Raw genomic sequence first — 129,708 nt, 5'->3', positions numbered from 1 at the left:
ACAGAGAACCAAAAAGAGCCCAACATGATTTTGAGAACGCGAGGCAAAGTTGGAGGAGGCGTGCCACCCGATTTTAAAAAGTCACTGCAGCCGGTGGTGGTGGTGGTGGCGCACGCCTTTAATCCCGTAGTACAAGCAAGCCTCAGTCCCAGCATTTGGGAGGAGGCAGAGGCAGAGGGATGGTCAGGGTTAGGACAGACCCAGAGCAATAGGCTCAGTGCAGTACCGATTAACATGAGAACAAAGAGAGGTTTTGGTTTTTGTGTTTTTGTTTTTGTTCTTTTGAGACAGGGTTTCTCCCTGAAACAGTCCTGGCTGTCCTGGCACTCACTCTATAGACCAGGCTGGCCTCAAACTCACAGAGATCCTCCTGCCTCTGCTGGCTTCCCAGAGTGCTAAGGCTACAGGCGTGCGCCACCACCGTCCGGCTCGTACCTGTACGTTTATGGTCAAAGGATTTTGATTTAAAAAAATGCTAGGACAGTTCGTGGGGTGGGGGGGGGGCGGGGGCGGGGCGGGGATAAACATTTAGTTAATGCAACTGAAGCAATCAGATTCTCATTAGATTCTGGCAGCCAGGAGAGGTCCTGGTTCTGGAGGACTCTCTGACATCTGGGTACAAAGATGACTCAGTAATGGAGTCCGAAGGTCTGAGCTATTTCTAGAACAGGTGGGATTTTTTTTTTTTTTTGGTTCTTTTAAGACAAGGTCTCGGCTGGGTGGTGGTGACGCACGCCCGTAATCCCAGCACTCGGGAGGCAGAGGCAGGTGGATCTCTGTGAGTTCCAGGCCAGCCTGGTCTACACAGTGAGTTCCAGGGCATCTGGGACCGTTATACAGAGAAACCCTGTCTTGAAAAAACCAAACAAGACAAGACAAGGTCTCTGGCATCCCAGCCTTACAGGTGCCTTGTCTACGGTGCAATGGTCCCACGTGACAATGGCCCCTTTGCCTCAAGTTCGAAAGGATTACTTTGCTTTGGGGAAGAAGTGTTTCCCATAAATTGACGTGTTGAAAGCTTGTTCTTCAAGCCGTGCTCGGAAGTGGGGATTTGAAGAAATGACTGGATCAAGAGGGTCTCTGACGGCCAGGCGCTGGTGGCACACGCCTTTAATCCCAGCACTCGGGAGGCAGAGGCAGGCGGATCTCTGTGAGTTCGAGACCAGCCTGGACTACCAAGCGAGTTCCAGGACAGCCTCCAAAGCCACAGAGAAACCTTGTCTCAAAAAAACAAAAAAAAACAAACAAAAAAAAAAGAGGGTCTCTGATGTCATCAACATTAACCCACAGGTAGGGAGATAATGTGACGGCATTATGGGGACCTTAGGAGGTGGGCCTGGTTAGAGAAAGATACGATCTTGTGCCCTGTCCTTCCTGTCACTCTACTGCCCAGCTGCCATGGGCACAAGATCCTGACACAGGACAGTCTTCCTTAGGACCCAGCTGACCGCAGCCTCTCTTTTTCCAATGTTGTTCTGCTTTGGTTTTGGTTTGGTTTCTTGAGACAGTGTTTTGCCGTGTAGCCCTGGCTGTCCTGGAACTCGCTCTGTAGACCAAGCTGGCCTCAACTCACAGAGATCCTCCTGCCTCAGCTTCCAGGGTGCTGATTAAAGTCGTGGGCCACCACCACCTGGCTAAATTCAGCCTCTTTGAAGTTGAGTTTTTTCCTTCTTCCCTCCTCCTCCTCCTCCAGATATTTGTCATGGCAGTGAAATGTCCAATGCAAAAATAAAAGGGAACTTCACACTGTGATCCATGCGTCCCTATTTGTTTTTGTGTGATGCTGGGGACAGCACGCCAGCGGTCTACAATTGGACCACATCGGCTCTTCATTTCTGGTTTAGAGCAAGTTCATTTCCTTCCATACCTTTTAGTAAAACTGTCCCTCTGAGGACAGACTCCACCATGCCCCCCTATGCCTCCCACATGCTTCGGAGACCATATCAGGACAGCTTCACCAACTCCGGCAAGCTGTCTACTCTTCCAGTTTGTCCTGCCAGAACTGTTCCTCCATCCGACTCTGCTGGAGATTCAGGCATGGTGGCTGGGGTGGGGGTTGGGGGGTGGGGAGTGCCACCCTGTGCCCCATATAGACTAGATACGCCCTTGGATAAGGCATCGGCTATGTCCCCCATGTGGCAAGGAGTCAGGTCCAGGATCCGGAATCAGTCTGAAGGCCAAGGGGACTCAGGTAACCCACTGCACAGCTGCGCTTGAACCCTTAGGAACTGACCTGAGCAGTCATTAACCTGGCTACAGCCAGGGCAACCCCAGCCTGACCCTTGGGCCTAGGCCACCGCAAAGTGACCTGAAGGCCAGTGACTTAATTTGCTTGGATGCCATTGCATTATTTTTTTTCCCACCGGTTAACTGGTTGCCAATATTTACAAGTTTAGTGATCCTAAGATTTTAAAACCCTAGCCTGGTGGTACAAGGCCTAAAATCCTGCATGGGGCCAGCCAGGACTACAAAGTAAGACTCTTTTTCTCGACAAAAACACAACGAGACAAGACAGGGCCGGGGCTGTATCCCCAGTTGGCAGAGTGCTTACTCACACATGAAACCTGCGTGTGACAGCAAACACCTGAATCCCAGCTCTTGGGAGGCAAAGGCAGGAGGGTCACTATAATTTCAAGGTCCAACCTAGCCTACAGAGTGATTTCCAGGCCAGCCAAGGCTACACAGCAAGACCTGTCTTAAAAAAAGAAAAAAAAAGGAAGGGAGAAAAAAAAGAGAAGAAAGGGAGGCCTGGCCTGGGTGTTGTGATACGTGTCTGTAATAGCATTGCTAAGGAGGCTGAGCAGAGATCTCCCAACTTCCGGGCTAGCCTGGGCTATATGCTGCATACTCCCCCTCCCCCACCAGACCCACAGCTCCCAGCCCCTTCCCTCGCCAGCACGTACACTGGCAGTAGTCTCAGAGTGAGGCTCTCCTGGTTTAGTCTAACTAGCGGTGGAAAGCCCTCTGGAGGTTTAACCGGAATGGTTAAACAGCCTGTTCTCTGACCGAGGAACTAGCTAATCAAATCCAAACAGCCTGGCAACGTGCTTTAATCTCTCCGTCTCCTAAATTCTATTTGGTTTCTGCGTCACCTTCCTCAAGGAAGGGACAGGACGTAGGAGGACAGTGTTACCGCCAGTGCCCAGCCTGGAGCGGCGCTTCCAAGTGCCAGTTACCTCTCACCAAGCTCCAGGAAGCTCACCGACTCCTGGCTGACCCAGGGGATGGGAGAACCTTAAGGGACGTGAAACACCCCCAGTCACACGGCACCTACCCATGGTGGCCCGTGCAGTTAAAGGCAGAGACACTCAGCAGGGCGTTGGTGGCGCACGCCTTTAACCCCAGCACTCCGGAGGCAGAGGCAGGCGGATCTCTGTGAGTTCGAGGCCAGCCTGGTCTACAAGAGCGAGTTCCAGGACAGCCTCCAAGACAATACAGAGAAATCCTGTCTCGAAAAACAAAAACAAACAAACAAACAAACAAAGGCGGAGACACTCATCTCCAAGCCCGCACTGGCTGGGATGTCTTCCCAAAGGCCCTCTTGCTCACACGGTAACTATCCTCATCTAGGAAGCTTAGTGGGACACCTAGCAATCTGAGGTTAGGACAGCCAGGCCCAACGTATGACAGTAATTACCTGCTGCTAGTAGTGGCAGCCAGGGACACTGTGGGGCCAGAGTAAAACTTGGCCTGATGCCCTCCTTGATTTCAGGAAGCTTTGGTGTCAGTGCGTTGAGTCAGATTAATAAATACCTCAGGGTTTCCACTAACAACAGTCTTTAAGTGGGGGTGTGTTGAATCAGATTAATAAATACCTCAGGGTTTCCTCTAGGGACAGTCTCTAATCGGGGGTGTTTAACTTATCAGTCTCTGGGAGAATCATTTACAAACCTGCTCCACCCTTCACCTCTCAGCTGTATAACCGCCAGCCTGACCATTTGATAGAGCCTGGCCTGGGCCTCCAAGGGGCTGTTCTGTTAACAGAGCAAGGCAGGCCCTAGTGGCTGCTATAAAAACTCCAAAGCAGGGAGGGGGGGGGCACTGGAAAGATGCTCAGCAGTTAAGAGCACTGGCTGCTCTTGCAGAGAGGACCCAGGTTCAATTCCCAGCCCTGGCAATGGTGGCTCACAACCACCTTCGATTCCACTTCCGGGGGGATCTGCAATACCGTCTTCTGGCCTCCGTGGACACCCAAGTATTACATGGTGTTCACACGTACGTAATAAAATCAAACAAATCCTAAAATACACACACACACACACACACACACACACACACACACACACACGGCTGTGATTGCGCTTTCTGTCACGATTCTCCACAAACACAGAGTAGACAAAACATCTCCGTCTCTAACATGGCCAAGCTCTAGGCAAGGAAAGGACCCGTGTGTCTGAATGTCCCCGGAGGAGAAGGAATCTCAAAGCAGAGGAGCAAGATCCCAGCCGAGGGTGTGGGCTCTGCGTGTCCCATCACACAGACACGCCCTCGGGAGAGCCAGGCCCCTGGACCAGGCAGCAGAGCCAGAGGTACCTACTTGAGAAGGTTCTCGGCTCCTGTCCGCATCCGCACGGCCTTCAGGATCTGCTGGTTCAGGACCACCCTCTGGTTCTGCAGCTTGCTCCGGCCGGTTTGTGCAAGGGGATTACAACCCTGATTGGAAAATAAGAGACAGTCCTCAGGAGATCAGTCACACCTAAAATGATGATATTCTGTAGAACGGGGGGGGGGGATGTCTAACCAATCCATAGAGGCTCACCACGACCGCTCAGACAGAAGCTGAACAGAGCTGGGCGTTGGTGGCGCACGCCTTTAATCCCAGCACTCGGGAGGCAGAGGCAGGCGGATCTCTGTGAGTTCGAGGCTGGGCTGGACCGACAGCCTCCAAAACAATACAGAGAAACCCTGTCTCATAAAACCAAAAAACAAACAAACAGACATAAGCTGAACAGGGAAGGCGCCAGCGGGCATGCTAACACAGGCAGGGAAATGCCCGCGCGCATGGCCTCAGCCCTACACGAGGAACCACAGCCAGCCGAGGAAAGCTGGGGGTGAACGGGAGAGTCTCCCCAAGGAAGCGCACACTAGTTTGTGCCTAGACTACCAAAGGGCCAGCACGGAAAACATACACACCGGCAGCATACGAACGGAACGGGGTACATTTAGGAATACATATGTGTGCACATATATGTAGGTGCATGCAAAAGCAATTGGTGAAAATATGGTCATGAATTCGAAAGCAAGTAGGGAGGGGCATGGGGAAGGCTTAGAGGAAAGAAAGAGGGAGAAATACGGCAAAGACCATCTCAAAAGAATGTTATGACAACGTGGAGAATATATAAAATAAGAAAAGGCACTAAAAAAGAAAAAAACCACAATAACACAGCCCCAAAACTGGACGTTGGTGGCCCACGCTTTTAATCCCAGCACTCAGGAGGCACAGGCGGGTGGATCTCTGTGAGTTCGAGGCCAGCCTGATCTACAGAGCAAGTTCCAGGACAGCCAGTGCTGTTACACAGAGAAACCCTGAGACACAAAACAAAACTGAAAACTACAAAAAGCAGACACTGAGCCGGGCGTTGGTGGCGCACGCCTTTAATCCCAGCACTCGGGAGGCAGAGGCAGGCGGATCTCTGTGAGTTCGAGACCAGCCTGGACTACCAAGCGAGTTCCAGGACAGCCTCCAAAGCCACAGAGAAACCCTGTCTCAACAAAAAAACCAAAAAAAAAAGAAAAAAAAAAGCAGACACTGTGAGTTGTTCTCACTACCCTCTTCCCCTAGTATTAAAAATGCACCAACATGTATGTAGCAACCCCATTTAAACCAGCCCACTGGGAGCGCATTACAAAGGTACCCACTGCCCAGGCACAGGCTGAATCTCCAAAATCCAGGAGGGGAGCAAGCGGGGATGATGGCCCAGGGTCTGTACTCTCCATCACAAACTGAGATGATGGCCCAGGGTCTGCACTCTCCATCACAAACTGAGATGATGGCCCAGGGTCTGCACTCTCCATCAGAGCACAGTGCACCAACCTTATCAATCAACAGATGGTGGGAACACTCTAAGAGCTGGGCTCCCAGACAATAGCCAGGGCCTCCCTAAAAGCCACCTGGGGCCTGCCATGTGACCCTCTCAGGCAGTGGTACTCTCACTGTGCGCTCAAGAATTTCCCTTTAGGGGCCCTAGAGATAGTGGTTAAAAGCATGTACTGCTGTTACAAGGGACCTGAGACCTGAGTTCAATTCACAGCACCCATGTTGGACTCACTGTCACCTCTTAACTCCAGCTTTAGGGTGGGAGGGGAATATTCAGCGCCCTCTTCTGGCCTCTATGGGCACTGCACTCATGTGCACATACCCCCCACATATGCCCACACCCACATACATGTGTGTGTATATATATATATGTATATATATTTAAAATAAAAAATAAGGGAATAAAATATCCTTTTAGAATACAGTGTTCCTTAAAGACAGGAGCAAGCTACAGTGACGCACATCTATATAATCTCCAGAAACCTGGGCAGGAGGATTGCTACAAGTACCAGGCCAGCCTGGGTTACAGAGCAAGAGACCCTGTCTCAAAAATAAAAACAACAACAAATAAAATTGTATAAAAATTCAAAACAAGCTGGGTGGGTGTCACACCCCTTTAATCCCATCACTTGGGAGTTATAGGCAGTCTGATCTCTGTGAGGTCAAGGCCAGTGTGATCTACACAACTAGTTCTAGGACAGCTAGGACTGTTACAAAGAGAACTTATCTCAAAACCCAATAATAGTAGTTATATAAAAATAAAATAAAAATGATCTAATGACACTAAGGTATGAACTGGGCAGCGCTGGCACATGCCTTTAATCCCAACACTTGGGAGGCAGAGGCAGGCCGATCTCTGGGTTGGAGGCCAGCCTGGTCTACAGAGTGAGTTCTATGATAGCCAGGGCTACACAATGAAACTCTGTCTCAAAAACAACAAAAAAAAAAAAACCACAAACAAAAAAACCTGACTAGGATGCTAAGGCGTAACATAAAGGCAGGAGAGATTACACTGTATCTGAGATCCCAGAGAAGTAAGATTTCAGTTGCTCTCACCACAAAAATAAAGCAAGACAAACAAACAGTACATAGTTACACGTGTGTACTTCCCTATCTGATGGCATCAAGTCACAGAGCTGAACCGCAGACAATGTGATTGTTTTTAAGTCCTGGTGGAACACACCTACAATCTTAGCACAGCTGAGGCAGGAGGGTCGTGAGTGCAGAACCTGGGTGTGGCGGTGAAAACCTATCAGCAAAACAAGACAAAAGCACCATCCACGCAACCCCCCCAGAAAGCCTCCAGGACCCGGAGACAGCCCTCCAAGGAGGAGTGCATGCTCAGCTTGCTGGAGGCCCTGGGTCAGTCCAGTTCAGTCCCCAGCCGAGTAAATAAAAGAGTCAGTGTTTTTATTTGTTCTTTAACATCTTCACAGCAACGCGCGGATGGATGGCCACCGCCTATTTCTGATTCTGGGGCATTTTAGCATCTCAGAAAGAAAATGAGCCTCCACTAATCACCATTCTTCACCCCTGAGCCCTGCCAGCTCTGTTTCTGGTACAGACTCGCTCCTTCTGGATATTTCACGTAAACAGACTTATCCAGCGTGCAGGCCTTCTGTGTCCGGCTCCTTTCACACAGTGGGCACGCGGGCGTGTGCTTCTGGAGGCCGGGGGACTTAGGTGTCATCCGTCTTTGTGTTGATACAGTCTCTCCTTGGCCTGGCTTGGAATTCACTGTGTAGGCCGGGCTGGCTGGTTAGAGGCAGGGGTATCCACAGTTTCCAACACAGTGATGTTCACAAGTGTGCGTTCTATCTGGCTTCTTCCCCTTCACAGGGGCTTCTGGTGATCGAACTCAAGTCCTACAAGCACCGTGCCAACTAGCTTCCTCTCCTCCCCCCCTCCTCCTCTCCCCCCTCCCCCGGCCCCATGATTATCTCGTCCGTCCCCCCCCATGATATCTCGTTTGTCTCATTGCTGTTTGAAAGGGTCTCATCGTCTAGCCCAGGCTACCCTTAATCTGTGCGCCCCTGCCTCAGCTTCCTACATTCTGGGCTGGCTTACGGCCCGCTGCCGCCACACCTGGCTAGCACGCTGTTTTCAAAGTTCACCCCGGTCACAGCCTGCACCAGCTTGCTCTTTCGCCCGTTAGATAAGCATACAACGTTTGTTCTGTTTAACCATTCACCAGTGGCTGGACACTTCGAAGTGTTCTCATTGCTTGCTGTCACAAATAAGGCTAGAGGCCCAGTACAATGTCCCACACCTAAAATCTCAGTACTCGGGACTCGAGAACATGAGGTCAGGAATGGAAGGCCAGTCTTAACAACAAGTTCAAGACCAGCCTGGGCCGAGAGCGACCCTGAATCAAAAAAAAATTAAAGATTTATTTATTCATTATGCATACAGTATTCAGCCTGCATGTATGTCTGCAGGCCAGAAGAGAGCACCAGGTCTCTTTACAGATGGTTGTGAGCCACCATGTGGTTGCTGGGAACTGAACTCAGGACCTCTGGAAGAGCAGTCCCACAAATTTTTTTTGTTTTGTTTTGGTTTTTTGGTTTTACGAGACAGGGTTTCTCTGTATTGTTTTGGAGGCTGTCGGTCCAGCCCGGCCTCGAACTCACAGAAATTTTTTTTAATTAAAATAAAATAAGGAAGAAGAGGAGAACCCTTGAGAAAGGAAACTAACTCATTTCTGACCCTTTAGTTCAACTGATCAGGGCAAGTGCCCCAGAGTGCAGATAACCTGTTTTTCTTTCCCTAGGGTTCACACAGTGTGAGTGTGTGTGTGTGTGTGTGTGTGTGTGTGTGTGTGTGTGTGTGTTCCATGCTTTTAATCCCAGCAAAGGCAAAGGCAAGCAGATCTCTGTGAGTTCAAGGCCAGCCTGTTCTACAAGGACAGCCAGGGCTGTTACACAGAGAAACTGTCTTGAAAGCAAAAAATAAACCAAAAAGAACAACTAAAGTCTCAGTTCCTACACAAGTTGTTCTTTGAACAGGCATTGCTGACTTTCTTTTTTTTCTACAAACCTAGGGGCTATGTGGATAATTCTGTTTAGCCATTTGAGCCATTCGAGATAATCAGATAATTTGTCAATTTCTATTTCATATTCCCATTAGCAAGCATTCCATAACTAAGCCATGCTCTGGGGTCCTCACCGGTAGACGCCAGCCAAGTTCTCCACCACTGAGCCACGCCCCTAAGCTCTTCACCGACAGCCTCTGGCAAGGCCTCCATTTCTGACCGGCTATGGCCACAGGTCTACTTTCGTTTGTTTGTTTTTTTGTTCTTAATGACAGCCACCAGTCTCAGTTGGGTTTCTATTGCTGTGATAAAACACCATGACCAAAAGCCAGCTTGGGAAGAGCTCTGCCTGGTCACACTCCCCTTTGTCACTCCCTGAGTCAGTCAGGGCAGGGGACTCAAGCGAGAACCTGGAAGCAGGGAAACTGGAGAGCAGAACCCGGAGCAGAAGCCCACTGCTGGCCGCTTACTGGCTTGCCTCCCCCCCCCACCCCCCCCACCCCCGCTCTCTGCTACCATCCAGGACCACCAGGACCACCAGCCCAGGGGTGGCACACCTCACAGTGGGCAGGGTCCTCCCTCGCCAATCATTAATCACCATGACAACCCCCACCACCACCTCGCCCACAAGCCGATCTCCTGTTGGCATTTTCCCTTCCCAAGATACACTTAGGTTGACGTCAAACTGACATCAAGGTAGCCAGCGCACCGCCCTGGTTTGTCATCACACGTCACCCTTTTTATTGGCTTGGGGATACGACTCCGCAGCATGTGTGAGGCCTTGGGTTCCATTCCTGGTACTGCCCACCTCTCTCTCTCTCTCTCTCTCTCTCTCTCTCTCTCTCTCTCTCTCTCTCTCTCTCTCTCTCTCTCTCACACACACACACACACACACACACACACACACACACACACCAAATCAAATCGCCCTGGTCATTGCAGAGACTATTGCTAAGAGACCTTAGAGCCTGACTAACTCAGTAAGAATCCTTGCCCTACGTCATTTGCTCGGTTGGTCCTTGGATGTGGAAATCCGGCTCAGAAAGTGAGTCTTTTTCATTGGCCTGTAGTCATTTGTACGTCTTTCCTGGGAAAGTGCTGACTCAAAACCTTTGCCCATTTTAGAACTGGCTTATCTTATTTGTTGAATTCAAAAGGGTTTTTTGTTTTGTTTTGTTTTGCTTGTTTGTTTGTTTTTCCTTAATGTGCTTTTGGTTTGGTCTAAGGCAGGGTCTCTCTGTGCAGCCCAGGTCAGCTTCCAATGTACAGTGGTCCCCCTGCCTCAGCTTTCTCTGAGCATTGAGATCGTGCGTGTACACTGTCACACCTAGCTGCCCAAAGCATCATTTATTATCATCACCGGCGGGAGGGAACACTGGCCACGGCAGGTATGTAAAGATCAGGGACAACTTGAGGGAGTCCTTTCTCTCTTTCTGCCAAGCACTTGTGTGGGTCCTGGGCATCGATCCCAGGTTGCCAACCTTGACAGCAACCACCTTATTTGTTGAGCCTTCTCTTTTTTTTTTTTTTTTTTTTTTTTTTTTTTTTTTGGTTTTTCGAGACAGGGTTTCTCTATGGCTTTGGAGGCTGTCCTGGAACTAGCTCTTGTAGACCAAGCTGGCCTCAAACTCACAGAGATCCGCCTGCCTCTGCCTCCCAAGTGCTGGGATTAAAGGTGTGCGCCACCAACGCCTGGCCTTGTTGAGCTTTCTCATCTGCCCCCAAAACGTTATTTTTTTCATCTCTGCAAAATGAGAAGAAACTCAGTCTCCCAGGACCCAAGGCTTAGGCAAACATTTTTTCTTTCTTTCCACACGTTGATCACTCTGGACTTTATCAGAATCTGCTGTGTCCTCTGCCTGCGATGGCCTGGGATATTTGCTTCTTCCCTTTTTTTCTTTCTGCCCTGCTGGCAAATGAGCCCACCAGACAAGTGCTCCGCCCCTGGGGCACATCCCTCGTCCCTCCCAGGGTCTCTGGGGTGTCGGGTATCAAGTTTCAGATCATTTAGACCTAATGGTGCCCTCTCTGGGCTCAGACAGGCTCACATTCCTTGGTGAGGCTTATCTGTGGGACCAGTGGCTACTCCCTGGGAGTGTCCTGGTAGGCAGTGTTCTCAGACAGGGCTGCCCCTGCCAACTCAGGAACCTCACACCTAACAACCTCAACCACCTCCTCCTTTACACCCCACATCCCACACTCACGGCCTGGACCCCTAGAGGGAGAGGCGGGTTATCTACAGCCCAACCCGCTCAGGGGCCCCGCAATCTGCCCTTTGGACTAGAGAGGAATGAGCTACCTTCCTTCCTCAGGAATGTCTCATACTCTCTTCCCAGAAGAGGACCATCATCCCTCCAGCACAAGATTCCAGCCTTCCACGCAACCTATGGTTTCCAGTCTCGTGATGGCACTTTCCTCTGTATTCAATTGCTTGCATTACAGCTGCACGGGGAGGGGGTGGGGGCGGGTGTGTGTGTGTGTGTGAGCACCGCTGCCTCCTGAATTGCACAGATATTCAGAATCCCGAGTTGGGATGGATCTTAAAGAAAGCGTCTTTTAGTGCACACCATCAATCCCTGATCTTCAAGCTTGAAATGAGGGAAACCGTTTCCAGTACTCAAAGTCTGAAGCAGAGAAACTGGGTGTCCGAGGCTGGCCTGGACAACACAGTAAGTGTGACGCCAGCCTTTGCTAGACAGGGAGATGAGGTCGGATGGGGGGGGCAAAGTGGGGGGGCCAGAGAGATGGCTCAACAGTTAAGGCCTTGTACTGCTCCTGTAGAGGACCAACATCGGCCTCTATGGGCACCTCCTGTGTACACACGCGTGCGCGCACGTGCACACACCCACACAACACACAACGTACACTCACGCACACGTGCACACATACAAACACTTTGTAAATCTTAAAGGGAGGGCTGGGATAGATCTTGCTGTAGTGGTTTTCTAGCATGCGTGAAGTCCTGTGCATGCCTGCAATCCCAGCACTTTGAAGGGGAAAAAAAACGGGATGATCAAAACTTCTGAGCCAGCCTGGGCTACGTGAGATCCTTTCAAGGAGCATAGGCAGGCACGCCTTCCTTTTTCCCAAGAAACGGTGAAATTTCTTTTTTGGATTTTACTTATTATTTTTTATTTCATGTGTGTGAACGTTCGCCTGTGTGTGTGTGTGTGTGTGTGTGTGTGTGTGTGTGTGTATGCACAAGTGTGCAATACCTGTTACGGACAGAAGAGGGCGTCAGATCCTGCAGGCGGGGCTGCCTGGTGAGTGCCGGGACCTGGGTCTGCTGCCAGAGCAGCAAGTGTTCCTGTTAAGCGTTTCTCCAGCCATTAAAAAATGGTTTTACAGGGCTGGAGAGCTGGCTCAGAGGTTAAGAGCACTGACTGCTCTTCCAGGGGTCCTGAGTTCAATTCCCAGCAACCACATGGTGGCTCACAACCATCTGCAATTCAATCTGGTGCCTTCTTCTGGCATGCAGACAGAACACTGCATGTGATAAATAAATAAATCTTTTTAAAAAATGGTTTTACTGTTAAATTGATTTAATAGCAGAGGGCTGGTCAGCGTTGCCTCAGAATGCTACGGCTCCCCAGTGTGAGCCCCAGTGTGACTTCATGGACACTTTTTTTTTTTTTTTAAATAATGAAGTCCTTCTTGAAGCTCGGCTCAGCATCCATTCCAGTTGGTGAATAAGAACTTTTTCCTGTTCCTATACCTTACCTACTTTCTGGAATCCCTGCCCTACTCGGCCCACGGACTTAGGGTCCAGTTTCTCGATAAGGAGCAGGAATGCAGGGGATTAAACTGCACTGAGTCACTGCAGCCAGAATTGCGTTACTTCTTACTGACAGGTAGGAATGCTGGGCGCAGCCGGAACTGACAAAAGACACCCACCCCGCAGCTTGCAAAGCTCCAAGAAAGGCAAATGTAAGCAAGCGCCCCCCCCCAGAAAGAAGGTTGGGTCACCCAGGAGCCCCTGCTGAGTGTCAGTGAGGCCTCTCCTGGGAGCACCCACCACGTATTTCTCATCTCTGGTCTTATCGTGCGTGTATGAGTGCGTGCGTGCGTGCGTGTGCGTGTGTATGTGTGTGTCTGTCTGTGTGTGTCTGTGTGTTCATGTGTGTGTGGTGGTGGTGGGATTTGAACCCAGGGCCTCACCCAACCAGACAAGTAATCTGTCGCTGAAGGACACCCTGCCCTAGAATTTGGTCATGCTAGTGAGTTTTCTGCTGTTTTGTCCTGAGGCCTCATGCACCCCAGTTGGGCAAGTGTTCTAGCTCCAGTGAGCTCCATCTCAATCCCTCCAGCCTCGTCCAACAGTGAGTCAGTCTCTGACCCCAAACAAACAGCTTCCAACCAGCTCAAGTGCCTCTTCCAGAAGACCAGTCACCATACCACACAGTGGCCCAGAACTCAGGCACGATGGGAGTTAGCCTGCCTGCTAGGCTTGAGAGTCCCTACTCACAGAGTCCTACAGACAATGAGTGCAAGCCTCTGATCCCAGTGCTCGGGAGGCTGAGGAAAGGGGGTGTGTTCAAAGCCAGCCTGAGCTACATAACAAGACTTTCTTTAAAAGATAACATAAAAAATAAACCACAGACAGACTTTCAGAGAAGCCAGTGTTCTACTTAGATTTGGACATTTCAGTTACTCTTTGTTTGTTTTTTGAGACAGGGTTTCTCTGTGTAACAACCCTGGCTGTCGTGGTATTTGCTTTGTAGACCAGGCTGACCTCAAACTCAGAGATGCACCTGCCTCTGCCTCTGCCTCCCAAGTGCTGGGTGGGATTTCATGCACCACCACCATTAGGTTTACTCTTAGAACATGAAGGGAAGTACTGGAGAAATTGCTCCGTGGTTAAGAGGGTTTGCTGCTCTTGCAAAAGACCAAGTTTGGTTCCAGCACACACACACACACACACACACACACACACACACACACACACACACACACACACACACAGGAAAATCAGGCTCTGACAGGATGTTCAATCTCACTGCCGGCTTTAGGGCCCCTTCCCAGGTGTCAGACCCCTCCATGGATGCACGGATGCTGGAACAGAACTTCAGCTGGTCCTTCCTGTCCCTAGGCTGGAAGATGGCTACAGCTCAGGCAGCTCACTTGCCAGCTGGGTGCTCTCCTGGCTGAAGGCTCCCCGGCTTCCTCTCACCTTGTTGGGGCGGGGGGGGGGATACGCTTCACCTCAAAGCCTGGGGTGGCTAGGGAGACACATCCCTGTTCTCCCACCCCCCTCCCAAGAGGAAGAACATGTGACTCATGCCTGGATAACTGAGAAATCAAGTCCCCGGAACTGAGACAGGGTCAGGGAAAAGTACAGGAGTAGGGAGGGAATGTCAGTCAGTCAGAGCTTATCCACAAGAGGGGAGGCGCTTGCTGGGTGTGGTGGTGCACACCTACAGTCCCCGCACTCCAGAGTATGTGTGGTACATACTGAGACAGTATCTCAGAAGGGGGGGGGAGGGGCGTGGTCAAACTGCAGCAGGAGAGTGTTTCCCTAGAAATGGAACCCGCTAGATGGAACAGACCAGAAGAAAACTTTTTTTTTTAATTTTTCAAGAGAGTGTTTCTCTGTGTAGCCCTGGCTGTCCTGGAGCTCACTCTGTTGGAGGCTGGCCTCGAACCCACAGAGATCTGCCTGCCTCTGGCATTAAAGGTGTGTGCCTACCACCATCATCGGGCAAACAGAAGAAAGTTTGTGGGACGGCATTTGAACCCTGGGTCAAGCCAGACCCGAAGCCATTGCTCTGAGTTTCTCAGTTACAGGGACCAATTTGCCACCGTCTTTGCTGTGCTGCTTTTAAACTGAAGTTTAATCTCCACATTGCAAAGCACACAGACCCTGAGTGCAGAATCCAATGCGCTTGGACAACACACATGCTTATACATAATCACCACTCCACCCAAAACTCAAAAATATTCCATCATCCCAGATCATCCCAGGCACATGGATTCCTTTGCAAAAAAATTTTTTATTACATTTTAGTGTGTGTGCATGTATCTGTGCTCACATACAGACACAAAAGTGAGATCATGTGAATGTGTGCATACATATCTATATATATATATACTTATATACATACATACATACACACATATATATATATACACACATATGGGTGCACATGTATTATAGCACCTGTGCGGAGGTCAGAGGACAACTCTTGGGAGTCATTTTTCTCCTTCCATCTCTCCAGAGATTAAATAGATCTCCTCCTTCCGTCTCATGGATTCCAGAGATTAAATACAGCTCCTCACAGCTGGCAGTCTTCTGTAGCTAAGACATCTCACAGGCCTAACACTGGCTTATTCACCTCACGCTTCTTTGTGTCCTGGAAACCACACAAATAGAACCAATACCTATCTTTATACAACATGTCTCGAGGCTTCTCCATGATGCTACAGTGTGCGTGTTACTTTCTTACTGCTGAGGAAAACCCCACCCCAGGACGCCATGTGTGACAACACATACACAACAGGGGCCCAGCACTCGGAGGGTGAGGCAGGAGTGTCAGGAGTTCAAAGCCAGGCTGGGCTACATCGCAAGACCAGTCTTTAAATAAATAAATGTCGTAGAACTATCCCGTGGTGTAGTCAATATCTCTCCCGGCGAGGCTCACAGGTTGTTCACCTGCGACACCACTGTTTTACGGCCAGGGAGAAACTGGAGACGTTTAACTTGGAAGGCGTGAGTGACTCTAGGTAAAGCCCGCACACACAGACCTTCTGGTAGTTTCTGCGACAAAGCGCAAGTTGAGACAGTTCAGAGTGGACCAGAGACCCCAGTCCTGCGCCACGCAAGGCAGGTATGTTTCTCCAGCGAGGATATTTTCCCCTGCCTCCCTGCCTCCTTCCTGTTTGCACAATCCCTTCCTCAACCACCAAAATCTGGAAAACAAGAATTGGTTTGCTGCTGACTTTGCCAGAGCTGTCAGCCAGAAAGTACAGAAATAGCAAGCCATTCCCTGCAATACATACGTGGCTCAACTCACTTCTCGACACATCGGAGGCTTGGGGGGGGGCAGGGGGAAGATGTCTATGCCTACAATGAACAGACAGACAAACAGTGCACGCCTGTCATGTCCCCATTTGGGAGATTAAGGCCAGAGTATCTTGAGTTTGATGCCAGCCTGGGCTACCGAGCAAGATCTTGATAATAAAAAAAAAAATTAAAACATGGATTTGATTCTACAGATCGCCTCCTGTGGGGCTGGAGAGACGGTAAAATGGTTAAGAGCGCTGGTTGCTTCTTTCAGAGGACCAGGGTTTGATTCCCAGCAATCACACGAAGGCTCACACAGTCTAAAAATTCTAGTCCCGGGTGAACTAGCAACGCCCCCTCCTGGCCTCTCGCGGCCACTACATGCACATGAAGTACAGGTTACATACAGGCAAAAACATCCATGTTAATAAGTAAAAATGTTAAAGCCACAGAAAACAAGCAGCCTTCTTCACTTCCAAGCATATCCATCCGCCAGGTGGAGGCCCAGCTGCCTTCCTTCCAACATCCCAATCCTCCCTTCTCAGGGGAGTCATTCCCACATCAACATCTACTGTAAGGTCAATCACACAGTCCGTAAGACATACACAAGTGAGCCGCATTTCCAGAAGTAACCTACGGCCCACTTATTCTAACCAATGAGACTGTCACACCGCAGGAACAGCCCTTACCCAGACAGTTATGGCTGTGGGGTGGGGGCAGGGGCTGGCATTTCCGTTTGACCTTGAAACCTGTACAATTGCTGCGATTGCCTTCTTTGCGACAACTTATGGCACCGGTGAAATGCAAACAGTACCAATGAAAAACAAAGCCACCTCTGAAATGGTTTGGGTCCCTCTGTTCTCTCCCAAGCAAATGGAAACCTGGGAGTTTTCCAAAGCCTTAAGGGGCCACACGAACCCAGCTCTCCCTGGAAAAGCCAGACCTCACACGGTTCACCACCTTCTGTCCCCGGCACTCCGCAGACAGCCCTGCTGCCCACGCTGGCCACCCGCTCCTATGCCCAGAAGCACCTGGACTGCCTCTGTTCTTTGTGGCCACTTCCAATGCAACCTTTGTGTCGCACCTGAGCCACAGGAGGAAGTGTTAGCCGATGCCCCAGCAGCAGCAGGTGGTGTCTTGGCAACCGTCCAAACAGCCCCAGGAAACAAGGGACATTTACAATGTTACAGCTCATCACTTTGACTCTCCTCTGAGTCACCTGAAAGCCCTGCTTCTGCCAGGGGACTCCTCCTGGCCACAATGCCAGGTCTCTGGGCTGTTGGTGTTCACCCCTGCAAGCTGGGGTCCTCATGAAGGCCGTGGTCAGCCTGGCCGTTGGACTCGTATAAACAGCGGGGGACCACGGGCTGGGGGGAGGGCTCAGCAGTTAGAAGCACTGACCACCCTTCTAGAGGACCAGGGTTCAATTCCGAGCACCCACATGGCACCTTACAGCTTTTTTGTAACTCCAGTTCCAGGGGACTCGACACCCTCACCCAGACATTCACGTAGCCAAAACACCAATGCACGTAAAATAAAAATAAATTAGTTAAAAAAAAGAGTGGGGGACCCTTGGCCGTTATGGGGTTTTGCCGTGTGTGTGTGTGTGTGTGTGTGTGTGTGTGTGTGTGTGTGTGTGTGTGTGTGATTTGTTTTTCGGTGCTGGGAACCAGACCCAGGGCCTTGCCCTTGCTAAGCAATCACTCCAGCCCTGAGCTTGTGAGGCATAGGATCAGCAAATAGACACACCCTTTTCGTCCTTCCCTCCTCCCCAACAAGACATGGGGTTCGAGACGAGAGCTGCTGATCCCCAGTGATCCATAAAGTCAAGCTGAGGCAGGAGGATCAAAAGTTCAAAGGAGCCTTTAATCCCAGCACTTGGGAAGCAGAGGCAGGCGGATCTCTGTGAGTTCGAGACCAGCCTGGTCTACCAAGCGAGTTCCAGGACAGCCTCCAAAGCCACAGAGAAACCCTGTCTCGAAAAACCAAAAAAAAAAAAAAAGTTCAGAGGAAAGCCAACCTGGGAAACTCAGGGAGACCCTGCCTCAAAAGAATAAACAGGGGATAGAGCGGCAAAGGGAGGGTGGACAGCACCAGACACCCCGGGGTTCGCGGTCCCCAGCAAGCCACCATCAAACGAAGCAGATCCCCCACAGGCCACGGGTGACACAGGAGCCTCTCCTATGATCCCCCTGGTGCAGAGGAAGAAGGGAAGAATCTGGGCTTAAAAAGGCAAGAGCCCAGCCTGGTTGGCCCATGCCTTCAGTCTTCAAGAGACAGAGTTCGAGGCCAGCCTGGTCTACCGCAGTGAATTCCAGGGCTACATAATGAGACCCTGTTTCAATTTTGTTTTTCTTCTTCGTCTTCAGAAAGCTAAAAGACAAAGAAGGATTTCTCCTCCTTCCTTCCCATCGAAGCCTCTGGGGAGCCCAGAGAGTAAACAGGGGCCATAAAAACCGGCACACAGTGGACCTTGGGGCCCTGTCCAGCCAGCAGGTTTAGAGAACAAACAATCCAAAGGCTCCTACAGCTCTAAGTAAAAACAATGGAGCTAAATTCACTCGGGGACACTGTTCCCTGGGGAAGAGGAGGCGGAGAGATAGCGAATGACAAAGCCTCACTGTCTGTCAACCTCCCCAGAGCACAGAGCTGACACCTCCCACTCTAAGTCTCCCTAAAGAGGTAGGGAAAGGTTTTCTTTTCTCTCTCTCTCTCTCTCTCTCTCTCTCTCTCTCTCTCTCTCTCTCTCTCTCTCCCCTTCCAGCTGAAACAGGTTTTCTGGGGGGGATTTTAGGATTACAGCCCCTGGGGAGGAGAGGGCCCCAGAGAAGGGGGTTTGGTATCAGCACACAGAAATTCACATGGCCAGCAGGTTAAATCTAGGGGGAGGGGAGGGGAACAGTTATTGGACCGACCCACCTCTTAAAGAAGGGAGAACTTTAAACGTATAAACAGAAACAACCCAGACAAGGAATAGTAATCTTATAAAACTACGGTTTAATGTAAGCATCATAAAACTTAGAGAGAAGGAAAAAGAAGATCGCCCAGCGAGAGGCCAGGCAAAGACGAGACACTGTGACAGTCTAGAGATTTCTCACGTTTCTTTTTAGAAACGCCTCCAAGTTATCCCAGAGACACCATAGGACAGAGTTTGCCCTGAGATGTCCTGGCCCAGGGATAACCTGTGTCCTCAAGCTATGCACAACCAGGTCTTCCACAATCCCAAAGAGGGGTTACCCCTCCCCCCCTGCGCTATTTTGCATACTTTGGATCTACAACCCAGCAACTTGCTTAGGGACTTGTGGGCAATTAGGTTTCCTTTTGTGTGTCGAGTCACACAAAACACAGCTGACTAAGGCCGGCGAGCCACCCCGTGGCTCACTGGGAACACCAGAAAGAGAGCCTCATTCCTTTTCAAGCCTGAACTTTGCAGACAAAGCCTCAGTTCCCAGCCGGCCTTGGCACCCCAGGAAATGAGGCCTCACTGAAGCAGCAGGGACCAGGAGCTGGAGCTGTCCCAGAGAGGGAGAGCCCTGGGGGGCCCAACTCTCTCAGGGTTTATTCCCCAGGGGGCAGGAGGGGGGGGGAAGGGTCCCAATCTAGGGTCACGCCACAGGTACAGCCTTCCATAGTGAGGAGAGCAGACAGGCACTTGAAAGTCGAGAGGAAGGGGATGACAAACAAATTAAGAAATTAAGTTTGGCCGGGTGTTGGTGCCGCACGCCTTTAATCCCAGCACTCGGGAGGCAGAGGCAGGCGGATCTCTGTGAGTTCGAGGCCAGCCTGGTCTACAGAGCGAGTTCCAGGACAGCCTCCAAAACAATACAGAGAAAGCCTGTTTCGAAAAAGAAAAAAAAAGAGAAAAGAAAAGAAATTAAGTTTGTCTTGGGTGATCCAATCCTGCATACACACGGGTGGAGGGGTCTGACCTGAGGGTATTTCCAGTCTGGGGGGGGTGTCCAACCCCTCCCCTCGGTTAGCTCACCCTCGAAACACTTCCAGACCTCACTTCCCTCCCATCGGCCAGAAGTGTTTCCCTAGTCCCAAAGAATCCCCACCCCTGCCTGCCTGCCTCACTTCCATCTTTTGGTTAGTTTATACTTTGAGACTTTTTTTTTAACTGCTATCCGAGGTGGCCGGGAACTCGATGTGTGTCGAGACCAGCCTGCCTGCTCCCTGATGGCTGGGATCTCAGGTGTAAGCTATCACAGCTCCGGGCGTGTTTTTTGTTTGGTTTTTGTGAGTGGTGAGCCAGCAAAGTTTATCTCAGAAAGCAAAACTCAGTCCACCCTCCAGAAGGAGGGGTGCAAAGCTGAGGGCGACAAGTTTGCTCTGAGTTCCTACGTTCTTTCACGGCTTCATTCTCGGCTCTGTTTCAGGAGGCTGCCACAGAACACTAACCAAACAGGCGCAAGCCCTGGGGGCTGTAAACACAAAAGCAAAAATTTGAAGAAGACTCTAACAGGGTGTGGAAGCCCCTACCTGAAACCAAGCGCTTGGGTGGTAAAAGATAGGAGGATAGAAAATTCAAACTCTCTCTCTCTCTCTCTCTCAAAAAAAATAAAAATAAAAGTTAACAACAAAAAACAAGCAGGAAAAAGAGAAGAAAACAAAAGACTTGTCTTCCCTTTCTATAAAACAAGCATTTGAGAAAGGGGATCTTAGCTCAGAGGTAAAGTGTTTGTGAGATATACAAGAGGTTCCTGGTTCCATCCCCATCACCATAAAACCTTTTTAAAAACATACGTTGGTAGCTGGGTGGTTGGTGGTGGTGGTGGTGGCGCACACCTTTGACCCCAGCACTCAGAGGTAGAGGCAGGTGGATCTCTGTGAATTCAAGGCCAGCTAGGTCTACAGAGTGAGTTCCAGGACAGCCAGGGCTGTGTAGAGAGACCTTGTCTGGAAAAAAACCAAACATACAAATGCATACACACACACACACACACACACACACAGAGAGAGAGAGAGAGAGAGAGAGAGAGAGAGAGAGAGAGAGAGAGAGAGAGAGAGAGAGAGAGAGAGAAAGTACAGAGAGCCTAGCATCCAGAAAGCTGTGAGTTCTGTGCCCAACATCACAAACATTCTCTCTCTCAGCTGACAAAGAAGGATTACATGGGTAAGGTCAGCCTAGACAATACGAGACCTTACACACACACACACACACACACACACACACACACCTGTGAGCACACTTGCCCTCTGTCTTCTTTGGTTTGCCTACCTTCCAGCATCTTCTCCAGCAACCCAGCCACACTGGCTTTTGTGCTCACCCTCCAACGACTTACTTTCTGCCATTCCCTTGAGGGGATACTCTAGACTTGTCTGTCCACCCTCAGGCTACTCCGTCTTGGCTGTCTGCTAAAAAGGACTTAACCTTTCTGGGCTTCCTCCACATTGCCACCCCTCCAGTTGTCTTGTCTCCCCTCCCCCTCCCCCATCCCTTCCAATAAGCCAGACAGTTCTGTCTCAGGCTTCTTTACTCCTTATCCAAAATGTCTTATTCCTTGGGGCGACTCCCCAAGTGGCATCTCCAGCCCACAGCTGGCAGATCGCCGGGCCCCACTCATGTTTCAACTCTCCAACCGGCACTCCCCCCCACTAGCCCTGCTTTCGGTCTGGAGGCATGGCCCGAGTGAGGGACATAAGCTGGTGAGAAGGACAGTCAGACAGGTGAGCCAGACTATGTTACTCGTTTTCACAGTGCTAGGAACGGGAACCCAGGGTCGCCTGCCACCACTGAGCTACATCCCCAACAGGACACAGGATTTCACACTGGCTGAAGCCATCAGCAGTCTGTACCAGAGGCAGGAAAGATAAAGACAGCAGGATCACGGGATCTAAAGCAGCAGCTTTCCCAACCTGTGGGTCACGGGTAGCAGAGAAACTGTGCCTAAGAAACACCCAGAGAGCTAGAGAGAGAGACACACACTGTCCGGCGTTAGGAGTGCTTGCTGCTCTTGCAGAGGGGCCTGAGTTTGGTTTCTAGTACCCACATCAAGTGGATGGATGGTCTCGATGCCCCGTGATTCCAGATCCCAGTCCTAAGGCATTCAGTGCCTTCTTCTGGCACAGACTCCCACACACTCTTAAATCTTAAAAAAAAAAAAAAAAAAAACCGCCCAGGTTCTGATCCTTTCTCTTCCCCAACCATGTCTTCCCCTAAGACTGCCTGGAAGGGTACCACAGGCAGAACCTGTCCTGAAGGGCTTGGCACCTTCCAGGGTACACGACATCCACCGACTACCCCTGACATCTCCCCTCCCCAGAAGCTGTCACAGGTCCACCAAACCACCTGTTCATAAGACAAACAACCTAGCAAGAACTGAAGCCCCAGAGAGAGGCAGCAAGTTTTTCAGAGGCTGTAAGGCAATTTTGTTGGGATGGCAGTCAGGCCCCGGGGCCTTAGGTTGGACATCTTGGGATTCCCAGGCCAAGCAACCTCCTTCAATTCTGGCCTGTGATCCTCTGGCACAGATGCCACACATAATTAGAAGTTATAATCCTGTAATTCCATGATGACATCTTTCGACTTAAATATACTTCAAAACTCTTTTTAGATGCCAAAAGCAACTTTAAAAAAAACTGTCCAGTGTCCCCACCTGTCTCCATATTCCCCTCATGTTCCAACTACTCCATGTGTGAGCAAAAACTCTTAAGTGGGCAGTGTCCCCGCCGGAGAAGGAAGCTGCCAAGCCCATTTACAATGTGGCGTTGAACAATTAAGAATTGATTGCTCTGTGGGAAGCAGTTTCACTTCCCTATTCAAGATCACTCGCTGTGCCTTCGATGGTATCAGTTAGGAAAAAAAATATCTACGACAATCTCTCAACCCACCAGGTGATCCCTGGCCAAACTCCAAAGGCTATTTTTGGACTCATTAGGGACCCGAAAGGAAGGTGAGCTTGTCACTGTGATTCGAACCTCCAAAGCGTCTTTGTAAGCCAGTTCCTATAGCCTGTTGAGCGTGCCGGAGCCGCTGTGGGAGCCTGCTGGGGTCGCTTTTGAGGAACTGAGCTCCAGGGGCGAAGGGCAGCCGGGGAGAGCCAGGACGTGCCAAGAGCGCCGAGCCCCCAGTCCCTTCTCCGGCTCAGTCCCTCGGACAACCGAATGCAGATAAAACCCTCTTTGGAGAATAGGTGGGACTGCCATTCCCTGGCGACACAAGACAAACGAGGGAGGCGCACTCCAAGTCCCCTTGCGGAGGCTACCCTCCCTTGCCTACTTAGGAGGGAGACCGCTGGAAAAACTCGGGAGGCAAAAGAGCAAAACTCTCCGTCCGCGCTAAGCACTCGAGTGGAATCTTGGGCTCCGGGCGCGGCGCGAGGAGACCGAGCTCGACAGCGTGGCCAGGGGTTGGTCCTTTCCCCGCGGGAGCGGGAAGGGCTGGCAGGGCCACCCAGGTCACTTCCCCCGGGGCTCCTTACCTGCGCGCGCGCCCTCGCGCGCGCGGCTCGCCCGTGCGCACCTGTGCGCCCCAGCCCGGCTGCCATCTGGTCCGGGCGCCCAGCCCCACTCAAGTCCCCCCCTTTTCGCCCTCCCTTCTCCGCCGCGAGGCCCGCACCGGCCCCCGCGCGTCCCCTCCCCCTCCGGACCAGGCTGACCCCCCGCCGCCAAGTCCAGTTTGAGCGGACGGGGGGGAGAGTTCTGGCGGGCTCGCCACCCACCTTCCGAAAGTAGTCATCGCTCTCCTTCTCCAGCGGCTGGGGGGCCGCGGGTAGCAGCGCGTCGGTCATGCTGGCGGCGCGGGAGCCGAGGGTGAACTGAGGTGCAGTGGCCACCAAGGGCCCCAGAAGGCGGCGGGGGGGATCCGCCCCGCCCCGCCCCCGCCCCACCCCCGCGCCGCCCCGCCCCGCCGGACGCGCGGCTGCATCGGAGACCCCGCCCGAGTCCCAGAGCGTCAGCTATCTGCAGCCCCGCCCCTCCTAGAAAGGCCGAGCCATAGGCGGATCCCGAGCCTGGAACTCCACCCCATCCCCCAACCCCACCCCTCCCGCCTCCCAGAGAGTGAGCCACACCCCCTAATCTTTGGAGCCACGCCCCATCTCATCTCGGCCCAGCCTCCCTCGCGGCTTTCCAGTCTTAGGAGAGGCCGAGCCTCTCTCTGGAGCCTCACCCACCCTCTCCTTAGGCGCCGCCCACAGCGCGCGAGCCCCCGCCTCCAGCCCCCGCCCGAGGCCGGAGCCAGAGCCCTGAAGCCCCGCCTTCATTTGCATAGGCCACGCCCCAGCCGTTCAGAGCCTTGAGGAATTTTTAGCGCGCCTCTCGCAGGCTGAGCCTCCTGCGATCTCTAGCCGGCGCCGAGGTGGCGCAGCGGACTGGACAGGGGTTCCAGCGACCGCAGGGAAACTCAAACTGGGATTCACCCTTTTCTCTGGAGCCCTGGGAGGGGTAGATGGCCGAGGGTGTGGGTAACGCACGTGGTCACTCTTTCCACCCCGGGACTTGGATACGCGGGCAGAAATCAGGACCAGTTTCATCTCCCGCTCGCGAGCTCTTGGCGCTAGCCGGGGAGGTCAGGAAAGAGCTTCTGGCAGGAGGGGAGGTCACTGAGGGTTTGGACTGACTGAGGGCGTAGTGGGTGGAAGTCGCCAGGAGAAGGGACCACCTAACTGAGCAGGAGGAAACCCCACTTAAGCGTCTTAGAGAAAACCAAACTCGGGTTTTCTCGCTTGCAGAACTGGGGGCCCCCGGTGATGGTTCCTCCAGCTAGACCAGGGTTTCTGGTACAGATTATGGTCATGAGTATCAGGGGTCCTAGGCTCGGGGTTCGTGCTCCCTCCTGCTGAAGAGTTATCAGACTCTACGGTGAGATATTGGTGTAGCCTCCTGTGCCACCTCGTACTGCACCACCCCGCAACCAAGGGACACCCTAGCTGCTTCTGTCTTTGGCGGTGCGTAGGTCGCAGCGTGAACCCCAGGTAGAGACATAATCAGCTTTCAGAACGAACCGGCCGTTCTCCTACTCCTGGAAGAGTGGAATAGAGTGGCCGGAGAGATGGCCCAGCGGGCCAAGGTGCATGGCCCTCGCTCCGCCTGACAACCTGAGTCCCATCCCCCTAGACCCACAGGATAGAAGGGGCGAGAACCAACTTCCACAAGGTCTCTGATTCCCCACACGTGCGCCCAGGCACGTACGTGCTCCCCTCCCCCGGTGCACACAAAATAAATAAATATAAAAAAATATTTAAATCAGATATGTAAAAAAGAGTGTTTTTTAAAAAAAAGAACCCTTTCTAATACAAAAAATATTTAAATTGTATCAGGGATGGTTCGAAGGTTTTTTTAAATAAGTGTTTAAGAGAAACAGTGGCAACAGCTTAGCAAATGTTATAAATAATTTTAAATCCACCTGGTCGTGAGGAAGGAGGGCTACCTAAGTGTAAGAAAGAGCCAAAGGATGCAACTTCACACATGTGATCTCTACGTCTTTCGGGAAGCCGGAACAGCAGGACTGTGGAGTGCAAGGCTAGCCTGATGTCTTAGTTTGCTTCACGTTGCTGTGATAAAGAAACAGCAACTCCAGGAGGAAAGGGTTTATTTGATGTATGCCTTACAATGCACACATCACTGAGGGAAACCGCTTCAGGAACTTCAAGGCAGAAACCCCGGAGGCAGGAAATGAAGGACTGTGGAGAGCTCCTGCTTACTGCCATGGCTCGCATAGCCTGCTTTTCCTTCTTAAATTATTACTTTATGCGTATTGTTGTTGTCTTAGTTAGGGTTTCTATTGCCGGGGGAAAGACACCACTGACCATGGCAATTTTTTTTTCGTTTTTCGAGACAGGGTTTCTCTGTATTGTTTTGGAGGCTGTCCTGGAACTCGCTCTGTAGGCTTTGAACTCACAGAGATATGCCTGCCTCTGCCTCCCCAGTGCTGGGATTAAAGGCATGAAGCCACCAACGCCCGGCTGACCATGGCAATTCTTATACAGGAAAACATTCAACTGGGGCTGTCTAACTGTTCAGATGTTTAGTCCATTATCGTCCTGATTGCGGGCAGACACGGTGCTGGAGGGGGAGCTGAGAAGTTCTACCCTCTGGATCTGCAGAGGGCAGCAGGAAGAGAGAGTGACTTGAACAGGCCAGACTTGAGCATCTGAGACCTCAAAGCCCACCCTACTCCCCAGTGACACACCTCCTCCAACAAGGCCACACCTCCTAATAGTGCCACTCACTATGGGCCTGTGGGGCCATTTTTGTTTGTTTGTTTGGTTTTTGGTTTTTCGAGACAGGGTTTCTCTGTATTGCTATGGAGGCTGTCCTGGAACTCGCTCTGTAGACCAGGCTGGCCTCGAACTCACAGAGATCCACCTGCCTCTGCCCCCCGAGTGCTGGGATTAAAGGCATGAGCCATCACTGCCCTGCCTGTGGGGTCATTTTCATTTAACCCACCACAGTTGTTTTGCCTGCACGTGTGTCTGTGTACTGTATGTACATGCATACATACTTGGCGCCCACGGAGGTCCAGATCCCTGGAACTGGAGTCACCAGTGGTTTGAGCCTCCCTGTGGGAGCCGGGAATTGAACCCAGGACCGCTGGAAGATCGGCCGGTGCTCTGAACCCCTGAGCCATCTCTCTAGCCCCTCAACCTGCTGTCTTATACAATTCGGAACCACCTGGGCAGGGTTAGGACCACCTGGTGGGTGGGGGGGCGGGGCCCTCCCCCAGCAATCATTAATCAAGAAGTCCCACAGGCTTACTACTTACTGATCAGTCTTCATGGAAGCATTTTCTCAATTGAGACTCCCTCCTCCAGGATGACTCCAGCTGGTGTCAGGCTGGCAGGAATTTAACCCACCACACGTGGGTTCAGTGGAAAGACACTGTCTCCATATTCCAAGAAAGGAAGGAAGGAAGGAAGGAAGGAAGGAAGGAAGGGAGGAAGGGAGGGAGGGAGGGAGGAAGGAAGGGAGGAAGGGAGGAAGGGAGGAAGGAAGGAAGGAAGGAAGGAAGGAAGGAAGGAAGGAAGGAAGGAAGAAACCTATAGTTCTAACCAGCTGGACTCTGGCAGATGTTTTGGAAACAGCTAATTAAAAAAAAAAGTTCTGGGCTGGAGAGATGGCTCAGTGGTTAAGAGTGTGCTGCTAGGCTTCCAGAGGTCCTGAGTTCAATTCCCAGCAATCCCTGTGTCTCACAACCATCTATAGTGGAATCTGATACCTTCTTCTGGAGTGCAGGCATACTTACAGATAGAGTACTCCTATATATAAAATAAATAAACCTTTAAAAAAAAACTTCCTTCCTTCCTAAGTCAATCTAGTATCGAGGTGATTTTGGCACACCTCAGTCACGCTCTACTTAAGCCATTGTCCTGGAAATGTGCTGGCCACTTTGCCTTTAATCCCAGCACTCGGGAGGCAGAGGCAGGCGGATCTCTGTGAGTTCAAAGCCAGCCTGGAGTTCCAGGACAGCCTCCAGAACAATACAGAGAAACCCTGTCTTGAAAAACCAGACCAAACAAACAAACAAAAAGCCCGCTTTGCTTCAGGCCCCTAGAGTAGTTGGTCACTACATTACCATGTTACTATTCATAAACTTAGCAACAATATAACCTTAGCTCTAACTAGCAAGTTAGGCAGATATTGGGCTCCAGTCCTGGCACCCTTCTGTGGATCAAGGGACTTAAAGGGGCCTCAGTCCTGAGGGGAAAGGACCTAGAGGTCAGAAGAGGGATGTGGCAGCCAAGGGCACACTGCCCATTAGTGTCTCACTTACCCAGCCTTGCTGGTTCCTCTCTTCCCTGACACCAAGTTCAAACTGCCAGTTTTTTTTTTTAAACAAGTGTAACTGGGTATTGGTGGTGCACGCCTCTAGTCCCAGCACTTGGGAGGCAGAGGCAGGTGGATCTCTGTGAGTTTGAGGCCAGCCTGGTCTACAAGAGCGAGTTCCAGGACAGCCTCCAAAACAATACAGAGAAATCCTGTCTCAAAAACCAAATAATAATAATAATAATAATAAATAAAATAAATAAGATAAAACAAGTGTGCATCACCAAAGCCTAGCTCAAATTGCCTTTCAAGTTTGCTACACACACAAACCAACTTATCCTATTATGTGTGTTGGATTCCCCAGAACCGGAGTTACAGATGATTGTGAGCCACCCTTCCTGGGTGCTGGGCACCAATTCTCCTGCAAGAGCATCAGGTAAACTAACCACTGGTCCACCTGTCTAGGCCCTTTATAATCCTTTTTTAAATTTATTTTTATTTTATGTGAGTCGGTGTTCTGCCATGGGTGTCAGGTCCCTTGGAACTGGAGTTAGAGACTGTTGTAAACTGCCATGCGGATGCTGGGAATTGAACCCCAGTCCTCTGAAGAGTAGTGAGTGCTCTTAGCCGCTGAGCCATCTCGCCAGCCTCTGTCCCTTTATAATCTTTAAAAATAATTTTAGAGCCGGGCGTTGGTGGCGCACGCCTTTAATCCCAGCACTCGGGAGGTAGAGGCAGGAGGATCTCTGTGAGTTCGAGGCCAGCCTGGTCTACAGAGCGAGTTCCCAGACAGCCTCCAAAGCCACAGAGAAACCTTGTCTCGAAAAAACCGAAAAAAAAAATAATTTTAGATGCTGGGTGTGGTGGCGCACACCTTTAGTCCCAACACTTGAGAGGCAGAGGCTGGCGGATCTCTGTGAATTTGAGGCCAGGTTGGTCTACAGATCGAGTTCCAGGACAGCTAGGGCTGTTACACAGAGAATCCCTGTCCGCAAATCAAAAACAAACAAAAATTTCAGACAATGTATTTTGAGATACGTTCTCATTCTATTGTTCAGGCTGTCCTGAAACCTCACTGTCCTGAAACTCTTCTGTCTCAACCTCCCAAGTGTTAGAATTATAGTCACAGGCCACCATGGCTGACTCAGTTCCTTTATTTTCAAAGGCAACTACGTCATCACCGTAGGCGGAAAATACAATTGTACTTTGCCCTATAGAGACAGACTTGTAAAAAGTCAATACAATAAAAACCAAGGTCTATCTATTACTTAGTCTGGTCTGACGTCAGTGTCTTCACCAGCTGCCTCATTTGTTAAAGGAGAGGGGTGAAGGGGTGAAACGCTTGCCTGGCATGTATGAGGTGCCCGGCGCAACACCTAGCGTAGCACAGACCAAAGGAAAAAGAAAAAGGAAGCATGTCCCGAGAGCCACACCAGCCCACCTAAGGCTTCCCCTGAGTGTCTTTAGAGGTCCAGCTGGCATCCATCCCCAGGATACCTGAGACATCTGAACTTTAATCCCTGAGGTCCTCACTCAACATCAGGTGCCTTCAGGCAGCCTCCTCGTGAATCACCCCTGCGGGGCATCCCACACCTAGTAACTCTGATGTCGCTGTGACCAAGAAGTGAGACCTGTGACTGCTGACCCAACAGGGAAGCAATGACAGACTTATTATCCATTGCCCCAACCGGCTTGAAACCAAAGCTGGCATTGACCTGTCTGGAACGGCGTCGCCCCTCCTCGGGGGTGGGGGGACCCAAGCAAGAGAGTATCAGGATTTCAAACCCCTGAGTGGGAGGTAGGAGCGTGAGCGTGAGAAGGTTGAGGTGGAGAGGAGGAGGCTCAGTTCACACAGGGATGGGGTGCAAGCAAGGGGGCCTGTTTGACACCCCTAAAGCCCACGTGAGAAACAAACAAACAAACAGAGAATGGTGGGGCACGCTTGTAACCTCGGCACTGGAGAGTCTGAAACAGGAGGATCCCCGGGGCTCACTGGATACCTACCTTAGATACCTAGCTTAGCCTAATCGGCAAGCCTCAGGATACCTAGTTTAGCCCAATCAGTGAGTCCCAGGATCTGGTGAGAGACCCTGTCTCAAAAACCGTACTAGGGACTGGAAATGTAGCTCATTTGGCAGAGGGCTTACCAAGTGTGCCAGAGGCCCCCGGGGCAATGCAGTATATCCTGGAAATTCTCTCTCTCTCTCTCTCTCTGTGTCTCTCTCTCTCTCTCTCTCTCTCTCTCTCTCTCTCTCTCTCTCTCTCTCTCTCTCTCTATCTCTCTCCCCCCCCAATGGTTTTTTGTTTGTTTGTTTTTAAAATTTTAGCTAGCTGGGGCCGGGCGTTGGTGGCGCACGCCTTTAATCCCAGCACTTGGGAGGCAGAGGCAGGTGGATCTCTGTGAGTTCGAGGCCAGCCTGGTCTACAAGAGCTAGTTCCAGGACAGCCTCCAAAGCCACAGAGAAACCCTGTCTGGAAAAAAACCAAAAAAAAAAATTTAGCTAGCTTTATTTTGTATGCATTAGTATGAAGGTGTTAGTTTCCCTAGAACTGCAGTTCCCAGGTCCTCTGGAAGAGCAGGCAGCGCTCTTAACTACCAAGCCATCTCTCCAGCCCCTGTAACCTGAAATCTTAACACTTGGAATTGGAAGCAAGAGGATCAGGAGCTGAAAGTCTTCCTTGGGAACACAGCGAGTTCCAGGGCAAGGCAATCCAAGGCTTCGTGAGACACTCTCACAAAAACTAAACAAAAGCAAAATTTACAGGGTGGACAGTCTTCCCAAAGAACACTCACCCTTACACACACGCGCGCACACTCACACACACACACACTCACACACACAGAACTGAAAGAATATCCCCAGCTATACTATTCGAGAGAGAAGTTACCTAGTTCCCTACCAAGAAATTTACCTAGCAGCCCACCCACTAGAACGGACGGGTGGGGCACAGCAGGATCACATAATGGTAGACTGCAAACAGCGAAACCCACGCCTTGCTTTTATGTGCGGAGTCACCAGGGCTCTCGCGCTTCTCGCACTGGTTGCTGAGCAAAGGAAGTCAGCCATAAAAATACTATATGAGGGCCAGCAAGGTGGTCCAGCCCGTAAAGGCACGTGCTGGAAAACGCCGGCAACCGGAGGTCAGTTCCTAGAAGAGCGAGTAGAGAGCTGACCCCGTGAGGCTGGCCACACAGTCCCATTCTAACAAACAGATCAGTGTCTAACAATTGAAAGCAGACCTACTGTGCGACACAGCGATTCCAACCCCCGAGGAGAGAGGCAAAGGCATTGAAGTGGCCGTCGGAAACACTTGGCTCCTGTGTTTCCTGTGGCACTGTTCCCACCGGGAGTGAAATGGGAGAGCCATGGATGCGTCCACCTGTAGATTCAAGGGTGAAAAGGAAATGTGGTACAGATACACGAGGGGGTGCTACCCAGACGTGGAAAAAAAAAACGAAACCCCCTCCAGCCACATTGGCCCAGGCCCTCTGGGTGCGGAGGCAGTCGGGTCTCTGTGAGTTGAGGCCAGCCTGGTTTACATAGGAAGTTCCAGGACGGCCAGGAACATAGGCCAGGGACATAGGTGAATTAGTTACGTTTCTGTTGCTGTGGTAAAACACCATGCTACCAAAGCAACTGGCAGAAGAAATAATTTCCTGGGGTATATGGTTCCCAGAGCGATAGGAATCCATGATGTTAGCACCAAGCTAAGAGCTTACACCTTTAATTTTATTTTTCCCTGAGACAGGGTTTCTTTGTGTAGCTTTGGAGCCTGCCCTGGAACTCGCTCTGTAGGCCAGGCTGGCCTGGAACTCACAGAGATCCGCCTGCCTCTGCCTCCTGAGTGCTGGGATTAAAGGCGTGCACCACCACTGCCCACCATTAAATTTTACTTTAATTTATGTATATGGATATTTTGCCTGCCTGCGTGCATGTATGTTTACCACAGACATGTATATGTCCAGTCCAATACCTTATACCTTTTTTGTTGTTGTTGTTGTTGTTTTTTGAGGCAGAGTTTCTCTGTGTAGCTGAGTGTCCTGAAACTTGCTTTATAAACTAGGTTGTCATCAGGGATCCTCTTGTCTCTGTCTCTTGAGTGCCAGGGTTAAAGGTGTACGATACCACACCTAGCTAAGAGCTTACATCTTGAACTGCCAACAGGAAGCAGAGAACTGGGAATTGCACACGGCTTTGAAATCTGCACGCGATATACTTCCCTTAGCAAACCATCCCTCCTAAGCCTCCCTTGAACAGTGCTGCCAACTGGGTTCCAAGTATTCAAACATCTGAGCCTATGGGGAATAGTCTCATTCCAACCACACATAATGCCATGTCTTTAAAAAAACAAAACAAAACAAATGGCCGGGCGTTGGTGGCGCACGCCTTTGATCCCAGCACTCGGGAGCCAGAAGCAGGCGGATCTCTGTGAGTTTGAGGCCAGCCTGGTCTACAAGAGCTAGTTCCAGGACAGCCTCCAAAGCCACAGAGAGACCCTGTCTCACAAAAACAAAAAAACAAAATAACAAACTAATGAAAACCTGATACATCTTTAGGAGACAGAGGAAGGAGATTCAGGAGTTCAAGGGCATCCTCAGCTACATGGCAAGTTCAAGGACAGCCTGGGCTACATGAGACCTCGTCTCAAAAATAAACGAACAAACAGATGAATAAAAAAAATTCTGACAATTCATCAGTGTGAAAGGAACCAGAGAACGCTGTGTTGGATAAAATAAAGCCAGGCAGAGAAAAACAAGTGCCTCAAGATCTACTGATGCCTAGAATCCCTGCCAAATGCTCTCATCAAAGATGAAGGTGGGAGAGCAGCTACTAGAGGCTAGGGAGGGAAGAGAAGAGAGGAGAAGCCAGGGAAAGGTTGGTCCAAGGGCACTAAGGCATACTTAACTAGAAGCAAGAAGTTCTGCTGTGGCCTTTAATCCCAGCACTTGAGAGGCAGAGGCAGGTGGATCTCTGTGAGTTCGAGACCAGCCTGGTCTACAAGAGCAAGTTCCAGGACAGCCTCCAAAGCCACAGAGAAACCCTGTCTCGAAAAACCAAAAAAAAAAAAAAAAAGAAGTTCTGCTGTGTTATTGCACAATGGGACCCTGCAGATAACAATATACTTACTATACATTCCAAAAAGTGTGTGGGGGGGGGTGATGGGAGCTTGGAAGTTTCCATCTTAAAGAAATGACAAGTAACACACTTCTGTGGTGGAAGGCCTAAGGTAGTGCAGACAGCAGGATCAAAAGTTCAAAGTCGAGCCGGGCGTTGGTGGCGCACGCCTTTAATCCTAGCACTCGGGGGGCAGAGGCAGGTGGATCTCTGTGAGTTCGAGGCCAGGCTGGACCGACAGCCTCCGAAACAATACAGAGATACCCTGTCTCATAAATCCAAAAAAAAAAAAAAAAAAGTTCAAAGTCAAAGGCTGGAGGGATGAATCAGGAGTAAACAGCATTGGCTGCTCTTCCAGAGGACCCAGGTCCCAGGTTTGATTCCCAGCATCCACGTGGTGGCTCACAACTGCCCTTAACTCTAGTTCCAACGTCTTCTTCTGGCTCCATAGATACCAGGCATGCACATAGTGCACACACATACATACAAGTAAAACACCATAAACACACACACACACACACACACACACACACAAAGCCAGGTGGCGACACATGCCTTTAATCCCAGCACTCAGGAGGTAGACACGAGTTCGATGCCAGCCTGGTCTACACTAACAGAGTAAATTCTAGGACAGCCAGGGGCTTCACAGAGAAATGCTATCTCAAACAACATCAAGATCAAAACAAAAATTTCAAAGTCAGACAGGGCTGCTTAGGAAGTTCCAGACTAGCCTGGTCTACATAAGACTCTGTTTCACAAACTAAAGCAAAGGATAGATGTTTGCATAGATAGATACATCTGTCTATACTGGTTTACACACTATACAAGGTCATGGGTTGAACTCTTGAACTTAGAGTGGGTTGGTGATGAAAAGATGGTTAGCAGTTAAGAGTGCTTACTGCTCTTCCAGAGGACACATATCTAGTGTCTCACGAACTTACAAAGGCACATAGTCACACATATAATAAAAATAAATAAATAAATCCTTTTAAAATCACGCGGTACCACGTCAGGTTGTCTAGTTTTTGTTTTCTTTCGTTTTTCAAGAACTCGCTCTGTAGACTAGGCTGGCCTTGAACTCACAGAGATTTGCCTGCCTCTGCTATTAAAGGCGTGCACCGCCACCACCCAGCCAACTTGTCCATTTTTTTTATGTTCTTATGTATCAGGTTCTTTGTTGTTGTTGGGCTCTCTCTCTCTCCATCTCTCTCTCCCCCTCCCCCTCCCCTTCCCCTTCCCCTCTTCCTCCTCCTCCTTGTTTTTTTTTTTTTTTTTTTTTTTTGAGACAGGGTTCTTTCTACTCCTGGTGGTCCTGGCACTCTTTCTGTAGACCAGGCTGGCCTCAAACTCAGAGATCCACCTGCCTCTGTCTCCCGATTGCTGGCTTAAAGTCTTGTGCCACCACTGCCCAGCTTTTATGTATTAGTTAAAAATATACTTATTTATTTGATTGTGTGTGTGTGTGTGATTAACATTTATTTCTCCTTGTTTTATATGTATGCCTGCTTATATATCAGTGCACCACTGTGTGCCTGGTGCCTAGGAAAGCGAAGAGGGCTTACGAATCCTCTGAAACTAGAGACGGTTGTGAGCCACCATGTGGGTGCTGGAACTCGAACCTGGATCCTCTTTGCAAGAGCAGCTAATACTCTTAAAAACAGAAGCATCATCTCTCCAGCCCGTGCTGTGTATATATTTTAAGACAGGGAGTCTTGGAGCCTAGGCTGAGGTTGAACTTGGTATATAGCCACAGGTGGACTAGAATTCTTGACCTTCCTGCTTCCTCCCTCACCCTCCGGGCGCTGGGATTCCAGGTGTGAATCATCAAGCCTGGTGTAATGTGGTTTTTATGAGGTTTTCCTATGTAGACTAGGCATTACACTGATCTCTCTCTCTGTCTCTCTCTCTGTCTCTCTCTCTGTCTCTCTCTCTCTCACACACACACACACACACATACATATATATACATACATATATATATATATATATATATATATATTTAGTTTTTCAAGACTTGATTTCTCTGTGTAACAGCCCTGGCTGTCCTGGAACTTGCTCTGTAGACCCGACTGCCCTCAGACTCACAGAGATCCACCTGCCTCTGTCTCCCGAGTGCTGGGATAAAAGGCGTGCGCCACCACCACCCGGCTGAGCTTCATATATGTTTTTTTTTTTGTCTTGGCCAAAAAAGAGTGTGAAATGAGGTAACAGCGCCCCACTTGACAAATGTCTGCCCCTTTAGGTTTGATGGGGGACCTCCAGCATCCTTCATTCCTACTTGGTTTGCCTTTCTTCCTCCCTCCCTCCCCCCCTCCTACCCCCTCCTCTTCCTCCCAGATTTTTTCCTTATTATCCCTGCCCCCATCACCCCACGTTCCCTACTCCGTTCCCCCCCTTATTTCATTCATTCCTCCTGTCCTTTTTTGGGGGGGTCAGTGCAAGGGATGGAATCTGGGGTCTCTGGGGATGGAAATCCAGGGCTTCAAGCACGCTAAGTTCTTCCTCTCCCAAGCCCAAGCATCCCTCTTTCTCTTTTTCTCTTCCTCCTATCTATTTGATTATTTACGACAGCGATTCATTATGTAGCCTAGGCTGACCTCCTGCTCTCTGCCCATGCCTGGTATGTCTTTGGCCAATCTTCTTAGCTGCAGGCACGGGTTCTGATATTCTCAGAGTCAGCGAGTCCCAGGTGTCTAGAAGGAGGCCTCGCCTTTGCAAAAAAAAAAAAAAAAAAAAAAAAAAAAAAGGCTGGCGGGGCGTTGGTGGCGCACGCCTTTAATCCCAGCACTGGGGAGGCAGAGGAAGGCGGATCTCTATGAGTTCGAGGCCAGCCTGGTCTACAGAGTGAGTTCCAGGACAGCCTCCAAAGCCACAGAGAAACCTTGTCTCGAAAAACCAAAAAAAAAAAAAAAAAAAAAAGGCTGACAAGCATAGTGTGTGTGGCCAGAGTGTGTTTGGGCCCCATTCATTCGAGGTATTTGCGCCCGGGTGCACAAACTCTTTTCTGGAGGGTGGTTGGGACGAGTGGGAGGTTAGCGTTAGCACCGGTTGCTGCTGAGGAAGTGAGGCAGGGCGGAAGGAGCCCGTTGTGCAAAGCACGAAAGATTCAGCTTGATGGGGCGCTCCGGTTCGCGGAGACGACAGCGCGAAAGCTTTTGGCCCACAGGGGCACCCGTAGCGAGGAGGGGGGGGCGGAGCCCGGAAGGGAGCAGGATGGCGGCGGCTCAGGACCGTGACAGCGACGATGAGGACCTGGTCAGCTACGGGACTGGCCTGGAGCCTCTGGAGGAAGGTGAGGCTCCGATGGCGGGCGCGGGATAGTGGCCGAGCCGCCCGTGTGTGACGGGGGTGGGGTGGGTGGGGTCCTCCTGCCGCCTGGGGACACCAGCCTTGGGAAGACCTGCTGTGTGCGTGCGTGCGTGCGTGTGCATGAGTGTGCGCGCGTGAGTGTGCGTGTGTGTGTGTGTGTGTGATGCTCAGGGTGGACCCCAGGAAGGGCCTCGTGCATGCCAGGCTAGCACGTTATTTATTTATTTATTTAGGTTTTTCGAGACAGGGTTTCTCTGTGGCTTTGGAGGCTGTCCTGGAACTCGCTCTGTAGACCAGGCTGGCCTCGAACTCACAGAGATCCGCCTGCCTCTGCCTCCCGAGTGCTGGGATTAAAGGCGTGCGCCACCAACACCCGGCCAGGCTAGCACTTTAAAACCTAGTTACACACCAGCCCCCAGAATTGGACTTTTATTTTTCCAGACAGGGCCTCGGTAGCTCATGCTACCTCAAGCCCACTCACTGTGTAGCCCAGGCTGGCTTTGGACTCTCTGGCTCCCGTCCTTGCTTCCCACGAGCTTGGTTTATGACTGCGGGCCGTCACACCCAGCCAGGAGTGTGGCTCCTGTGTTAAGGGTAGGAAAAGCCGTTGGTGCAGTTTGCACCAGGAGAGATGTGGTTTGTTTGTTTGTTTGAAACAGGGTCTTGCTATCCGGCATCTGGCTAGACTCACAGACATCTGCCCGCCGGTGCTGGGAGTAGAGGCGTGAGCCACCCCCTGACAGGATGCATATTTTAACGTTTGTTAGCTTCAATCCTGAGAGCAGTCTGGTTTGCCATGTGTAGGATGGAGCTGGGTACTTAGCCAGAGAGGCCCGGAGATAGTTGTCGTGTGGCCTGGAGAGGTAGCAGTGACTTGCGTGTAAGTGGCCCCTTTGGGGGTAGACTTGACAGACAGGGTGGGTTAGAGTTGCTGGTGACGTGCAGGGGTTCTCTGATGTTTCTGGTCTGTCCCACTCAGTGACTGTCCACAACCACTGATGGCAGGGTTAACCCTCTGGCGAAGACAGAGGGATCACAGTGGTGGTCCTGGGCCCAAACAGTCCCTGCAGATTTTAGTTGGTGAGATTTCCCCCCCTTCCCACCCTGACTGCACCCTGTTGGTTATACTTCTGAGATATTTACACTGAGACCTGGGATCGCAGTGGTGGTCCTGGGCCCAGACGTTCCCTGCAGATTTTAGTTGGTGAGATTTCCCCCGCTTCCCACCCTGACTGCACCCTGTTGGTTATACTTCTGAGATATTTACACTGAGACCTTTTCTGGTGTTTGTTGTTTTTGTTTGGTAGCGGTAGATATGAGAAAGGACCTTTCTATATAGCCCAACAAGCTGGCCTTGAACTCAAGACAGTTCTTTCTTAGCCCTCCCCGGACTGGGATTACAGGTGTGCGCGCCGCACATCCTATCTGTCTTAGACAGTTCATCTGAAACAGAGTCTCGCGTAGATACCTGTGTTGTCTGAACTCTGGTCCTCCTGCTCCCCCTCCCCCTCCCAAGTGCTGAGATCACTTGTAAGCACATGCCCAATGTATGTGACTCTGGCTTTTGCACATGCTGGGCGAGCGCTCTCCAACCGAGCTACGTTCCCCAGCCCAAACAGCTCCAACCATTAGAAGTGTTTACCAGATTCTAGTTCTACCCCTACCCTCTGCTGACCAGAGCAGAGAAAGGCTAGTCTCTGGGCAAGCTCTCCTATGTTTGAAGGTTGCCCTTGTATTTCCTGGGACACCTGTTTTATACCCATCACCCTCAGTTCCGCAAGGCATTCAGTTTAAAGTCCCCTCGGCCCTAATTGTAGGGTTCTTCTCCCAGTAGACCGTGGGGTTAAGCAGGGCCATCAGGCCTGTCCCCAAGTCTAGACTGTTTGCTCAGTACAACTAAGACCACATTAGTTTTACTGGTAAGCACAGCGCCCTATGAATATAAAGAATCAGTTGCTAAGGATCTTTGGCTGGAGGAGTTTCAGATTCAGCAAAGGAGGAACTCACAAGACTTGCGAGTGATGTTGTTGGGCAGTATTCTTTGCAAGCTCACAGAGTAGCCAGAGAGGAGAGACAGGGTCATTCTTCCCAAGCTCACAGAGAAGCCAGAGAGGAGAGACGGGGTCCTGTGAAGACCGGCTGGACTGTAGCGATGAAGAAGAGGGCAAGGGTCTTGCCCGCACAGCTAGAGCCATGCTGAACATCCATTCGTGTCATTTCTGTGTTTCTGGCCCTACGTTGTTTCTTTGAGAGGAGACAAGCTGTTAAGCCATCAGCTGTGTGGCCTTGGCGTTTCTAATTCTTCCCAATTTCAAGTTACACCGTTGTTACCATGAGAAGGGATGCCTGTGCCAGAATTTGTGTGCGGAGGTCAGGGGACAACCCCGGGGAGTCCATTGTTCTTTCCTGTGTAGGTCCCAGAGTTTAAACTCAGGTTGTCGGCCGTGGCAACAAGGGCCTTTATCCACTGAGGTGTCTGGCCTGACCACCAGTTCCAGCCGTTTTAAAGAAAAGTTAGAAATGAAGCAAATTGGGTCTAACTATGCTTTTGAGGTGAGAGGAAGGACATTGGTTTGTAGATTTTTCTCTCCTTTTTGATCTAGAAACGCTCTTTTCTTTTTTTGAGACGGGCCTTGGCTGTCCTGGAATTCACTCTGAGGAGCAGGCTGGCCTTGGGGTTAGGGTTGGGTTAGGATTAGGGATAGGGTTAGGGGTTAGGGTTGGGTTAGGGTTTAGGATTAGGGATAGGGTTAGGGTTAGGGTTGGATTAGGGTTAGTTTAGGGTTAGGGAACTCACAGAGATCCACCTGCCTCTGCCTTCCAAGTGCTGGGATTAAAGGTGTGCATCACCACTGCCTGGCTAGAAACCCATTTTGTTTTTAAATTTTACTTTATTACTTATGTATACGTGTGTCTGTGTGGGCAAGAGATTTAGAAACATTCTTTTAAAAAAGGAAAAGATTGGGGGCTGGAGAGATGGCTCAGAGGTTAAGAGCACTGACTGCTCTTCCAGAGGTCTTGAGTTCTATTCCCAGCAACCACATGGTGGCTGACAACCATCTACAATTTAATCTGGTGTATATGTAATAAATAAATAAATCTTAAAAGAAAAAGACGTTTACACAACATGGATTAAAAAAAAAAGATTTATGCAGATGGAAGTTTCTGTCCCGCGTGATCCCGAAACAAGATGCCACTGCAGATTTATTGTATCATTTATTCATATGTGTGTCTGCCAAAAGAGGCTGTTGGATCTCTTAGGGCTTGACTTACGGGCAGCTGTGAGCTGCCTGATGCGAGTAGCAGGGTCAGAACTCAGGTCCTTTGGAAGAGCAGCAGGTGCTCTTAACTGGTGAGCCATCTCCCCAGCCTCTCTGGAAATAACTCTGTAATTCCCCGGTGTTAGAGAAGCTTTAGGACTCCCCCCCCTCCCCCACTCCCCCTCCCTCCCTTCTGCCTTCCTTTCAGGGAACCCAGGGCCTTCCACGCGATGGCCTCTCTCTGCCACTGAGCTACATTACGGCCCCTGATCCACTTTGAAGTTTATGGCTGCTTTCCACAGTACGACTAGAGCACTAGCCGGCTCTCACTGCTTCTTTGAAGTTGTGACGGATCTTACGGACACCGGACTGGCTCCTCTGACTTAATTAAGCCTTAATTGAAGTTTCTGGTCCCCGACAGCAGGGTTTACTGGCTAAGTATTAGCCAGGGAGTTTAGCGACAGATCGGGAAGGAAGAAGTCACCGGTGCCTGTCTCCTTTCCCTTAGACACGATCACCTGGTTCTAGAATTCTCATCTCCAGCCCCGCCCCGGAAAGATTCCTTTTAGGGTTGTTTTCCTTCTCCTTGGGGCTGTGACTGTCACCCTTAGGCCTGCCCACCTCTGTGCCTCCCTCGGTGCAGAGCATGTCACAGGGCTCAAGGCCCTGCAGGGTCTGCCTTGTCTTCTGGTCACACCCTTCCTTTAGTGCGACTGGGTTATCTCCGAGTGCCTGACACCATGCTTGTGGTTTTTTTTGGGGGGGGGGGCATGCCTCGGATGAAATCGGACTTTATGCGTGCTAAGTGTGAATTAGTTATTCCGTCGGATTCCTCTCTCCCCGAGTCCAGTGCAGCCCTACTGGGCCTCCTGTTTGCTGATGGAGGCTAACGCTTCTGCTGGGGCTGTGTCCTTACCTGCAGCTGACAAAATTCTGCTTTCTGAGGTCCTTGACACGGTCAGACACGGGTCTCTGCCGGGTTCCAGTGTTTAGCTTTTTCTTTTTGTTTTTTTCGAGACAGGGTTTCTCTGTATTACTTAGGAGGCTGTCCTGGAACTCGCTCTGTAGACCAGGCTGGCCACGAACTCACAGAGATCCGCCTGCCTCTGCCTCCCAGGTGCTGGGATCAAAGGCGTGCGCCACCAACGCCCGGCCCGTGTTTAGCTTCTTCTACCGGAGTGTAGAACCCGGTTTTCTCAGCAGTGAGGCTGCTGTGAACTTCTAACTGAGGAATGAGGAGCAATGTGGGTGGTAAGCTCTAACTTAGACGTAGAGTTGAGACCTGGGTCAGCTTTGTGCTCATTACCCGTGGACCTCGGGCACTTACTTAATAAGTACCCTTGTCCAGGTATGATAAATGAAGCGACTTACCGGCCCCCGATAAGGGAGGAAGTCATCGTTATCAGTGGCAGTGATTATAGTACGGCCTGACTAAAGTGTCACCTCCTCTCTGGAGTTTTCCCATCACCCCGGCTAGAGATGGCACTATCTCCCCAGTAGTGGCCTGGTCGGTCACACTGGTTGGCTCTCATTGACCCGTCTCCATCACTTAGCTGTCTGCAGACAGCCTCTCCCCTCCCAGGTCAGGAAGGCCGCACGCGCTCACTGCCCTGGTAGTCACCTGAGCCCAGAGCGTCTGAGCTGCCGCCTGCTGGCAAGGTAGGGGAGGACATGATAACTGCACATGACGTAAGGCATATGTGCGCTAGTATTTTTTTTTTTTTCAAGAAATGGGGAAACTTGGAGTTGGGGATATAACTCACTTGGCAGAGTGCTTTCCTGGCCTGCTTGCAGCCTGCCCTGAGTTATCCCCGCACTTAGAAAGTCAGCATAGTTCGTGTCTGTAATCCTAACTGAAGTCCAGGAGGGAGAGGAGGAAGGGTCATCCTTGGCTACATAGTAAGTTTGAGGCTTAGAGGTCGTCCTGGGTACAAAAGACCCTGACTTTGTTTTTATTGTTGTTTTGCCTTTTATTTTTTATTTATTTATTTTTTAAAGGCGTGCGCCACCACCGCCCGGCCTTTTTTTTTTTTAAAGATTTTATTTATTTATTATGAATACAACATCCTGCCTCCATGTATGTCTGCACACCAGAAGAGGGCGCCAGATCTCATTACAGATGGTTGTGAGCCACCATGCGGTTGCTGGGAATTGAACTCAGGACCTCTGGAAGAGCAGTCGGTGCTCTTAACCTCTGAGCCATCTCTCCAGCCCTGTTTTGCTTTTTAAAGAAAACAAAGTAAGTGGTGAAATCCTGCACTATGGAACCCTAGTTGCAGTTCAGTTTTTTTTTTTTTAAGTAAAAAAGACACCAAAGCTGGTATTAACTGAGTGTGGCCATGGCAAGGCTTTTCATGTGATTTATTTGTTTATTGGTGCTGAGAATGGAGCCCAGAACATCTTGCGTGCTAGGCAAATGTTCCATCTCTGACCTGCTACTCTGTGGTACTTAATTCTTGTTGCTACCACAAAGAGGGGTTCTACCATTCCCTGATCTTACAGCTTTAGAAGCCAAGCTCTAGAGAGATTAAGTCCTTTGCCCAAGACCACAAAATGCATGGTTGTGCATCAGGGGAGATTTGAACTCAGACTACCTGGTGTTTTAGTATAGATTTATTTATTTTTTGCTTGGTAGGGTATTGGGATGGGGTGGTGTGGTTTTTGAGACAGGGTCTCATATTAGCCCAGGCTGGACTTGAACTCACAGCAATCCTGCTGTCTTAGTCTCGAAAGTGCCAGGGTTATAGGCCTCTACCACTATGCCTGACTTTTTTTGTTTTGTTTTTTTGATTTTTGAGACAAGCTTTTTCTGTGTAGCTCTGGCTGTCCTGGAACTCACTGTGTACACCAGGCTGGCCTTGAACTCACAGAAATTCACTTGCCTCTGCCTCCCAAGTGCTGGAACTAAAGTCATTCACCACCACCACCCAGCATGCCTGACTTTTTTTTAAAAGATTTATTTATTTATGTATATGGATACTTTGTCTGCATGTACATCTGCATGCCAGAATAGGGTACCAGACAGTTGTGAGCTGACATGTGGGTTCTGGGAATTGAACTCAGGACCTTTGGAAGAGCAGTAAGTGCTGTTAACCACTGAGCCATCTCTCCAGCCCCAGCATGCCTGACTTTTTAATTAATTAATTTTGTTTAAAAAAGTAAGAACTGGTTAGTCAGTGGTGGTGCATGCCTTTAATCCTAACGCTTGAGAGGCAGAGGCAGGTGGATCTCTGTGAGTTTGAGGCCAGCTTGGTCTACAAAGAGAGTTCTAGGACAGCCAGGGCTGTTACACAGAAAAGCAAAACAAAACAAAAAGAAAAAGGAAAAGGAAGGAAGGAAGGAAGGAAGAAAGAAAAAATAACTGGTTTACTGATGCCTTGGGTAAACTGAGCCTTTTGGGGATACCTCACTCATGGTACAAGATGTTAATAGCAAGAATAGCAATGCTAGTCGGGCGTTGGTGGCGCACGCCTTTAATCCCAGCACTCGGGAGGCAGAGGCAGGTGGATCTCTGTGAGTTCGAGGCCAGCCTGGTCTACAGAGCAAGTTCCAGGACAGCCTCCAAAACAATACAGAGAAACCCTGTCTCGAAAAACCAAAAAAAAAAAAAAAAAAAAAAAAGTTGTCCTTTGCCGGGCGTTGGTGGCGCACGCCTTTAATCCCAGCACTCGGGAGGCAGAGGCAGGAGGATGTCTGTGAGCTCAAGGCCAGCCTGGTCTAAAGAAGGAGTTCCAGGACAGCCAGAGCTACATAGAGAAACCCTGTACTGAAAAACACAACAGCAAAGACAGAAAGTTGCTGTGACCTACACACACACTCCATGGCATGTGCACACACACACACACACTCCATGGCATGTGCACACACACACACACACACACTCCATGGCATGTGTGCACACAGGCACACACACACTCCATGGCATGTGTGCACACACAGGTGCACACACACACTCACACACTCCATGGCATGTGCACACACACACACACACACTCCATGGCATGTGCACACACACAGGCACACACACACTCCATGGCATGTGCACACACACACACACACTCCATGGCATGTATGCACACACAGGTACACACACACTCCATGGCATGTGTGCACACACACACACACACTCCATGGCATGTATGCACACACAGGCACACACACACTCCATGGCATGTGCACACACACACACACACTCCATGGCATGTGCACACACACACACACACACACTCCATGGCATGTGCACACACACAGGCACACACACACTCCATGGCATGTGTACACACACACACACTCCATGGCATGTGTGCACACACACACACACTCCATGGCATGTATGCACACACAGGCACACACACACTCCATGGCATGTGCACACACACACACACACTCCATGGCATGTGCACACACTCCATGGCATGTGCACACACACACACACACACTCCATGGCATGTGCACACACACAGGCACACACACACTCCATGGCATGTATGCACACACAGGCACACACACACTCCATGGCATGTGCACACACACACACACACTCCATGGCATGTGCACACACACAGGCGCACACACACTCCATGGCATGTGTGCACACACACAGGCACACACATACTCCATGGCATGTGTGCACACACACACACTCCATGGCATGTGCACACACACACACACTCCATGGCATGTGCACACACTCCATGGCATGTGCACACACACAGGCACACACACACTCCATGGCATGTGCACACACACACACACTCCATGGCATGTATGCACACACAGGCACACACACACTCCATGGCATGTGTGCACACACACACACACACTCCATGGCATGTATGCACACACAGGCACACACACACTCCATGGCATGTGCACACACACACACACTCCATGGCATGTGTGCACACACACACACACACTCCATGGCATGTATGCACACACAGGCACACACACACTCCATGGCATGTGCACACACACACACACTCCATGGCATGTGCACACACTCCATGGCATGTGCACACACACACACACACACTCCATGGCATGTGCACACACACAGGCACACACACACTCCATGGCATGTGTACACACACACACACTCCATGGCATGTGTGCACACACACACACACTCCATGGTATGTATGCACACACAGGCACACACACACTCCATGGCATGTGCACACACACACACACTCCATGGCATGTGCACACACACAGGCACACACACACTCCATGGCATGTGTGCACACACACAGGCACACACATACTCCATGGCATGTGTGCACACACACACACTCCATGGCATGTGCACACACACACACACTCCATGGCATGTGCACACACACAGGCACACACACACTCCATGGCATGTGTACACACACACACACTCCATGGCATGTGTGCACACACACACACACACTCCATGGCATGTATGCACACACAGGCACACACACACTCCATGGCATGTGTACACACACACACACTCCATGGCATGTGTGCACACACACACTCCATGGCATGTATGCACACACAGGCACACACACACTCCATGGCATGTGCACACACTCCATGGCATGTGCACACACACACACACACACTCCATGGCATGTGTGCACACACAGGTGCACACACACACACACTCCATGGCATGTGCACACACACACACACTCCATGGCATGTGTGCACACACAGGCACACACATACTCCATGGCATGTGCACACACACAGGCACACACATACTCCATGGCATGTGTGCACACACAGGCACACACATACTCCATGGCATGTGTGCACACACAGGCACACACACTCCATGGCATGTGTGCACACACAGGCACACACACTCCATGGCATGTGCACACACAGGCACACACACTCCATGGCATGTGCACACACAGGCGCGCACACACTCCATGGCATGTGCACACACTCCATGGCATGTGCACACACACACACACACTCCATGGCATGTGCACACACAGGCACACACACACTCCATGGGATGTGTGCACACACAGGCACACACACACACTCCATGGCATGTGTGCACACACAGGCACACACACTCCATGGCATGTGCACACACAGGCACACACACTCCATGGCATGTGCACACACAGGCGCGCACACACTCCATGGCATGTGCACACACTCCATGGCATGTGCACACACACACACACACTCCATGGCATGTGCACACACAGGCACACACACACTCCATGGGATGTGTGCACACACAGGCACACACACACACTCCATGGCATGTGTGCACACATAGGAACACACACACTCCATGGCATGTGTGCACAAACAGGCGCACACACACACACTCCATGGATGTGCACACACAGGCGCACACACACACACTCCATGGCATGTGCACACACAGGCGTGCACACACACACTCCATGGCATGTGCACACACAGGCACACACACACTCCATGGGATGTGTGCACACACAGGCACACACACACACTCCATGGCATGTGCACACACAGGCGCACACACACACACTCCATGGCATGTGTGCACACACAGGTGCACACACACACTCACACACTCCATGGCATGTGCACACACAGGCACACACACACTCCATGGGATGTGTGCACACACAGGCACACACACACACTCCATGGCATGTGCACACACAGGCGCACACACACACACACTCAATGGCATGTGCACACACAGGCGTGCACACACACACTCCATGGCATGTGTGCACACACAGGTGCACACACACACTCACACACTCCATGGCATGTGCACACATAGGAACACACACACACTCCATGGCATGTGCACACACAGGCACACACACACTCCATGGGATGTGTGCACACACAGGCACACACACACACTCCATGGCATGTGCACACACAGGCGCACACACACACACTCCATGGCATGTGTGCACACACAGGTGCACACACACACTCACACACTCCATGGCATGTGCACACACAGGCACACACACACTCCATGGGATGTGTGCACACACAGGCACACACACACACTCCATGGCATGTGCACACACAGGCGCACACACACACACACTCAATGGCATGTGCACACACAGGCGTGCACACACACACTCCATGGCATGTGTGCACACACAGGTGCACACACACACTCACACACTCCATGGCATGTGCACACATAGGAACACACACACACTCCATGGCATGTGCACACACAGGCACACACACACTCCATGGGATGTGTGCACACACAGGCACACACACACACTCCATGGCATGTGCACACACAGGCACACACACACTCCATGGCATGTGCACACACAGGCGCGCACACACTCCATGGCATGTGCACACACTCCATGGCATGTGCACACACACACACACACTCCATGGCATGTGCACACACAGGCGCGCACACACTCCATGGCATGTGCACACACTCCATGGCATGTGCACACACACACACACACACTCCATGGCATGTGCACACACAGGCGCGCACACACTCCATGGCATGTGCACACACTCCATGGCATGTGCACACACACACACACACACACACACTCCATGGCATGTGCACACACAGGCACACACACTCCATGGCATGTGCACACACACACACACACACACACTCCATGGCATGTGCACACATAGGAACACACACACACTCCATGGCATGTGTGCACAAACAGGCGCACACACACACACTCCATGGCATGTGTGCACACAGGCGCACACACACACACTCCATGGCATGTGCACACACAGGCGCACACACACACACTCCATGGCATGTGCACACACAGGCGCACACACACACACTCCATGGCATGTGCACACACAGGCGTGCACACACACACTCCATGGCATGTGCACACACAGGCACACACACACTCCATGGGATGTGTGCACACACAGGCACACACACACACTCCATGGCATGTGCACACACAGGCGCACACACACACACTCCATGGCATGTGCACACACAGGCGTGCACACACACACTCCATGGCATGTGTGCACACACAGGTGCACACACACACTCACACACTCCATGGCATGTGCACACATAGGAACACACACACTCCATGGGATGTGTGCACACACAGGCACACACACACACTCCATGGCATGTGCACACACAGGCGCACACACACACACACTCCATGGCATGTGCACACACAGGCGTGCACACACACACTCCATGGCATGTGTGCACACACAGGTGCACACACACACTCACACACTCCATGGCATGTGCACACATAGGAACACACACACACTCCATGGCATGTGCACACATAGGAACACACACACACTCCATGGCATGTGCACACACACACACACACACTCCATGGCATGTGCACACACACAGGCACACACACACTCCATGGGATGTGTGCACACACAGGCACACACACACACTCCATGGCATGTGCACACACAGGCACACACACACTCCATGGCATGTGCACACACAGGCGCGCACACACTCCATGGCATGTGCACACACTCCATGGCATGTGCACACACAGGCACACACACTCCATGGCATGTGCACACACAGGCGCGCACACACTCCATGGCATGTGCACACACTCCATGGCATGTGCACACACACACACACACACACACTCCATGGCATGTGCACACACAGGCACACACACTCCATGGGATGTATGCACACATAGGAACACACACACACTCCATGGCATGTGTGCACAAACAGGCGCACACACACACACTCCATGGCATGTGCACACACAGGCGCACACACACACACACTCCATGGCATGTGCACACACAGGCGTGCACACACACACTCCATGGCATATGTGCACACACACAGGTGCACACACACACACTCACACACTCCATGGCATGTGCACACATAGGAACACACACACTCCATGGCATGTGTGCACACATAGGAACACACACACACTCCATGGCATGTGTGCACACATAGGAACACACACACACTCCATGGCATGTGTGCACAAACAGGCGCACACACACACACTCCATGGGATGTGTGCACACACAGGCACACACACACTCCATGGCATGTGTGCACACATAGGAACACACACACACTCCATGGCATGTGTGCACAAACAGGCGCACACACACACACTCCATGGGATGTGTGCACACACAGGCACACACACACACTCCATGGCATGTGTGCACACATAGGAACACACACACTCCATGGCATGTGTGCACACATAGGAACACACACACACTCCATGGCATGTGCACACATAGGAACACACACACTCCATGGCATGTGTGCACACATAGGAACACACACACACTCTATGGCATGTGTGCACAAACAGGCGCACACACACACTCCGTGGCATGTGTGCACACACAGGTGCACACACACATCAATTTAAAAAGAGCACATTCGTGATTGAGTGGAGGGTCATAGAAGCTAAGGAAACGTTTGAGATTAGAGGGAAAGGGAGAGTTCTAGAGTCGGAGATGTTCTAGAAAGACACGGTGGTATAACTCGGTAGACACATGCTTAGCATGCAGAAGACCCTGAGCCCCAAACGGTGTTCCTGTTGTGACAAACCTCTTGGCGTTATGTGTCGCGCCAGTGTCTCACCCCCTCATTGCCAGGAAACGTCAACTCCGCCCACTCAAACCCCGCCCCCAGGGTCTCACTGTGTAATCCTGGCTGCCCTGGAACTATAGACCAGGCTGGCTTTGAGCTCACGGACGTCCTCCTGCCTCTGCCTCCTAGGTGTTGGGATTAGAAGTGTGTGCCACCGTGCCATCAGCCCCACTGTAATTTTTTAAAAGCGTTTTTATTCGTGCGTGTTTAGGATGTACGTGCACCTGCATATACTTACTTGACGGGAGCTTAGGGGCCAAGGTTGGGAGTTTTCCCCACTGGCTCTGGGCCTCGTCTCATTTCCACCTCCCCCAGCGCTGGCTTGTAGACATCCACAGTGGCTTTTACACAGGCGCAGGGCCTGCCCAGCAAACTCTGCCCCCTGAGCATCTTTCCAGCCCCAGTTGGGCCTTTGTAACGAAATTCAGTAGGAAAAGCGGAACGTTTTTATCTCTGGTGTGATGTGTATGTGTGTACACGTGTATGTGTGTGAACACATGTGCTCCATGGCATGAGTGTGTTGGACAGGATAACCTCAGGTGTAGGTCTTGGCTGTCCTAGACCTCTCTCTGTAGACCAGCCTGGCCCCGAACTCACAGAGATCCGCCTGCATCTGTCTCCCTTGTACTGGGATTAAAGGTGTGCGCCACCAACGCCCAGCTCTATGACTCCAGCCCCTAGCTTGGATATTCTTGCTGCAACATAATTCTTAGGAGAATAGTTTATTTTGTAATCTAGAAGCTATTAAAGTCTAGAAATAGCAGCTTCCTATAAATGGTTACACATGGAGTTGTAAGTGAGCGGCAATTCATTATGTTTAAGCAGTGACATTTTCCGTAACTCATCATACTCTTCTCTCTCTTTTTTTTTTCATTCACTTACTTTTTTGTTTTCCAGGCGAAAGACCAAAGAAACCCGTTCCTCTTCAGGACCAGACTGTCAGGGATGAGAAAGGAAGGTATAAGCGCTTTCATGGAGCCTTTAGTGGCGGCTTCTCCGCAGGATACTTCAATACTGTTGGCTCAAAGGAAGGTATGGTGCTGCAGAGACCAGAGGCTCGCTCAAGCATGTGGATGATGGAGGTTCCCCTCTGAGGTTTTGTTTGTGTAGCTCAGGCTGGCCCGGAACTCGAGTCTCAGCCTCCCGAGTGCTGGGGTGACAGGCATGAGCTGCCACGTCCAGATCCCCTCCTGACTGACCTTGTTTAAACACTTTGGAGCACTCAACCATAGAACACAGAGATGTTCTGTGAATGTCTGGGGGGCTCCCAGAGTTGACGATGTAAGTGCTGGTGGAAGTCAAGAACTCTGCTTCTATGTTGCGGAAAATGGGGAGATGACAGCAGGTGGCTACAACCAGATAGTGACTTCCATTTCATCTGGCTTTGCCCCAAGTCCCCTCAGGCAGGCTCACAGGCTCGCAGCTAATCACTGCCTGCCTCCTCTGCCTCAGCAACTAAGAAGGACAAGTGTCGCAGGTGTTTTGCAGATGAGGCAGCTGGGGTCATAGAGGTTAAGGAGCCAGAATAGCATCAGAACTGCCCAGGAACCACCCGCCACAGGACTGTGACACGTCAGCTACTGCCTGCTCATGACCTGGAGAAAAAGAAATTAAAATGTCACACTAGATAGTCTTAGCGGTTCTATAGTTAAAGTAATACACACTGTTTTCTTTCTTTTCTTTTCTTTCTTTCTTTTTTTGAGACAGGGTCTCACTGTATAGACCAGGCTAACCCAGAACTCACTCTGCAGACCGGGCTGGCCGTAAACTCACAGAGCTCCACCTGCTCAGCCTCCCGAGTGCTGAGATTAAAGGCGTGTGCACCACCAACCCCCAGCATGATTTCTTATTCAGGTCCTGGGGATAGAACCCAGGACCTCACTGAGCTAAGTCCCTAGTCCCCACACTGCAAACTGGAGGCTAGTCTGGTGACCAAGCGAGTTCCTGGCTGGCCGGACCCCATCTTATTAAACAAAAGCAAGCAAGCAGCAGTTGTAGATGGCTGACAACCATCTACAATTCAATCTGGTGTATATGTAATAAATAAATAAATCTTAAAAAAAAAAAGATACCATCTAGGATCGTAAGAGTCTCAATTCCTTTCCTTCCAGGATGGACACCCTCTACCTTCGTGTCTTCAAGACAGAACAGGGCAGATAAGTCTGTTCTTGGACCTGAAGATTTTATGGATGAAGAGGTAGGTCAGGCCGTGACACGGCGTCCTTGCTTGTGGTACCTTCCCTCCACCCAGAAGGCACGGTAGAAGCTTTCCTCCTCGTGCTAAGACCCCTCCTCATGCTAAGGCCTTTTCTTGTAGATGTTTGTGATGCTGTGCCCTGCATACCAATGGTGTCTCCCTCACTCAAGTAGTGTCTGTGCTGGGGACAGTGTCTGCAGTCAGGAATGTCACGTACAAGTGAATGTCCTCGAAGTTGCCCTAACTCAGTATCCGTGGTGCTGAGCCTGTGGCTTTTCAGTCACCCCGAAGCACCCTGTGGTTTAAGGAACCGAGAGTTAGGCTAAAATGAAGCCTAGGCACGGATTCACTTACGAGCCCATTGAGTGCAATGCACCGGTAAAGCCGTATTCTACCAGGAGGAGGAAAAGGAGGCCTTTAAACCAAAACAGCGGAGTCTTGCTATGTAGCTTAGGTTGGCTCTGAACTTGCAACCCCTCTGCCTCAGCCTCCTCTAGTGCCAGGATCACAGGCAAGGGCCATCACATCCGACTTCTCTCTTTAGGTTTTTATTATTTATTTCATGTGTATGGCTCTTTTGTCTGCATGTATGTATGCACACCAGAAGAGGGCATCGGATTGCACGGAACTGCAGCTACAGATAATTGTCAGCTGCTATCTATGTGGGTGCTGGGAATTGAACCCAGGTCCCCTGGAAGAGTAGCCAGTGCTCTTAACCACAGAGTCTTCTCTCCAGCCCCCAGAGACTGACTCTCTCTCTCTCTCTCTCTCTCTCTCTCTCTCTCTCTCTCTCTCTCTCTCTTATATCTACAGTAAAGTGATCTCTTTAAAACTTTGCTGTTGTGTATGTCTTAGTACAAGTGCATTTGTTGAGTGTGAATGTTAGTACAAGTGCATTTGTTGAGTGTGTGTTAGTACAAGTGCATTTGTTGAGTGTGTGTTAGTACAAGTGCATTTGTTGAGTGTGTATGTAGTACAAGTGCATTTGTTGAGTGTGTATGTTAGTACAAGTACATTTGTTGAGTGAGTGTTAGTACAAGTGTATTTGTTGTGTGTGTATTCGTACAAATGCATTTGTTGAGTGTGTGTTAGTATAATTGCATTTGTTGAGTGTGTGTTAGTACAAGTGCATTTGTTTTGTGTGCATAAATGAATTAATTCTGTTTACTTTTCTTCTTTGCAGGATCTTAGTGAATTCGGAATAGCACCTAAAGCAATCGTTACCACAGATGACTTTGCTTCCAAAACCAAAGACAGAATACGGGAGAAAGCCAGGCAGCTGGCAGCCGCCGCAGCCCCTATTCCCGGAGCCACGCTGCTTGATGACCTCATCACGCCAGCAAAGTGAGAGGGGTTTCATTTCTGGCCTTGGCGCTTTGTACACGTGTGGGGATCTTCCCCAGGGGTAGCTCGGCTACAGGCACAGATGTTGTCTGACTGGGAGGCCAAGGGAAGGAGGGGTTTCACTCGGGACGTCTCCTTTGACCACTGCAATGGAATCCTCTAGAGCTCCAGCTACCTGCCGGCCACTGGGGTTCGTGGCTGGAAGCCTATTAGGAACTGGGGTGGCCTCCCTTCCAGCTTTGTGGGTTCAACCCTGCCTGCACCCTCCCGTCCTCCTGCCCTCCCTCCCCACCTCCCTACCCCTCCTCCCCTCCTTCTCTCCTCCTTTCTCCTTACGCTCAGTTTGAGGCTAATCTTTCTAGAGCTTAAAAGATATAGTCCCTCCCTCAAGCAAGGTGTAAGTCCCGGTAGCTGCCTGGAGAAGGAGAGTGGAGGGAAGAATGAAAAAAAAACAAAACAAACCAATAAGCCACACCCTTCAAGCTAGCACGGAGAACAAACCCACGCTGGGAGGGGAGCCTTTGAGAAAGAGTAAGGAGGCCGTAAGTGCTGGAGAAGCCCGAAGTGCTGCCAGGAAAACATGCTTAGAGAAGAGAGAAGATGTTAGCGCTGCCCTCACTAAGCGGGCAGACCCAAGGAGCTGCACGGCTCTCCCCCAGCAATTGATTTCTGTCTGCTTCGTCTTCCGCTCCTGGGTGTGTGCTCTGATGTGCTGGCTCCAGACTTTGCTGGTATCCCTGAGCCACAGGCTTCCTTGGCAGGGACTGCCCAGAGTCTCCCCCAGTGCAGCTGCGCCCCCAAGCCCATGCTCCCCCTCTGGCCCTCCCCACCCCCGGGGCTTGTGCCGTTGTGTTTGGCTGTGGGGTGAACCAGACACGGCAGGCAGAGGCACCGGATCAGGAGCCGCCTATCGGCAGTGAAGCTCACTGTCGGCGTTCCCATGTCCTGTCCAGACTGTCCATTGGCTTTGAACTGCTGAGAAAGATGGGTTGGAAGGAAGGACAAGGGGTCGGCCCTCGAGTGAAGAGGAAGCCACGCCGGCAGAAACCGGGTAAGCCCGTCGATGGCGGCCACCTGTACAGTGCGCACTTTGGTTTGTTTGTTCGTTTTGTCTTGTGAGACGGGGTTGCAGTATGAAGTTCAGGCTGCCCGGGGCGCTCAGCCTCCTGTGGGCCAGCATTATAGCAATGTGCCATGACATTTAACTACAGCATTTTATTTATTTATTTATTTATTTATTTATTTATTTATTTTGAGATAGAGTTTCTTCATGTAAAAGCTCCGACTGTCCTTCTGGAACTTGGTCTGTAGACCAGACTGGCTTCAAACTCAAAGAGATCCATCTGCCTCTACCTCCTGAGTGAAAAAAAAAATATATATATATATATATATTATATAATATATTCTTTTTTTTGTTTTGTTTTATGAGCCAGGGTTTCTCTGTATTGTTTTGGAGGCTGTCGGTCCAGCCTGATAATATATTCTTAATAGCTGGGTATGGTAGCACACACCTTTAATCCCAGCCCGTGGGAGGCAGAGGCAGGCGGATTTCTGTGAGTTGAAGTTCAGGTTGGTCTACACGGCTCCAGGATAGCCAGGGTTCCATAGTGAGCCCTTTTCTCAAAGAAAAAATTTCTTTATTTAATGTGTGTATGTGTGTATTTGCCTGGTGAGTCTGTGTGTACCACATGTGAGTTCAGGGGCCCCGGGAGGCCAGAAGGGAGCATCAGAGCCGCTGGAACTGCAGTTGACAGAGAGTTCTGGGCTGCCGTGTGGGTACTGGGAGTGTAACCCATGTCCCCTGCATGAGTGACAAGTGCTCCTAACCACGGAGCCGTATCCCCAGCTCTCCAGCATGGTTTTGAGAGCTGCACACTCCTAGAAGCAGACTCTCTGAGTTAGGTGGCCTGCACATATCTTGAGGTTTTAGGTGTGAGACATGCTAACTTCTGGAGGGATTGTGCAAGCTCACATTCCTACCAGGAGTGTAAGAGTTTAATTTGCAACCACACCTTAACTGAATCACAGAGTCACAGTTCAGCGTTATCATTTCCTGCTCCTCCTGCTTCTTTGTATTTATTGTTTATTTTGATGCTGGGCGTGGAACCCGGGGCCTCACACATCCCAGGCAAGCACCACATCACGGTCCCACTACACTCCCAGCATCCGTTGTTTTCTGGTCTTCCCTTGTGCTCTGTGTCCCCAGACTGTGGTGAACCCTTGGAAGACGGGAGTAGTTTCCTTTGGGTCCATGCAGTACGTTATCGGGGCGCCGGTCGGGGTGGGCCTGTCATCCGTCTGAGGCCCTAAGGCTGCGGCACCTTCACAGGTGCAGCTGTGTCTCTGCACTCGTGAAGGTGTCGGTGACGTGGTGTCTATTTTCAGTCACTGGCGACTAATGCCTCTGGGGTCTCTTTTGTAGATCCTGGTGTTAAGATCTATGGCTGTGCGTTGCCGCCTGGAAGCTCTGGAGGGTCTGAGGTATGTTACAGTAGAATGTGCTACTTTGTGACGGTGAAATTTCAGGGTCACAAGCTGGGAAATACAGCTCAACGGTAGAGTCTAGCATGTGCAAAAGCCTTGGGTTTAATCCCTATCACTGAGAGAAAACAAAAACTGCCAGGCATGCTGGTGTACACCAATAATCTAAGCCCTAGGTTAGTCTGAGGTAGAAAGAGAGGTACAAGCTGGGAAATACAGCTCAACGGTAGAGTCTAGCATGTGCAAAAGCCTTGGGTTTAATCCCTATCACTGAGAGAAAACAGAAACAAAAACCAAAAACTGCCATGCATGCTGGTGCACACCAATAATCTAAGCCCTAGGCTAGTCTGAGGTAGAAAGAGAGGCCTCGAGGTCTAGACTGGTTTGAGCTAAATAGTGAGACTCTGCCTCAGAAAGCAGAGAGATGGCTCGGGGTAAAGGTGATCGCTGCCAAGCCCATTCCTGAGTTTGATCCCTGGAGCCCACTGTGTAAGCAGAGAACCCACCCGCATAAGTTGTCCTTTGACCTCTACGCGCGCTCTTATGGCGTGCATGCCTATGCGTGCACATATGTGCACACGTGATTTCTCCCCCACAAATAAACGAACAAGCAAATAGGTGTGATTAAAGAATAAAATGCAACAGCAGCGAAAGATCCAGACAGACAAGACACCCAAGCAGATGGTAAACAAACGAACAGCAACGCCATAAGCAATTTCAGGAGCCCGTTAGATTTCTCTGTCACGAAACACCCTTACCTTGAAGCTGCCATTACTGTCCGGATATAGTCAGCAATTTGCTAGACTATGGATACCCCAACTCTTGGTATTGATTGATTGATTGACTGACTGACTGACTGATTGATTGATTGACTGACTGACTGACTGACTGATTGATTGATTGACTGACTGACTGATTGATTGACTGACTGACTGACTGATTGATTGACTGACTGACTGACTGACTGATTGATTGATTGACTGACTGACTGATTGATTGACTGACTGACTGACTGATTGATTGATTGACTGACTGACTGATTGATTGACTGACTGACTGACTGATTGATTGACTGACTGACTGACTGATTGATTGATTGACTGACTGACTGATTGATTGATTGACTGACTGACTGATTGATTGATTGACTGACTGACTGATTGACTGACTGACTGACTGACTGATTGATTGGTTGACTGACTGACGGACTGACTGACTGACTGACTGACTGACTGCCTGACTGCCTGACTGACTGACTGATTGATTCGTTGGTTGGTTGGTTGATTGAGACAGAGTCTCACTCTGAGCCCTGACTGATCCAAAACTCATTGTATAGACCAAGCTGGCCTTGAGCTCACAGCAACCCACCTGCCTCTCCCTCGCTGATGATGGGATTCAAGCTGTACACCACCGGGCCTTGTTAGTTCTTATTTATTTCTTGTGATGGGGTTTGCAACAAGGGCCTTGCATGCTCAGCATGTGCTGTACCTCTGAGCTACACCCCTACCCTGGTTTTAGATTCTTTTCTTTAAAAATACTGTTTTTATTTAGTGTATGTGCAGGCCAGCAGAGGGCATGAGCAGATGCCCAGAGTTACAGGCAGCTGTGAGCCGCCGGATGTGGGTGCTGGGCGCTGAGCCCTGGTCCTCTGCAAGAGCAATGCTTGCTCTTACTGGCCAGGCCATCTCTCCAGCCTCCGCTAGACTCTTGCCATGGCGCTGCTTTTGTTAGTATCATTTCTTCAGAGATGGGATCTGGTCATTCCTGGCCGCAGAAACTTGAGATTTTCAGCTGTTCGGTTTGGAGTTAATCACTGCACTCCAAGGCCCTGACGCCCAGAGTGACTCACCTTAACCTCTCCTCACACACGTGACCAGGACGAAGACGATGACTACCTGCCTGACAATGTGACTTTTGCACCTAAAGACGTCATGCCTGTGGATTTCACACCTAAAGATAATGTACACGGACTGGCCTACAAGGGCCTGGACCCCCGCCAAGCCCTGTTTGGAAGGCCAGGAGAACATCTGAATCTTTTTGGCGGAACATCTGAGGGGACCAGCCATCTTCTTGAAGATGTTGGACTGAGTAAAGGAAGAAAATTGGGGATTTCTGGCCAGGTAAAAGTTTTTGTATTGTGCAAGCAGACATACCAACAAATAGATAAGCTTCCCATTTTATGTCAGCCCCATAGTAGGCACTTTGTATATTCAATAAGGACTTTGAAGTCCTGTCCTGCCAGCCATCCCCCCTTCTCTCTCTCTCTCTCTCTGTCTCTCTGTCTCTCTCTCTCTCTCTGTGTTTCTCTCTTTCTGTTTCTTTCTGTTCCAATGCTGGGCCTGGGACCCTTGCGTATACTGACTACTCTTATACTGAGCCCTATGCCCAACGCCAGGCTCTGTTTCCCCGAAGGTCCTTCCTGGGCACCAGTGATGGACGTCTATTATGCCTTTCTTTCTCATTCTTCCAACAAAAAATGAGCTTGCTCAGACTGTTTCCCACAGTCTTCAGACCTTGGCCGCGCTGACCAGGGGAAGACAGACATGTCTGCCTTTCCCTCAGAGCCCTGTTTCTGCCTGCCTGTCAGTGCGAGTGTCCCTCACGTCTCTGCCTGGGCCAGGCCGCTGCTGGGGCTGGAGCGTGGCATTCGCCCTTGGCCACCGCTTTCCAGTAGACGCGAGGCTCCTCTAGTCTGGGTTTCCGTTTGCTGCTCTCTCAGAGACCCGGAAGTACAAGTGTGGTCTGCGGGACCCTGTGCCGAGTGTAGTTTTGCGGTGTGACGGACCCCACAGCCGGCGAGCTCTGTTTGAAACCTTGTGCCCTGCAGGCCTTCGGTGTGGGCGCCCTGGAAGAGGAGGATGATGACATCTACGCCACGGAAACCCTGTCCAAGTATGACACCGTGTTGAAGGATGAGGAGCCTGGGGATGGCCTCTATGGCTGGACAGCTCCCAAGCAGTACAGAAGCCAGAAAGGTAACCCTGGCAACCGGGACGGTAGGTCTCATTGCCAGGCTCTCGGGAACAAGGGGCACAGTCTCTGGCACCAGCACCAGCCTCTAGAGCAGGGAATGTCAATGCTGCAGGATGTGGGGCCCAGTGGGTAGGGGCACTGGCTGCTCTTGCGGAGAAGACCTGGGTTTAGTTCCCAGCACCCACAGGGTGGCTCACAGCCACCCATAACTCCAGTCCCAGGGGATTCCATGCTCTCCTCTGACCTCCACAGACACCAGGTACACGCATGGTGTACAAACGTGCATACATACGTTTAGACAAAACAAAACACCCGCCTCATCAAGTAAAGATTGATAACGTAAAAAAGATGCAGGGCGAGAACACACCGGAAGCTGATAGAGTGGGCTTGTTCTAGTAATTCTAGCACTTGGAAAGCCGAGGCAGGAGGATTGCCGTGAGTCACGCAGTGAAGTCTAGGCCTCCCTGGCCTGCAGTGTACGGGATGTAAGAAAGGATTTAACTGTGGTTTAAGCCACAGTTAAAGGCAGCAGCGGGGATGGGTATGAACTGGGGAGCTTGGGCACGCGGCCTGGGACCAGGGACCGGTGCCAACTTAAACAGCAGCAGGTCAGAACACCAGGCTTGGGGACCTCTGTGACGGGGCCGCCAGTCTGAAGCCCAGCAGAGCTGTCAGGCTTAGCCTGTCCCCCCTCGAGGGCCCAGGGCTCTTGTCTGCAGACGGGCTCCCTAGGAAGCAGCTCCCTGAGTTCCGGGACCTTCCTTCCTGGAGGATCCTCTCTCACAGTCTGCTTCCTCCAGCCTCTCCCAGGGCCACAAGGCCTGCAGTTCTGACTGTATGAGTTCGGGGGTATTTTGTCTCTCCTTTTTTAATTTGTACGTAGTTACCGCATGTCCTCTGTTTTCCTTTTGACTGAATGAACATATCCTCATTTTGTCCAACATCCACAGTTGACTTTTAGGATTTTTCTTTCCTTCCACCGATTAATGAGGCTGGAATGACTCTTCTGTGTGCCTGCTCTACAGAGTCACCCTGTGACTCACAGGTCCCTTCGTCAAGGGGTCGTCTGCAGCCAGTGGGCGGCCCCCTGACCAGGCCGAGGGTGTTGGCCACTCAGCTTCCTTAGTTTGTGGTCTTTATCTACTGTTAGCATTTCATTCGCAACAACAGTTTGTTCTAGGGCGAGCTCACAGCCGACCTGATTGTGTTGCCTGGGAGCGTTATTTGTGCTGTTGCTAAGGGAACTGGGGGACAGACACTCTGGGCACTGGCGTGAGAAATGACCCTAGCAGTTAGGATTTCCCAAACTTTTTACACTCTAGAAGACTTTTCTTGAGAACTTTCACTCTACAGAGCAACCACGGTCATTTTTCATTGGTGGGGAGGGATTTTTGGTTTTTTGTTTGTTTGTTTTTTGTATGGGTGGATTTTTAGCTCCTGTTTTCAGAGGTTTTGAGCCAGAGCCCTTGGGTTCCATACTCGGCGACCCAGCATGGCGGCGGCCTGTGCAGAAGCTGTTCTTCTGAGGCCCCGCTCTGGAGACAGCGCTGGGGGCTTGTCTTGGGAGGCTGAGGCTGCCGTCCAGGCAGCTGGGTGAGCCTCCCGTCGCCGTGTCAACAGAAACATGAGGGCTTGAATGCCATTGTGTCCCTCAATGCTCCTTCCCAGTGATCTCACCCAGGGCGCTGTTTGTGCTCTGCCCTAATCAGCTCAGCTGCTGGCATTAATTAATGATGTCATTTTTGTAGAACCAGAGAGAGACCTTCGATATGTTGGCAAAATCTTGGAAGGATTTTCCTTGGCTTCTAAACCTCTATCTTCAAAGAAAGTAAGAAAACCTTTGCATTAAAATTGCTTTTCCGGCTTGGTGCTTATAATGGTTGTTTTATTTTAAAATTTATATATCTATCACTTTAATGTTTATTTATGATAGTAAGTAATTGATTGAGCTATATCGGTGTACTTACGGAAACTGGATATTTCCGCATGCCTGTTCTTCCTTTAAAGCTCTTTAGAAGAAAGCAGGGTGTGGTGGTGCCTGCCTGTAACCCTAGCACTTGGGAGCTGAGGCAGAAGAATCTTGTTCTGAGCCAACCCAGGAAACTGACCAAGATCCTGTTTCAAAAAAAGGGTGGCTGGGGGGGACACACGTCACATAGTAAAATACTCAAGACATGAATTCAGTTCCCAAACCCACCTCAGAAAAGCCAGCGTGGCGGCTGCCCTTGTCACCCAATGTGTGGAGGCAGAAAAGCGAAGCCTCCTGAGGCTCACTGGCCGCAGTAGAGCCTACTTGACAGGTTCCATGGCAGGGGAAGAGTCTGTCTGGAAAGTAAAAGGCGGGGCTGGAGAGGTGGCCCCTCGGTTAAGATCACTGGCTGCAGCCGGGGGTTGGTGGCGCACGCCTTTAATCCCAGCACTCGGGAGGCAGAGGCAGGCGGATCTCTGTGAGTTCGAGACCAGCCTGGTCTACCAAGCGAGTTCCAGGACAGCCTCCAAAACCACAGAGAAACCCTGTCTCGAAAAACCAAAAAAAAAAAAAAAAAGATTACTGGCTGCTCTTCCAGAGGACCCATGTGTGATCAGCTCACAGCCATCTGTGACTCCAGGTCCCGGGAATCTGACTCCCTCTTCTGACTTCTGGCACCAGACACACATGTTGTGGTGCATAGACATACAGACAAGACGGCCATACATGTTTTAAAAAAATCCTATTACAAGAGAGGCCAGACATGTGTGGCCCGGTGATTAGATTCCCAACACCACAAAACAACCCCCACACCTTTGAACCAAGTTACCCCCCCCCCCCAGTAAAGGTTGTTTCCCGGCAGTAGTAATTCCACTGAGCCCTAGGGAACTAGAAACTCCTAACCCTAAGGACCGACCACAGACATCAACATGGTGAAAAGTTCTCAGGCCAGCATGCATCTGGGACTGGGTGTTTCACCTGGTGCGCAAGTTCAGAGTTGACTTGCTTCCCACTTTTGGGAAACTTCTAGTTCTAGAAGTCAATGTACAGGCAACTGTTAATCTGTTTGTTATACTAAGAGCAAGGGGACCATTCAGTAGTCACTTAAAAGACCTAATGGCTGGTATGCGGGGCACACCTTTAATCCTAGTACTCAGGAGGCAGGCGGATCGCTGTGAGTTCGAGGCCGGCCTGGTGTACAGAGCCAGTGCCAGGACAGCCGGAGCTACATAGTATAATTGTTTCCAAAAAACAATAACAAAATAAAACCTCTAGAGCTACATAGTATAATTGTTTCCAAAAAACAACAACAAAATAAAACCTCTAGAGCTACATAGTATAATTGTTTCCAAAAAACAACAACAAAATAAAACCTCTAGAGCTACATAGTATAATTGTTTCCAAAAAACAACAACAAAATAAAACCTCTAGAGCTACATAGTATAATTGTTTCCAAAAAACAACAACAAAATAAAACTTTTAGAGCTACACAGTATAATTGTTTCCAAAAAACAACAACAAAATAAAACCTCTAAAGCTACACAGTATAATTTTTTCCAAAAGAAAAATAAAGCCCTCTGAAGCTTAGCCTGGGATGTAGCTTAGTCGTAGAGACTGTACTGTGTGGGCACGGTCCATCCTGTAAACAGCAAAACCCCTTTGTCTCTAACTTTTCTGTTCTGCAGTCATTTGGGGTTAGAAATCTCGAAACTCCACAAATACATGTAAACTTCACTTTTGCCACCTTTCCTCCCCCTCCCCCTCCGTCTTTCGTGCATGCTAGGCAAGCACCTTAGCGCTGAGCTGCACCCTAGCTCACCTTTGCTGTTTTGTTTGGTGGGGGGGGGGTGGTTCCGGAGGACTGAACCCGGGGTCTCGTGACTGCTCTGCAAACAGTGTAACTAAGCCTCAGCTCGACAGTGTCTAATTAAAAAACAACAACAACAAAAACTTTGAATTCAGAAGCAAAGTCGGGGCAGGAGACTGGAGGGATGGCTCAGTGGCTAAGAGCACTTGCTGCTTACTATTGAGGAGCGGGGTTTGGATCCTAGCGGCCCCAGGTACCTGTCATTCTAGTGCCAAGGACCCCATGTTCTCAACTGGCCTCTGCAGGTGCCTGCACACACTGTACGTACACTTACACAGCAGACACACACATTCACAAGTAAAATAAAAACAGAGTTTAGGAAACCCAGGTCCCAAGTTTTACTTTAGGAGAGAACCATAGCCTGAATAAAGAGTTTTGAATTTAAAACTCCCTGATTCAAGGGTTCCCCCCCCCCCGAAGTCTTGAATCACGCACTTGTAATGTTTTGTCTTACAGTGGGCAGCGTGGGGGGGGGGGGTCAGGACACCGTGCTATGTCTTCTCATATTTAGTGTTCTCATCGTGGGGGGCATAAATATTAGCAGTGGTGATGTCTGCAGGGAGGGACATTGGGACAGTGGTGATGTCTGCAGGGAGGGACCATTGGGACAGTGGTGATGTCCGCAGGGAGGGATGTTGGGACAGTGGTGATGTCCGCAGGGAGGGACATTGGGACAGGGGTGATGTCTGCAGGGAGGGACATTGGGACAGGGGTGATGTCTGCAGGGAGGGACATTGGGACAGGGGTGATGTCTGCAGGGAGGGACATTGGGACAGGGGTGATGTCTACAGGGAGGGACATTGGGACAGGGGTGATGTCTACAGGGAGGGACATTGGGACAGGGGTGATGTCTGCGGGGAGGGACATTGGGACAGTGGTGATGTCTGCGGGGAGGGACATTGGGACAGTGGTGATGTCTACAGGGAGGGACATTGGGACAGGGGTGATGTCCGCAGGGAGGGATGTTGGGACAGTGGTGATGTCGCAGGGAGGGACATTGGGACAGGGGTGATGTCTACAGGGAGGGACATTGGGACAGGGGTGATGTCTGCAGGGAGGGACATTGGGACAGTGGTGATGTCTGCAGGGAGGGACATTGGGACAGTGGTGATGTCTGCGGGGAGGGACATTGGGACAGGGGTGATGTCTGCAGGGAGGGACATTGGGACAGGGGTGATGTCTGCGGGGAGGGACATTGGGACAGTGGCTGTGGTGCCCTTAGGGCCAGGCGGTCACACTGCTGCCCACCGCCTAGTGTACCCGGGCTGCTCCTGGTCCCTCTCTATGAAGTCTGTGATCTTGCAGCCTGGACTTCCTGACCTTGGCTTTGTCTGCTTTTGTTAAGATCTACCCACCCCCTCAGCTGCCCAGAGACTATCGGCCGGTGCACTATTTCAGACCCGTGGTCGCTGCCACGTCCCAGAACGCTCACTTACTTCAGGTGTTATCAGAGTCGTCTGGGAAAGCAGGAGAAGCCACGGGGACCCGCAGTAGGCACCAGCTCAATGCCTCCAAGCGGGGGGCGTTGTTAGGAGAGATGCCTGTGCCAGGTATGTGCAGTGTCGCGTCGTCTTACTCAGACGGGGGTCATGGTTCCCCACTGATGCTCCTTGTATGCATTTTGTATCCTCAGGCTGTAGGAGCCGTGTCATGTGTTATAAACGGCATATGAACGCGTACATGGACTTTATTATTATTACTTGGTGGTAGTTGTTCTTTTTGCTGCCCCTCCTTTTTTTATACCCCCCCCCAAGGTCTCATGTAGCCCAGGATGGCCCTTAATTCTCAATGTGGCCAGGGATGATTTTGAACTCTTGGTTCTGCCACCTCAGTCACACCCTGCTGAGATCACAGGAGTGTGCCACCTAGGTTATTTGTCTTCTATAAAAAAAGTTACTTAAGCCAAGCAGTGGGGGTGCACGCCTTTAATCCCAGCACTCGGGAGGCAGAGGCAGGCAGATCTCTTTGACTTTGAGGTCACCTTGGTCTACAGAAAGAGTTCCAGGATAGCCAGGGCTACACAGAGAAACCCTGTCTCGAAAAAAACAAAAACAAAAACAACAAAAAAGCGGTAGTGTCTTTGCCCGGCAGAAGTAAGTCTATTTTTCGTGTCTTGTTATTTTTCTTACCTAGGATCATCTACTTCAGTGTTGGAGTTTCTGTCCCAAAAAGACAGAGAAAGAATTAAAGAAACGAAGCAGGCAACTGACCTTGACCTGAAAGCAGCTCAGGCCAAGGCCCGGAGTCTGGCCCAGGCGGCCTCCAGCAGCAGAGCCCAGACCCCCACGCCGGACCTCGCATCCAGCCGGTGGCATCTGGCGGCGGGCGGGGGGACGGCGGCCACCGCAAGAGCCAGCAACTTCAAGCCTTTCGCCAAAGATCCCGAAAAGCAGAGACGATACGAAGAGTTCTTAGCTCTCATGAAGAAGGGTCAGAAAGGTGGGTGCTGTCCGGCCTGGCTGGGGTGGCGGCCTCTCTGTGCTCCTCCTGGTCACAGGCTGAAAGCCGACCACCCTGGTCTGTAATTGGCTTTGCTTGCTTTGGTATAAACAGTGCAGAGGCTCTGGGCTTTCATTCGCATTTGATCCTAAAAAGCAAGCACGGGGTAGAAACAGAGTTGAGCTATAATCCCAGCGCTGGGGTGTCTGAGGCAGCGGGATCAAGAGTTCAAGGCCAGCCCCAGCTACGTAGCAAGTCCTCGTCTCGAAATTAAAAAGCAAAGCCAGACGAAAATCACAGGAAAATGCTAGGGAAAGTTTTCTCCCGGAGCACAGGCCGTAGTTGGATGGACCAGTGTCCTTAGCCAAGCATCAGTTTTCTAGATCTCTCTGTACCACCGAATAAGTAGAAGTCAGTGAAAAGCATCTTACTGATTCAGGTCTGGAGAGACGGCTCAGCAGTTAAGAACACTGGCTGCTCTCACAGAGGACCTGGATTTGATCCCTGGCGCTACCCACATGGCAGTTTATGACCATCCTTAACTCCAGTTCCGGGGGACCCAACAGATGTGCCTGTAGGCACAGCATTCACACACATAAAGTAAGACGAACCCGAGAAAAAGAAACGCCGTACGCAGGCGGGCGTGATATTGCCTGCAGGTAGCACCAGGTGCACCCCGTCTCCGTACAAGGGTCTGGACGCCCGTCCTCTGAGGAAGTGGAGTCCACCCGACGCCCCCCCCTAAGCACCGTGTTTTTCCCTTGGAGTAAGACAGTGCCCCGTCCCCCATGCCACAGATGCTCTGGAGCGATGCCTGGACCCCAGCATGACGGAGTGGGAGCGAAGCCGAGAGCGGGAGGAGTTTGCCCGGGCGGCCCAGCTGTATGTGTCGTCACACGCCACCCTGTCCTCCAGGTTCACTCACGCCAAGGAAGAAGACGACACGGATCAGGTTGAGGTTCCTCGGGACCAAGAGGTCTGTCGCCAGCATGTGCCTATCTGGTGAATTTCATTTTGTGGTTTGTTTGTTTTTTGGTTTTTCAAGACGCGTTTTCTCTGTATTGTTTTGGAGGCTGTCCTGGAACTCGCTCTGTAGACCAGGCTGGCCTCAAACTCACAGAGATCCTCCTGCCTCTGCCTCCCGAGTGTTGGGATTAAAGGCATGCGCCACCAACGCCCGGCCCGTTTTGTGTTTTTGCAGTTGTAGGGATGCAGCTGAACCCAGACATTCATACACGTTATGTTCGTGGTCTAACCATGAGGCCACATTCCCAAGCTCTGAGTCAATTTAATTGTGTATGTATATTCATGTGGGTGTGTACACTGTGTCTTGAGTGCATTTGCACGTATGTGTGCATTGTAGAAGCCTAAGGTCAACATTGAGTGTCCTCCTCAATTGCTCTGTAACTTACTTTATGTGGGTTTTTGTGCGCGCGCGTGTGTGTGTGTGTGTGTGTGTGTGTGTGTGTGTGTGTGTGTGTGTGTGAGAGAACCTCGTATTGGCCAGCTGGCCTGGACCTCCTGCTTCTCCTGCCTCAGCCTTCCAAGTGCTGGGGTTGCAGGTGTCAGTCACCACGTCTGGCTCCGCCTGGTCTTTTTGAAGCAGGGTCTTTCACTGAACTAGGAGCTCATTGACTGAGCTAGATGTGCCGGCCAGCGAGCTGCAGGGACCCGCCTGTCCCCTTCCCCGGTGCTGGGTTCTGGGCACGTGCTCTTGCACCCCCCCTTGCGTGGGCTCTGGGGATGTGAACTCAGGCTCTCAGGCCCATGTGGCTTGTACTTCTGAAGGAGCCACCTTCCCAGCCCCTCCTAGTGATTTTAAAATTTGAAACACCACGCGCCTAAATATCTTAAATCAGGAAAAAGAAAAAAAAATACACACAGCCTAGTGGAGTAAGAAATTTAGCTTATGGGATATTTAAGCAGTGTAACTCTCTTTGATGGTTCAAGACCAGTGTTTATTTATTTATTTATTATTTATTTTTGATGGAAGTCCAATGGGATGAAGCTTGGTGTCTTAGAAATGTATATGTTTATTCTTACTTTATATGCATGAGTGTTTTACATTCATGTATTTCTCTGTGTACCACATGGGTGCCTCGTACCTTCAGAGGTGTTGGAGTCCCTGGAACTATAGTTACAGATGGTCGAACCATCCTGGTGCTGGGAATCAAACCTGGGTCCTGGAAGAGCAGCCAGTGCTCTTAATTATTGAGCAATCTCTCCAGCTCTGACCTTTTGTTTGTTTGTTTTTGAGACAAGGTCTTTCTATATAGATCAGGCTAACTTGGAACTTTCTATGCAGTCCACCTGAATCTGTTTCCTGACATACTTTTTTTTTTTTCTCGAGGCAGGGTTTCTCTGTGTCTTTGGAGGTTGTCCTGGAACTAGCTCTTATAGACCAGGCTGGCCTCGAACTCACAGAGATCCGCCTGCTGTGAGTTTGAGGCCAGCCTGGTCTATAGCCTGAGTTCCAGGACAGCTAGGGCTCCATAGAGAAACCCTGACACACACACACACACACACACACACACACACACAATCACCTTTATATGTGTGCGTATCTACACGTGAGTATTTGCATGTGAGTGCAGTGCCCATGGAGGCCAGGAGAGGGCACTGGATCCCCTGGAGCTGGAGTGACAGGCAGGTGTGAGCTGATGGACGGTGCTGTTGGGAATGGAATTTGGGTCCTCTGCAAGAGCAGTGTGCTATCCTACCTGCTGAGCCATCTCCTAACTGAAGCTTCATGTGTCTAGCATGGAAGGCTGGTGAAGCCCGTTCTCTGACGGCACCTGTCTCTTCCTAGAATGACGTCAGTGACAAGCAGTCGGCTGTGAAGATGAAGATGTTCGGGAAACTCACCCGAGACACGTTTGAGTGGCACCCTGACAAACTTCTGTGTAAGAGGTTTAATGTCCCTGACCCTTATCCAGGGTAAGTTGGGCTAGCCTGCCTTTACATCAGTAAACAGTGTATCCACTCCATTACAGCTCACTTAAGAAAAACATTTTTTAGATTTATTTTCGTCTTGTCGTCGTGTGGGCGTCGAATCCCCTGCATCTGGAGTTACAGGTGGCCGTGAGCCACCACGTAGGTTCTAGGAACTGAAGCTGTGCCCTTTGTAAGAGCAGCAAATGCTCATAACCACTGAGATGGGCTGGAGAGACGGCTCAGAGGTCAAGAGCACCGGCTGCTCTTCCAGAGGTCCTGAGTTCAGTTCCCAGCAACCACACGGTGGCTCACAGCCATCTACAATGAGATCTGGCGCCCTCTTCTGGCATAAAGGCATAAATGAAGATAGAGCACACACACATAAAATAAATAAATGAAATCTTAAAATAAATATTGGGAGTTGCAAAGTTTGCACACTTACTTGTTTTGTATTTTTGTTCATGTGTGTATCTGTGTGTTTGGGGGGTGGACTCTAGGTGGACAACAGAGTGTCAGGTCCCCTGGAGCTGCAGATATAGGACGTGGGTGCTGGGAACCCAGCCTCTGCAAGAGCAGTAAGCAGTCTTGACTGCTGAGCCATCTCTCCAGCCCTGCCCTCCCCACTTTGATTCATGGGTCTGTGTGCTCGCCACATATATTTAGACCTCTTAACCCATCACTAAAATAAGGGTAACCTTTATTCCCTGTCTTGATGAAGTCATGTGCTTTGTTTGTTGTTTGTTTTGGTTTTTTAAGACAAGGCTTCTCTGTGTAGCCCTAGCTGTCCTGGAGTTCGCTTTGCGCCATTTTAAAAATGACTCTCATGCATTTTACTTTAAAAATGTTACTTACAGCTGGACATGGTGGCACACTCCTTTGATCCCAGCACTTGAGAGGCAGAGGCAGGCGGATCTCTGTGAGACAGAGGCCAGCCTGGTCTATGTAATAGAGACACTTTGTGTCAAGCAACAGTAGCAAGTGTTATTTGTGTTTTCTTTTTCCTTTGTGTGTTTCGGAGCTTGCTGGGATCAAACCCAGGCCTTCCTCGTGCTAGGCAAGCCCTCTGCCTCCAGCCTAATACCCAGGTCACTCACTGCTTAAGAGCACCGGCTGCTCTTGTGGAGGACCAGGTTTGATTCCCAGCACCCACGTGGTGGTTCGTAAACATCTGTAACTCCAGTCGCGGGGGAATCTGATGCCCTCTTCTGACCTTCACATGCAGGCACCAGGCACATGTATGACACACACACATACATGTAGGCGCTCATGTACATAAAATGAGTAAGTCAACGCCTGGTTTTGCCGGGCGTTGGTGGCGCACGCCTTTAATCCCAGCACTCGGGAGGCAGAGGCAGTCGGATCTCTGTGAGTTCGAGGCTGGGCTGGACTGACAGCCTCCAAAACAATACAGAGAAACCCTGTCTCGTAAAAACAAAACAAAACAAAACAAACAAAACAAAACAAAACAAAAAGCACTGGTTTAGCCTCTTTTTATTTGATTAAAAACAATCCCAGGAAGCATATTTGTAGAAAGCTCTAGTCCTTATTATTATTATTATTATTATTATTATTATTTGTTCTGTTTTGCTTTTGTTTTTTAAGACAAAATCTCTGTGTGGACCTGCTGGCCTTGAACTCACAGAGATCCGTCTGGCTCTGCCTCTTGTGCCCTGGGATTAAAGGCGAGCGCCACCATGCTCCGTGTTCCTTACTCAGGAAAACGCAGGGGAAACTCAGGGGTTCTAAAGTCGGGTTCTGCCATCCAGAGCTGCTTTGAGAAAGCAGACACGTCCTGAGACCCTGCGGCCAACTGCAGAACCGACGAGCAACTTTTAGCAAGCCTCTTGGAAGAGGGCTTCATCCCCACTGTTGTTATTAAAATTCCTTCTCTTTCCATTCTTAACCCCCACCCCCCACGCCAGCTCAACGTTAGTTGGCCTGCCCAGAGTGAAGCGGGATAAATACTCAGTCTTCAACTTCCTGACGATCCCGGAGCCAGCCCCTCCACCCACCACCCCAGCTCCCAGTGAAAAAGCCCCGCGGGGGCCGCAGCAGCAGCAGCAGCAGCAGCCGCAGCCGGGTTCTGACAGTGAGTAGAACTCCCTGGCACCTAGGTACTGACCTCACGGGCTGCAAGGCCCCTTGAGAGTTGCTTGCATCTGCGCATGGGCGGGCGCCTGTCAGTCAGGCCAGGCTAGTGTTTAGCCTTAGAGCTTGGGTCTGTCTGTGCCTGCCCCTGTCCCAAGTGCTGTGCTCTGAGCCTGCCTGGCCCATCCGCGGTGCACCGAGGCTCGATCGCTCGCCCGCTCGCTCTGAGCCTTGAAGAGTTTGCCTCCCGTTTACCAATCCCAGTGTGGTCGGGTTCCTCCTGCCTTTCAGAATCCAGGAAACCGTCCCGATGGGACACATCCAAACCGGAGAAGAAGGAAGACTCCATTAGTGAGTTTTTGAGTCAGGCTAGATCAAAAGTCGGCCCACCGAGACAAGACCCCAGCGCCTCCGGAGACAAAGAGAAGGAACGGGCCCCGGAGCCAGGCCCAGACAAGGTATGGGGCCCCGGCTGTCCGTCTCTGCCAGTACCTGTGGCCTGGTCCCCTCTCTGTGTGACGAGTTCTCTCCTCAGTGGTAGGGGTGTCGGTAACTGAGGGCACTGTTGCCCGAACAGCTTTCTTTGCTCATGGAGACCAGCGGCAGATGATGCGGCCCTGGGCTGTGCCTGGCTCGTGCCCGTTAGACGCAGCACAATCGTAGCTCTGAGAAAAGGCTCCGTGCTTCTGGCTAGAACAGCCCTGGCTTAGCATAAACCGTCGAGTCCAAACTTAATGTGCTCATACGAGCGGATACGAGTTTCCAAATAATAGGCGGTCACTTTTGTGGTGAAAATACCCCTGAGTTCTCTCGCGTTTTCTTTGCTTTCTGTACACATGTGGGTCAGAGGACAACCTATGAGAGTTGGTCCTCTCCTTCCACCGTGCGGGGCTCGGGGATTGAGCTCAGGTCAGGCTGGGCAGCAGGCACCTCTGCCCCCTGAAGCATCTCACCAGCCTGCTTTGCCTGCCCTTTTGAGACAGGGTGCTGCCGTTGTAGGCTGGCTGGCCCTGAGCTCCTCGGCCTCCTGCTGCAGCTTCCTGTGTGGGATGATAGGCGTGTGACCATCATGCCCAGATCAGTCTTGTTACGTTTACCTTGTCAATATCATTGTATTTACAGTGGATTTCTCATAAATAGCATGCCCTTGCATGTTATTTAAAATATTTTTGATAATCTTATATTTTGAATATTTACATTAGTTACTGATACTTTTGGATTTAGTTGCCCGATTTCCACCTGTGTAGTTTCTTAATCTTTTTTTCATATTCACTGCTGGTTCTGAAGGCAGTCTCATATAGCACAGGCTGGCTTCAAGCTGCCTGTGTAGCCGAGGCTGGCTCTGACCTGTGTTCACCCTCTGTCTTAGTTAGGGCTTCTGCTGCTGTGAAGAGACACCATGACCCCTTGAAGACTCTTATAAAGGAAAGCCTTTCATTGGGACTGGCATACAGTTCAGAGGTTCAGTCCATTATCATCATGGGGGAAGCATGGTGGCAGGCAGGCTTGGTGGTGGTGGAGAAGGAGCTTAGAGTTCTAAGTCTCCATCAGCAGGCGACAGGAAGTAGTCTGTCTCACTGGGCGTGGTTCGAGCGTTTACGAGACCTCGTGGCCCACCTCCACAGTGACACACTTCTTCCGACAAGGCCACGCTGTTTTCTCTGAAGCCCCACCATAGCTGGTGACCCAACACTCAACACCCGCAGGGGCAAACGGTGGTGGTCCTGGGACTCTCATGACAGAGTCACAAGACCTTTGGGTAGGTAGGATCCTACAGCTCCCTGGTCGTTTTTGTGAACCTCTCTCTGTCTCTCTCCTTTGTTCAAAGTGGTACATCTTTGCTGAACTCTCGTCAACGTAATAAACTTTCTGGTACCGTCTCCATTCCGCCGTTGGATTCAGTAATGAGTTTGGTTTGCTCGGGGTCTTGTAACTTAAATGAGCCCATGTATATTAATCTACATCGGGCCATGTGGTGTCACCTGCTGTTTCCTTTCCGTGTCTGGCTGGCCACACCCGTGACTCTGCCCTTCTTCCCGGTGCCCTCAGTCTGGCTCTCCTGCCTAACCTAACCCTGTCCAGCTATTGGCCAGCCGGCTTCTTCAGTAAACCAGTCACAGTGACGAGTATTCACACCGAGTAAAGGAGTATTCTAAGATCTCTGTTAGCTCCAGGCCAGCTGGACCCATATAGAGAATTCCAGGCCATCCAGGGCTACATAGAAAGATTCTGACTCCAAAAAAAAAAAAAAAAAAAAAAAAAAAAAAGCCTGACAAAGCTAACATTTTGTCATTTCAGTATCTGTTTCTCGTGTTGTATTTTCTTGGTTGTCTGTAGACTGCTCTGTTTTCCTTGGTTGTCCATAGACTTCTCTGGTTTCTTGGTTGTTCATACCCTGCTGCAATTTCATCTCTGGGTCCTCTGCAGGTCTGTTAATGGCCAGTCTCCAAGAAGGGCCTCAGCTGCATATGCTTCCTGAGTATATTCTAAGAGTCCCACAGAGGGGAGAATGCTACATGCTTAGTTAGGCAGTAGTGATGGATACCCTAAACTGTATTTTTTAGGGGGCGGGGGATGTTTCCAGACAGGGTTTCTCTGTGACTTTGGAGGCTGTCCAGACACTTAGCTCTGTAGACCAGGCTGGTCTCAAGCTCACAGAGATCTGCCTGCCTCTGCCTCCCGAGTACGGGGATTAAAAGCACGAATCACCAACACCCGGCCCCATTTTTAAAAAAGTGTGTGAATGTTTTGTCCGCATGCACATCTGTGTGCCATGTATGTGCGGTCCTTGCCGAGGGCAGGAGAGGACTTCTGGTCCCTGGAAAGTGGACTTACAGGTGGATGTGAGCCGACACGTGGGTGCTGGGAATCCAATCAGGACCCCAGGAAGAGCGGCCAGGGCTCTGAACCGCCGAGCCGTCTGCCCAGCCCTCTTATCTGTGTGCTCGTGTGCGAGCACGTGCCCCAACACATCGAGTCCCTTTGTTCCTGACTCTTTCTTCTCTGTCCCACAGACTGCAGATCAAGGCGTGGACACACAGGGGGATGGGGAAGGTAGCCGCCCGCCCATGGACTTATTCAAGGCCATCTTTGCCGGTTCGTCTGACGAGAAGTCCTCGTCCTCAGAGGAGGAGCAAGATGACAGTGAAGACAGTCAGGAGCTCACCGAGGAGGCCGGCTTTAAAACTTCCCAGGAAGCTGCTGCCACAGGGGAGACCTCTGTGACCCAGGGTATGGCCGCCCCCTGGCGTGGGCACTGAGGGAGGAGCGAGGGCTTTAGGTGCAGTGTTGTTCGTTCGTGTTGAGACAGTTTGGCCTTGAACACCCCGAGGCTGCGCTGGGACCTCTGTTTCTGTTTTCCCCACCTCCCAGGTCCCGGGACTACAGGCTCGCACCACACTTGGCTTTGCGACCTTAAACTACGACAAATGACAGTTGTCAGTTAGTGATATTTCATCATATACACAAGCTGCGCGAGTGCGTGTGTATACGTGTGTTAGTGCGTGCAGGTGTGTATGTGTGCACGCATGTACGCTGGAGCCAGAGGTCAGCCTTAAGTGTCTTGCCTCCTGAGCCAACCACCACCTTGCTTTTTGGGTGCCATGCCTCTATAAACATCTAGGTCTCACGGGTGTCTGGTTTAAAAAGCAGCCTCACTATCAAGCCCCAGGACCCCACCCACCTGTCCCAGCACTGAAATTACAGTGCATGAATGTTCATTCTGGGCTCAAAATCAGGTTCTCATGCTTGTTTGATGCCCTCCCTCCAGCCCTTTCATCATTATATATAATAATCAATATGTGTGTGTGTATGTGTATATGTATGTATATGTTGTTTGTTTGCTTTTCAAGACAGCATTTCTCTGTAGCTTTGGAGGCTGTCCTGGAACTCGCTCTGTAGACCAGGCTGACCTCGGACTCACAGATCCACCTGCCTCTGCCTCCCCAGTGCTGGGATTAAAGGCGTGCGCCACCAACGCCCGGCCCTCATCGTTATATTTTAATTTGCATGAGTAGAGTCCTGGGTATTGATTCTTTTTTTTTTTTATCTAATTTACATCTCTGATATATATTTTAAAGATAGTTGTGTTTGATAATGCTGATTTCCCAGTTTAGCCTAATTAAGAAGAATTGAAAAAAAGGACAGGTTTTCTTTTAAAACTGTTTTTTTCTAAGGGTTGTGGGTGGAGCTCAGTATCTAGCTTGGGCATGATCCTGGGTTCTTTCTCTCTCTGCCTGGTTGCTGAGGGAGTGTTAGGGCTCTAAGGGTTTGGTCCCAGGCGTACAAGGATGTTCAGGTTGCGCTGTCTATGGGATCTGGTATGCTTCGGTTGGCTCTTGCGAGCATAGCCTGACGTGCTAACCCTTGGTCTTCTCTCGTTCCCGGGCCCCACACCTGCCCAGAAAGCTGGCCTGCTTGTTCCCTGCACCTCCTTGAGCATTCGAGACGAAAACGAGAGGCCATCCCAAGTAGGGAGACTTTGGGATGCTGGAGCCAGGGCGGCCTCCCTTCTGCATCTTGGAAGGTTCTGTGTGCCCTGACACCTGAGTATAAATCCCGAAGGCCTTGACCAGGGTGTCACACCGTGATATGGTGCAGTGTTTACTGTTAGATGATTACAATATTGGTTTCTTTTTCCCCCCTGCGGATAAACCCTTGTTTTATTTTTATTTTTTTTATTATAAAGTCATGTATACCTGAAATCTAAACATTTATTTAAAAGTAGGCTGGGTGTAGTGGCACATGCCTTAGACCCCAGCACTCAGGAAGTAGAGGCAGGTGGACCTCCAGGAGTTCAAGGGCAGCCTCCGTCTGCATGGTGAGTTGCAGGACAGCCAGCAACTATGCAGTGAGACCCTGCTGCCAACAAAAATGTTAAAAAGTAGCTAGAGGCAGAGTGCCTGCCCCACACGCAGTGACCTGGGTTCGATCCTCACAGACGGTACGTGCCCAGAACTGGTGCATGGATAAGAAACCATCCTCAGCTATGTAGCTAGTTCAAGGTTAACCTCCATGTGGAGTGCATGACCCCAGCCACGGTGGCTCCCCGGGGACAGCCAGCCACGCCCTTTGCTCTGTGTGGCCTCGTGTAGCTGACCTCCCAGCTCCAGTGCCCACAGGCAGAGGTGGCCTTCACCCCGTGTGTCACCGTGCTCCCGCTCAGCTCTGCTGCTTCCGCGGAGCAAGGAAAGTGCACCCAGGCTCGGTGCTGCGCCAGCGCCGGGCGGATGAAACTGATGTGCTTCCACCGCCGCTGCTGTTTTTCAGCCGCCGAGCCGGAACCTTGTGAGCCTGCAGTCCCCTTCCCCATCCAGAAGGCACAGATCGATGAGCGAGAAGAGTTCGGGCCTCGGCTGCCTCCTGTCTTCTGCCCCAGTGAGTACTCACCCGCGCGCGCGCGCCCCTGCAAAGGAACAGCGCCCATAATGGCCCGTCCGCCTGTCTGCCCGACTCCACACCCACCGAGGGTCCGCGAGTGTCCCCGGTTATGGGCGCCCCTGGGCACCCGCCGCCTGCCTCCACTGAGTGCCTGCCTGAGCCGCAGTTTCTTTACAGTCCGGAAGCTGGGCACGCCCTCTCCTCCTCAGCTTTGAGATGCTGGGAGCATCTTAGGTGTTGTCATTTTACAGGGCTGTTGTGGTGATATGACTCCAGCACTCAGGACACCGAGGCAGGAGGATCACAAGTTTGAGGCTAGTCAGCCCCTGTCTTAAAAAAATAAAAAAAAAATAAGCCGGGCGTTGGTGGCGCACGCCTTTAATCCCAGCACAGAGGCAGGTGGATCTCTGTGAGTTCGAGGCCAGGCTGGTCTACAAAGTGAGTTCCAGGACAGCCTCCAAAGCCACAGAGAAACCCTGTCTCGAAAAACCAAAATAGATAAATAAATAAATAAATAAATAAATAAATAAATAAAAGCTCACTTTGGAAATGAAGAAGAGTCAGGAGTGGTGGTGCACACTTAGTCCTAGCACTCGGGGGGGGCAGAGGCCGGTGGATCGCTGAGTTCAAGGCCAGCCTAGCCTGGTCAGCAGAGTGAGTTCAAGGGCTACATAGTAAGACCTTGTCTCAAAATAAATAAATAAATAAATAAAAAGAGATGGGAGGGCATTGTGGACTGAAGAGCATTTTCTGAAGGGCTTTGGCTCACAGAGCGAATGAAACCAGCCTGCCCCTTCGGCTGTTGGCACAGGCCAGCCCGTCTCCCCGGTGCCCTCGGCGGTTTCTGCACAAGGCCACATGGCAGCGCCCCCTGTGGAAATGTTCAGACTGTTTTGTTTTGTTTTTTTACCATGGCTCTGAAGGCCAGGTTAACAAATATGATACCATGGCCCACCAGGAAACTCCCATAGTATTCACCCCTAAATACTGGCGTGGCTGAAGACCCCAGCTTTCAAAGAATGCCAGCAGGCATGTGTCTCTAGACTTTGGTTTGCTCCAGGTTGGTGTTAGTACTCGCTGGCTTTGCAAAGTACTCCGGCTTTTTAATGCCCTTTTCCCAGAATGCCCTTGATATCCATAAAGTAGAAATAATAACTTGGTGCATGGGGTGCTTAGGGGGGGCATGATTTTCAAAAAGTAGGACTAAAAAAACAACTCGGGGAGGTGAAATTTTGGTTATCCGACTAACAATATGGTGAGGAAACTTCGGAGCCGTTTTGGCGGTCAGTGTTCTCCCTGTCCCTGACGCGTTTACCATGTCCCCCTCCTCCTCCCCCAGACACTCGCCAGAAGCTTGAGACACCTCGAAAAGAGAAACCCAAGAAGAGCAAAGAAAAACACAAGACCAAGAAGGAGCCCAGACGGAAGAAGGAGAAGGTGAGAGCGCGGAGAGGGGGCGGGAGAGCCCTGAGGAGCACAGAGGTGCGCCCGTCAGGCAGGAGCTGGCGCACAGCCAGGACTCCCTGCTTGCATGGCTGGGGCAGGGGATGGATGCGGGGTCAGAGGGCAGCCTGGGCCACCTAGCAAGAGGGTGTCTTGAAAGTGTAAATCATTAGGTAAGACTAAAAAGTGGATGCTGGGTGGGCAGGTGGGTAGGTGGGTGGGTAGGTAGGTAGATAGGGTGGGTGGGTAGGTGGGTAGGTAGATAGGGTGGGTAGGTAGGGTGGGTAGGTAGGTGTGTAGGTGGGTAGGGTGGGTAGGTGGGTGGGTAGGTAGGTAGGTGGGTGGGTGGGTAGGTGGGTGGGTAGGTAGGTAGGTGGGTGGGTGGGTAGGTGGGTAGGTAGGTAGGTGGGTGGGTGGGTAGGTGGGTGGGTGGGTAGGTGGGTGGGTAGGTAGGTGTGTAGGTGGGTAGGTGGGTAGGGTGGGTAGGTGGGTGGGTGGGTGGGTAGGTGGGTGGGTAGGTGGGTAGGTTGGGTAGGTGGGTGGGTAGGTAGGTGGGTAGGTGGGTGGGTAGGTAGGTGGGTAGTTAAGTGGGTAGGGTAGGTAGATTGATTGATTTTGGACCTGAAGAGATGGCTCAGTGGTTAAGCACACTGACTGTTTTTACAGACGACCAGAGTTTGTGTTCCGGCATCCGCATGGTGGCTCACAACTCTAGGTCTAGTCCCGGGGGATCTGATGCCCTCTTCTGGCCTCTGCAGGCACTGCATGTGTGTGGTGCCCAGGACACACACAGGCAGAACACCCAAACACATGGAAATACAGAAAAAGAGACATTGGCAGAGGATTTGATGTACTTGGTAGTGAAAGCTGAACAGTAAATAATAAAAGTGCCCCCCGCCACCTCATGGTCACCACAGACTGAGCTCGTGGTCCTCAGTGGGCATCTGAAGGGAAGGAAGCTTGAGGAGGAGGAGGGGCGACGGGTTCCGCGGTCACAGTCCCCTCCCCTGCCGTCCATGTGCTCCTCACGCTATGACCTGCAGTGACTGGTGTTAGCAGCAGGTACTTATGTGGCACAGCCAGGGTACATGCAGTTAGAAACCAAGCTTGGTCAACAGGAACTAAATTTACCCCCTGAGCTCTTCCCCAGCCTCCTCAACTCATCAGTCGTCAAGGAAAGTCCCTGTTGCTCCTCTCGTTCCTAACCCTCTTTTTCTTTCTTGTTTTTTTTGTTTGTTTGTTTGTTTGTTTTTTCGAGACAGGGTTTCTGTATTGTTTTGGAGGCTGTCCTGGAACTCGCTCTGTAGACCAGGCTGGCCTCGAACTCACAGAGATCCCCCTGCCTCCACCTCCCGAGTGCTGGGATGAAAGGCGTGCGGCTGACCCTCGTTTTCTTTCTCCCAGAAAAAGAAGCACAAGAAGCACAAACACAGAAGTCGGCAGAGGAACAAGAGGTCGGGAAGAAGCAGCAGTTCCGAGAGCTCGGGCAGCAGCGACAGCGATGGAGGGGAGCCAGCAGACCTGTCCCCCCAGGAGCTGCTGAGACGGTAGGCCCTGCGGGAGGGTGGGCGGGGTGTCCCCAATGCCCCGAGGCTTCCAAACACACAGCCTGCTTGCTTCAAGGTCAGTGTCAGGGCACTCGCCTGTCACCCCAGCTCTTGGGAGGCTGAGTCAGGAGGATCTCAGATTTAAGGACAATGTGGGTCACACGGCGTGATAGTGTGTCTCAAAAACCCAGAGTGGGGGTAAAATAGAAACAGAGGGAAAGAGATTCAGACCCAACTAAGATGGCCCCCTTTTCAGTTTTAGCCTCCTCCATCGGTCTTCTGTTAACCTTCAAAACTTCCGTGCAAACACACACACACACACACACACACTCACACACTCACACATGCACACACAATACAACTATGTACACATGCACAATCATACACACACATAATCATACCCATGCAGATACACTAATCATAAAAACACACTCATGCGTACTCACACCACGCGTATGCACACAGTCACACATGCAGTCGTACACACATGCAGTTACATACACCCGTCACATTTCAAGACTGATTTATTTGATGTGTATGAGTGTCTGCCTGCACGTGCATGCAGTACCCAGGGAGGCAGGGAGGGGGCGTTGGGTCGGTTGTGGGCTGCTATGCCACCACCTCGTCCTGAACCCAGATCCTCAGCAAAAGCAGTGAGTGTTCCTAACCACAGAGCCGTCTCTCCAGCCCACCCAGGCTGTAACATGAACGGCCTCTGTCCAGTTCCCAGTAGAGCCCTTGTCCCCTCGGAAAGCTCACAGCAGCCCCGCTGTCCTGCCTCTCTGTCCGCACCCTGGTCTGGGAAGGTCCACTCCAGCCGCCTAGAGTTTCTCTGTCTCGTGGCTCCTAACACACTCCTCCCACAAACCAGTTCTAAAGACCCGTGAACCCGGCCTGAGCCCCACTCCTCAGAAGCGATTTTCTGTCACTTTCCTGTGTCACGATAAAAGAAACGGACACAGAACAAATTGAGGGAGGATATAACACGGAAAATGGACCCAGAGACTGATATTGGGGTTCGAGCTTCAAGCTGACGGTCAGAAAAGCAAAGCAGCCAAGCCACCAGCTTCTTACTCCACCTCAGGCCGAATGGCTGATCCTGCCTCCACAAGCTCTCACCAAGCCTCAGACTGAAAGCTCTCCTTGGCGTGGCTGGAGACTGAGTGCTTCTTACTGACTTCTGTCTTTTACATCCCTCCAGTGCTGGGATGAAAGGTGTGAGCTGTAATTCTAGACTGATTCACTCTTGTACAGATCTGGGTAGCCTAGACTCAATCCTCATTATTTATCTCCTTTTGTTCAGCCTGGGAGCCCAGCCCCTGGGACGCTGCCACCCACATCCACGGTGAATCTTCTCAGTTAAACTCCAAATACGGCCACGCCAACAAACGCTACCCACACACCTGTTAGTTAACCCCACTCCCACCTGCTACCGCCCTCCTTGTCTGAGACAGGTCTCACCGTCTGACCTGGGCCAGCCTGGCATTCACTGTGTAGCCCAGGCTGGCCCGAAAGCCGTGGCGATTCTCCTGCCTTTCCCTCTAGAACGCTGGGATTGCAGATGTGAACCTCCAACCCTGGTTCTGACATCATCGCTTGATTGGCAGGACGCTGGCTGCTGTGGGAGCCTTACCCCACAAGCACGGGCTCACTCCGACGAAAGGATTTGTCAGGAGAGTGTCACACCGGGCAGAAAACCCAGGCTGTGTGCTGATTGACATGTAAAACTTACATAAAGACTGAAGGGTATGGTAGCGCACGCCTGTAATCCCAGCACTTGAGAAGAGGTTCAGGAGTTCAAAGCCATCCTGATCTGCACAGCAAGTTTGAGGTCAGTCTGGGCTACAGGAGATCCTATCTAACAAACAAACAGAAACCCAAACCAAGGAAACAAAAACAAGGGCGGACGCCTGAGAGGCAGCAGATGTAGCTGCTCTTGAGGCTTGATCTTTGAGGCCTTTAGGTAGCACTATGTGCTCCGCGCTTTCAGTCACCGTAACAGCCAGGCTAATAACGGGTAACGAGAAAAGGAGCCTCCATTTCAGAGGGTCCAGCAGACGCTCAGGTGTCCCTGCTGATCTGGACCTGGGATGCAGCCGCACACCGAGGTGCGAATGGGGAGCACAGCTAAAGGGAGGAGGCTGAGGTCCCCCGTCTGCTTTAAGAGCGAAGGAGAGTCCTCTCTCTCGTGACCCAAGGCCTCCCACTCGAAAGAGAGTCCTCTCTCTCGTGACCCGAGGCCTCCCACTCTCCACCAGGGAACAACTTGGGAGAGTTACTTGTGGCTCCTGGAGCTCAGACTCAGGTCATGAGGCTTGGGAGCAAGGGTCCTCACCTTCAGGGCCACCTTTCCAGCCTCCTTCTTTCGTCCTTTCGAAAAAATAGTACCTTACCCAGGCCGTGGTGGCACACAGCTTTAATCCCAGCACTCAGAAGCCGGGTGCAGGCGGATCTCTGAGTTCGAGGCCAATCTGGTCTACAGAGTGAGTCCTAGGACAGCCGGGGCTACACGGAGGAACCCTGTCTGGAAAACCAAACAAAAGAGACAGTATCCCGTTATTTATCCCAGCTGGCCTGGATGGGCCGCGCCCGCCAGTCCTCTGAGTACTAGGACTGTCAGGGTGCACAACCATCTCCTGCTAAGCTTCCTCTCTCTCTAGAGGAGTCACGTGTAACTCAGTTGCGCGTGTTTTTCCCTGTCACGCTTACAGCGCTGAGGGTTGAACTGCCTCACCCAAGCCAGTGCTGAGCACGGAGCTGGCTCCTCAAGCCACGATGGAATCACATTTACTAGCTCTCTGCGCTGTGTTGCCTAGGCAACGGTAGCTGGTTGGTCCTTGGCTGTGTGGTGTCCCTTTATGTAAATGACAAATGGAGTGTTGCCTGTTCTGACCTTGGTCTTCTCCCTCGAGGGAAGCCCTACTCTGAGTCAGCTGAGTTGAGGGAGTTTGCAATCTTCTCGTTCCTTTTGTGACAAGGCCTTGCTATCTGGCCCATTCTGGCCTCGAGCTTTCGATCCTGGGACTACAGGTGTGCCCCGCCATGCCCAGCCCCCACTTCCTTGTATTCTGAAGTTGAGATTTCTGGCCGACGACTGGAAAGCTTTGTGGGCCCTGAAGTCAACATGGTTTTTGTCCCTTTCCAAAAGTCCCATGTGAGTTGTGTGAAGCTAGCATCAGAAGACGTTATTAGAAATCCATCCTGGGGGCTGGAGAGATGGCTCAGAGGTTAAGCGTGTTGACTGCTCTTCCAGAGGTCCTGAGTTCAATTCCCAGCAACCACATGGTGGCTCACAACCATCTATAATGGGACCTGGTGCCCTCTTCTGGCCTGCAGACATACATGTACATGTAGAACACTGTATACATAATTAAAAAATAAATCCTTTTAAAAAAAAAAAGGAAATCGATCCTGATACAAGATGTGGGTCTGTGGACCTCACTGTGTGTCCTGGAAATAAAAGAACGGTTTAAAATAAGGACCAAGGAGCTGGAGAAATGACGCAACAGCCGTGCTCTGATGGAGGATCCCAGTTTTGTTCCCAGCCCCACAGCAAGCCGCTGTAACTCCAGTTCTAGGGGAGCTGATGCCCTCCTCCAGACTCCGAGAGCACCTGTGGGCACGCGTACACACACACACATACACACGCACATCACACACATACACACACACATATACGCACAAGCACACACACTGTAAAAATGATAATAATAAATCTGAAAAGATAAAGTGAGGATTAAGGCCAGCCGTGGTGATTCCCACTTGCAGTCGTAACAGTTGGGAGCTGAGGCAGGAGGATTACTGTGCATGGGCTAGCCTGGGCTGTTGTCTAAAGCCTGTATTGAGGGTTAGGAACGTGGCACATTTTATTTCCGGTTGTGTCTCATCCCCTTCTCCCTCTCCCGCTTTCTTCCCAGACTGAAGTGTCTCCCCCTCAGAAGGCAGTAGTGGAGCCCTGCCCTGGCCTGGCCCAGCCAGGAGTCTCCTCCATGACAGACGGACGTCCATCGACTCCCAGCTCTCACATTGTACAGAATGTATTTACATGTAAATTCCTGCTGTAAAATAATTTTTTAAAAACATTTCGCAGGCTGCCCTGGAAGGTTGCAGGAAATGATTTCTATTTTTAACCCCAGTTCCTGTTACAGTGTAAAAGGACTGAGAAGTTTAATTAAAGTGGCTCTTATTTATTTATTTTTTCTAATGTGTCTCTTGCTTTCTCTTGGACTTTCCTGGAGGCCCTACAAAGAAGTGAAGGCTTTTCTCTGGATTTGGTGTTAAGTTGGCCGAGTCCAGTAAGGCAGCTGGGACCCGGAAGAGGAGGGATGGAGGAGGGGGTTGTCGTCCTAGGGCGAGGAGCCCTCTTGGTGGTGGTGCCAGGAGCCCAGTGGGCCGACTGAGCGGGTGGATGTGCACATCCTGGGCCCTACTGGGGGGAGGGGGCAGAAACTCACCTGAGCCAGGCTCTGGTTTCACCCCAGCACTTGGGGGGGGCATGGGGGCAGACTTAGCCACACAATGAGTTCAGAAGAAAATCATGCTGTGTTTAACCCACGTGAGAACCCTTTTTCCTGCCTGTAACTATCACTGGAATTTTTTTTGTTTGTTTATTTATTTTATTTAGGTTAGAGACAATCTTGTTTCACATGTCAATCCCAGCTCCCTCTCCCTCCCCTATCACTGGAATTGTAATGGATCGTCCCTTATAAATACACAATAAATACCCTGGTCCCCAGAAGCCTCACCCTGTTCCATCCAGGTCATTCTGTAACCTATTTGTCAGCCACCTACCAGACACAGAGTGGGTGTGCTGCGAGCCCCTACACAGGCAAAGGGCAGAGACTGACCCGCGACAAGGAGCCAGGGTTCAGGGCGGCCCGAGGGTAGGGTCCCCGGTTTTGGACCCCAGTCTGCAGAGACCATGTGGCCAGAGATGATTTTTTTCCAGGGCGCTCCGCCTTGGGAGCCTCTTCTGTTCCTTTTGGCTCCCGCCTCCCCACTGCTCTCCCCGCGGCTACCTCTCCGTCCTCTCTCCTTTCAAGATGGGGTCTTGCTATGCAGCCCAGGCTGGCCTGGAAAGGAGCGGTCCTGCCTTGAGCCAGGAAGGGGACTGGTACGGGCGAACCCCGGTGCAGCAGCACGTGGATCCGAAGGGCTCGGCGCAGCGGTGGGCGCGCGGTGCCACCGTTCCCCGCCGGGGCCTACGACTGGCCTTGCCGGGCAGGGCAGGCTCCGAGATGGCCTCCCCACCAGCCCCCCGGAAAGCCACGGGGGATGCCAGGAAAGGTTCTGCAGAGAATAGGAAGGGTTCAGGAGAGACCAGGAAAGCTTCTATGGACAGCAGGAAATCTGCCGAGGCCAAGACAGACCCCGGAGAGGCCCAGAAGGGTCCTGGCGAGGTCAGGAGGAGGAGCTCTGCACGGAAGAGCTCCACCAAGGGGAGTTTGGGGGAGGACAGGAGGGTTTCAGTCGGCAGCAGGAGGGTTTCAGGCGATAGGAGGAGGGTTTCAGGCGACAGAACATCAGTCGACAGCAGGAGGATTTCAGTCGACAGCAGGAGGATTTCAGTCGACAGCAGGAGGATTTCAGTCGACAGCAGGAGGGTTTCAGTCGACAGCAGGAGGGGCTCCAGCCAGAACAGACGGAGTTCCAGCGACAGCAGGAGGGGTTCAAGCGCGGACAGGGACAGTTTGTCCTCTATCCCCGTCAGCGTGCGACCCAACAGGTTGCCATTGATCACCCTGATGAAAGCCTTGGGCCGCTTCAAGCTGTCCCTCCCGGAAATCCGTCGGAGCTACAAGCTGGCCCCCCGCGACCCCCTGGCCTTGGACACGGATGTTATCCCGCGTCCGAAATACCACCACAAGGCAGTAGTGAGGAGGTTCTGGGGCAACCACCAGCCCCTCTCCAAGGTCAGAACCACCCGCCAAGGTCGCAGGACGCAAATGACCTTCCCACCACCCGAGTGCCCCCCGCCCGCGACCCCCTCTGCACCCCTGCCACTGCCCGCCTGCCTCTGCAGAGGCCCGTGCAGCCCCCCGAGGACGTGTGCACGCCAGGCCACCCCCTCTGCACCCCTGCCACTGTCCCCCTCTGCAGAGGCCCGTGCAGCCCCCCCCCAGGACGTGTGCACGCCAGGCCACCCCCTCTGCACCCCTGCCACTGCCCGCCTCTGCAGAGGCCCGTGCAGCCCCCCCCTGAGGACGTGTGCACGCCAGGCCACCCCCTCTGCACCCCTGCCACTGTCCCCCTCTGCAGAGGCCCGTGCAGCCCCCCCCCCGAGGGTGTGCACGCCAGGCCACCCGCGACGCCTGCCCCTCGTTCCCACTGGAAGTGAAACCTGTGGGCTCCCAGAGCCCCTGCTAGCCAACGCCTCACCCTCTGCATCCCCAAGCCCTGTGCACCCCCTTTAGATCCCGGGAGCCCCCTCTGCACCTCCGGTGACTTCATCCATCCTACCTTCCTGGAAGCAGAGAGCAAACTCCTCTCCCTCCTTCCAGCGTTCCTTCCCGCTGCTCCCTCAGCTCAGCACTGGGAGTCCTGCTATGCCTTTATCCCATGATTCTCAGCTGTGGGAGGAGCGGGGTAAGGGATGGGCTGTTTTCATCTTATCCCGCACCTTTGGTTTTCAGTTTTGTTGTTATAATTCTCATACAGTCCAACCGAGCAACGTGTACGTTGAAAATGTCTTTTTTTTTTTAGCATTTTCTTTTTTCTTTTTCTTTTTCTTTCTTTCTTTCTTTTTTTTTTTTTTTGAGACAGGGTTTCTCTGTCTTGTTTTGGAGGCTCTCCTGGAACTGGCTCTGTAGACTGGTCTCGAAATCACAGACATCTGCCTGCCTCTGCCTCCCGAGTACTGGGATTAAAGACATGCGCCAACGCCCGGCTTTTTTTTTTTTTTTTTTTTTTTTTTTAGCATTTTCACATCGTGTAGCTGTTACAGCTTTTGGACATTTGTTGTAAAAAAATTATTTTATGTGTAAGAGTGTTGCCTGCATATATGTGTGCACACCATGTGCGGTGGTGCCTGCAGACACCAGACGAGGGCCTCTGAACCCCAGAATGCGAGTTACAGAGAACTGTGAGTTAGTGTGTGGGTGCTGGGAACTGAATCAGGGTACTCTGCAAGAGCAAGGGGCATTCTTTGTTTTGGTTTGGCTTGTTTTTGGGGTTTCCGTAGGCAGAGTTTTCCTATCTTGGGAGTTGCTTCCAAATTACTACACACAGGGTTTTAATACTACTTACAAGTGTTCGGCCAATAGCTCTGGCTTGTTACTAGATAACTCTTACACTTAACTAACTTAAATTAACTCATATTTCTTATCTATGCTTCCCCATGTGGCTCATATATATACATACATACATACTACATACTACATAATACTACATACATACATACATACATGCATACATACATATATATCTGTAGCTGGCATCTCTTGATTCTGCTCTTCCTCTTCCCAGAGTCCTCTGTGTCTGGCTGTCCTGCCTATACTTCCTGTCTGGCTACCGGCCTGCCAGCTTCTCTATTAACCAATGAGAATAAATACATATCCACAGTGTACAGAAGGGTTATTTCATAGCATTTCCCTTTTTTGTCTAATTAGAAAGGAAAGGTTTTTTTACATAGTAAAACTATATATATATATACATATATATATATATATAAAACAACAGTTACTAAGTAACAATTACAGTTACAAGCTAGTTCAGTCAGTAGAGCCCGAGACTCTTAATCTCAGGGTTGTGGGTTCGAGCCCCACGTAGGGGCTCAGATGAAGCATTACTCTGTTCTTTATCAATAAAAACTGGGGAGTCAGATCCTGGGGTAAGAGCTTGATAGATCAGAGAAGCAGGGAAGCCAACCAGTCCTCCCTGCTCCCTTCCTTCCTCCGAGCAGAGAGCCAGATCCCTTTCCAGCCCACCTTACTACTTCCTGTCCTATCTGTCCCCAGTCTTCCAAAACCTCTGTGGCTAATCCTGGTCAGCTAACGGCTAGCTCCACCCTCTGACTTCGAGCAAACTTATTTGTCAGGGCATGCTCAAAATGCCACGCAACAGGCTTCATTCACTGTGTTTCCCTGGCTGTCCTGGAACTCACTCTGTGGACCAGGCTGGCCCAGGACTCACAGAGATCCACCTGCCTCTGCCTCTGTAGTGTTGAGTTTAAAGGTGTGTACCCCATGCCTCGTGCAAGAAGCCCTCTTAGCTGTTGAGATGTCTTTCTGGCCCCCGTGTTTAACTTTTGAAAGAGCGGTCTTTTTGTAGAGCTCCCTGCAGGCATTTGGCCCCAAGTAAACACACAGATGCTATATTAGTTATAAAACTGTTGGCCGGTGACTAGGGCTTCCTATTAGCTAGCTCTGGCTTAATTATTAATCCATTTCTATCAATCTATATATTGCCAAGAGGCTGTGGCTTACCCGGTAATGCCCCAGCACGGCATTACTCCTCTGGCAGCATCGAGAATCTGTGGTGGGCTCCGGCTGACTGCCTTTCCCAGAATTCCCCTCCTCCTAGTCCCGCCTGTCTTTCTGCCTTATTGGCCGAACAGTGTCTTACTCATCAAACAATAAGAGAAACATAAAGGGCTTCCCACATCACCGCCTAGCTGTTTTCTGAAGTGGCTACCCATTCCTACATTCCCGCCAGCAATGTGTGAGGCTCTGATTGGTCTACAAGCTTGCCCGTACTTACTAGGAAGTCATAATGCATACGACATGATATCACTCTGAAGCTCATGCTTGCATTTCCTGGGTGATCAATGATGCTGGCAGTCTGTCACATTATCTGTCACCCGACCGCTCAAATGTCTTTGGAGAGAAACGTCTCTTCAGTCCTCGGCTCACTTGTTGGTACAATGCCCTCCCGCCTACCACGCACGGGGATGGGAGGGGGCTTATGCCTCAGCACGGCATAAGGCAGGTACGGTGGTACACGCCGGTAGTCTCAGCACTCAGGAGGTGAAGGCAGGGAGAACACAAGTTGAGGGTTTGGGGATGGTGCGGCAGGTAACAGCTACCCAAGCCTGTTGGCCTGAGTTCAGTCCCCAGGCCCACACGATGGAAGGAGAGAAGCAGGCCCCTCATTTGTGCTCTGACTGCCACATGTAATCAGGGCATCCACATACATACCAAATAAGTACAGTAAATAAAACAAGGGAATTCAGGCTGGAGAGATGGCTCAGAGGTTAAGAGCACCGGCTGCTCTTCCAGAGGTCCTGAGTTCCATTTCCAGCAACCACATGGTGGCTCACTACCATCTGTAATGAGATCTGGTGCCCTCTTCTGGCCTGCAGGGATACATGCAGGCAGAACACTGTGTATATAATAAATAAATTTTTTTAAAAAGTTAAAAAAAAAAGGGAATTCAAGGTTATCCTTGACTATGTAGCAAGTTCAAGGCCAGCCTGGGCTACACAAAATAACTCAATTCAAACAGAAAGAGGGAGGAAGGGAGGAAGGGAGGGGGCTGTGGGGATGACTCAGTAATTTAAGTTCTCAGAGTGCAAACCAGAGGACTGGAGTCTGGAACCCCAGAGCTCTTGCAAATGCTGAGAGGGTGTGGCAGGCCTCCCGCAATCTCAGTTTCCTAAGGAAATAAACCTGGGCAAAGCTGGGTAGACACACTCGCCCTACCTGTAAGCACCGAGTTTGGTGGAGGATCTTTGTTTGAGAGATCTTGCCTCAAAAAATAAGGCAGTGTGGAGAAAGATCCCTGGTATCAGCTGGGGTCTCCTCAGACACACGTGGTGTGCCCCCCACATGTGAATGTGCACATACGATAGTGCACCCCCCACACACACACAAAGAAAACAACACGATCAGATAAAATTAGTTCTTAATCGTTGAGTTTTGGGTTCTTTAGCATTCTAAATACATGCTCCATATCAGATACGTAATTTCTTAATGGGGTCCTCTGTAACACAAAGGTTTTTAATTTTTTTGAAAGATTTATTTATTATGTATACAGTGTTCTGCCTCCAGGCCAGAAGAGGGCAGCAGATCTCACTACAGATGGCTGTGAGCCACCATGTGGTTGCTGGGAATTGAACTCAGGATCTCTGGAAGAGCAGCCAGTGCTCTTAACCTCTGAGCCATCTCTCCAGCCCTGGTTTTTAATTTTTTTCAAAGGTTTTTTTTTTTAATTTAACTGAATTGAATTCATTTTTTTTTTTTTTAGATAGAACCTCATGTATCCTTGAATGGCCTGGAACTCTCTCTGTAGACCAGGTTGGTCTTGAACTCACAGAGATCCGCCTGCCTCATCCTCCTGAGTGCTGGGATTTGTAGGCAGAGTTTTTCTGTCCTGGCAGCCGCTTCCCAAATAGCCAGTCAGAGGCTTAATATTAATTATAAATGCTTGGCTGATAGCTCAGGCTTATTACTAACTAGCTCTTACAGCTTAAATTAACCCACTTCTACTAATCTAAGCATTGCCAGGTGGCTCGTGGCTTTACCTCTCCTCCAGCAAGTCTTTTCCTGCTCTGCGTCTCCCGGTGACTCCTCTGACTCCTTCCCTTCTTCCCAGCATCCTGTCTGCCCCTAAAATCCTGCCTAGGTATTGGTCAGTCAGCTTTTCTTTTCTTTTCTTTTCTTTTTTTTGTTACCAGTGAGAGTAACACATTTTCACAGTATACAGAGGGATCATTCCACAGCAGGGATTAAAGACTTGCTCCTTGGGTGTGGAGAGTGAGTTTAGCATTTCCGAGCTGTTCTTCTAGAGGACCAGCGTCCAAATCCTAGCACCCATATCAGGTGGCTCCCATCGCCTCTGAACCCAGCTCCCAGGGCACAGATGCCCCTGACTGGCACAGACACTGGCACTCACACGTGCCCACCTCCTCACACATAAATACAACAACCACACCTTTAACGGTGGCCACTGCAATGCCCAGCGAGCTTTATTTGTTGACGAAGGGTTTTAAGACTCGCTTTCTCCCTGCTGTCATTCCCACCCCCCCCCCCCCACCCCCCACCAAGAACACAGGCATGAAGGTTTTTAATTGTGATGGAGTCGGCTTATCTATTTCTGTTGCTGTGGTTTGCACTTTCTGTGTCGGACCGAAGCCACCTCTAAGGCAGGAGTGTGAGTATTTACACCTTGGCCCTCTTCTAAGAGCCTTAGAGTTGCAGTGTGTCGCGTTAAGTCCTCGGTCCATTTTGATCTTATTTCTGTATGTGGTGTGAGTTATGTGTCCGGCTTTGTTTCCTTATGTGTAAGTAACCGGGTTTCCGGGGAAGGGGGGGAGGGATGTGCTTAAAGGGGCTATTCTCTCCTATTTGTGTGTGCGTGTATACTAGCATACATATATGTGTTCAGGTGTGTGTGTACGTGTATGGGCGTGTGTGCATGTGTGTATGTGCGTGTGTCTGGAGAGGAGAGGACAATTTGTTAGAGTTGGTGTCCTCTACTTCCACTATGTGGGGACTGGGATTTGAACTCAGGTCACCCGCCTTGGTGACAAGCGCCTTTAACCTCCGAGCCATCTCACCCACCCACAGTTTGGGGTCTTTCTGAATTCCCACAAAAGCTTTGGGATCAGTTTGTCAGCTGGACTGGAGAGGTGACTCAGGAGTTAGGAGTGTGTGCCTCTCTTCCAGAGGACCCAGGTTCAGTTCCCAGCACCCGTGCTGGGCGGTAACGGACTGTGACTCTGCATCCAGGGGATCCAGTGTGGTCTTCTGGCTTCCCCGTGCACTGACATCCATGGTATATACTCACACAGACACATAAATAAAAACTTAGAATTCCTGCAAATAGACCGGACGTTGGTGGCGCATGCCTTTAATCCCAGCACTCAGGAGGCAGAGGCAGGCGGATTTCTGTGAGTTCCAGGTTAGCCTGGTCTACAGAGCGAGTTCCAGGACAGCTAGGGCTTCATGGAGAACCTGTCTCAGACAATAAAAAGTGGAAATAAAAGCGCATATAAAGAGATCACCTTGTCACTGTCTGCAAATACATCATATCATCTTGGAATCTGATAAGGTGATATTGAATTTGTACGTCATTTTGAGGGGCTCTACTGTTTTAACATTATCACACCTGCTTATCTATCATCATGGGATGCCTTCCTATTTATCTAAGTCTTCAGTTTCTCTTCCTTCTCCTTCTTCTTCTTCTTCCTCTTTCTCTTCCTCTTCCTCCTCCTCTTAAAAGATTTGTTTATTTTATGCACATAAGCGCTCTGCCTGCATGTATGCCTTTATGCCAGGAGAGGGCACCAGATCTCACTAGAGGTGGCTGTGAGCCACTATGTGGGTGCTGGGAATTGAACTCAGGGCCTCCAGGAAAAGCAGTCAGTGTTCTTGACCACTGAGCCATCTCTCCAGCCCCCATCTCCAGTTTCTTTCAACGATGTTTCATTATTTTCAAGGTATGCATTTCACACAGCTACTTTCTGCCTGTCAACTTTGTAGTGGGAGGATTTCCTTGCCGGGTTCCCCCCCCCCCCAGGTCACATGTTGAGAAGCACTGTTGGTTTTTGCATATCGTCCTCGTGCCCTGAAGCTGAGCTGGCTGTGTCCATCCTTGTGTTTAGGTCCCGTATAAAATTCTGCTGGGGCACAGCCACATCGTGAGTTCCTGCCACTTCTGCATGAGTGACACGAGGCTCCTCAGTAGCTCCTACGACTGCTCGGTGAAACTGTGGGTAGGTGGCCAGGTGGTGGGCTCTCTCGAAGCTAGGTCAAGACCCTAGTTCAGGGACAGGCAGCATGTAGCTCTGGACACAGCTTTGGGGTGGGGATCCGCAGACTACGGCTTTGGGGCGGGGATCCTGGTTGTTCCTGGGATCACTGATCTACATCTTATTTTTCTTAATTTTAGATATATTTATTGTATATGTTTGGGTGTTTTCCCTACCTATCCCTGCTTCAGCCAGGAAGAGAGCATTGGATTTCCTCCTGGAACTGGAGTTGGGAGGCTCCATGTGGGTGCTGGGAATTGAACCCAGGTCCTTTGGAACAGCAGACAGTGCTCTTAACCACTGAGCCATCTCTCCAGTCCCAAGTTTAATTCTTGTTTGGAGCTAAAGTAACTCAGGTTGGCTTCGAGCTCATAGTCTTCCTGCCCTGAGCTTCCTACACGCAGGAATCCCACCCTTGGGTGAACTCTTACTTCTCAGAGTCTCCTTTGCATCTGGCAAACCCAACCTTTGTGTACCGATCCTGTATCCTGCAGTTGTGCTAAACTATTTTTGTCTACCCTGCTTTCATTTTCTATCTTCCTGTTTTCTTTTTACTTTTGCGCATGTGCGTGTGTCTGTATGCATGTGTGCCATGCGCATGCAGGTTCTCTTGGAGACCAGAGAGGGCACTGGGCTTTCTGGAACTGGAGTTAGAGGTGGTTGCGGCCTGCCCAGTGTGGGTGTTGGGGAACTGACCTCAGGCGTTCCGGCAGAGCAGAAAGCACTCTTAACCACAGAGCAGTCTCTTCAGCGCCCTGATTTTTTAAATGTCCTGTATAAAATTCCTATGGGGCTTAAGCACATTGTGAATTCCTTCCACTTCTGTGATATCCAGACCTTGGGTGCTCGAACGCTTGGGGAGCAGCGGCGGCGGCGGGGGCGGCGGGTGAGGGGTTAAGGGAGATGTTCAGACAAGGCTGCAGAGGGGCAGCCTCTGGACTGCTTCTGGGACTTCCTGTCAGTGTCCGGCAGGCCTGGGCAGGTCTGTATGGCAATGTTGCCCGAGGAGCGGGAGCAGGGATGGAGGGTGGCATTGGGCATCAAGGGCTTGGCTGAAGGTGACTGTGGGGCTGGGGTCACATGGGAGGGACGCTCTGTTCTGGGTTTTGCTACCTTGTGGTTTGAGTCGAGCAGAGGGCCGGGTGGGAGACCGCCAAGGATGGTTCAGGTTCTGGTTTGGTTCAGGTTCTGGTTTGGTTAACTGGACACGGCCGAGTCCCTGGTCCTACAAATGGCTTCAGAGGAATATCTTGTCATCTGTGGATGGCAAGGCCCAGGCTGGTCAGGTCAGGGTCTGGGACTATCCCAGGTTAGCTCAGACCCTGTGTTGGGGACCCACCAGCTGTGTGACCCTGGGTGGTTGATAGGACCTCCTGAGGACCAGCCGTTTCTGGGGCTGCCCTGCGGACATTGGACTGCAGCTCTCTCGGGGTCCCTGTAAGCCTTTTCTAGCCCTCAGTAGTCACAAGTGGTCCCCAAGGCAAGGGATAGGGCACTGTCACTGTGTGCATTTGCTGGGCAGTCTTCACGTTTTTCCGCTTCTGCACGTTTGGCTTGGAAGGCTCTGGACTCTCCATCGGGGCACAGTGAACAGAAAGCACTACCTGGAGTCTCGTCTGTGGCTGCTGTGCCTCCTTTTGCCCACATGGTGGCACTATTGAATCCTTAATAGGCTCAGCCGGTCTGCTTAGTGCTGCTCTTTGCAGACAACCCAGCCCAGACTTCGAGGCCATGTAGCTCCCAATCCCATAGGTTTTTTTTGTTTTTGTTTTTGTTTATGTTTTCCTTTGGATCCCAGGTGGTCAGCACTAACCCTTCTTCCCGAGCCCAGGACACCAGCCTGAGTGTCCTGCCTGGCAGAGTTCCGTTTGGGGAACTCCAGGCTGCCCCTGCCTACCAGGATTTCCGGACCATGACCATGTGTCTTGTGGACCAGGCGGGGCGGGGCGGGGCGGGGGAGGGGGCTGGGTGTGTGCAGAGCAGCCACTACAGGCCAGGTTTGCAAAAGCCACTGGCAAGCCGGCTTGTGTACACTGCCGTCCTGGAATTCGTGCTCATCAGGCAGAGCGTCCTCGGGACTGGTCTCCCTTCCCCAGGCTCTCAAGCCGGGTTCTGGCACAGCCCTCTGGTAGACACCACTGGGGACGCTGAGCCTCGAGATCGCCCACAGGAAGACTGGTGAACACCGGTGCTGGGCTCCTCTGGACTTTGCCCCCCACCAGAACCTTCTTGCTCTTCGCTGCTCTTGAACGTCGCTGTCTTTGTAGGGGACGTGAACGTCTTGCTTGCACGAATGTGTGTGCACCGTGTGCCTGCCTGGTGCCTACAGAGGCCAGAAGAGGGCTGTCTGATCCCCTGGGACTGGATGGTTGCTATCAGCCATGGCGGACTGGGAACTGATCTGCGTCCTGTGAGGAGGCGTGTTCTTAACCACTGAGCCATCTCTCCAGCCCTACATACATCTTTACTTAAAAAAAAAAAAATTAGCCGGGCGGTGGTGGCGCACGCCTTTAATCCCAGCACTCGGGAGGCAGAGGCAGGCGGATCTCTGTGAGTTCGAGGCCAGACTGGACCGACAGCCTCCAAAACAATACAGAGAAACCCTGTCTCATAAAAAATAAATAAATAAATAAAATAAAAACAAAAAATCACACTGTATATATGTGTCTTTTACAAGTGTGACTGTGTCACGTGTGTGTGTGTGTGTGTGTGTGTGTGTGTGTGAAGTCAGAGGACAACCTTCTGGAATGAGTTCCTTCCACCACGTGAGTCCTTGGGACTGAACTCAGGTCATCAGGCTTGGTGCAAGTATCTTTTGCCCATCTGGCCCTCTCGCTGGCCCTGGTACTTATATGCCTTTAACCACAAGTCCGGTTATTTCCTTGGGAGGGGATTGCTGGGTCAAAGGGCGTGGAATTATTTTTAAAAGGGATTCTTGATGGGTGCTGGTAATGTGACGCCTCCTTGGCCAGCACACAATGGGAAAATGACCGTGAGTCCACTCCCAGCGTGGTCAGGGCCGGGCGGTACCCATGGAACTGTGTGTATGTGTGTGTGGGGGGGTCTTGAGGATGCTGCCGGTGATGGAATGTCCCTTATGCTTAGGATCTTGGAAAGCCCCAGAGCTCTGCTGCAGGCCAGCTAGGAACTCCTGCTGACCCGAGTTCATGACTCCCACGCCTAAGCCCTGACCACTGTCTCTCCTCTCTCCCCCGCATTGATTTGAGAATGCCGTCGATGGATCTGTGCTGTGGGATTTTGAGCCGCGACCCAAAGCTCCTGTTTTAGAATGCAGCATCACAGCTGACAACAGAAGGTGACATCTGCTCTGTTTGAGAAGAGTGAGAGTCAGCAGGCGGGCCAGGGTACCTTGTCGGGTGGGCGGAGACAGGTTTTTGTTTGTTTGTTTAAGCAAATATACAACCACGAGTCTGCTGCGTGGGCCTCAGTGTTTCCATGTGCCCTGAGAATCAAGAGGGAGCAACAACGTAGCAACATTCTGAAAATGTAAATTGCTTAAAATAGAACACTGGCTGTGGTTAAGAACCCAGGCTTCTTTTTCTTTTCTTCCTTCCTTTCTTCCTCCTCCTCCTCCTCCCCTTCTCCCTCCCTCTTCACCCTCCTCCCCCTCTATCTCCCTTCTCCCCCTTCCTCTCCTCTCCCTCTCCCCTCTCCCTCTCCCTCCCTCTCTCTTCTCCCCCTCCTCCCCCTCCTCCCTCTCCTTTCTCCTCCTGCTTCTTTGAGACAGGGCCTCACTGTACAGAACAGTCAGACTTAAAACTCCCTGTGTAGCGCAGCCTGCCTCAAACTTGGAGCCATCCCCCTGCCTCAGCCCCCTCCAGGTGCTGGGAGGACAGGCATGCCCCCATGAAACTATGCTTGAATTTTCCTCGTGAAGTGCCTTTTTTCTGCGGTCACATGAAGCCTGTGGCAGCTGCACCAGAGCTCTGTGATCTAGCCTGGGCCCTTGTCTCAGTCAAGGTCACTATTGCTGTGTTGACACACCGTGGCCAAAAAGCAAGTTGGGGAGGGGAGGGTTCATTTGGTTTACCCTTCAGCATTGCTGTCCATCACTGAGGGAAGTCAGGATGGGAACTCAAAGCAGGGCAGGAACCCGGAGGCGGGAGCTGATGCAGAGGCCATGGAGGGCGCTGCTTACTGGCTTGCTCCTCATGGCTTGCTCAGCCTACCTTCTTGCAGAACCCAGGACCAGAAACCCAGGGATGGCTCCACCTGCGATGGACTGAGCCTCCCATTAATCACTAGTTTTTTTAAAAGATTAATTTATTTATTATATATACAAAGTTCTGCCTACATGCCAGAAGAGGGCACCAGATTGAATTGTAAATGGCTGTGAGCCACCATGTGGTTGCTGGGAATTGAACTCAGGACCTCTGGAAGAACAGTCACTGGTCCTAACCTCTGAGCCATCTCTCCAGCCCCAATCACTAGTTTTTAAAAAATGCCCCACAACCTATTCTCATGGAGGTGTTTTCTCCATTGAGATTCCTAGCCTCATTTTTGTTAAGATTTATTTATTTGTTTTCTAAAGATTATTCTTTTTTTACACTTTTTTATTATATATTTAAATTAGAAACAAGCTTGCTTCCTGTGTCAGTCCCAGCTCCCTCTCCCTCCCCTCCACGCCCGCTCCCCCCAGCCCCCCACCCAATCCCCACTCCATTCCCCAGGGAGGGTGAAACCCTCCACGAGGGATCTCCAGAGTCTGTCATTTCATCCAGGGCAGGCCCAAAGTGTCCAGACTGAGAGAGCATCCCTCATTGTCGGATGGGCACCCAAAGTCCATTTGGACGCCAGGGATAAATACTGATCTACTACCCAAGGCCCCGTAGATTGCCTAGGCCTCCTCACTGACACCCACATTCAGGGGGTATTTTTAGTTTATGTGTATGAGTGTTTTGCCTGTATGAATGCAGAGGCCAGAAGAGGGCGCCAGATCCCCGGGGACTGGATGGTTGCCAGTCACCACGTGGGCACACGGAATGAAACCCAGGTCCTCTGTAAGAGCAGCCGGGGCTCGTTTGTAACCTCTGAGCCGTCTCTCTAGCCTCTAAAAATGTTATTTTTACACTCTTGAATGTAGGAGACTATTTTGGGGAGTCTCAAAGGCAGATAATGGTGCCAGACTGTCGCCGATGCTACCAGGTACCATTTTCAGCGGGGTGGCGCAAGTCCCCAGCGCCGTTTGCAGAGAGCCTTTGGAAAGAGCCATCTTGGTCCTAAAGTACAAGAAAGGACTAAGACTCCTCACAGGAGCCCCAGTGACACCATCGTCAAGACGCAATGTTTGCTCGATTCTTCCAGGGTCGTGGCATCGTCTTACGACAAAACTGTGAGGGCTTGGGATGTCGAGACGGGGAAGCTTCTGGTAAGTATGCCCTGCCTCAGGGAGGGTCATGAGTGGGCTTCGGGGGCTGTGGGCTGGACCTAGGGTTGGGGGACAATGGCAGGAGCCCCAGGCCTTCCAGGGAGAGCTCGTTCTCACCTGCAGAGCTAGGGAATGCATTGACAGCAGGAGGGTATCAGGCAAGAAACGCTCCCACCCCAGGCAGGTCAAGTGGGAGGAGATGGAGAGCGGGCTGGGCGTGGCACCTCCCCCCCTGCCCCGGGGTTTCCCTGAGAGCCATTTGGAGCAGGAAGTGGGGCTGAGGCTGCAGACCAAAGGCACAGCGGCTGATATAACCAAAGTTTCAGGGCTTCCCCCGTCTCCTCTCCGTGTCACAGACGGGGCCACTACCCACCTCTCCCAACAGTTCCGGGGTTCCTTTCTTCTCTCAGCCGCGCTCAGGGGTCCCCTGGCACCTCCAGCCCCAACTCTTGCTACCCACACTTAACTAACTTCCCCTGCTTCTCTCTCAGCCCGTCTTCATCACCTCCCTGTCGACTTTCCTTAAAGACAATCTTTCCATCCGGGCGTTGGTGGCGCACACCTTTAATTGCAACTCAGGAGGCAGGGGCAGACAGACCTCTGTGAGTTCAAGGCTAGCCTGGTCTACAGAGCGAGACACCTTTCCAAGAACACACACACCTCTCTAAAGTGTTGCAGTGGTGGTGTATACCTATGATCTCAGCACTGGGAAGAGAGAGAAACCAACCTTGTGTCAAGAATGAGGACCGATGCCCAGTGTTTTTTTCTGACTGCCCAAGTGCAGCTTGGTATCTGTGTGCCCACAGACACACAGACATGCACACAGACGGACAGACACACACACACACACATGCACAGACACAGACACACAGACATACGCATGCACACACACACACACACACACAGAGAGAGAGAGAGAGAGAGAGAGAGAGACTTCTATGGATCACTCCTGATTTTGAACATTGTTTCCAAATGTCTATTTTTTTTTCTGCTGTGATTTTCCCACTGTTGTCTTTGGCTAACATTTTTATTTAAAGTACCTTTCTTTGTTTTTTTTTTAAAGCCCTTTTATTCATTTTTTAATGGCACAAGTCACCCATGACCTTGGCCAGCATTAGGGGTGGGGTGACTTAGCGCATGAAGGCTGCTTGACAAATGGCTCCGAAACTTGGTTGCTTTAAACAGCCAACATTTTTTTTTCTTAATCTCACACCGTTTCCAGAAATCTAGAAGCAGCTTCACAGGGTGGTTCTGGCTTCAGTCTCTTCCTAAGCACAGCGAGGATGTCATCTGGGGCTACAGTTGTGCTGAGGCCCGCTGGGGCAGAGGGATCCCCTTCCAAGATGGCAAGCTCCCACAGTTGTTGGCAGGAGGCCTCTGTTCACATCCTTGTGGATCCCCAGGGGCGTGTGTCCTTAGGACATGACAGTTAACTCTCATGAGCATGTGATCCAAGAAAGAACAAAGAACAAGTCACAATTATCCCCCTCTCTCTCTCTCTCTCTCTCTCTCTCTCTCTCTCTCTCTCTCTCTCAGATTCAGGTTGACCTTGAACTCAAAATCTTCCTGCCCCAGCCCTGCCATGACCTGTCTTCCTCTCTCCTTCCCTCCTCCCCCTCCCCCCAGCCCCGTGTCCCTTGGAGGTAGGATCTCACTTGTAGCCAAGGTTGGCTTAGAACCTGCCATCCTCCTGCTTCAGCCTCCCAAGTGCTGGGATTACAGAGCTGATCCATCACTCCCAGCTTCAGTGGTTTCTTTCCTAATGTAGAGTCCCCCATGGTCCCTTCTGCCATATTCTATCCAGCAGAAGTGAGCTTTGGTCTGGCCATCTTTAATAAGGGGGCGGCTGGGCTCAGCCCGTTGGAGGGAATCTGAGGGCACGCCTTGAAGCTGGAGGCTCTGCCTCATTCCAGTGGAAAGTCAGGCATGACACCTTCGTAGTGTGCTGTAAATTCTCTCCCGACGGAAAGTACGTGCTCTCTGCCCTGGACGTGGATCGTGGGATCTGCTTAATGGATCCAGAAAACATCACCAACTTGATCCAAGTCAAAGGTGAGGTTGCCAGGCTCCCTATACACAGCAGCTGTGACTTACCACTTGATGAGCAGGGGACTTCACCTGGTTTCTACAGCGAGAAGGCCAGGGGGGAGGGCCGCACGAGGAGCCCTGCATGTTACTGCAGGACGTGGAGGCAGGGGGTGGGGGTGGGGGGGGAGTTCAACATGTGTCTTAAGCCCCGCACCTACGTCTTTAAGATGTAAGATTAGCAGCCACCACAGATCAATTTCCTGCTGTTGCGATGCAGTGTGCAACCACGGGGGGGGAAGCATGCAGAATTTCTCCGCGCTATTCCTTATACTGACACGGTAACTTTGCAGTTTTCTCAAAGTGAAAATTAATCGAGAAACCCCTTCATTGTTTAAAAAACAAAAACAAAACTCAATAAGTGAAAGCTGGCTGAATCTGTCTTATATTCTTCTTGGAAGTATTTATTGTTATTTTGTATGTATGTGTTGAGGTGACGGAACTGGGGTTTTGAACATTCCAGGCACACCCCAGCCCCTCACTGGGGGATTCTAGGCAGGGTCTCTACCACTGAGCCACACCTTCAGCCCCTCACTGGGGGATTCTAGGCAGGGGCTCTACCACTGAGCCACACCCCAGCCCCTCACTGGGGGATTCTAGGCAGGGGCTCTACCACTGAGCCGCACCCCCAGCCCCTCACTGGGGGATTCTAGGCAGGGCCTCTACCACTGAGTCACACCCCAGCCCAGAGGTATTACTAATAGTGCATTGCTAGGTGACCTTTCTGAATGTGTGTGTGTGTGTGTCTAGTTGTGTCTTTGGTTTTTATCCTATTACTTTTCATCACTTTAATGAACCACTGTCTAATCTCCCTTCCCGTCACTCTCCCAAGTCCGAGTCACACACCCATCTTCTCCCCGTCCCTATCCCATCTCCAGAAAGGACACCCTTGATGACTTAAACCTCTGTGCGCTCCTCTCACGACTCTTGGCATGAAGCAAGCGGTAACCTGCTCAGGGCTTTCCCTCCCATTGAGCCGGGGGGCTGTGTGGCTCCATGCGGCACGGTAGAAAAGCAGGAAATGCTTGGGAGAAAACAGTGATCGCCCCTGCCGCATCACTGGGGTGGTAGAGCCTTTCTCCTGAGGTCATATGTCACTCTGCTTGTGCGCAGATCACCACAAAAGGTCCATCACAGCCTGCTGCTTTGACCCCGACAGCCAGAAGGTGGCTTCCGTCTCTATGGACAGGAGCATCAAGATCTGGGATATCACGTCGCAGGCCACGCTGTTTACCATACCCAAGTGAGAAGGGTCCGGCGAGGGGGGTTGGTGTGGGCAGCAGCGCCCCGCAGCAGGAAGGTGGGAGAGAAGTCTGTCTGCATTCCCTCCTGGATTCCGTATACAAGCATTGTCCCAGTGGAGGTGTCTCCAGGGTGGTCCCACGGTGGGGAGTCCCAGGAGGCCAGAGAGAAGCCAACCGGGGTAGCTTAAGGGCTGAGCCAGGCAGAGTCTCAGAAGCATTTGCTTCAAGGTGAGCTCTTACCCGCAAACTTGCCCGGAGCCTCCACGAAAACGCGAAGTTTCGGGGCCAGGGGTGGTGGCATCCGCCTTTAATCTCGGTGCTTAGGGAGGGCACAGAGGCAGGCAGATGTTGGCGAGGTTGGGAGTTCCGCCGGGTGTACATCCCGACAGCCAGAGCTACGCGGTGAGAACCCCCGTCTCAAAACAGCCACACAGCGAAGTGTGCAAGCCAGGCACGGGGGCACATGCCGGCCATTCCAGCAGGTGGAGGCGGAGGACTAAATGTTCGAGGCCAGTCTAGGCTACTTGGTGAGGCTCGGGTCTAAAATGGGAAGCTAAGGATCCAGGCGACCCCTGCTGGTGGCCGCTGTCCAGTGGGCGAGCCCTCTGGGGCAGGTGCTTGTGTCCAGATTGCAGACTGTGCACACACCTGCCTGCCCTGCTCCCTTCCTCCTCCTCCTCCTCCTTGGGCCGGCTGCGGTGAGCATGGACTGAGGTTACCGCAGAGGAAGAGGGCCCTTTGCGCGTGCGGTATCACATGCGCCCCGCTTCCACGGCTCCTTAGAGCCACTCTGTGCCGGCACCGAGGGATGGGCCGCAGAGGTGCTTAGGGAGGGCACAGTAGGCAGAGTTACAGGCTATGGGCAGAAGCCTTGATCCATTTTGCTCCGTTGCGCTAAGGAACCCTGTGGCGGCGGCTGGCAAAGTCGGGTTAAACGCATGCCTGGAAAGAAGAATGGAGAGGTGAGGGGGGTCTCAGTGTCTCAGCGCAGGGGTCAGCTTTCCGGGATGCGGTTTCTAGGCCGTGCTTCATTGTATGCGTGGCTTTTGACGTGACTTAAATTCTTAGCCACTTTTGGTGAGAGCAGGTGGCTTTTTTTTTTTTTTTTTTGGTTTTTCGAGACAGGGTTTCTCTGTGGCTTTGGAGGCTGTCGTGGAACTAGCTCTTGTAGACCAGGCTGGCCTCGAACTCGCAGAGATCCACCTGCCTCTGCCTCCCAAGTGCTGGCATTGGCTTTTGTTTTTTGATCTATACATCTATGAGGATGCGAGTCAGAATACAGCACCAAGCTCGAAAGGTGCAAGAGAAGATACGGGGAAGTTTCCCCTCCCCAGCAGCTACTACCTTCTTGCGTGTCTGTCACACTGTGCAATATGCCCGTTGAGAGTAACTTTAGGGGCCAGCAAGATGGCGCAGCTGCTGGAGGGGCTTGCTATCAAGGCCAGTGACTCGAGTTCGGTCCCTGGGCCCACACGGTAGAAGGAGAGGAATGACTCCCGCAAGTTGAACTCTGATCAGCCACACTCATTGTGTTACTCTCTCTCTCTCTCTCTCTCTCTCTCTCTCTCTCTCTCTCTCTCTCACTAAATAATAAAGTAACAAAAAATAAAATTAACCAAGTAGTTTGGGGGAGATGTCACTTTCATTATTTATGATGAAATGCATGCAACATAAATTTTGACCATTTTTTTTAATAGCGCACAGTTCACTGGATTAACAATCACATTCACGGTATTTTGCAACCTTCCCTGTCTATTTCGAAAAACGTTTCTCCACACCAAAGGAAACTGTATCCATTAAGCAATACTTCCCGCTCCCCCCGAAGCCCCTGGGAGCCCTTATTTCACTCCTGCCCCTATGAATTTGCCTAGCTTAGATATTTATATAAATGAAATCATATCTGTCCTCAAGTAACTGGCTTCTTCCACATACTATCTTCAAGACTTATCCCTGCTGCAGCATATAGCAGAACTCCATTTCCTAACTGATTATAATGCCAGCATATATTAATATACACATATATACATATATATATTGATACACTTATACCATGTTTTCTTTATTGGTCTGTTGATGGGTACTTGCTTTGTATATATATATATACACACGTGAATATAAACACACACACACACACACACACACACACACACATATATATATATATGTATATGTAAAGGGAAGCCTTCCCGCCAGCCTGGTTCTAGAGCCACATCAGTCCCAAATGAACACACAGGAAGCTATATTAATTATGAAGCTGTTGGCCTTGCTTGTTTCTTACTGGCTAGCTCTGACTTAAGTATCTATCCCATAATTGCTAATCTAAGCATTTCTCTTACTGGAGAGGTTTCCGGGCTTCCTACCCCATGGCGTTACATCTTGACTCCCTGTGTTTCTCCTACCCAGAGTCCTCCTGGACTCCTAGTCCCACCTATCTTACTTCCCTATTGGCCAACAGTGCTTTATTGACATATACACAGGACTTCCCCCATCATATATATAATGTAATTATTGATTCTTTGGGAATTTCATGCACCCCAATCCTGATTATCTCCCAGCCTCTCTATATCTGTCCCTCACCCCTGCAGTGTCCCCCACTAAAAGAAAATCCTCCCAAATTAATTAAAAAAAACAAAACAAACAAGCCACCTCCTTCCTCCATCTTTCCCATCTCTCCAGCACTGGGAGCCACGGTATGTCACGCAGTATACCCTTTTATCCAGTCGGCCCCACCTGCAGATGTTCATTGCAATGAGTCACTGGTCTGGTTATGGCCTCTGGGATTTGGCACACCATCATCATCCAACCCTTACTGAAATTCCTCTTGGATACCCTGCTACGGACACTTGTTGATGTTGTTTTTTTTTTTCTAATGCATCTATTTGAGTTCCTGTTTTAAATTCTTCTGGAGATGGTGGGTCAAATGGCAGCCCTATTTTATGTTTACCTTTGTTAATTTTTAAAGCTTTTACTTATTATTTCGAGTGAATGGGTGTTTGGCCCGCATGTCTGTCTGTGCACTACATGTACGTGTACAATGCCTGTGGAGGCCATAGAGGGTGGGGGATCTTCCGGAACTGGAGTTACAGACAGTTGCGAGCAGCCATCACTAGAACACCGAAGAAAAGTGAAGTCTGTGATTTGCATGTATCTTTCTCCCATGTCTGGCTTCCCATCTAATGGTTGAAGTTCTCTTTGTCCACTATTCCTTTCTACTTAGAAAAAAAAGATTCTTGAGGGGCTGGAGAGATGACTCAGGGGTTAAGAGCACTGGATGCCCTTCCAGGGGTCCCGAGTTCAGTTCCCAGCAACCACATGGTGGCTCACAACCATCTGTCATGAGATCTGGCGCCCTCTTCTGGCCGGCAGGCACACATGCAGACAGAACTCCATATAAAATAAGTAAATCTTTTTTTTTTTTTTTTTTTTGGTTTTTCGAGACAGGGTTTCTCTGTGGCTTTGGAGGCTGTCCTGGAACTCACTTTGTAGACCAGGCTGGCCTCGAACTCACAGAGATCCACCTGCCTCTGCCTCCCGAGTGCTGGGATTAAAGGCGTGCGCCACCAATGCCCAGCTTAAAATAAGTAAATCTTAAAGAAAGGATGAGCTTTCTTCTTTTTCCTTGTGGTTTTTTTTTTTTGAGACAGGGTTTCTCTGTGTATCAGCCCTGGCCTGGATCTCCCTCTGTAGACCAGGCTGGTCTGGATCTCAGAGATCTGCCACCACCAGCTGACTTCTCTTGAGTCATGAAAAAAAATGTTTTTAAACAATTATTTATCTCGAGTGTGTGGAGAGAGGAAGGGAGGGTAGGAGGGAGGAAGACACACACAGAGAACTGTGTGTGCGTTCCTGTGGCACAGGCATGCCACAGTGAGGAGAACTCTCCACCCACCAGGCGAGTCCTGGGAACAACACTCAGGTCGTGAGCTCTTGGGCTGAGCCACGGACCCCGACAGGAAACTCTTAAGCACTTCCTCTTGGACGGTGTGGTGGTGGCTGCTGCGCCCGCGTTTCATCCCAGCCCTCAGGACGCAGAGGCAGGAGGATCTCTGAGGCCAGTCTGGTCTGCACAGTGACTCTCAGAACAGTCAGAGCTACACAGTGAGACCACGTAGGAAGAATTTTCATCTGACAATGCCTCGACTTAGCTTTCATTTCTGAAGGATATATGGCTGGGTGTTTTCTTAGTTAACATTCCTTCCCCCTTTCCATTTTTTCTTCCTTCCTTTCTTCCTTTTTTTTTTTAAGATTATTTATTTATTTATTTATTACACATACAGTGTTCTGCCAGAAGAGGGCACCAGATTGAATTGTAGATGGTTGTGAGCCACCATGTGGTTGCTGGGAATTGAACTCAGGACTTCTGGAAGAGCACCCAGTGCTCTTAACCTCTGAGCCATCTCTCCAACCCTCTTTTATTTATTTATTTATTTATTTATTTATTTATTTATTGTGTATGCACCCTTCTGCCTGCATGCCAGCAGAGGGCACCAGATCTCATTCAAGGTGGTTGTGAGCCACCATGTGGTTGCCGGGAATTGAACTCAGGACCTTTGGAAAAACGGTCAGTGCTCTTAACCACTGATCCATCTCTCCAGCCCCCTTTTTTTCCCTTCCTTCCTTCCTTCCTTCCTTCCTTCCTTTCTTTCTTTCTTTCTTTCTTTCTTCCGACTGGTCTCGCTGTGTTGTCCCAGCCTGGCCTCGATCTCACAGACCAGTCTGACTTCACGGTTACAGTGCTGCTGCCTCCTGCCCCTGCCTCTGGGAGCCTGGGCTGTGGGGCATCACACCATGGGGAAGATACTTTACTGCACAAACTGTTGGGTCACTTTCTTCTGGCCCCAGGGTTTCTTCTTTCTCAGCATTTAAAAAATTATTTTATTTAATGTGTGCACAGTGTGCTTGGCCTCTGTGTGTGTGTGGGGGGGTGTCAGGGTCTCTGGAATTGGAGTGGGTGCTGGGAATTGAACGTCTGTCTTCTGGAAGCGCATCCGGCACTGGGCCACCTCTCCAGCCCCGCCTCCAGGGTTTTGATGAGAAAGCAGTCGTGGCCGGTGCTTTCCCGCCACAGCTTAGACCTCATTTGTCCCTTGCCGCCCTCAAGCGTTTCCCCTTTGGGAGGTGACATCCCCTCTCCACCCAGGGGCCCCGCCGGCAGCGTGTCCTGGGATGCTGTGCGAGCGTGCGCCCCACCTCCGTTTCAGCTCGCATGCCAACACCATCTCAGACTGCTGCTTCAACTCCAGCGGCCATTTCCTGTGTACCAGCTCCTGGGATAAAAGCATCAAAATATGGAATATCCACACGGGGGAGTTTCGAAACCGCGGAGCCTGTGCGACGCTGATGAAGGGCCACGAGGGCTGTGTGAGTTCCTGCTGCATCACTAGAGACAGTGAGTGGCCAGCACCCCTGCCCCGCCCCTCTCTCCTCCTCTCCTTCCCCTTCCCTGCTCTCCCTTCCTCGGGTGTTGCATCCTGAGGGTTGGAAGTGTTGCCACACGGTGAAGCCGGAAGACAGACAGAACTCAGCTGGGTCCTTCCTGGCCCATTGGTGGGGACTTTTTACCCACCCGGGGCAGAAAAGTGGGGACTCCCCCACGATTCTTGCAGGGAGGGTGGTGCCTCACCCCGTCCCAAGCGCCCCACGCCGAGAGAGGAATTCGTGGACACGTTTCCAGTGGCAGGAACCCCAGTTCAAAGTTGGAACCCTTTTTTTTTTTTTTTTTTTGAGTACGCGCAAGATAGTATTCCGATTGCCAAAGTGTGCTTGGTCTTTAGATAATCTGCCGGTTCAAGTGCAGTTATCCGACTCTCGGGCAAGGCCAGCCGAATTCCAGTCTTTTTTTTTTTTTTAAGGGGGGGGCTGCAGGATTCTGCGTTTTGATAGCTCCCCCGTCCGGGTGTATGTAAATAACAAGCAGCACTGCCTTAGAGGAACGCTGGTCAACTCTGAGTACCGAATGTCCTCGGTGGGGAGGACACTCCTACCCCGGTCTTGCCCATCCGTGTTCCTCTTCCGGGCCCCTCCGGTTTCTCCTTTACCCGGGTTTCCACTCCAGGAGGCGAGGGTGGCCTCGTGTTTCCCAGTCACTCTGGTTCTGGCCACTAACGGGCATCCCTCAAAGGAGAGAGAAAAAAAAAGTGAATTTCTGCCTGCCGGCGTCAGCTCCGAATCCCGGGGAAGGCTCCCATTGGCTCAGCTTGGGGACACACCCATCTCTGAGCATTACAAAGCAGACGATGACAGGCTCGGATTGGCCAGAAAATTGGGAGCCTTGTTTGCGCCCGGAGTTAAGAGGTGCGGGTTGGGAGCCTCCAAACCAGAGGTACTGAGGGCAAATGGGGAACCTTTCCTTACAGGAAGTTGGGGGTGCTGCTGCCAGGAGAAGGGGACCAATGACAGGGAGCCTTCTTGGGTAATGAAGGCACAGCTAGGGCCTGTTGAGGCAAGTGGCTGTTCAGGAATGCCCACTTTTCAGCAGGATGGTGTGTGTGCGTGCGTGCGTTCGTGCGTGCGTGCGTGTGTGTGTGTGTGTGTGCATGTGTGCGTGTGCATGCGTGTGCATGTGCATGCATATTACATTTTTTAAATTATTTAAATGTAGAGGCTGGCGTTGGTGGCACACGCCTTTAGTCCCAGCACTTAGGAGGCAGAGGCAGTCAGATCTCTGAGTTTTAGGTCAGCCTGGTCTACAAAGCTAATTTCCAGGACAGCCAGGGCTCCATAGACAAACCCTGTCTGGAAAAGCAAACAAACGAACCAACAAAATTATGTGCGTGTGTGTTTGTGCATGTATGTTTGTGCATGTGTGTACAGTGCCTATGGAGGCCAGGGATATCAGGCCCCCTGGGGCTGGAGTCACAGACAGTTATGAGCTGCCTGACGTGGGTGCTGGGAACCAAACCCAGGTCCTCTGGCAAGAGCAGTGTGCGCTCTTAACCACCGAGCGGTTCCCTCCAGCTCCATACGCAGGCACTTCTGTAGATATTTTTACTGTTTTAAACTCAAACCGAGTCGTGAAATGCTGTTAAACACCTCTGAGGGGCAGGAACTGCTTCATGGAGAAGACACACAGCACACTTGAGTTGCACCGAGGCTTGAGACAGCGATACTGGCCCAGTTCCACACTGGCAACCAACAATACACGCTAATAGGATGTCTTTATCAGAAATGCACGTATCGACTGGTTAATTTATGAGAACACTGTGATTAGAGACTGGGGTTTTTGTTGTCATTGTGCTTTCCATTTTTCATGTGTGTGTGGATGGGCACACGTGCCTCTGTGTGTGTGTGTGTGTGTGTGTGTGTGTGTGCCTGAAGTCTCCATCGCTCTCTTTTCTCCTTCATTGAGACGGGGCCTCTCAGTCAAGCCCAGAGCTCTCAGACTAGGTTAATTTCGTCCTGTCTTCATCTTCTGGGTCTGGAATCACAGGTGGGTTGATGTGTTTGCCTGGCTTTTATGTGGGTTTCTGGAGATTCTAACTCCAGGCTTGGGTGGCAAGTGTTTCAACCACAGGGCCATCTCCCCACCTCCCTGTTTTTTTTGTTTGCTTGCTTGTTTTTGTTTTTTTCCCCTCCCCCTTGGGTTTTGATTTATTTGCTTTTAAAATAAGGTCTTGGGGCAATTGAGATGGCTTAGTGGGGAAAGTTACTTATTGCCAAATCTGGTGACCTGAGTTCAATCCCTGGGCGCCGTATGGTGAAAGAGGGAAGGAGTCTCAAAAATTGTCTTTAGGTACTGTGCAAACGCATGTGTATGAACACACCAAACACACACACACACACACACATACACACATACACACTACATACATACCACACACACACCAGTCACAAATGTAATAATTAACAAAAGAAGCCCTGTTCCGGGCTGGAGAGATGGCTCAGTGGCTAAGAGAGCATTGACTGCAATTCCAGAGGTCCTGAGTTCAACTCCCAGCAACCACAGGGCGGCTTACAACTATCTGTAATGAGATCTAGCGCCCTCTTCTGTCATGCAAGGATACATGCAGGCAGAACGCATAATAAATAAATCGGCCGGGTGGAAGGAAACTCTGCGTCCATCCCTCCTTTTGTATTGCAGGCTCTCTGCTCATTTCTGGTGGTTTTGACAAGTCTGTGGCTATTTGGGACGTGGCAGATGGCTACCGGAAGTTGTCGTTGAAGGTACAAGCGCCCACACAGCATAACGAATCCAAACTTTCTTTTTTTGGGGGGAGAGGTGCGGAAGGGGAAGAGTAGGACCCAGGGTAACCTCGGATTCATGCTGTTTCTGTTTCAGCCTCCCTAGTGCTGGGATTATGGGTGTGGCCTGCCATTCCTGGTGGCGTTGGCGCCTGTCACTGAGGCTAAGACAGACTTAGACACACCTCCTAGGTGCCCTGACATCTTCGTGCAGATTAGCCACCAGCGGTGATGAGGGGTAGAGAGTAATGGCAGAAAGGGACCTGGGGGCCTAACCTGCGGTGGGCGGGCTACACAGAGGAGGCTCACCGCTTGAGATGTGATGGCAGCGGAGAGACCTCGGGGAAGGCACCCGGTGGGTAGGGAAGGACCCGAGACCGCGTGAGGACTTGCCACAGCCGCAGGGCCTCTGCCTCCAGCAGAGGAGGCCTGAACCCAGCGGTCTCCGAAGTTAGCAGCAGGGCCTTCCCCAACACAGCAAGAATTTAGGGCTGGAGCCCCGTGCCCGTGGTACGGTCTCTCGGTCACCTTTGGCGACTGTTGACCTCTGAGTCCCTCAGGGACCCCATGTCTGCATCCTTTCGAGTAGCCCACATCCGTCCCGCCCCATCCCATTCGCCCGCCCGAGCGAGGCTGCTCCATCTAAGCAGAGCTCCAGGGAATGCCAGGGCAAAGGGGGTTCACCCGGAATGCTTGCCCCGCGGTGCGTTTTAAAATCCCTCTGTCCCCTCTTGCATTGCTCCAGGCTCTCTCTCTCTCTCTGTCTCTCTCTCTCTCTCTCTCTCTGTCTCTCTCTCTCTCTCTCTCTCTCTGTCTCTCTCTGTCTCTGTCTCTCTGTCTCTCTCTCTGTCTCTCTCTCTGTCTCTCTCTGTCTCTGTCTGTCTCTGTCTCTCTCTGTCTCTGTCTCTGTCTCTCTCTGTCTCTGTCTCTCTGTCTCTCTCTCTGTCTCTCTCTCTCTCTCTCTCTGCTTTCTGTCCCCCCCCCCACTTTTATGGAGAACGAGGCAGGCGGCTTGCTGACCCTTTGTTCTTATAAAGCATTTCTCCTAGGTCTTTGTTGAATCATTTTGTTTTGTTTTCTTTTGTTCAGGGCCACGATGCCTGGGTGACGGATGTGGCCGTTAGCAGCAACAAGAAATGGATCCTCTCTGCTTCAAAGGTAAAAGCAAGCAAGCTTTGGCAGACTTAAAATCTTTGCCGTGGCCGGGCGTTGGTGGCGCACGCCTTTAATCCCAGCACTCGGGAGGCAGAGGCAGGTGGATCTCTGTGAGTTCGAGGCCAGCCTGGTCTACAGAGTGAGTTCCAGGACAGCCTCCAAAGCTACAGAGAAACCCTGTCTCAAAAAAAAAAAAAATCTTTGCCGTATTTGTCGGGACCTGAGATAGGAAGGGGGTCCTCCCAAGTGTGTGTCTCCGGGTCATCCCGGCTTGGGTTTGCCTGCCTCTAATCCCAGCCAGCATTCAGGAGGCTGAGGCGAGGCAAGGGGAGGGAGGGCCGTTGAGATGGTTCCACCAAACTTGACGGCCTGGGAAAGAAAGAACAGACTCCTACAAGTTGTCCTCTGACCACGATCCATGTGTTGAAGCACGCTTTTGCCCCTAGCCTCCAACAAATAAATGAATAAAAGTGGGTTTTTTTGTTTGTTTGTTTCTTTTGTTTTTTTTTTTTTCCAGACAGGGTTTTTCTGGCCTAGAGTTCAGAGACACTCCCTGCACCCCCAGTACTGGGATTAAAAGGTCTGCATTACCATTCATGGCTCACATAAAAAAAATGAAAACACACTCTCGCGCTCACACACACATACCCCAAAAGGCAAAAATTGTTCCTGGGCAAGCCCAGTATATCTGTACCCAGGAGCCGCCCAGGAGTATGGTGGCCCGTCCCTTCCATCTGTGACTCTGGGGTTTGCCACGTGGATCTGGTCTGTCCCGTCCGTGTAACAAACAACAGGACTATTTGAACAAACACTTTTTTTTTTTTGGTTTTTTTTCGAGACAGGGTTTCTCTGTGGCTTTGGAAGCTGTCCTGGAACTTACTTTGTAGACCAGGCTGGCCTCGAACTCACAGAGATCCACCTGCCTCTGCCTCCCGAGTGCTGGGATTAAAGGCGTGCACCACCAACGCCCGGCCTTGAACAAACACTTTTAAGAAAAGTATGAAAATACTTTGATATAATAATACCCTTATTATAATATTACATATTATAATATTATATATTACATACTATATTGTCATATTACATAATATAGCAATAGAATAATTATTATATAATGATATATTATACAATATATTTTGGTATGTATTGCATATTAAATATGATAGGTTATATTCCAATATATACATTATAATGAATATTACATTATGTATTATATGTTAGATTAGTAAATATCCAATAAAGATACTGTGTTTATATATGCACATTATATAACACATATCATGCAGTGCACGGATAAAATTATAATATTTTATTGTGTATTTAATTTTTGTAGGATATATTATTATATATTCTTGCTTGATTGTTTGAGACAGGGTCTTGCCATATAGTCTAGGCTGGCCTTGAACTCATGATCCTCCTCCCTCTGCCTCCCAAGTGCTGTATTATAGATGTCCCCACCGTACCCAGCCACTGTTGTATGTTTAAGATACAGAGATATATGATTATTTTATGAAGAGAACATAAACACAGTCACTGAACAGAGACAGCTTACATTCCTTCCCTTTCCTAAAGAGTGGCCACCCGGGGTGGTGCACATCTGTAACCCCAGCTCCCAGAGTGTTGTACAGGTTCGATAGATCCCCATCAAAATTCCAATAGCTCCCCCAACCCTCCAAAATGGCAACGCTAGTCTTCAAGTCCGTAGGAATCCATAGGTTCTTTGGGTATCCAAAACAATCTTGAACGATAATAGCCACAGTGATTTTATTGGTGGACTCATACCCTCCCAACTTCAAACTTAACCAAATTAATAATAATTAACACGACGAGCCGGGCGTTGGTGGCGCACGCCTTTAATCCCAGCACTCGGGAGGCAGAGGCAGGCGGGTCTCTGTGAGTTCGAGGCCAGCCTGGTCTACAGAGCTAGTTCCAGGACAGTCTCCAAAACAATACAGAGAAACCCTGTCTCGAAAAACCAAAAAATAAATAAATAAGTAAATAATGAACACGACGATAAGTGGCGTCAGGGCAGACAGGTGTTCGGCGGGACAGATCAGTGAATGGATCAGTAGGCCATGACTTATTTGATGTTGTGATTTTGTCCCACAACTGCCCAGTGGCGAAGGGACAAGCTTCACACACACAGCATTAGGGAAACCAGGCGGTTACATGCAGATGAATGAAGCCGGCCCCTTGCCTTAAACCATACAAGGCTGTCCCTCCATAGCCGTGGGTTTCAGCCCACAGATTCAGCCAACCTTGATGGAAAATACTAAAAGAAAACCTCATCGGCACAGCGGCGCACACCTTTAATCCCACATTCAGGTGGCAAAGACTGGTGGGTCTCTGTGAGTTCAAGGACAGCCTGGCCTACATAGAAAAACACTGCCTTAAAAAAAATCCGGTGGGGGGAGGGCACGGGAGGAGGGGAGGGAAAGGGAGAGGGACCTGGAACTGACTTGTGAAGCAACCTTGTTTCTTATCTAAATTTAAACTGAAAAAAAAAAAATCCGGAGTGCTGGGATCACAGGTGCGCACCACTGCCTGGGTCCGGCCTGTATCAGTCCTAGGCTACAGGGGTCATCCATCCTGGACTGATGTCTTCAGGGCTGTGTTCAGAACCAGCCGAACAACCCTGGGTCTGACCCTGAGTTGGGGAGTGTGGATCAGGGAAGTCCTAGCTACCCAGTGACGTTAAGAATGAATCAGAAACATCTTGTCATTTCATGAGGGCTCTCAGTCCATACTGGAGACACCAGCTTATTCAAGCATCCTCTTAAATAACTTTCTAAAAGCAGGGGTACCGGCAGAAGACATCTATTATCATGTATATAGGGCTGACTGGGAAACACTTCCTTTAGCCCTAGAGATGGTTCTAGAAAGCACGTACACAAGTCCTCAGACTTTCTGTAAATGGCAGTGTTCTGGCATGTCTTACTGGTCCCTAGGCACATCTGTCTAGTCCTCAGGATGGGTGTGGGTCCACCCAGGGCCAGGTCTATTGTTACACAAACTAGAAGCCATTCTCCATTGTGGCCAGACCATCCGGAGGTAACCAGCCGACATCTAAAAGACTATAGGAGATTGGAACTCCCGGAATTGAGCTGAAGCCTATACCTGAAATATCATTTTGGGGCCCCGACACACCACCACTACACACACACACACACACACACACACACACACACACACACCCTAAACATAGCTGTATCTATACTGGACACACACAGACCTTGTTTCCCTTGTCCTTATCTCTTAAACAAGAGTATAGCTGGGCGTTGGTGGCACATGCCTTTAATCCCAGCACTCGGGAGGCAGAGGCAGGCGGATCTCTGTGAGTTCGAGGCCAGCCTGGTATACAGAGCGAGTTCCAGGGCAGCCTCCAAAACAACACAGAGAAACACTGTCTTTAAAAAACCAAAACAAACAAACAGAGTCTAATATTCGTTTGCAATCTCGCAGGCATTATATACAACCGAGAGATGATTTTAAAGATATAGGAGTGTGGATGTAAATTATATGCAAATACTATACCACTTTATGTAGGGACTTGGGCATCTTCTGATGTTTGTGTCCTTTACTGTGGAAGGTCTGGGAACGATTCCTCGTGGACACGGAGGGACCACTGTACAAAATAAAATGTATCCAAGACCTAGACTTATGAACTACATTTTTTTAAATTATGAAGGCAATGTTGTCGAGAAGCTTCGTGACTCTGAGTTTGCAGGAGTGTAGCAACAAAAGGGAAACGGGGGGGGGGGGGGGCCGGGGCTGGAGAGATGGCTCAGTGGCTAAGAGCACTGGCTGCTCTTCTGGAGGCCCCGAGTTCAATTCCCAGCACCCACACGGTGGCTCACAACCACCTGCAGCTCCAGCCAGTTCCAGGGGAATATAAACTCACACACACATTCCCATAAGAATAACTAAGATACTTAAAGCAAGGAAACAGTTAAGCATAGAAAAGTTGGATTTCATTATATGCCAAAAAGGCCAGGCACAGTGGGACACACTTGGAATCCCAGAACCTGGGAAGACCAGAAACCTACCACAAGCCAACATTTAGACATCCTTTCAAAGGCCAAAAATGGTAACCAGATTTAGACGCGTGTTCAGGGAAGACGTCCCCTTCCACGTCTACAGTAAAATTCATCAAGGCACCGGAGAGATGAGTGAGTCAATACAAAGCAATTGCTTCCAAGTCTGAGGGCTCAGGTTCAGATCCCAGAGCACATACTGAAAAAGCAGGGTGCTGTGTCTGCAACCCCAGCTCTGGGATGGGAGAGAGGCGGGGGGGCCCCCTCCCCCCACCCCCCAGCCGCAAAGTTTACAGAACAAGTGCAATTTGCCAAAGTGGGCATTTGCACTGTGCATCCGATGTGCGGGAAAGTTGGAAAAGTGTGATTTGAAGCTGAAAGTGCAGGCGCACCCCTTTGATCTCAGCACTCGGGAGGCAGAGGCAGGCAGATCTCTGCGAGTTCAAAGTCAGCCTGGTCTGCAGAGCGAGTTCCAGAACAGCCAGGCTTACACAGAGAAACCCTGTCTGGAAAAACAAAACAAAAACAAAAACAAAACCAAAAAAAAAAACAAAACAAACAAACAATGACAAGAAGAGGAAAATCTGGGTTGAATTTAGGTAGTTACCAGCAAGGTTTTGCTTTGTGTTTTCCTGCATTTTTTTGTTAAAATCTTCACAGGAAGCCAGAAAAGGATTTGAAACTCCAGCGTTGGAATCAAAGTATCTAAACATTGAAGGATTGACTTGTGTGTGTGTGTGTGTGTGTATACATATATATATGTATATATATATATGATATTATTATATATATAATTTATGTATGAGCCGGGCGTTGGTGGTGCATGCCTTTAATCCCAGCACTCGGGAGGCAGAGGCAGGCGGATCTCTGTGAGTTCGAGACCAGCCTGGTCTACAAAGTGAGTTCCAGGACAGCCTCCAAAGCCACAGAGAAACCCTGTCTAGAAAAAAACCAAAAAAAAAAAAACCCAAAATAATTTATGTGTGTATGTGTGTGTGTGTGTGTGTGTACGCGCGTGCATGCACGTACCCCCAGATTCCAGAAAGGGGAGTTTGGGGGGTTGTGAGCTGCTCCATGTGGGTGCTGGGAAGCAAACCCCAGTTGTTTGCAAGACTCGTCAGTGCTCCTGACCACTGAGCCATCCCTCCAGCCGAGTCGCTGTTGTTTTGCTTTGTTTTCTGAGAGGGTGTCGCCGTGGGATCCCGCAGCCTGGACTGGCCATGTCGCCAGGACTGGACAAACTTCTCGGTGCCCTTTAGAAACTCGCTGCCGGTAAACCCGTGGCTTCTCCCGTGCAGGGGCCACTGTAGCTGCTCTCCAAATCTCAGCTTTTGTGTCTCCACAAGACATGTCGTTCCTACTGCTTAACTAGGGGATAGAACGCAACACACGCCATACGGGATTTTTATTGCCGCTTTGATAGATGAACACGGTGTACAACATGGACTCAGTACCGTATAATTCCAAAGGATGGCAGTCCTACAGAGTGAGTCTCACTGAGGTGAACTCAAGAAAACCGGAATTAACTTTTTTAAGGTTTATTTATTTATTACAAACACACTGTTCTGCCTACATGCCAGAAGAGGGCACCACATTGAATTGTAGATGGCTGTGAGCCACCATGTGGTTGCTGGGAATTGAACTCAGGACCTCTGGAAGAGCAGTCAGTGCTCTTAACCTCTGAGCCATCTCTCCAGCCCCTGGAATTAACTTTTAAAAATTTATCATCTATTGAAGGGGAGGGTGTCAGAGGAGTATCCAATCACCTGGAGCTGGAGTTACAGGCAGCGCACCCTGTTGTGGGTGCTGGGATTGAACTCAGGTCCTCTGCAAGAACAACACGTGCTCTTAACCACTGATCCAGAGCTCACTGTACTGTGTCCTCTGCCCCCCCAGGCTTGCCTTAACTCAGTCAGACTTGTTAAGTCTCCCTCCTCAGCCCCCCGAGTCTGGGATCAGCGTGCACCACCCTGGCTTGCTGCTGCTGTTTCTTGTGTTTTACATTCTGTGAGTTTAGTCAAATACACACCATCCTTACAGTAGCCTATAGAACTATAGAATGTTTGACTGCCTGTAAAATACCTCACGCCCTGCTTATTCAGCCCCCGTGGTCCCCAGAATTCCTGCCAGCCACTGTTTAATTGTCTCTTATCACACACACACACCCCAAACAACATACCACACAAAACACACACATATCACACATCACAAGAACACACACTATGCACACTGCATGCAACACACACATGTGCAACATGCAACACTCACAACACATATCACACATCAGACACAACACACGTGTATAACATCACACAGAGCACACATGTATAACGAATCACATAGAGCACACAGGACACATACCACACACACACACACACATACACACACATCACACAGAATGCACACTACACATGCTACACGCCACATAAACAACACACACAGAAATCCAACTCTCACCTCAAAGGTGATGATCCAGTTTTATGCTGGAGTCAAAACTTATGAGTGACCACCTGAGAGTCAGGTCACCCCACAAAGAAATGACAAAGAAAGTCATTTCCGAACGCGTTGGTGAAAGGTCACGGATGCCCGGGGAAGTCTCATCTCCTGGGCCTCAGGGACTGCCTTAGCCTTTTGGCTGGTAGAAGCCAGGGGTCTGTTTACGCATTCCAGAGGACGTGCTTCACACAGCCAAGTTAGAAGACCTCAGGAGATGGCCCCTGGCAATCTGGCTTCAGACTCACAACGTTCCAACCTCTCTACTGAGTCCTAAGCAGTTAATGAGCCTTGTGGAAGGCTTCGTCGTCTGAGTCCTAAGCAGTTAATGAGCCTTGCGGAAGGCTTCGTGGAAGGTGTGGTGGTTTTGTTTTGTTTTCCAGGAACTCCTGTTCATGCTCACCCTGTAAAATTGTTTTCCTAGAATGCTAGGTAGATGAAATTTACAGCCTGTAGCCTTTGCAGACTGGATGCCTTCTCTCCGCAACATGTTTTTTTTTTTTGCATTCTCCATCTCTGTCTTTTGCAGGGGGCAGCGAGCTTGACAGCTCATTTATTCTGAACACGGAATGCACAGCTGTACCACGGGTCCTTGTTTAGCCCAGGCTGGCCCTGAACTACTGATCCTCCTGCCTCAGCTCCCCAGGTGCTGGGATTACGGGCGAGGCGTGTGCGCCATCACGCATGTTTTTTTTGTTTGTTTGTTTGTTTGTTTTTTCCGAGACAGGGTTTCTCTGTGGCTTTTTTTTTGGAGGCTGTCCTGGAGCTCGCTTGGTAGTCCAGGTTGGTCTTGAACTCACAGAGATCCGCCTGCCTCTGCCTCCCGAGTGCTGGGATTAAAGGTGTGCGCCACCAACGCCCGGCCATCACGCATGTTTTTCACGAGCTGCTGGAGGCAGAGCTCAACCCACAGCCTCCATAGTGGTTTGTGTTTGTTTGTTTGTCTGTCTGTGTGACCCTGGCCTGCTGCTGTTTGTTCTAGGACAGCTCCATGAGACTGTGGAATATTGAAGAGATCGACAAAATCCCTTTGGTGACCGAGAACAGAAGGTTTATGGGCTGCAAAGTCAAGCAGGTTAGTATCAGGTAAAACTAAGCCCAGGGGAGACGTCCATGCACCTTCCACAAATCAGTTTTACCTTGAGCAAGCGTTCATTGGTCCCACAACCACAGACAGACCAATGGCCTTCCAGTCCCGTGGGTGCTTAAGTCTTAAACGGTGAGACACTTGTACAGACACAAGGAAAATACGTGCTTGCATGGTAAGCACTGATTTTTTTTTTTTTTTTTTGGTTTTTCGAGACAGGGTTTCTCTGTGGTTTTGGAGGCTGCCCTGGAACTAGCTCTTGTAGACTAGGCTGGCCTTGAACTCACAGGGATCCACCTGCCTCTGCCTCCCAAGTGCTGGGATTAAAGGCGTGCGCCACCAATGCCCGGCAGCACTGATTTTTTAAACAAGGACTCGCACGAGAGGGAAGAGGTTTGTGTTGGGGTATTTGGTTTTCTGAGACACGTTCTTGATATATACCCTAGGCTGGCCTGAAACTCTTGATTCCTTACTCTTCTAAGTGCTGGGTTATAAGTGTGTGCGCACACAGCTTATGATTTGTTTATCTATTGTGCCAGGGCTGGAGCCCAGGGCCTTTCACAGCATGGGTCCAGGCCAAGCATCCCACACCGAACTGCACTCCAGCCTCTGCTGTTTACTATTATTATTTTGAGATAGCATCCCACTGAGTAGCCCTGGCTGGCCTGTAACCGGCAATGTAGACTGGGCTGACCTTGAACTTGCAGAGATCCACCGGCCTCCATCTCCTGAGCTCTACCTGTGTGTGTGTGTGTGTGTGTGTGCATGTGCATGTGGGCTCTCTCTGTCTGTGTCTGTCTGTCTGTCTGTCTGTCTGTCTGTCTGTCTGTCTCTCTCTCTCGTGCACTGGAGTGCCGGGATCCCCCGAGAGGCCCGCCTCAGTCGCTGGCTTGATGGTGGGCAGCAAATGAGACAGGAGAGTACCCGTACCTGCCGGGCAGGCGGGTGTTTTGGCCAGAAGGAGACTCAGCGTGGAGGAGAATGCTCAGATCTCACACCGGCTGGTTGAAGTCCTGGTCTGGAGCTGAGCGAGGGGGGGCTCCCTCTTGTAAACCCAGTACTTAGGAGCTTGAGGCAGGAGGATCTCTAGCTGTTGGAGGCCAGCCTATGAGATTTAGTGAGGTGTTGTTTCAAAAAGCAAATAAACAAAAACCTAAGTAAGAAATAACTGGAGAGATAGCCTAGTGGCTTAGAGCACTGGCTGCTCCTACAGAGGACCCGGGTTTGATTCTCAGCACCCACAGGGTGACTCACGGCCGTTCATAACTCCGGCGTCAGGGGACCCGTTGCCCTTAACAAGCAAACAAATGGATAAAAGCCCTGCTTGGTTCAGAGATCTCGGATGTCAGCCAGGTGGCGAGGACCTATAACGTTTAGCTATTTAAAAGGCTGAGGCAGGAGGATTTATGCTTAAGACCTGCCTGAGATATATATGATATATACTGAGACCCTGTCTCAAAATTACACACACACACACACACACACACACACGGGGAATGTAGCTCCGTGGCCTAACTCGTATAAGGCACTGGGTTTAATTCCTCCTACTGAAAACCAAACAAAAACAAATACCTCCCTCCCTCCCTCCCTCCCTCCCTCCCTCCCTCCCTCCCTCCCTCCCTCCCCTTGCTTCCCTCTGACTCAGTGGTGCCAGCCAACACCCTCAGCATATCAAAGAGTCAGGCTACTCCTTGGGTCCCACTTGGGACCCCTCTGTCGTGCGAGCACTGGACAAGGGCCGGACGGCAACCCCGTCTCCCCGCTCCCAAGCATGTGGCTGCGTTGAGGACCAGCCCTCTCTACCCTCCTAGCTGCTTCAGGAGGGAGAAGGCTGGGCAGAAACCCGTGTGTCTGGTCTTGGGCTCCCAACCTGCTCTGGGCAGTTTGTGGGGTGGGAGGGCTTGCCTTGGCTCAGTCCGGGCTGGCTGGGTGGTGGGGTTCGGGATTCCTCTCTTCTAACCCGCACATGGTTTCTGTTTTTGGAAAATGTCTCCCCGACCCCCCACACGACCCCGCAGTGCAGAAATTGTGACCAGCTTTTCTCCGCCTTTGAAACCGACACCCCTTCGAAACTACCCAGCCAGTGTATGTTCTGCCGCAGAGAGGAGAGGAACGTAAGGCCTGCTTCTTCATCCTCGTCGCGGTCCACCGTCATTGAAGGAGAGTAAGGAGAGCCGGTGGCCGCTGGGCGCCTAAGGAGTTGGCTGCAGGAGCTCCTCAGGGACCAGCTCGGAGTGCCCGCCCAGCTGAGTGCACCTATCAAACCCGGGCAGGGGGCCAGGCCCCCACTAGACTCTCAGCACGGAGCTGCCTCTTAGACAACCCCCGCCCCCCAACCCTTTAAGGGTGAGCACGTTTAGTTTGAATGTAGAATAAATCTAGATTCCTTTGGGGAACAAGTGTGGGAGAACTGAGAAGCTTTGCATCCCAGGGTCCATCTCAGTTTGGGGCTAATATTCTGGAGTCTGGAGCTGCCCTGAAATGGGGCCTGGGAACTTGTTTGTCAAGTGGATAGGACGCGTGCCCCGCCCCTTCCCCCGTGGAGGAGGAGGACGGTAAGGCATTGTGGTTGCTTGGGTTTGGATATGGTTTCTCCCATCTGGGTTCAAGAGCTTAGGGCCTTGGTCCTCTGTGTAACGGCGGCGTCGAGGTGGGGTGGGGTGGTTCAGTGGGACTTGTCGGGGTGGTGGTTTCCTTGCTCCTCACGGGTATGGGTGTTTTAGCCTGTACGCATTGTACGTAGGTGCCTACATGTATTCAGTGCTCACAGAGGCCAAAAGACGGGGATCGAGTCCCTGGAGAAAAGTGACGGTGAGCTACGCCTTGTTGAGTGTTGGGGATTGAAAACCCGGGGTCCGGGCCGGGCGTTGGTGGCGCACGCCTTTAATCCCAGCACTCGGGAGGCAGAGGCAGGCGGATCTCTGTGAGTTCGAGGCCAGTGTGGTCTACAGAGCGAGTTCCAGGACAGTCTCCAAAGCCATAGAGAAACCCTGTCTCGAAAAACCAAAAAAAAAAAAAAAAAAAAAAAGAAAACCCGGGGTCCTCTTGCTAACCACCGGGCCAACCGCCCTCCAGCCCACCTCCGGATGGCTTTTTTTGGGGGGCTCTCCTTCATCACAGAAGCCACGGATAGTGTACTCATCACCAGACCCACACCGTCCCCAGTGGACGGGCATACATCTGTCCAAACTGCGGTAGGCCCGCGTTTCTGGGGCGCACTGCGTTCACTTGTGCGCGGACGAGTCTCCCATTGGTGCAAGACCAGAGGGACGCATCTCGGTCGTGCTCGGCTTGGCTGCCAGAGGCGAGGCTGGCGTGGAAACCCCAGAGTGACAGGGGGGTCGGGGAGTGGGTGGGGGAAGCCTGGGCGGCGAGGCCCTAGACTGGATCACGCAGAGGTGAGCGGGGAGCCCTCGGGCCGCCCAGAGCCCCGCTCAGGGATCCTCCGTCTGCCTCTGGCTCCAGGAGGAGAAGCCATCGTGGAGGATGGGCCGCAGGAACTTAAGCACCGTGCGGGCCACACCGGGGAGTCCCGGGGGTGTCTCTGGGGGGCGGTTGGTGGGGAGTCCGGGGTCGGGGGGACGACGACCCCGCCACTTGCCAGGACTCTCAGGACCCGCCGCCGAAGGTAGAGCGCAAAAAGCAAAAAATTGACCCGGGAACCAGGCCCGCCGCATCCAGCTCGCTCCGCGGCGGCGGATGACAAACTTCCAGGGCGTTCTTTCCGGCGCTCGCACAGCGAGGAAGCCGCAAGGCGCAGGCGCACCGCCTCCAGCTTCCCCGTAAATGCGCGCGCGTGCGCAAAGCAAAAAAAAAAAAACAACAATGAGGTCACTAGAAATGGGAACCGGTTGGGCGCGTTGCTCGGGCAGGCGGCGCCGTGGCTTAGTTGGTTAAAGCGCCTGTCTAGTAAACAGGAGATCCTGGGTTCGAATCCCAGCGGTGCCTCAGCCGGGTGGATGCACTCGTTTTGTTGTGGACCCAATTTTTTTTTACAAGGGTCCTGGCGCCTTGCAGAGATGCTGATTTCTCTCCTCTTGCAGCCGCGCTCCGCGTCCTGAGGACGGTGTGGCGAGGCCGAGCGAGTCCCAAAAGCGGACCCTGAAGCCTCCGAGCCGACCATTCCACCTGGGTCTGCAGAACGCATTTAAAAAAACAGACTGCGGGCCAGGAAGCTGGCCCCGTGCGGCTCGGTGCTGTAATGCTGAAAGACCCTTCAGTCTTTCACTCGGGACCCTCGCCCCAAAGACCACCAGGGAGCCGAAGCTCGTTGCAAAAACGCAAGAGGGTTTTTATGAAGCCGGGCGCGCCGCCGGGGTTCAGCAGCCTTGGGAAGGAGTGAACCCCCCGAGCAGAAATTACAAACGAGTTTTTAAAGCCTGAAACCGCAAACAGGATGGTGGGGGTGCGAGGGGGGTTTGGTAGTCGGTACCAGACCTTCATGCAAACACCCGCACGCTTGCGGCTGGCTCGTTATCTGTCTCAGGCAACGTCTGCGCCCTGGCTGAATTTTGTGACCGGCCTGGAACCTTGAGGTCTGGGGAGTGTTCACAAGTCCTTGAGGACTGAGGTCCGGGGAAGGGGAATATTTTCAAGTCCCTTGAGGACCATCAGGGGAGGATGTCTACGACCTTTTTCTTTTTCATTTTCCTTTATTATTTTATTCCTCTAGTATGTTTTCCATAAGAAGTAGGAATACTGCAAATAGTTTTAGGACTTGGAGTTAGACAGGATTCCTAATGGAATCAAAATTAGTCTCTCTCTCTCTTTTTTTTTTGTAAAAGAGACTTTTTTTTTTTTTTTTTTTTTTTTTTTGGATGGCTACGATCTTTAAGTGCAGCTGCTCGCGTCCGGGGACGGGACAGCTTAGTAATTCTTTTCAACCACGATGGGGGTGGGGGCTAACTCTTGGGGCTCTTCAGTGTGAGGCTTGCCCCCAGGATACCACAGGCACGTGGGACCTCTTGACGAGCCTTGGCGACCAACGCTTTTGGATGGAGGGTGGGGGAGACTTTGAAAGCTTAAAGATAAAAAAATTCCCTAAATTTTACCCAACAAACCCCAGCTTGAGAGCTCCCCCCCCCTGCGTACTTTGTGACATGAGGCGGGGTCTCCCAAACGCAGATACTCTCTGATCCACGCACGATTGAGGTTCCAACCCGATAGATCATTTTAAATCGTCCTAAGGGCGGTTCAGTGGATAAAGAGGCCTTTGCAGCCAACCCCGATGCCCTGAATTCAGTCCCTGGGTCTAGCAGGGTGGAAGGTGAGACCTGGCCCCCTGAGAATTGTCTTCTGGCCCGTGGGTCCGCATGCTCTCGATAAATGAATACAATAGGGGGAAAAATGTCTTAAGCTGAAAAGCGACAAAGCAGTTGCGTTAACCCACACGGCGGGGGTGAGCGCATGGACTTTTGCTTAGATAGGGCAGCTTGTGAAAACACACAATGCCCAGAAAAATCTCTCTCTCTCTCTCTCTCCCCAGTCTCTCTCTCTCCCCAGTCTCTCTCTCCAGTCTCTCTCTCTCCCCAGTCTCTCTCTCTCTCCCCAGTCTCTCTCTCTCTCTCTCTCCAGTCTCTCTCTCCCCAGTCTCTCTCTCTCTCTCTCTCTCTCTCTCTCTCTCTCTCTCTCTCTCTCTCTCTCTCTCCGTCTCTCTCTCTCCCCAGTCTCTCTCTCTCTCCCCAGTCTCTCTCTCTCTCCCCAGTCTCTCTCTCTCTCCCCAGTCTCTCTCTCTCTCTCTCTCTCTCTCTCTCTCTCTCTCTCTCTCTCTCTCTCTCTCTCTCTCTCTCTCTCTCTCTCTCTCTCGGGAAAAGACTAAAATTTAAGACACCGGTTTCTACTTGACCACCGTGGTCGGGCTGACAAACACTGAGCTGAACTATTGTATTGTGAGCTGGGGTGAACAGGAAAATTCTCTTGCCTCGGAGGCAGTGCTTTCTGCTTCTCCTATAGGTCTGTGTTTACTGTGTAATTTTGTTTTTGTTTGTTTGTTCCTTTAAAACTTCCTTGTTTCGACCGGCGTTGCCAAGGAACCTGCAGGGGATGTCTCCACACTTCGCAGAGCTAGCACAGACATTTAGCTGACTCTGATTACGGGAAACCCTTGAGTCTTTTTGGGACTGACTGGGCTCTAGCTCATTTATTGGGTCTCGGGGTCTGGAGTGTTCGCCTGTTGGATGCTGTTACGATATGAATATGGAATTTGGAATGCCTGTCACAGGAATCATGTGATCAGCGTGGTCCAAGCCCGTGGTGCTGTTTGGGAGGCTGTAGAGACCTTGGGAGGTGAGGCCCAACAGAAGGGAGTGGGGGTGGGGGGTGCTGGCAATTCCTTGGCAGCTAACTCATCCTGATCTCTCTTCCTCCCATCGTCCCCTCCCCTCTCCCGCTCAACCATGGACTGAAATGGCTGAAACTGTGTTCTTGATCCCGTTTTTTAAGTAATGGCAGGTGTGTTTCTACAGTAGTGAAAAGCTAACTAAAGCTAACTAATGGTAGCTGGCTCATGAGTCTGGGGCTTGGCGGGGCTCAGCTCTTAAAGAAAAGCATTTGTGGGGGCTGGAGAGGTGGCTCAGTGGTTAAGAGCCCTGGCTGCTCTTCCAGAGGTCCTGAGTTCAATTCCCAGCAACCACATGGTGGCTCACAGCCATCAGTAATGAGCTCTGTCTGGCGCCCTCGTCTGGTGTGCAGGCTTACATGCAGACTGAATGAATAAGTAGATCTTTAAAAAAAAGAAAGAAAAGCATTTGTGAATGACAGCTACAACGTGTCCTGATAACTGGAAAGCCGTCTGATTGGGTGAGCATCTCCAAGCAGTAAGCAAAGCCAGAAAACAGGCCCGTGTTAACCAACCTTGTTTCTGTTCCTTTAAAACTGCTGAGGTGTGCCGGGCGCTGGCGACACACACCTTTAACCCCAGCACTCGGGAGGCAGAGGCAGGAGGATCTCTGTGAGTTCGAGACCAGCCTGGTCTACAGAGAAAGTTCCAGGACAGCCTCCAAAGCAATACGGAGAAACCCTGTCTCCAAAAACCAAACCAAAACCAAAACCAATACCAAACCAAACCAAACCACTGCTGAGGTGCTCGCATTTAGTGTGGAGGGGGTTTGCACAGCTGTTCCCGGGGTCCTGGGTGGGACAAGTCCACGCCGACAGTGAGCCTTCAGTCAGTGTGGCATCTCTTTGGGAGAGCTCCTGTCACCGTCCTTAGCCTCTCCCACTCTCCCAGGCTGCCCACGCGGCCACTTGCTTAGTCTTTTTTTTTTTTTTTTTTTTTTTTTTTGGTTTTTCGAGACAGGGTTTCTCTGTGGCTTTGGAGGCTGTCCTGGAACTCACTCTGTAGACCAGGCTGGTCTCAAACTCACAGAGATCCGCCTGCCTCTGCCTCCCGAGTGCTCACTTGCTTAGTCTTTTTACGGGAGATTTCCACATCCATCACCCAAAACAACATATCACAACGGACTGCGTGGGAAGGGCTATTGATGGCCCTTCTGTTTGACCCACCATGCAAAACACTGTGAGACCTACCATGCAAAACAATGCCTTTTTTCACGCTGAACTTCGTTTTTAGGCTGCAAATAGTTATGTGAACGTGTCACACGCAGTTGGGAAAAAAAATCACCGTTTTTTTTTTAAGTCGATATTGATTTTTTTCCCTCAGATTTGTCTTCTAGTGCTTTTAGTGTTGATATATGTATGTATATATAATCTAAATAAAATAAATAATATATAAATAATAAATATACATAATCAAAATAAATAGTAACTTGGAACCCTCAGTAATAAAAAAAAGATTTTAAAATTTCTTTTATGCGAGTGCACCTTGTGTATGCAGTACCCATGGAGGCCATAAGAGGGCACCAGTTCCCTGGCACCGGAGTTAGCAGATGGTTGTGCGCTGACCCTAACCCTAACCCTAACCCTAACCCTAACCCTAACCCTAACCCTAACCCTAACCCTAACCCTAACCCTAAATGGTCAAAATGGAACCCTGACCCTTGGCACGGGTAGGAACTGCTCTTATCTACTGATGCCTCTCTCCAGCACCGCCCCCCCAAAAAAAACCACTCCAAGACTTCTGTGATAAAATATTTGAGAACCACTGTTTAAACGTAAAGGCTTTAAAAACTTGTTTTATTATGTGTGTGTGTGTGCGTGCACTCACCACTCTCTGAGTGTGCAGGTGTCTTATTGAACCGTCTCACTGACCCCTAAATGTCGGGGCCGGGATAGGAGAAGCGGAGATGCAGTGTAGCAGCCGAGGAGATCCGGGAGCCGTGGTGTTCTGGTGCCTGGAGGTAACTGCCATACCTTTTTGCCAGGGGGAAGCAGTGGGGACACTTCAGCCACCTTTGGAGACCTGCAGTTTTACTTTTTACTGTGGTAGAAGACACATAACATGAAACTCACTATTTTAACCATTTTTTCCTTCTCACTCTGTGCCAGGAATCAAATGCTAAACAAGAACTTTGCCACAGAGACAGACTCCCATTGGGGAATTCTAGGCAGGGGCTCTACCACTGAGCCACACCCCAGCCCCTCACTGGGGGATTCTAGGCAGGGGCTCTACCACTGAGCCACACCCCAGCCCCTCACTGGGGGATTCTAGGCAGGGGCTCTACCACTGAGCCATGCCCCAGCCCCTCACTGGGGGATTCTAGGCAGGGGCTCTACCACTGAGCCACACCCCCAGCCCCTCACTGGGGGATTGTAGGCAGGGGCTCTACCATGGAGCCTGGGGTCCACATGCCAGCTCCACTCGCTCCAGAGGAAGCAGAAGGATCTGAAAGGTGGAAAGGAGCTCAGTGAGAAACTCTGTGTTGGGAGGTAGAGAAGAGAGCACCTCACCCATCCTCAGAGGCACTGACATGGGCCTTAGGTTTCTGCAGAGCAGGCAGAGGGCACAGGGGGAGAGGCCCGCAGAACAAAGCAGTTCCGGTCACTGTGCGGCCTCTGTTCCTGTTCTACAAGGTTCTGAGAAGTCCTTATTGCTTGAGGGGACACGCTTGCCATAATTACTCCCGCCAGGCAGGGTAGGGTAGGGTGGGGTGGGGTTATCTTCCTGAGAGGTGCCCTGATTGGATGCTGGCCGCATTTTATTATTCTCCATCTGTGTCGGCTCACTTTCTGAAAGCCTGGTCTTCAGGGTGGTGGCACCCACCGAGGTCGTGGGACACTGAAGAGGCGGGGCCTGGTGGAAGGGGCTCAGCTCTTGGGGAGGTACTGTCCCTGGAAGGATCCCTATAGATCCCGAGGAATGTGTTCGTCCCTGTGGGGATGGGGAGCTGTAAAAACAAACAAACAACAAAACTAGCCTGATCTCCCGGTGCCTGTGGTTCCCTGATACACTCTTCTGGCATGCGCTGCACGCCCCGGGAAGCTCACACCAAAGGCTGAGCTAACGGGGCTGCCCAGTTCGGAAGGTTGTTTGGGATTCTAAACACCGTGAGCTAAATTAACCTTTACACATAGCCAACCTCTGGGATGTTGTTACACAGTGGCTAACAGGATAAGACGGAGTCCATTTCTTTTTGTTTCTATGACTGCATTTCATTTCGTGTGCTGGCGAGGTAGGACCGAGGATGCCAGGGCACACGTGGGGGATTTAAGGACAACCTGTGAGAATCGGTCCTGAGCTCAGAACCCCGAGTACCGCTGGCTGTTGTGATGCTTTGAATAAAAATGAATCCACCCACCATGGGCTCATGTGTTTGCATGTCCAGTCCCCAGTTGATAAAGGAAAGGACCAGGAGGCATAGACTTGTTGGACTTGTTGGAGGATGTGTGTTGTCACTGCGGGTGGGGTGGGAGGGTGGGGGCTTTTGAGTTTCAGATCCAGTCTCTTTCTCTCTCTCCCTCCGTCCCTCCGTCCCTCCGTCCCTCCCTCCCTCCCTCCCTCCCTCCCTCTCTCTCTCTCTGTCCCTGGACCAGGATGCAGCTCTTAGCTACCTCTCCAGCTCCACACCCTCATGGCTCCATGCTCTCTGATGATAAGGGACTAACTCTCTGACACTGTGAATAAGCTCCCAATTAAATGCTGTCTTTTTATAAGAGTTACCACAGTCATGCTGTCTTTATTATATTATAAAAATAACCTCCCATTATTTTGTATATTGAAATATTCAATAACAAAACTAACATGTGTTTGTGTGTTTGTATATAATACACATGGAAAGAGGCGTGTTTGTGAAGACGCTTAGACAAATACATGGAGAAGCACACACCAATGTATTAGGAATGCATTAGGATGAATAACAGTTGTGGGTTTTTTTGTTTTTCGAGACAGGGTTTCTCTGTATTGTTTTGGAGGCTGTCCTGGAACTCACTCTGTAGACCAGATTGGTCTCGAACTCATAGAGATCCGCCTGCCTCTGCCTCCCGAGTGCTGGAATTAAAGGCATGCACCACCAATGCCTGGCATTGATGTTTTTTATTTATTTGTCTTTACACTTTCCTAGAAATTCTTAGGGAATGTGTATCACTCTTATTTGGAATAAAAAAGTTGTAAAAACAGTTTGGTGAGAAGAATGTTTTATCATATGACTGGTGGGAATATGACACAGCGATGGCACTCTTACATAGAATCCTCCAATGAGGGGATGGGGTGTGACTCAGTGGTAGAGCCCCTGCCTAGAATCCCCCAGTGAGGGCCTGGGGTGTGGCTCAGTGGTAGATCACCTGCCTAGAACCCCCCAGTGAGGGGCTGGGGTGTGGCTCAGTGGTAGAGCATTAACTGAGTATGTTCATGTAAGGCCCAGGGTTTCATCTACAACCAGTATAAACTACAGGGATATAGTCTCTCTAGTCTCTCTGAGTGTGTGTGTGTGTGTGTGTGTGTGTGTATAATATATATGTGTGTGTGTATATGTGCGTTTGTGTGTATATAATATAATATATATATGTGTGTATATAATATATGTGTGTTTGTGTGTGTATAATATAATATATATGTGTGTGTATAATATATGTGGGGTGTGTGTGTGTGTGTGTGTGTGTGTGTGTGAGCCTGTAGGGAATCTATTACTTTCTTGTATTTTGGGAATACTAATACCCACCAGCAGGTGTCTACATATACAAATCAATAATGAAAAGAAACAGACCCCAGCTACAGCGAGAATCGCGGGTAGAAGCCCTGGGACTCTCTTTCTGGGGGTGAGAGCTCACAAGGCCGGCCCTAGATTGATTGTGGCCCTGATCTTGCTGGGGCTCATACACCCTGGCCTGTGGTGCTGAGCTCACTTGCGCCCTCTTCTGGAAACAGGCTGCCAGGAGCATGCTGAAGCACGGGCTCCCCACTCAGGCTGACAACACTTCTGTGGCTGTCCACGCCGGCGCAGGCCCTGTCCGTCTGCTTAAGGAAGTGGGAATGCTAGAAAGGAAGAAATATTCTCATCTGTTCTCAGAAACCACCATTAAGACCAGACACAGCGTGTTAGGCTCATGTGTGGCAGACTGCTCCCACAGATTAAGACCCGGACTCACCACCCCCATGAGAATCCCATCACCTGGTCCGCCCAGCTCACCTGGGTGTGGCCACTCATGACTCCATCACTCAGAGTTTGACTAGTAAGTTCCAGGCTAGTCTGGGCTACAGAGAGACTCACTAACAAGCGGCGACAGGTGGCATGGAGAAAGGATAAAAACGGACTCAAAGGCGAATGTCAAAAGAAAGCGTGAATTTTCCCAAGCGGGCGGTTGGTTCGAGGTCCTGTTGCAACAGGCCCCCAGACCTTAGCACAACCGACTCCATTCAGGCCATTTACACTCAGCATGTAGACAGCGCCACCTGCCAAAACAAAAACCAAGACCTCACCCATCAAAGTCCACGGTTGTGGGAAAGACTCTAAATGGACTCACCTTGCTGTTTGGCGTCTGTACTTCTGCTTCTGGATAAGTGTTCTCGTTGACTGAAGTGTCTCAACTCTGGGCATGGATTTTGTGTTTAAAAACTTGCCCTGGGAAAGGCTGGGGGGGGCTACTGTGGGATCCCAAACACCCGGTGTAGGAGGCAGCCAGCTAAGAAAGACTATTGGCTTAAATTTGTGTCTGAGTGGTTTTCTCTGCGGGATACCCACAACACTGTCAAGCTGGTAATCAACATTAACCTTTGAAGCCATTGTGGCTGGGATAAACCGTCCTCCCTGTAGTCCTTGCTGAGTGACGGGAATTGTAAGGTACAGGGTCTAACCCAACTCTGGGGTTCAAAAACCACCAAAGCCGGGTGTTGGTGGTGCACGCCTTTAATCCCAGCACTTGGGAGGCAGAGGCAGGTGGATCTCTGTGAGTTTGAGACCAGCCTGGTCTACAAGAGCGGGTTCCAGGACAGCCTCCAAAGCCACAGAGAAACCCTGTCTTGAAAAACAAACAAAACAAAACAAAAAACACAAAACAACAACAAAAAAAGAAAACCTACCAAATCTCTGCCCTCAAGAAACACTATACAAGCCTGTGTCCTGCTCAGTTCCTGCTGCTTCTCACCAGAGCAGAGGCTGCCTTTTCCAATAAATCCCGTGTGAAGTTTGTTGTTTGGCTGGAAACCTCCAGCTCACCCCTGCATGATCTGGAAAGCACCTCCTCCCCCAACCCTGCCCACTCAGGAAATCTTCAAGCAAGAAAATCACCAAAAGCCCAGCATTCTTGGTGGCTGTGGTAGATCCTCCCCTGACGCTGCCTGAGAGTGTACCACACTTGGACACAAAGCCAGCTATGGAGGATACATCATCACCCCTCGCCTTCGGGTATATAAGCTCCCAACTTTAGTTCGGCCGTGTGATTTCTCTGGCTGGGATATCTGGGGCTCACCTAGGAGTTACTTGCTCAAATAAACCTGTTTTTTTTTTTTTTACTTTTACTTTTTCTTTTCTTTTCTTTCTTTCTTTCTTTTTTTTTTTTTTTTTTTTTTTTTTTGGTTTTTCGAGACAGGGTTTCTCTGTATTGTTTTGGAACCTGTCCTGGAACTTGCTCTTGTAGACCAGGCTGGCCTCGAACTTACGGAGATCCTCCTGCCTCTGCCTCCTGAGTGCTGGGATTAAAGGCGTGCGCCACCTTTACATTTTCAATTCGGCTTGATCTGTCTTACTGATTCGGGAGAGAAACCTACTATTGAAGTGTAGAAAACCCATCAGTTGTCTGTGTGACTTTGCGGTGTTCCTTGGTTTCCAACTGCCAGGATACCTACAACTACCTCCCCCACGCCCCCTGGGGTCTGTGCGCTCACAGCCCTTTTTGGGGAGCTGGTTCCTTGCCCCAACTTTACAGCTTCATGGCCTCCTGCGGCCACACGGCACAGGCAACCTGATTAAACTTTGGCTTTTGCAAACAAAATTATGACAAATGGGACTGCTTCTCTTTTGGTGACAAAAAAAAAAGAAAGAAAAATGTAAATAAAAATAAAGGGCACTCTTGGGGGCTGGAGAGATGGCTCAGAGGTTAAGAGCACTGGCTGCTCTTCCAGAGGTCCTGAGTTCAATTCCCAGCAACCACATGGTGGCTCACTACCATCTGTAATGAGATCTGGTGCCCTCTGCTGGCGGGCAGGCAGAACATTGTATACATATTAATAAATAAATAAAGTCTTTAAAAAAATAAAGGTCACTCTTGTAAATAGCACAGA

At 50.8% G+C, this 129,708-nt stretch overlaps 3 protein-coding genes, 1 long non-coding RNA gene and 1 other non-coding gene across 5 annotated transcripts in view; 3 read left to right on the top strand and 2 right to left on the bottom strand.

Moving 5' to 3' along the window:
- The window catches only part of Rhpn2 (rhophilin Rho GTPase binding protein 2), a 60,869-nt gene extending 37,014 nt beyond the window's left edge, over positions 1–23,855 (bottom strand). Inside the window, exons 1-2 of the mRNA XM_040735432.1 lie at positions 23,733–23,855; positions 4,538–4,653 (exon numbers count right to left, since the gene is read on the bottom strand). Of these exons, the coding sequence (XP_040591366.1) occupies positions 4,538–4,653; positions 23,733–23,801 (185 nt within the window). The 5' untranslated portion in view covers positions 23,802–23,855. The remainder of the gene's footprint in view (positions 1–4,537; positions 4,654–23,732) is intronic.
- Positions 23,856–36,061: 12,206 nt separating this feature from the next.
- Positions 36,062–81,934, top strand: Gpatch1 (G-patch domain containing 1). The gene is made up of 20 exons (XM_040735468.1): positions 36,062–36,186; positions 49,977–50,111; positions 51,191–51,276; positions 52,460–52,620; positions 53,574–53,671; positions 55,043–55,101; positions 56,979–57,221; positions 57,929–58,076; positions 59,823–59,902; positions 63,256–63,460; positions 64,044–64,349; positions 65,147–65,325; positions 67,159–67,286; positions 69,206–69,372; positions 69,663–69,829; positions 72,386–72,602; positions 74,640–74,747; positions 76,090–76,187; positions 77,598–77,740; positions 81,658–81,934. Exons 1-20 carry the CDS (start codon positions 36,108–36,110, stop codon positions 81,686–81,688), a joined length of 2,838 nt encoding a protein of 945 aa, XP_040591402.1. The 5' UTR covers positions 36,062–36,107; the 3' UTR covers positions 81,689–81,934.
- Positions 63,651–84,298, bottom strand: LOC121135983. Its single transcript, XR_005873091.1, has 2 exons — positions 84,200–84,298; positions 63,651–64,497 (listed from the first exon to the last, which is right to left on the bottom strand). It is a non-coding gene; the product is annotated as an uncharacterized LOC121135983 (long non-coding RNA).
- Wdr88 (WD repeat domain 88) lies at positions 82,919–118,489 on the top strand. The gene is made up of 11 exons (XM_040735469.1): positions 82,919–83,652; positions 90,282–90,392; positions 93,656–93,744; positions 95,754–95,817; positions 97,731–97,869; positions 99,016–99,145; positions 104,348–104,535; positions 107,227–107,309; positions 108,417–108,485; positions 115,992–116,084; positions 118,115–118,489. The coding sequence occupies exons 1-11, from the start codon at positions 82,978–82,980 to the stop codon at positions 118,262–118,264; spliced, it is 1,791 nt and encodes a 596-aa protein (XP_040591403.1). The 5' UTR covers positions 82,919–82,977; the 3' UTR covers positions 118,265–118,489.
- A 1,481-nt stretch (positions 118,490–119,970) lies between these two features.
- Trnat-agu lies at positions 119,971–120,044 on the top strand. The gene has a single exon. It is a non-coding gene; the product is annotated as a tRNA-Thr (tRNA).
- The last annotated feature ends 9,664 nt before the right edge of the window (positions 120,045–129,708 follow it).

This window comes from Mesocricetus auratus, unplaced genomic scaffold (assembly GCF_017639785.1).
Source record: "Mesocricetus auratus isolate SY011 unplaced genomic scaffold, BCM_Maur_2.0 Super-Scaffold_100046, whole genome shotgun sequence".
Classification (NCBI taxonomy): Eukaryota; Metazoa; Chordata; class Mammalia; order Rodentia; family Cricetidae; genus Mesocricetus; species Mesocricetus auratus.
The sequence above is the reverse complement of the archived record's forward strand: the minus strand, read 5'-3'. Positions and strand labels throughout refer to the sequence as shown.

Coding starts and splice junctions, on each gene's coding strand:
- Gpatch1 (XM_040735468.1), top strand. CDS start 36,108: ATGGCGGCGGCTCAGGACCGTGACAGCGACGATGAGGACCTGGTCAGC. Junction 65,326..67,158: donor AGGTTCCTCGGGACCAAGAG/GTCTGTCGCCAG, acceptor GTCTCTTCCTAG/AATGACGTCAGTGACAAGCA. Junction 77,741..81,657: donor CCCCAGGAGCTGCTGAGACG/GTAGGCCCTGCG, acceptor CTTTCTTCCCAG/ACTGAAGTGTCTCCCCCTCA.
- Wdr88 (XM_040735469.1), top strand. CDS start 82,978: ATGGCCTCCCCACCAGCCCCCCGGAAAGCCACGGGGGATGCCAGGAAA. Junction 95,818..97,730: donor TCGAGACGGGGAAGCTTCTG/GTAAGTATGCCC, acceptor GCCTCATTCCAG/TGGAAAGTCAGGCATGACAC. Junction 108,486..115,991: donor GGATCCTCTCTGCTTCAAAG/GTAAAAGCAAGC, acceptor TGTTTGTTCTAG/GACAGCTCCATGAGACTGTG.